Source organism: Ranitomeya variabilis, chromosome 1 (assembly GCF_051348905.1).
Source record: "Ranitomeya variabilis isolate aRanVar5 chromosome 1, aRanVar5.hap1, whole genome shotgun sequence".
NCBI classification, from domain to species: Eukaryota; Metazoa; Chordata; class Amphibia; order Anura; family Dendrobatidae; genus Ranitomeya; species Ranitomeya variabilis.
In genome coordinates, this window is record NC_135232.1 from 783,161,547 (window position 1) to 783,298,510 (window position 136,964).

Genomic DNA, 136,964 nt, shown 5'->3' on the forward strand with positions numbered 1-136,964 from the left:
ACAAAGCTTTGTTTTAGAAGTGATGTCGCCACTCCAGGATTTCAGCAATATAGCTCTCCTGGCTGAGTTAGAAAGGACTGCAGACTTGGATGCCACTCTAAGGCTGTCGTCACACTAGCAGTATTTGGTCAGTATTTTACATCAGTATTTTTAAGCCAAAACCAGGAGTGCGTGATAAATGCAGAACTGGTGCATATGTTTCTATTATACTTTTCCTTTAATTGTTCCCCTCCTGGTTTTGGCTTACAAATACTGATGTAAAATACTGACCAAATACTGCTAATGTGATGGCAGCCTAACAGATTCTGCCGAAGCATCGGCAAGGAATCCGGTGGCCTTCTGGAGAAGGGGAAGGGAATCAAGGATTACCTCCCTAGATGTACCCTGGGTAAGGTGATCTTCTAGAGAGCCGAGCCAGCAAAAAAGAGACCTAACCAAACAGGTGGACGCTATGTTTGATCTAAGGAGGTATCCCAAGATCTCCTTAGGAGATTTTCCATTTTACGGTCCATGGGGTCCCTGAGTTGGGATGAGTCCTCAAATGGGAGGGCTGTCTTTTTCGTCACACTAGACACCTGTACGTCTACCTTCGGGGTATCCCAGAGAGGTGTCTCCATCTAAAGGGAAGCATTTTTTTTAATTCAGATGGAACGCTAAGCCCTTTCTCAGGGGACTCCCATTCGTGAAGAATGAGGCTCTGTACATTTTCATGCACCGGAAACCCCTTTAGTTTTCTAGGTTTTAGGCCACCAAACATTTCGTTCTGCACTAACTGCTTCACCTCCTCTTCCTCAACACCCATTGTCCCCCTGACCATACTAATTAACTCTCATATGTCTTCAGCGGAAAAATAATATTTTTTATTATCCTCTTTGGGGGTAGAAGTGGAGCCCTCATTCTCCCACATATCCTCTGAGTCAGAAGAACGTAATTCACCGGAGTCTGAGTCAGACTCTACCGTCGATAATTTCCTCTTTTTTGGAGGAAGCGGCTGCAGTAATAGAGACTGGGAAAGGGCTGATACTGAGGACTGGACATCCTGTTTAATGAGGGATTTAATGCTTTTGAACAGAGATGGTTGTTTGGTGTGCAAAACCTCATCAGTGCAGGGTTGGCAAAGCTTCTTCTTGCATGAGGAAGGAAGCTTTGATGCACACACACCACACTTGCGGTCTTCCGTTTTTTTTAAAGTTTTGTCCTTAGGGGCAGAAGCCATGTCTCCCTAAAAAAAAGAGAGAGAAGGGGACTATGTCTATTTGCCACCTAGAAGTAAAGGGACCTACGTCCGCTACTCACGGTAGGAGGGAGGACGCTGGGCTTGGAAGATGCATAGAGGGGTCTGTCACCATCCATGGTCAGTCCATCATAGTCACACAGACAGTGGGTCTTACCTGGAGGTGAACCCTGCCAGGGTTAAATAACCAAGGTTACAGCGTCGGAATAGTGTGCTCCTCCTCTCCCAGGTCTGCAGGTGTAGGGGGGAGGGAGGAACCCTGCGGGAACGCCCCAAGTGGCAGCCGACTCTGATGAAACAGCAGCGGTGCTGGACGCGTGTGCGTTCCACAGTGGAACGCACAGGAAGTGAAACGGAAATTCGGGTACGTCACTTCCGGTGAGCACGTACTCCAAATCCGGCGCCAAGAGGGAGAGGAAGAGGGGACCCTGGCCGCACGTCACCACTCTGCTTTACCCCCGAAGGGGCGCGGGAGGAGCAGGAATAAGGTCCCAAGTCCATATTAGGATGGAGACGGGAGCAGCTCTGCAGGGAGGAGAGCATCGCACCCGACCCCAGCTGCCCGGCTAAAAGTGAGAACTGGGTGCTCCGATCGCCGGCCACGACAGCACCACAGCAGGACCTCTTGATGCCCCAGAGGGGCAGGAAAAACACTGGAGGTGGCAGGAAGGGGAGGGTATTTAACCTCTTTTGTTTCCTGTCACCCATTAGGGCGGGGAGACATCCTCCTGTACCGCTGTCATGGAAGGTGACTGGATAAAAACATGATTTTCATGCAGGATAATGCTCCATCACATGCCTCCAACTACTCCACAGCGTGGCTGGCCAGTAAAGGTCTCAAAGAAGAAAAAATAATGACATGGCCCCCTTGTTCACCTGATCTGAACCCCATAGAAAACCTGTGGTCCCTCATAAAATGTGAGATCTACAGGGAGGGAAAACAGTACACCTCTCGGAACAGTGTCTGGGAGGCTGTGGCGGCTGCTGCACGCAATGTTGTTCATAAACAGATCAAGCAACTGACAGAATCTTTGGATGGAAGGCTGTTGAGTGACATCATAAAGAAAGGTGGCTACATTGGTCACTAATTTTTGAGTTTGTTTTTTTTTGCATGTCAGAAATGTTTATTTCTAAATTTTGTGCAGTTATATTGGTTTACCTGGTGGAAATAAACAAGTGAGATGGGAATATATTTGGTTTTTATTAAGTTGCCTAATAATTCTGCATAGTAATAGTTACCTGCACAAACATATCCTAAGATAGCCAAAATATAAAAAAAAAAACACTCCAACTTCCAAAAATATTAAGCTTTGATGTTTATGAGTCTTTTGGGTTGATTGAGAACATAGTTGTTGATCAATAATAATCCTCTAAAATACAACTTGCCTAATAATTCTGCACACAGTGTATGAGGAAAAGGGGAGACACGAGAGGTGGATGGTAACCATTGCTTTCATTGTTCTTGTAGTGAAGATTCGGGTGTTCATGTAAAGCTGCATGAATCGGTTATCAGCCTAAGTATGTAACAGTACAGACACAGAGGGCTATTAAATGCATAAAGCATGTGAGAATATGATACGAGGAACCTGGTTATGGTAAAAATTTTGCATTTTGAATGGGCCACATAGGGATAGTTAGGTTAATGCATTGAGGCAGTAGGTCTGAAGAAATACATATTATACATCTCTTTACAATGCCAGCTAAAACATGCCCATTTGAAATTAGAGCTTCGCTTGCCACCACGTCATTATGTGGCTCTCACTTCACATTTTCAGAAGGCGCTGTGAAACCTGAGTTTGGGAAGGGCCCTCAGGTGGCCCTGTATCATACATTTGGGAGAACTCTGACTCCTACATTTGGGAGGTCTCTCCATCATTCCAAATTGTTAGCTAGACAGTGAAATACATATTCCCCAGCACTTTATAATGCCAGCTCAAACATGCCCATTTGAATTTTGGGCTTTGCCCGCCACCACCAACTTGTCCACCTCCATGTCCTTATGCGGCCCTCGCTTCACATTTTCAGACAGACAGCAAGTGCCGTGAAACAAGAGTTTTGTGAGCTCCACAGTTCATATTGGCCACCGGATCCCTTGGAGCCACTGTCATAGCGGGAAAAGCCGCTGTAAGGTGAATATAATACAGGAATTTGGGGAGCTCTATGATCCATGTCAGTAAATTGGATTCTACCAGACACCAAAAGCATAAGAATAAAATTCTAGATACAGTATATGAAAGTGAGGGCCTGTATTGTCGTCAGCCTGTCAGGCCTGAAACCCATGTCAGGAACATGTACAAGCCTCTTTTACTTGGAAGCAGCCTCCTCAAGGGAAAGAAACAGGAGTGCCATTGACCAGTCTGCACAATACTAAGCAGTTCTTCTGGAAACTACCCAACCAGGCAGAATGTATCTTTGGCATGGTTATGATCAACAATGGAGCAATTACAGGATATGTCCCACAGAGTGTCGAGGTCTGTGGAGTGTATTACTCAGGTGACAGGCAATGCTACAAAGCTCAGGTATAGGCCTTAGCGTGGCAATGACTATGTTCCAATATGTGAAAGGCTGTGGCCCGAATAGGTCTGTGGAGCATACTAACCCAGTCTCGTAGACCTGCTTAATATGTTCAGAAACTGGCCAATACCCCACCACCATTTTTTTTTTTACCAAAATGTAGAAATTTTAAGGGAAGCTATGGTTTATTAAAGAGAAACACATCTCACCTAGGAACCTGTAAAAGCCAGGAATGGTCTTTGGCCAGCACCGGACAATTTAAAGTGGTAACGAATATGTATGCCCTATCTAACAATTTGGGAAGAGACATACAGGTGCTTCTCACAAAATTAGAATATCATCAAAGAGTTAATTTATTTCAGTTCTTCAAACCAAAAGTGAAATTCGTATTATATAGAGTCATTACAAACAGAGTGATCTATTTCAAGTGTTTATTTCTGTTTATGTTGAGGATTATGGCTTACCGCCAATGAAGACCCAAAAATCATTACCTCAGTAAATAAGAATTAAAAACACCTGCAAAGGCTTCCTAAGCATTTAAAAAGGTTCCTTAGTCAGTCTCAGTAGGCTCCACCATCATGGGAAAGACTGCTGACTTGACAGATGCCCAGAAGGCAGTCATTGACACACTCCACAAGGAGGGTACACCACAAAAGATCATTGCTAAAGAAGTTGGCTGTTCAGAGTGCTGCATCCAAGCATATTAATGGAAAGTTGAGTGGAAGGAAAAGGTGTGGTAGAAAAAGGTGCAAAAGCAACTGGGATAACCGCAGCCTTGAAAAGATTGTTAAGGTCATTCAAAAATGTGGGGGAGATTCACAAGGAGTGGACTGCTGCTGGAGTCATTGCTTCAAAAGCCACACACACTGAGGTAGCCAAGACATGGCCTACAAGTGTCGCATCCTTGTGTCAAGCCACTCATGACAATAGACGCCAGAAACGTCTTACCTGGGCCAAGGAGAAATAGAACTAGACTGTTGCTCAGTGGTCCAAGGTGTTGTTTTCAGATGAAAGTAAATTTTTCATTTAATTTGAAAATCAAGGTCCCAGAGTCTGGAGGAAGAGTGGAGAGGCACACAATCCAAGCTGCTTGAGGTCTAGTGTGAAGTTTCCAGAATCAGTGATGGTTTGGGGAGCCATGTCATTTGTAGGTCCACTGTGTTTTATCAAGACCAAAGTCAGCGCAGCCGTCTACCAGGAAATTTTAGAGCACATTATGAAGGACAGCCATCAGAAAGATAGCATGCTGTGTTAAAGGGGTTGTCCACTACTTTGATAACCCCTTCTAAATGTTTGTCCCTGCTAAAAAAAAAAATCTATGCTCCGCTCCCATGCTGGTGCCGTTCCAGCGGTGTCAGCACTTGCAGTCCTGGGTTGTCTTGCGGTTGTTACGATACGTTAAAACCGGGCCCAGTCAGCGCTGGCAACACTATTCTTCTTAATGTTCGATTTATCCAAATGCAGGAAATCCTGGCTGCAGCTGCTCTCACTTCCTCTTCAATTCGACAGGAGGCAGGGACAGTGACACCAGTGCTGATTGAGATATGTGACCTGGCGCCCAACTACAACTAGTTAAGGTTATGCTATACTAATATTTGTGATTTTATTGTCCTCATACTAATAATGCCTCATTTTTTCAGAGTTGCCAGTATTGACTATAAAAAATGCCTCATCTACTTGGACCTTCCCTCTATTCTCTTTTTCTATGATCCCCCGTTCCTGCTCCACCATTATTTACACTATTTTGCGCAATCCAAGGATTATGACACTCCACATCCGGTATGTGGAACACAAGCATTATTTCCTGAGTAATACCAGACTCCGTTCCGGGACTGTGGAACGCGAATAACTACCACTCGCATCAATGGAACGGACACAGTCATTTCCGGTTGTGCAGCACTCAACTCATAGCTTGCCGTGAACTACACTATATAATGAGCATCTTGGGCCAAATTCACAGACGCGACTAGCAGTGGACACCGCGTAAATTACCCCAAGCACACTACTAAGCTGGGTAAATGTTAATATCATGTGGCCCTGTAGTTCATATAGTAAATACGTTTTTTTTTCCAGGTAACATTCTATCTTACACCCAACAGATTCACTGCCTTGATCCCTGGTGTTTATCTGAGCCAGAATCTCTATAATTACCGGTATGTTGATAATCCTGCTACTCTTATGGGTCACTATCACTTAGCACTATTATTCATCTTACACTTCTTCCCAACATTTTATAGGACTGTCTATTACCATACTACCTTGAGTACATACTTCTAGGTAGGTCTATTGTTTTCATTTTTATTACTATTATTCAATTTTCTTTTCCTCTTTTTATTCACTTCCTTATTGCATGTTACAATACAAGGTTTCAAGTTGTTTCTCTGCAGTTATACCTTATCTGGCCAGCTTTGCACCTATGATGCCTAGTATGCTTATCAGCACTCCAGCATCTCTTTTTTGACTCTATATATTGTTACATTATTCTGGATTATATTGTATAATTTGGATCTCATTGTATATACTTTGTTTTATTATTTTTTTCTTTAATAGTACATTGAGGAAGGTCTATTTGACCGAAACGTCTGTTTACTGTATGTACTGGACCGCATTAAACTTTTTTCACTACAAATTTGTGTGTGTGCCAAGTCTTCACATAACTACAACACGAGTGCCCAGGGGTGCGAGTGCTGACACCACGGGAAAGGCGCCAGCACGGGAGTGGAGTGTAACTTTTGTATAGGGGCCAAGCTGGTGTATAACAAGGAGTTGTCCAAGTAGTGGACAACTTCTTTAACACCATGTACTACAGATGGAGTAGACAAATAGTGGTCTGCTGGACAACAGAGAAAACATCCATTTATTCAACCACAAAATGAGGACAATGATGCTCAGCCCAAGGTAAACTCTGAAGCCCAATCATGAGGTCCTGTGTAGCCATGACATGTGGCAAACTGTAGTCAATATCATGAGATGTAGCCCAGACATGCAGCCTAACTTCAGCCTAGAGGTCCAAGGCCTAGCTTCCGAACCTGAAAAAACTTCAGCACGAAGCCCTAGGCCCAGCATTGGCATAAGGGCATCAGGCTAGTATCAGCCCTGAGGTCTAGTTCATCGAGGCCTAGTCTTTTACACAGTACACTTACCTGTGCTGCCTCCACACCATCCCGTTGCTTCACCCCTTCCTTCCTCCTAACCTTTGCCTCCAGATACCATTAGGGAGAGGTGATAATGCCAAGAGTCCACCAGAGGGAAGTCATGCCAGTCAGCTGTCTGTGACTGTTGCCGAGACAGATCTATAACCTTGAGCTTCCAAAAGATGTCAGTTGAAGTTTATGACGGTTATATCTGTCATAACACTAGATTGTGAGCCCCAATTGGGACAGTGATTATAATGTCTGTAAAACGCTGTACAATTAATGATGTTATAAAAGTTAGTAAAATAAATAAACACAGGAACTGACACTTTCTTGTGATGGATATATGTAGTACCGTGTTGGTCAAATGTTGATTACATTCGATCAATTAGGATTTCACCTTCACATCTAGGAAAAATCTTACAATATGTAGTTTGGGATAATCACATATATAGGAGGCTAAATTAGCTGCATTTAAATGGAATTTTCACTAAATAGGACGAATTTATTTTGAGAGATTATAGGTGTTATACATCAAATGGAATACATAAAAAGCGGCATTAGTCAACTAGAGCAGAGCACAAACAAGTAAAAGAAATCCCTCAAAACAGATCACGTGAACAAAAAGAATCTGATGGAGCTAGACCTGACTTGCCTAAAATGGCTTACTTCAGCCATCACAAATGCAATTATACAAAAAATAAAAATAAAATGAAAAAAAGATCTTCAACTTGAAGTATGGTGCATCCCAAAGGAATCTCTTATTTTGGTTATCCCTCTTGTTGCTGAATAAAAGGGTTAGGAATGGCCTCCATGCCATCCTGTGGGCAGATAAGAACCACAGATGTCCCTCTGCAAACCACAAGTCCAAGTTGTCGTGTGTCTTCTGTTAACTTATACTGATCATCTGGATCTGGGGAGGTAAAAAAAAAAAAAAGGTATATTAAAACCGCGTTTTCCTGACGTTTCCCTTAGCACCAACATATGATGCAACTATGTACAGGTTGTCACCATTCAAACCAGTCCTGTCTACTTATGGGCTATGATGCGTTTGGCATAAAAGTTTTTATTTATTTATATATTTTTTAAATACCACCAGTTTTGAAAGCAGTTTCTGTGACTATTGTGTCATGTGTCTGCAGCAACCAGTCAGAAGCTGCTAATCAACTGCAGATCATCAATATCCCATGACTGGGTCTCTGAGTAAATAAAAAGTAAAAGTTGCAGCCTGTTATTGGCCACTATTGGCTTTAGCAAACCTGTAAAGCCAGGTTCACACTGCGTTATTGGTGTCCGTTAGACGGACTACGTTACACCGCGGCATGAGTTGTAACGTAGTCTGTTAACGCCGCCATTAATTCCTATGACAGACGCATCGCTAGCGCACGCCCACAATGGGCATGCGCTAGCTATGAGCTGTTATTGAGTGATGCGGGCTGCAGCGTTTCCGGGTCCATCACTGCTAGCGCAGATAGAGCTAGCAGATGCTCTATCTGCGCTAGCGCGATGACAAATTGGCACTTGCATTAACAGCAGCCCGTTACCGTATGTATTGAACGGGCTGCTGTTAATACAATGTGAACCTAGCCTTACACAATGACTGATCCACAAGGAATAGTGGGGTTGACATCCCTGAAACAAGGACACTGTGGAAGACAAGTATGCACTGTCGCAGAAAATAGTTAATAAATAACATTTCCACGTGTCTACTTTACATCAGCACAATTTTCGAAACTATTTTTTTTTGTTAGGACACTATAAGGGTTAAAAGTTGACCAGAGATTTCTCATTTTCCAACAAAATTTACAAAACCATTTTTTTTAGGCACCACCTCACATTTGAAGAAAGCTTGGGGGGTCAATATAACAGAAAATACCCCATATCGACACCATTCTAAAAACTGAACCCTCAAGCTGCACAAAACCACATTCAAGAAGTTTATTAACCCTTCAGATGCTTCACGAGAATTAATGCAATGTGGAAGGAAAAAATTAACATTTCGCTTTTTTCACAAGAAATGTACTTTGGAACCAAACTAATTTTCACAAGGGTATCAGGAGAAAATGGACCATCAAATTTGTTGTGCAATATCTCCTGAGTACGCCAATATCCCATCTGTTTGGGCACATGGCAGGGCTCAGAAGGAAGAGAACACTGTTTGATGTTTTTGAACGTCAATGGCGGGTGCCATGTCGCGTTTGGAGAGCCCCTGATGTACCTAAACAGTGGAACCCCCTCCAATTCTAACTCCAACCCTAACACAGACCCAACCCCAGCATTTTATTTTATTATTTTTACCTAACTAAGGGGGTGATAAATAGGGGGCTGATATAGGGTCTATCACAGAGATCAAAATGAACCAATAGGAACAAATTTACTGATGCCAGGTGTCGGCGGCAGATCTTGGCGGGCGCACTTGCGCATATGCCCACCATTTTCTTCCCGGAAGAAGACACCAAGGGCTGGGGGACAGAGCCGGATTGACTCGGGGGACACCATTTCTCTCTCCTCTGATGTGCTACTAGATCATATTAGAGAGAGAAGTAAATAGGATATCAGAATTTTTTTTGCGGTCGCCATTATTTGGTGAATAACGCTGATCGCAACACTGGGGGGACGGTAAGAACCAACCCCGGAGATTTTCCGATGCTGGGGGAAGGGGGTGTGTGCTATAACCTTATTTCTCAGTGCCGCTAAAAAGCAGCGCTGAGGAATAAGCACCCTTAACTGCCACCCTTAAAAGACGTATCAGCGGTCATTAAGGGGTTAAAGAGGTTTTCCGACCCCAAAATCCAAATTTTTCAAGCTAATCTGTGCTGTATTGTGATATACAACACCCGTATACATTTTGCATTTTGTTTCGATCTTTCGTTCCTCCAGATTTTTACTTAATTCACTGCACACAGTTTACCTGCGGCTCTACCAAACATGACAGCTCCCTGTGCGTTGCCTAACCTCACAGCCAGAGCTGGCACCACCCGGCTTCAGTGTCCAGCACCGCACTCTGCACACTCATTGGTTGTCAGTAATCTGCCCCTGCGCTGATCATCATCACTGCAGTACTGGAAATAACAGAGGTGTCCTCATCTGGAGAAAGCAGCACAATCACTCCACACCACATGCACAGTGGTGACAGAGCTTCAACAAGACCCACATGGCATCCACAGTGGAGACAGCGCTTCACATGTCCTCACCTTTCCCAGTCACTCTCTGACTGCAGACTTGCAAATAATATGTGAATACTCACATTGCGGGCTTGTGAGCTGTGAGGATTGTCTGGTGCAAGCAGTCATGTGACCACAAGTATGTGATTCGCATACTTCCAACCACATACTGTACCCTAACTCCCTCAATACACTTGCACTGAGCAAGGCCAAGTCCATCCAGTCGACACGTGACATGTATGGAAATCACATACTGTACTTGAGGTCATGTGCCTACCGCTCCCAGTGACAAAGAATCCTCACAGAGCAGTGCGAGTGATGTGAAGAATCTCAAGTGTGCAGTCTCATATAGTGACTGCAGACTTGTAGCCTGAGGCCGGACAACCCCTTTAAATCAGGCCCTGAAGGGAGATTAAGTAGATCTTATCCAGTTGTGGACAGCTCCTTCAAACACTTGTAATTATTACAGTTTTCATCTAACTATAGCGGTAATAAGTTATTAAACAGGCACCAGCCAGAAAAGCAGTTAATTATAACATCCTGCTCAGTTAAATGTTCTTGGAAAGAAATCCTTTAACTACTCTTTTGGTATCCTGAAATATCTTCTTAATATACACTTACCTTGTAATGTCTTCACATCCTGTTCCGTCCAGATGTGTCTGGACCCCAGAATTCCAAGCGGCGGAAGTTCACCAACCGCAATATTGGGACACACAAGTGATTGCTGTCTCAATATGGAAACTGCTGGTGGTACCAGCCTCCTGTGTGGTACCACCAGCGAAACACCGCCCCAACACACATACACACTGTAAGCACCACACCAGGGCTGTGGAGTCGGTAAGCCACAGTTGCGACTCAGACTCCTGGACTTTATCAGGTTCCGACTCCGGCTCCTTCATAAATGGCCAATTCGTAACAATAAATTTACTGTTGTAAAATATTAACATCGTGCTTATTCAGTTTCTCACCATCATATAAGTAATCAGACCACTTAGAGCAAAAACTATATTTATTAGAATACAATTAGAATATAGCAAATAACTTTTATAAACTCTTGTAAGTAAATATGCAATAAACACTGTTATGGAGTTAATAAGAAATCTTTCTGAAGGATGTTATTCTGGATTATCTCAATGAGAATAACTGTTTACCTCCATATCAGCATGGGTTTATGAGAAATCGCTCCAGTCAAACCAATCTAATCAGTTTTTATGAAGAGGTAAGCTATAGGCTGGACCACGGTGAGTCATTGGACGTGGTATATCTCGATTTTTCCAAAGCGTTTGATACCGTGCCGCACAAGAGGTTGGTACACAAAATGAGAATGCTTGGTCTGGGGGAAAATGTGTGTAAATGGGTTAGTAACTGGCTTAGTGATAGAAAGCAGAGGGTGGTTATAAATGGTATAGTCTCTAACTGGGTCACTGTGACCAGTGGGGTACCGCAGGGGTCGGTATTGGGGCCTGTTCTCTTCAACATATTCATTAATGATCTGGTAGAAGGTTTACACAGTAAAATATTGATATTTGCAGATGATACAAAACTATGTAAAGCAGTTAATACAAGAGAAGATAGTATTCTGCTACAGATGGATCTGGATAAGTTGGAAACTTGGGCTGAAAGGTGGCAGATGAGGTTTAACAATGATAAATGTAAGGTTATACACATGGGAAGAAGGAATCAATATCACCATTAGGCCGGGGACACACACAACGTATAAAAAAAAATGGTCCGTTTTTCACGGACGAGAATCGCACAAATGTTTCCAAAACAGTGATCCGTGTGCAGTGCGAGGATGCGATTTCCTCGCATCAAATGATCCCTTTGACATCCGTGTGACATCCGTATGCCGACATCTAATGGATTTATGTGCTCAGAGATAGAGATATATATATATATATATATATATATATATATATATATATATATATATATATATATATATATATATATATATATATATATATATATATATATATATATACAGTGCCTACAAGTAGTATTCAACCCCCTGCAGATTTAGCAGGTTTAATAAGATGCAAATAAGTTAGAGCCTTCAAACTTCAAACAAGAGCAGGATTTATTAACAGATGCATAAATCTTACAAACCAAAAAGTTTTGTTGCTCAGTTAAATTTTTATAAATTTTAAACATAAAAGTGTGGGTCAATTATTATTCAACCCCTAGGTTTAATATTTTGTGGAATAACCTTTGTTTGCAATTACAGCTAATAATCGTCTTTTATAAGACCTGATCAGACCGGCACAGGTCTCTCGAGTTATCTTGGCCCACTCCTCCATGCAGATCTTCTCCAAGTTATCTAGGTTCTTTGGGTGTCTCATGTGGACTTTAATCTTGAGCTCCTTCCACAAGTTTTCAATTGGGTTAAGGTCAGGAGACTGACTAGGCCACTGCAACACCTTGATTTTTTGCCTCTTGAACCAGGCCTTGGTTTTCTTGGCAGTGTGCTTTGGGTCGTTGTCTTGTTGGAAGATGAAATGACGACCCATATTAAGATCCTTGATGGAGGAGCGGAGGTTCTTGGCCAAAATCTCCAGGTAGGCCGTGCTATCCATCTTCCCATGGATGCGGACCAGATGGCCAGGCCCCTTGGCTGAGAAACAGCCCCACAGCATGATGCTGCCACCACCATGCTTGACTGTAGGGATGGTATTCTTGGGGTCGTATGCAGTGCCATCCAGTCTCCAAACGTCACGTGTGTGGTTGGCACCAAAGATCTCGATCTTGGTCTCATCAGACCAGAGAACCTTGAACCAGTCAGTCTCAGAGTCCTCCAAGTGATCATGAGCAAACTGTAGACGAGCCTTGACATGACGCTTTGAAAGTAAAAGGTACCTTACGGGCTCGTCTGGAACAGAGACCATTGCGGTGGAGTACGTTACTTATGGTATTGACTGAAACCAATGTCCCCACTGCCATGAGATCTTCCCAGAGCTCCTTCCTTGTTGTCCTTGGGTTAGCCTTGACTCTTCGGACAAGCCTGGGCTCGGCACGGGAGGAAACTTTCAAAGGCTGTCCAGGCCGTGGAAGGCTAACAGTAGTTCCATAAGCCTTCCACTTCCGGATGATGCTCCCAACAGTGGAGACAGGTAGGCCCAACTCCTTGGAAAGGGTTTTGTACCCCTTGCCAGCCTTGTGACCCTCCACGATCTTGTCTCTGATGGCCTTGGAATGCTCCTTTGTCTTTCCCATGTTGACCATGTTTGAGTGCTGTTCACAAGTTTGGGGAGGGTCTTAAATAGTCAGAAAAGGCTGGAAAAAGAGATAATTAATCCAAACATGTGAAGCTCATTGTTCTTTGTGCCTGAACTACTTCTTAATACTTTAGGGGAACCAAACAGAATTCTGGTGGGTTGAGGGGTTGAATAATAAATGACCCTCTGAAAAGACTTTTCACAATTTAAAAAAAAAATAAACAAAGAAAGAACATTCTTTTTTGCTGCAGTGCATTTCACACTTCCAGGCTGATCTACAGTCCAAATGTCACAATGCCAAGTTAATTCCAAATGTGTAAACCTGCTAAATCTGCAGGGGGTTGAATACTACTTGTAGGCAATGTATATATATATATATATATATATATATATATATATATATATATATATATATATATATATAGAGAGAGAGAGAGAGAGAGAGAGAGAGAGAGAGAGAGAGAGAGAGAGAGAGAGAGAGAGAGAGAGAGAGAGAGAGAGAGAGAGAGAGAGAGAGAGAGAGAGAGAGAGATATATAGAGATTATATATATATATATATATATATATATATATATATATATATATATATCATTGAGACACATATATATATTCTGTATTTATATTTCATTCAGCGCGATATCTGTGAAAAGCCGGTAATTCAATTGCCGGCTTCTCATTTCTCCTTCACAAACCCGACAGGATATACATACAGTAAACCATCTCATATCCCCTTTTTTTTGCATATTCCACACTACTAATGTTAGTAGTGTGTATGTGCAAAATTTGGCCGCTGTAGCTGCTCAAATAAAGGGTTAAATGGCGGAAAAAATTGGCGTGGGCTCCCGCGCAATTTTCTCCGCAAGAGTAGTAAAGCCAGTGACTGAGGACAGATATTAATAGCCAGGAGAGGGTCCATGGTTATTGGCCCCCCCGTGGCTAAAAAAATCTGCCCCCAGCCACCCCAGAAAAGGCACATCTGGAAAATGCGCCTATTCTGGCACTTGGCCACTCTCTTCCCACTCCCGTGTAGTGGTGGGATATGGGGTAATGAAGGGTTAATGCCACCTTGCTATTGTAAGGTGACATTAAGCCAGATTAATAATGGAGAGGCGTCAATTATGACACCTATCCATTATTAATCCAATTGTAAGAAAGGGTTAAAAAACACTCAGACATTATTAAAAATTATTTTAATGAAATAAACACACAGGTTGTTTTAGTATTTTATTGTTCTCTCAATCCATCAGAACACCCTCGCTTGGCAAAATAATTAACCCACAAGATACATACCTTCCGATGATCTGTCACGTCCAACGAGGTAATCCATCTGAAGGGGTTAATTATTTTACAGCCATGAGCTGCGCTAAAGCACTCGCTCGTGGTTGTAATCCCCGGGTAATGAAAGGAAATCTGAGTGATCTGTACTTACACTGAGCTGCGGTGAAGCACCCTCTGGTGGATGTTCTCATGAACTGGAGCCTTGGAAAAGTTCCCACGCTCGAGTTCATATGAGTTCATCCACCAGAAGGCGCCTCACCGCAACTCAATGTGAGTACAGATCACTCAGATTTCCTTTCATTACCCGGGGATGACTCTTCTTCTATGCGGGAACGCTTTGCACGGTCCTTGATAATTCAAATATTTTTCGAAATTAAATTCTTCATCAGTTGATGAGGGTGAAGATGTGGCAGGACGACCAAATTCTTCTTGTTCCTCCTGACTGTTCTGCAACCCTTTCATCCTTACTGCTATTTCAAACAGAGCTTCTTTTCCTTTATTTAGCTGTTGATCATCTAGAAGAATCCGATGCATTGGGTCTACATAAACAGCTGTCAAAAAAATGTTATTTTGTAATAGTAGCTCCTCTCTCCGTTTGTTTCATTGATGTAGCAATGCCACTTGCAATTAACCCTCCTCTTTAGGACAGGCGAAACATCAGGTTCTTCCACTCCTTTAAGAAAATACCTGGAGTTAAGTCCTCTGCTTGTAATTTTTTAGTCACTGTAAATGGGTGCTCTAGCAATTTTTCCAGCTCAGTCACCTGATTCCACTGACTTTCATTTAGCATCAGTTGAGGGTTAGCCATGTCTACAAGAAAGGTTTTCAGTTCAACCAAGCGCTGAATCATTAAGTACTGCCCCATCGTGTGGCTTGATCATTAATTGCCCCTTTTCCAGCAGGTCTCTTCAAAATTGAGTCAACTTTAGGGGTTCTGGCAACAGCAGCCAATTTTCTCACCTTGCCAATCAGTGCAGCAGCATGTCCTTCTTGCAGACTGTGTCTTATAGCCAGCTGTAGCGTATGCACAACACAGCGCATGTGGTGAATGAAAGAACGTATTGAGACAGTTTCAACAAGATCATCTAAACTATCATGTTGCTGTTCATCTGAAGCAACTTCAGTTTGCTCCTCAGTTACAATACTGTGTTCCTCTATTTCAAACATTTCTGTGTCTGTGGACCCAGAATGTTCTTCTAGCTGCTGGTCACCATCATTACTCTCATTCATTAGCTTAATAGTACTTATCATATTTGAAGCATTGTCAGTTACGACAGAAAGAACTTGCTCTTTTTTAAGTTCATAGTCTTGCAGAACCTTTTCCACCAAGACCTGGAGAAACTCACTGGTGTGATGAGCTTTGGTGTCTTTTACTGCCAATGTCTTGGTAACTATTTCATTTTTGTCACAAACAAATCGGACATTGATGGCATCCATTTTAAGAAACAGAAAGCGTCCCTTGAGAGTTTTTTTAAGTTCTTCCTTTTGTTTAAAAGCTTCTTCGATTACTAATTTTCTAATACTCTCTCTCTCCAGAGAAACACCAAGCTTGCGGGCCATTTCCCCATTCAGACACATAAAAGCTGGTCGTGAAAATAATGAAATAGGCACACTATCCTTTACAACAAGCTCTATGATGTTTTTTAAATGTATCTACGGTCATTGTCACAGTAACTGTCACTGAAAATATCTTGCAACTGATGGCTGCAAAGTTCTCTACTCCTTTGTTTGGCTGGAAGAGCTGGGCACTGGTTCATTGGTTTGGATGCAGTCTTTCTCATCCACTGCTTTCAGTACTTCTGGATGAAAGCGCTGTAAATGTCTCTTTAGATTAGAAGCTCTGGTTGGAGCATTTTTATCTTTGCCTGAATATGCACTGATCTTGGCTTCACAGCATTTGTTTTCGTCTGGATCATTTGTCATACACTGACAGACATAATGTTTTCTATCTTGAGTGATGGTGAAATGTTCAAATACAGCCGATTTAAAGGGAACCTGTCACCCCGTTTTTTCAAGATGAGATAAAAATAGCGTTAAATAGGGGCAGAGCTGTGCTTTACATTAGTGTATTTTTTGTGCCTTTATTCCCCACCTATGCTGCCGAAATACCTTTGTAAAGTCGCCGTTTTGGGCTGTCACTCACGCTGGTCTGGTCATATGGGCGTGGTGACATCGCTGTTTCTCCCCCAGATCTTGCTCAGCTTTCCGTTGGTGGCGTAGTGGTGTGCGCATGCCCAACAGGCGAATCCACTGCGCAGCTGAAGGAAAAGAGCGCGATCTGCGCTATTCAGCGGTTTATCGGTGGGCGCGGCCATCTTCCTGAGGCCGCGCGTGCGCAGATGGTAGTGCTCGGCTTCCCGGGGCTTCAGGAAAATGGCCGCCGCGATCTCTATCTGCGCACGCGCGGCATCCCGCGGCCATTTTTCCTTCAGCTGCGCAGTGGATTCGCCTGTTGGGCATGCGGACACCACTACGCCACCAACGGAAAGCTGAGCAAGATCTGGGCGAGAAACAGCGATGTCACCACGCCCATATGACCAGACCAGCGTGAGTGACAGCCCAAAACGGCGACTTTACAAAGGTATTTCGGCAGCATAGGTGGGGAATAAAGGCACAAAAAATACACTAATGTAAAGCACAGCTATGCCCCTATTTAACGCTATTTTTATCTCATCTTGAAAAAACGGGGTGACAGGTTCCCTTTAATGTGACGCTTCTTTGACATTCTCAGGTTTTTAATTCTGCATTCACAATCCAAATGACAATTATTTTTCCTAAAAACAATTGTACAAAATTATTGCCAGGTCGTACAACTGATATAGTGGTCAGTAATACTGTTATTCCTCATGTACTCACAGTTAACTGATGCAAAGTTTGTTGAAAGGATAATACTTCTTTCTCTTCTGAGTAGCAGCTGTGAGATGCTTGGAAGACGCACACCTAGTAAACATCTAGTCTAGAGGAGGAGCTTTACTACTAAGAATTTGCAACACATTTTCACTTTCAGTTTCATACATTGTAAGTAGGGGGGTTGGGGCAGCATGAGGTTAACCAAGTATAAGATTAGATAAGGGCAGTGGAGAACAGTGACACACAAGAAGTAAGAAATGTCTCTATCTCCAGCAGAACTGCTTATCACTGTTGTTCATAGTTTGATAGAACATATATATTTGAGTAACATTCATAAAATTCATATGAAAGTTCAATTATGAAATATTAATACATTTTTTTAAAAGCTGGAGTCGGAGTCGGTACATTTCTACCGACTCCAACCAAAACTAACTCCGACTCCACAGCCCTGCACCACACACACTGTATACGCCGTACGCACCACACACACTCTATATGCCATACGCACCACACACACAATCATTCGGCTGATCCCAGCAGATGTGCGACGTGTCTACAGGCAGAGGAAGCCGGTCACATTAAAGGGGTTTTCCCACGAACGAAAGTTAATTTTAAAAATTGTCTGTGTCTGACCGTGTACAGAGCATAGCATATCTCCTGGGCAGGGGAGGAAGCAAAAGACAATACTAACATTATAGCAGGAGATCGCAGAGGATACATTTTGTCAGGTAAAATATTTCAGTGACTGTTTTTAAACAATATTTTACCTGTATATAACCAAGAATCTTCAAAAACCCTAGTCCATGCCCTCCTCATCTCCCGCCTTGACTACTGCAACCTCCTGCTCTGTGGCCTGCCCTCTAACACCTCTCCAATCTATTCTAAACTCTGCTGCCTGACTAATCCACCTGTCCCCCCGCTATTCCCCGGCCTCTCCCCTCTGTCAATCCCTTCACTGGCTCCCCATTACCCAAAGACTCCAGTTCAAAACCCTAACCATGACATACAAAGCCATCCACAACCTGTCTCCTCCATACATCTGTGACCTTGTCTCCCGGTACTTACCTGCACGCAACCTCCGATCCTCACAAGATCTCCTTCTCTACTCCCCTCTCATCTCCTCTTCCCACAATCGCATACAAGATTTCTCTCGCACATCACCCCTACTCTGGAACTCTCTACCCCAACACATCACTCTCGCCTACCATCGAAACCTTCAAAAAGAACCTGAAGACTCACCTCTTCCAATAAGCCTACAACCTGCAGTAACCACCGATCCACCAAACCTCTGCACGACCAGCTCTATCCGCACCTACTGTATCCTCACCCATCCCTTGTAGATTGTGAGCCCTCGCGGACAGGGTCCTCTCTCCTCCTGTACCAGTTGTGACCTGTATTGTTTAAGATTATTGCACTTGTTTTTACTATGTATACCCCTCCTCACATGTAAAGCGCCATGGAATAAATGGCGCTATAATAATAAATAATAATATGCCGTATGCACCACAAACACTGTATATGCCGTATGCGCCACACACACACACACACACACACACACACACACACACACACACACACACACACACACACACACACACACATACTCTATACGCAGCAAAAGATAATACTGACATTACAGCAGGGGATCACAGAGGATTAATTTTGTCAGGTAAAATATTTCACTGACTGTTATTAAACAATATTTTACCTCACAAAAGGGAGAGGGTGGATAGATGGATGAGCACATGGGAGGGAGGGGGGGGGGGAGAGATTCTCAACGCTGCAAAGCCTGCCCCATCGTGACATTACCGCCCTCCTGATGCAATAGCATCAGGCCTCCAACTGGTTATAAAAATATATGTCATCAGACTACGCTGCCCTGCTCAAAAATATTATGTCAGCGTCATAAGCCAACTGAGGACTACATTCCAAATACACATAAAAAAAACAAACAAAAAAAAAACAAAGTCACAGGCGCATTAGTTTTGCACCAATTGCGATATAGCAAATCATAATATGGCTAATGTAGATGGTCCTCACGCCCTGCATGTACTCCTGACAACATCTGGGCATGCAATTTATGAGATGGCAGATGGAGTTCTAGGGATCCTCTCCCAGACTTTATCACGGAACAAGTGAGCTCCTGGACAGTCTTTGGTGCTAATTGTAGGCTGATAAATGCACATATACATAACATCCCAGAGGTTCTCAATTAGATTCCGGTCTGGGGAACATTCCTGCACGCACTGGCCATAATAACCCCTTCAAGACAGAGCCCTACTTCGCTTTTGCGTTTCTGTTTTTCGCTTCCCTTCTTCCTAGAGCCATACATTTTTCTCCGTCAATATGGCCATGTCACGGCTTGTTTTATGCGGGACAAGTTGTACTTTTGAATGAAACCATTGGTGTGCAGTGAAATTGCAAAAAAAAAGTGCAATTCCACACCTTTTTTTGGATTTTTTTTTACCATGTTTACTAAATGCTGAAATTGACCTGCCATTATGATTCTCCACATCATTACGAGTTCCTAGACACCAAACATCTCTAGGTTCTTTTTTTTATCTAAGTGGTGAAAAAAAAAAAATCCAAAGTTTGTTAAAGGGAATTTGTCACCTACTTTTTCGTATATAAGCTGCGGCCACCACCTTTAGGGGCTTATCTACAGCATTCTGTAATACTGTAGATAAGCCACCCCGATGTAATATGAAAGATACATCCAGTGCTGTCTGGGTCCGATGGGTGTCGCAGGTCCGGCGCCTCCCATCTTCATGCGATGACATCCTCTTCCTTGGTTCCAGCGCCGGGAAAGGTCCGAGAAGCCCAGCGCCTGCGCACTGCAGTACTTTGCGCTGCCCTCAACAGGGCAGATAAAGTACGCCTGCAAAGGAAGCAAGGAAGAGGACGTCATCGCATGAAGATGGAAGGCGACGGACCCGGACCTGCGACACCCATCGGACACGGACAGAACCGGACTTCCCCCCCAGGTGAGTATAATCTAACTTGTTTTCCTTATCTTTCAGGTTACATCGGGGGCTTATCTACAGCATTTCAGAATGCTGTAGATAAGCCTCTGATGGCGGTAGCTGAAGCTTATATACGAAAAAGTACAGTTAGGTCCATATATATTTGGACAGACACAACATTTTTCTAATTTTGGTTATAGACATTACCACAATGAATTTTAAACAAAACAATTCAGATGCAGTTGAAGTTTAGACTTTCAGCTTTCATTTGAGGGTATCCACATTAAAATTGGATGAAGGTTTTAGGAGTTTCAGCTCCTTAACATGTGCCACCCTATTTTTAAAGGGACCAAAAGTAATTGGACAGATTCAATATTTTTAAATAAAATGTTCATTTCTAGTACTTGGTTGAAAACCCTTTGTTGGCAATGACTGCCTGAAGTCTTGAATTCATGGACATCACCAGACGCTATGCTTCCTCCTTTTTGATGCTCTGCTTTGGCTTTAGGTTTTGGGTCATTGTCCATCTGTAGTATGAAACGACGACCAATCAGTTTGGCTGCATTTGGCTGGATCTGAGCACACAGTATGAATTCTGAGGTATTCAGAGCCATTCGGCTGCTTCTGTCCTGTGTCACATCAATAAACACTAGTGACCCAGTGCCACTGGCAGCCATGCATGCCCAAGCCATCACACTGCCTCCGCCTTGTTTTACACATGATGTGGTATGCTTTGGATCATGAGCTGTACCACGCCTTAACCATACTTTTCTCTTTCCATCATTCTGGTAGAGGTTGATCTTGGTTTCATCTGTCCAAAGAATGTTCTTCCAGAACTGTGCTGGCTTTTTTAGATGTTTTTTTTAGCAAATTCCAGTCTAGCCTTTTTATTCTTGATGCTTATGAGTGGCATGCACCGTGCAGTGAACCCTCTGTATTTACTTTCATGCAGTCTTCTCTTTACGGTAGATTTGGATATTGATATTTGGATATTGATACGCCGACCTCCTGGAGAGTGTTGGTCACTTGGTTGGCTGTTGTGAAGGGGTTTCTCTTCACCATGGAGATTATTCTGCGATCATCCACCACTGTAGTCTTCCGTGGGCCCCCAGGTCTTTTTGCATTCATGAGTTCACCAGTGCTTGCTTTCTTTCTCAGGATGTACCAAACTGTAGATTTTGCCTCTCCTAATATTGTAGCAATTTCTCAGATGGGTTTTTTCTGTTTTCGCATCTTAGGGATGGCTTGTTTCACCTGCATGGAGAGCTCCTTTGACCACATGTTTACTTCACAGCAAAACCTTCCAAATGCAAGCACACCACCACAAATCAACTCCTGGCCTTTTATCTGCTTAATTGAGAATGACATAATGAAGGGATTGCCCACACCTGTCCATGAAATAGCCTTGGAGTCAACTGTCCAATTACTTTTGGTCCCTTTAAAAACAGGGTCGCACATGTTAAGGAGCTGAAACTCCTAAACCCTTCATCCAATTTTAATGTGGATACCCTCAAATGAAAGCTGAAAGTCTGAACTTCAACTGCATCTGAATTGTTTTGATTAAAATTCATTGTGGTAATGTCTATAACCAAAATTAGAAAAACGTTGTCTGTCCAAATATATATGGACCTAACTGTAGGTGACAGATTTCCTTAAAAAAAACCAAAAAACAAAATTTGCGTCAGACCGTAAGCGTCTCCATTTTTCGTGATCTGGGGTTAGGTGAGGGCTTATTTTTTGTGCACCGAGCTGGCATTTTTAATACCATATTGGTGTAGATACAATCTTTTCTTCGCCCGTTATTGCATTTTAATGTTATGTTGCAGCGACCAAAAAAAAAATTAGTTCTGGCACTTTGACTTTTTTTCTCGTTACGCCGTTTAGTGATCAGGTTAATCTCTTTTTTTTGATCGAGCGATTTTGAACGCGGCCGTACCACATATGTATATATTTGATTTTTTTTTTTAATGGTTTTATTTTGAATGGGGCGAAAGGTGGGTGATTTGAACTTTTATATTTTTAAAATATTTTTGAAACTTTTTTTTTTCACACTTGGCATACTTCAATAGTCTCCATGGGAGACTAGAAGCTGCCAAACCCGATCGGCTCTGCGGCATACAGGCGATGATCAGATCACCTGTATGCAGCAGAATTGCTGACTTACTATGAGCGCCGGGTGGCGCTCATACAAGCCGGCAATGACAACCATAGAGGTCTGTAGAAGACCTCTGGTTGTCATGCCAACCCATCAGTGACCCGCGATCATGTGATGGGAATGACAGGTGGGCGGATTTCTGTCCCGATTGCCAAAAGCACATGTTAAATACCGCTGTCAGAGATTGACAGCGTCATTTAACGGGTTAATAGCCGTGGGTGGATCGCGATTCCACCTACGGCTGTTTCGGGCACATGTCAGCTATTCAAAACAGCTGACATGTGTCAGGAAAGATGTGGGCTCACCGCCGAAGCCCACATTAAAGGGGGAAACACGATATGCGCATGTCGTGAAGGGGTTAAGCCAGGCATTGTCCTGACAGTGGCTGGGAGGATTTCATCCTGTCAGCAAGGAATCTCCATGTTCTGTCACATTTGTGAACTTCCTCTAATCTTTGATAAGAGGGCATCCATGACCGATTTTCCAATTCTGGTGTTCTCTGGCAATTGGCAATCAAGTTGAAGAATGAGATCATCATGGAGAGAATGGCAGATGCCAACTGAGCTGTGTGTTGCTGGGCTGTGAACAGAGAGCCCAAATTCAAAATGTTGATCCTTCATGCCACCCTCATGGAGTCGGTTTCTCACAGTTGGTCAGAAACATGCACACTAGCAGCCCATTGGAGGTTATTTTGTGACTGTTTGGATGTGCTCCTCCTGTTACTCCAGTCAAAAATGCAGGTCCTGATGCTGAGTGGACGACATTCTACAACACCATTTGTGTCTTCTCTTATAACGTGTGCACATATCTGCTCCTGGAGGAGCTAGACTCCCTGTGTAACCTGAATCGGCTGAAGGTACATCCTCATGCTTCCAGTAGTGACAGGGACCCAAGGAAAATGCAAAACTAAAAAAGAATCAGTGAGGAATGATGTGGAGAGTGGAGGGTGGGCACTAACCACGTCATCGCGCTCTCAAACCTGAATGTCACATCCAGAGGACGCGTAAGGCTACTTTCACACTAGCGTCGTACGACGCACGTCGCAATGCGACGTTCCGACGCATACTGTGCAAGCGCCGCACAACGGGGGCAGCGGATGCAGTTTTTCAATGCATCCGCTGCCCCATTGTGAGGTGCGGGCAGGCGGGGGCGGAGTTCCGGCCGCGCATGCGCGGTCGGAAAAGACGGTCACGACGCACCAAAAAACGTTACATGCAACGTTTTTTGGTGGCGACGGACCGACGCAACAGTTGCAAGACGGTTGTGACGTGTGTCAATGCGTCGCTAATGCAAGTCTATGGAGAAAAAACGCATCCTGCAAGCACTTTTGCAGGATGCGTTTTTTCTACAAAAGACGCATAGCGACGTGCAGTGCACGACGCTAGTGTGAAAGTAACCTAAGACACAGCCCGGCGGTGGAACTCAGAGAGGTGAATATCGCATGGCTCCCCCTCCCCAGTCATACACTCCCTCCTGGAGCGGTCTCTGCACTTCCCTGCTTCTCCGTTGTCCCGGGGCGGCAGCTCATTATAATGAATATGCGCTCCACACCTATGGGAGTGGAGTCGCGTGCATATTCATTACTTTAATGAGCGGTACCACGTGACTGCTGAACACAGGAAGAGCTGCCGGCGCCGAAGACCATCTGAGAAGCAGGGAAGTGCAGAGACTAGGGTGCGTATGATGTGACAGCCGCCGACTCCTGCAGCTCCCCCTCCCCCACCGACCCCCTGGGACAATCACTCGAGTGGGCTGAAAATCTCGGCTTATACTCCCGTATATACGGTGTAATATACAATGCTCAAAAAAATAAAGGGAACACAAACAACAGAATATAACTCCAAGTAAATCAAACTTCTGTGAAATCAAACTGTCCACTTAGGAAGCAACACTGTTTGACAATCAATTTCACATGCTGTTGTGCAAATGGATTAGACAACAGATGGAAATTATTGGCAATAATCAAGACACCCTGAATAAAGGAGTGGTTCTGCAGGTGGGGGACAGACCACATCTCAGTACCAATGCTTTCTGGCTGACGTTTTGGTCACTTTTGAATGTTGGTTGTGCTTTCACACTCGTGGTACCATGAGACTGACTCTACAACCCACACAAGTGGCTCAGGTAGTGCAGCTCATCCAGGATGACACATCAATGCGAGCTGTGGCAAGAAGGTTTGCTGTGTCTGTCAGCGTAGTGTCCAGAGGCTGAAGGCGCTACCAGGAGACAGGCCAGGACACCAGGAGACGTGGAGGGAGACGTGGAGGGGGCCGTAGGAGGGTAGCAACCAAGCAGCAAGACCGCTACTTCAGCCTTTGTGCAAGGAGGAACATGAGAACTGCCAGAGCCCTGAAAAAATGACCTCCAGCAGGCCACAAATGTGCATGTGTCTGCATAGATGGTTAGAAAACGACTCCATGAGGATGGTCTGAGTGCCCGACGTCCACAGATGGGGGTTGTGCTCACAGCCCAACACCGTGCAAGACGCTTGGCATTTGCCAAAGAACACTAGGGGCCCTGTGGTCTTCACAGATGAAAGCAGGTTCACACTGAGCACATGTGACAGACGTGACAGAGTCTGGAGACGCCGTGGAGAGCGATCTGCTGCCTGCAACATCCTTCAGCATGACCGGTTTGGGAGTGGGTCAGTAATGGTGTGGGGTGGCATTTCTTTGGAGGGCTGCACAGCCCTCCATGTGCTCGCCAGAGGTAGCCTGACTGCCATTAGGTACCAAGATGAGATCCTCAGACCCCTTGTGAGACCATATGCTGGAGCGGTTGGTCCCAGGTTCCTCCTAATGCAGGACAATGCCAGACCTCATGTGGCTGGAGTGTGTTAGCAGTTCCTGCAAGATGAAGGCACTGAAGCTATGGACTGGCCCGCCCGTTCCCCAGACCTGAATCCGATTGAACACATCTGGGACATCATGTCTCATACCATCCACCAACGTCACGTTGCACCACAGACTGTCCAGGAGTTGGCGGATGCTTTAGTCCAGGTCTGGGAGGAGATCCCTCAGGAGACACATGTGTGTGTGTATATATCTATATATATAATTGTCTAAGGGTCTGTCTGTCTGTCTCGGAAATCCCGCGTCTGATTGGTCGAGGCCGCCAGGCCTCGACCAATCAGCGACGGGCACAGCATGGCGACGATGTCATAAAGGTTGCCTCGACCAATCAGCGACGGGCACAGTCTGCCACCAATTCGCCTCGACCAATCAGCGACGGGAACAGTATCGACGTAGATGTCATAATGGTGTCCATGGCAACGATGATATCATAAAGGTTGCCTCGACCAATCAGCGACGGGCACAGTCTGCCGCGAATTCTGGAATCATCATTGTCCATATACTACGGGGACATGCATATTCTAGAATACCCGATGCGTTAGAATCGGGCCACAATCTAGTGTGTGTGTGTGTGTGTGTGTGTGTGTGTGTGTGTGTGTGTATGTATATATATATATATATATATATATATATATATATATATATATATATATATACACACACACACGTATATATAGATATCGCAGTGTCGTGTGGGGGTAAAAAAAAATGAACAGTCCAAATTTACCTCTCATATATTCTATGGTTCCATCCAATACAAGATTTAACAGAGGATCAAAACCTTTCAAGACTCCACTGGCTGTAAAAATAAAAATAAATATATCATTAAAGTACAAATCACAGCAGATGAATAAACTTGCATGCTGCAGCATTTCTGTTTCAAGTTGGAATCTGTGCATTGTGTACAGAGCTGAAGATATACAACTTAAACTACTACGATACATTTGAGACTTACTTTGAAAGATTAATATGAACAACCATTAAGAACGATGGTTTCACGATTATCTGTCACTGTAAAAAGGGGCTGCCGAACACCCAACGAACGAGCAAAACGCTCGTCCATCTCACATACTACAAGATATCATTCTCAATGGTGCATAATCCTGTGCAAACAGGACTCCCACTGCCGAGAACAGAGGCAGCCTACAGCCAATGCGCACTACAGATCGTTCAGTTCACATTATTTACCGTGGTTTGCCAGATAATTAAACGACCACCGGTCAATGTTTGCCAATTGGCGGTCGTTTAGTGTCGTCAGTCCATGTAAACAGACCCTTAGATACGCAGCTCCACTACAAATTAATTGAACAGAGGTTTGCATGCTCAACCTCTGCTCCATTCAGTCAGAGCTTTGCTTTGACTGGGGGGGGTTAAACGATTGAACCTGCAGCAATCAGTAAGTTATCCTCTGTCCTATGGATCGTGAACAACTTTACATCTTTGTAGAAACACGCTGGGCTCAAAAGTATCCATTTTTGGTTAAAAAATATTTGTGGAAAATTGGTTATAGCTACCCCTTGGAGAGACAGACCTTTTTCCTCCCCAACTTTAAGAGCTACAAAAATTTGGTGAAAGTCGCCATATTCTGAGAGCAGCAACTTTCTTACTGTCCAATCAACAGTCTTGTACGAATGCTTATTATAACTTTCATTGGTACTATCTTGGGGTCCATGTCTTTTCATATCCTTTAATTACATTTTTGGGGGAGGTAAAGTGGCCAAATAACAGCGATTCTGCCTTATTTTTTTCCACATTTACCATATGAGAAAGAGGTTTTAAATGTTATTACTTAAAAATGCATTTTTAGGCACATGTCATAACTACGGGTTGAGCAAATATTTCAATATTCGGTTCGGCTCACGATCGCCGAATTCACAATATTCGCCTATTTAAATCGCCGAATATAGCCAAACATACACAGCACAAAAGCTGGTGTTACCCATGCTATGAGCGTGAGAACACAAGTGTAGCGCTTCTGATGGGCAGTAAAGTTACCGCCAGCAGATCGTTACCGCCGTCAGATGTTAGCGTGACCCTGCAGAGATGGCTGTGACTAGTGATGAGCGAATATCGTCGGCTCTCTCCTTATTCTTCAAGCTATAGCGATTACAAAAGAAGCTGCAGCGATGGAGCGCTCCCGATAATCAGGTTTTCGGCGCCGCAGCTGCATATGTTGAGGCTGTGTGACAGTCACAAAACATGAATGGAGAGCTTGGTTGCACTCCTCCCATCAGGCTATGTCTGCTGTGAATAATAACAGTGATAGCAGGAGCCGCTGCTGGGAGAAGTAGTCTCTCGTCAGCCGCTGCCTGTGCTCAAAGTTTAAAAAAAAACAACAACAAAAAATTAACCTCCTGAGAGTGTATCGCTGGCTGTCATTGAGAGCAGTCACTGATGTGACTGTTCTCAAACTCATCAAGATCATCGTGGGACATTATGGATTATCTTCTCTGTGGACAGGTGATGGGTGTCGCAGGTCCGGGTCTGGCGCCGCAGGTCCGGGTCCGGCGCCTCCATCTTCTTATGATCACCACCTTCCTGTTGCTTCATCGCTCCCCGACATCGAGCTCCTGTACAGGTGTACTTATCTGCCCTGTTGAGGGCAGAGTAAAGTACTGCAGTGTGCAGGCGCTGGGCCTCTCTGACCTTTCACAGCGCCTGCGCCATGCAGTACTTTGGTCTGCCCTCAACAGGGCAAATAAGTACGCCTGCGCAGGAGAGCAAATGCCGGGGAGCCATGAAGAAACAGGAAGGCGGCATCGCAAGAAGATGGGAGGCGCCGGACCCGGACCTGCGACACCCATAGGAAAGGAACCGCACCGGACCACTCCCCCAGGTGAGTATAATAAAACTTATTTTTCTTATCTTTCAGGTCGGACCGGGGCTTATCAAACAATAATCAAAAAGCACGTTCTATTATCAAAGGCCGAGAGCATGATCCAATTTTAACTCTCCCAATAAGTCAGTACAACATATAAACAGGTGAAATACTCCAAAAAATAGCATATTATACATCAAAGACACTAAAAAGTACATAAAAAGTAGTTTTTATTAAATGATTAAACAATCAAAATCACATACAACATAATTGAAAATTCATAGTAAAAAAAGGGGGGAAAGGAGGAAACAAAACAGGTACACAGAGGGGAGGTCACAAGTCCATTGCAGCGTTCGTAAAAGTCTGAACAAAATATGGAATTGAACCTTAGGGTGCTTTCACACTGCGTTCTTTGCCACATTCAGTGGATCGTCGGGGCTTACTTTCGGACCCCCGGCAACCCAGAATTCAGGCACATGCGTTGACGGGACTATAATGGTGCCGACGGAATCTACGTGTATTTTGTCGTGCATCATTTTCGGGTGTATATACAGTACAGACCAAAAGTTTGGACACACCTTCTCATTTAAAGATTTTTCTGTATTTTCATGACTATGAAAATTGTACATTCACACTGAAGGCATCAAAACTATGAATTAACACATGTGGAATTATATACTTAACAAAAAAGTGTGAAACAACTGAAATTATGTCTTATATTCTAGGTTCTTCAAAGTAGCCACCTTTTGCTTTGATGACTGCTTTGCACACTCTTGGCATTCTCTTGATGAGCTTCAAGAGGTAGTCACCGGGAATGGTCTTCCAACAATCTTGAAGGAGTTCCCAGAAATGCTTAGCACTTGTTGGCCCTTTTGCCTTCACTCTGCGGTCCAGCTCACCCCAAACCATCTCGATTGGGTTCAGGTCTGGTGACTGTGGAGGCCAGGTCATCTGGCGTAGCACCCCATCACTCTCCTTCTTGGTCAAATAGCCCTTACACAGCTTGGAGGTGTGTTTGGGGTCATTGTCCTGTTGAAAAATAAATGATGGTCCATGTAAACGCAAACCGGATGGAATAGCATGGCGCTGCAAGATGCTGTAGTAGCCATGCTGGTTGAGTATGCCTTCAATTTTGAATAAATCCTCAACAGTGTCACCAGCAAAGCACCCCCACACCATCACACCTCCTCCATGCTTCACGGTGAGAACCAGGCATGTAGAGTCCATCCGTTCACCTTTTCTGCGTCGCACAAAGACACGGTGGTTGGAACCAAAGATCTCAAATTTGGACTCATCAGACCAAAGAACAGATTTCCACTGGTCTAATGTCCATTCCTTGTGTTCTGTAGCCCAAACAAGTCTCTACTGCTTGTTGCCTGTCCTTAGCAACGGTTTCCTAACAGCTATTTTACCATGAAGGCCTGCTGCACAAAGTCTCCTCTTAACAGTTGTTGTAGAGATGTGTCTGCTGCTAGGACTCTGTGTGGCATTGACCTGGTCTCTAATCTGAGCTGCTGTTAACCTGCGATTTCTGAGGCTGGTGACTCAGATAAACTTATCCTCAGAAGCAGAGGTGACTCTTAGTCTTCCTTTCCTGGGGTGGTCCTCATGTGAGCCAGTTTCTTTGTAGCGCTTGATGGTTTTTGCCACTGCACTTGGGGACACTTTCAAAGTTTTGCCCAATTTTTCAGACTGACTGACCTTCATTTCTTAAAGTAATGATGGCCACTCGTTTTTCTTTACTTAGAATTTCTATTATGGCAAGAAAAAAGCAGCTAACAGTCTATTCAGTAGGACTATCAGCTGTGTATCCACCAGACTTCTGCACAACACAACTGATGGTCCCAACACCATTTATAAGGCAAGAAATCCCACTTCTTAAACCTGACAGGGCACACCTGTGACGTGAAAACTATTCCTGGTGACTACCTCTTGAAGCTCATCAAGAGAATGTCAAGAGTGTGCAAAGCAGTCCTCAAAGCAAAAGGTGGCTACTTTGAAAAACCTAGAATATAAGACAATTTCAGTTATTTCACACTTTTTTGTTAAGTATATAATTCAACATGTGTTAATTCATAGTTTTGATGCCTTCAGTGTGAATGTACAATTTTCATAGTCAAGAAAATACAGAAAAATCTTTAAATGAGAAGGTGTGTCCAAACTTTTGGTCTGTACTGTATGCCTACTGAGGCGGGCACCCAGATAGTATAGACATTTTTATTGATACCAATTTGGGATAGATATAATGTTGCGATGACCTCTTATTGCATTTTTCTCAGATGCTGTAACAGTCGAAAGACAGCAATTCAGATGTTTACTTTTTTTTCTCATTACGTGGGTTCATTAATTTTTAATTTTGATAGCTTACACTTTTACGAAAGCAGCAATACCGTGTGTTTTTTTAATTCCTTTATTTTTAAATGGGTAAACGTGTGCGATTCGAACTCTTTTTCTGTATTTTTCTTAGGCGACTTGAGACTGCAATCGTCTAATTGCTTGTAAAGTACACAGCAATACCATCTTACTGCCGTGTATTATAATAATAATTAAAAAAAAATAAAAAATCACACTACCCTATAAATGCCAGTCACAGGTCACCATGGGCATGAAGGTCTTCATGAGAATCCTGGCCGACATGACAACCCGTCACAATCTGCTTACACAATTACAACTATTATCTCTGTAAATTGTATTAGTAGGTAATACCTTCTCTACCGCCCTGGAATTTCACTCGAATTGTCTTGTCGATGTACTTAGAGAGGTCAAGGATACTTTCCTTTTTCTTCTTTTCCTTATCCTTGCACACAAAACAAAAAAATGTTAGAATATCAAAAGAAACATGAAAATTCATGGACGCTGTGGTGATAAAGAGATTCAAGTTAGGTCACTGCATGAGGGTGGTTTGTAGGCAGATGCCTATCCAATTACATAATGTATATCAGCTATTAACCCTTTTCTGACATGTCATACACTGGGTGAAGTATTGAACACTTCACCAATCTTCTAAGTAAATGTGTTTCTAAAGGTGCAATTGACATTAAATTCTCACCAGATGTCAGTAACAATCCATCCATTCCACACCGACAAAGAAATCAAACAATAAACGTCCATAAATTACCGTATATACTCGAGTATAAGCCGAGATTTTCAGCCCACTTTTTTGGGCTGAAAGTGACCCCCTCGGCTTATACTCGAGTCAGTGTCGGCGGGGGAGTCGGCGGGTGAGGGGGAGCGGCGCGGTGACATACTCACCTGCTCCTGGCGCGGTCCCTGCATGTCCCATGGTCTCCGGGCAGCTCTTCCTGTGTTCAGCGGTCACGTGGTACCACTCATTAAAGTAATGAATATGCACGCATATTCATTACTTTAATGAGCGGTACGTGACCGCTGAACATAGGAAGACGCTGCCGGCTCCCGGAGACCATCAGTGAGACGCTGCCAGGGACCACGCTGGGAGCAGGTGAGTATATCGGGGGAGGTGAGCATTGCGCGATAGTCACCTTCCTCGTTCCACCTCTGTGCGCTGCTCTGTCTTCCATCCTCTGCACCGTTCAGGTCAGAGGACGCGATGACGTAGTTAGTATGCGCGCCGCCCTCTGCCTGAACAGTCAGTGCAGAGGATGGAAGACAGAGCAACAACAGCGATGGAACGAGGAAGGTGACTATCGCAAGTGCTGGGGGCCTGAGCGAAGAGAGGCGAGTATGTGATTTTTTTTTTATTTTAATCGCAGCAACAGCAAATGTGGCAAATGTGTGGAGCATCTCATGGGGCCACAATGTGTGGAGCATCTCATGGGGCCACAATGTGTGGAGCATCTCATGGGGCCACAATGTGTGGAGCATCTCATGGGGCCACAATGTGTGGAGCATCTCATGGGGCCACAATGTGTGGAGCATCTCATGGGGCCACAATGTGTGGAGCATCTCATGGGGCCACAATGTGTGGAGCATCTCATGGGGCCACAATGTGTGGAGCATCTCATGGGGCCACAATGTGTGGAGCATCTCATGGGGCCATAATGTGTGGAGCATCTCATGGGGCCATAATGTGTGGAGCATCTTATGGGGCCATCAACCGTTATGCAGCATTGTATGGGGCAAATGTTTCTATCTATCTTATGGGGCCACAATGTGTGGAGCATCTCATGGGGCCACAATGTGTGGAGCATCTCATGGGGCCACAATGTGTGGAGCATCTCATGGGGCCACAATGTGTGGAGCATCTCATGGGGCCACAATGTGTGGAGCATCTCATGGGGCCACAATGTGTGGAGCATCTCATGGGGCCATAATGTGTGGAGCATCTCATGGGGCCATAATGTGTGGAGCATCTTATGGGGCCATCAACCGTTATGCAGCATTGTATGGGGCAAATGTTTCTATCTATCTTATGGGGCCAATATTAACCTTTGTGCAGCATTATATGGGGCATATTTTAATATGGAGCATTATATGGGGCGTATTTTGTATGGAGCATCTTATGGGGCCCATCATGAACTGTATGGAGCATTATATGGGGCTCCTGATTCAATATGGATATTCAAAAACACTTAAACTACTGATGTCTCAATTAATTTTACTTTTATTGGTATCTATTTTTATTTTTGACATTTACCAGTAGCTGCTGCATTTTCCACCCTAGGCGTATACTCGAGTCAATAAGTTTTCCCAGCTTTTTGTGGCAAAATTAGGGGGGGGGGTCGGCTTATACTCGGGTCGGCTTATACTCGAGTATATACGGTAAGTTATGTATAATAATGAGAAATGACACAGGGAAAATGTAAAGGGAACCTGTCACCAGGTTTGGCCAACATAAGATATGGCCACCGTCTTTCAGGGCTTATCTTTAGCATTCTATAGTGCTGTAGATAAGCCCCCGAACCGACCTAAAAGATAAGAAAAATAAGTTTTATTATACTCACCTGCAGGGCGGTCCGGTCCGATGGGTTCGCAGGTCCGGCGCCTCCCATCTTCTTATGATTACTGCCCTCCTGCTTGCTTCATGGCTCCCTGGCATTGCACTCCTGACGCAAGCAGGAGGGTGGCGATCATAAGAAGATGGGAGGTGCCAGACCCAGACCTGCGACACCCATCGGACCAGACCGCCCTGCAGGTGAGTATAATAAAACTTATTTTTCTTCTCTTTTAGGATCGGACTGCTCCCCGGGTGACTATAATAAAACTTATTTTTCTTATCTTTAAGGTCAGATCAGGGGCTTATCTACAGCATTATAGAATGTTGCAGATAAGACCTGAAATGGAGTGGCCGTATCTTATATCGACAAAGGCTGGTGACAGGTTCCCTTTAACTCATGAAGTAAGAGGTGCAAAAAGCCATAGAAAGTCATCATGACACCATCTGAAATCTATCAGTAATTAGAAAGCAATCCTACCACTTAGTGAAAAATAATATCAGCTGATTCAACTGATGTTTGGAGGCCAAAAAGGCACTGCATATCATTCCAAAAACACCCTACCAATAATGAAGTTTGGAGGTGGGAACATCATCACGTGGCTGTTTTTAGCATACAGCTTTTGAAGGATGATTAGACAAATGTACTGAGACATTCTTAATAAAAATCTGCTGCCATCTATCAGGATGATGAAGATGAAATGAGAGTGGACATTTCAGTAAGACAAAGATCCCAAATACACAGCCAAGGAAACTCAATGGGTTTCAGAGAAAAAAATAAAGCTGCTAGAATGGCAAGGCCAGTCACCTGACCTGAATCCAATAGAAAATTTATGGATGGAACTAAAACTCAAGAGTTCATAGAAGGAGTCCCCAGAATATTCAGGATTTGAAGAGTGTTTATGTGGAAGAATGGGAAAAAAAATGACACCTGAGTAGTGATGAGCGAATATACTCGTTACTCGAGATTTCTCGAGCACGCTCGGGGGTCCTCAGTATTTTTTAGTGCTTGGAAATTTAGTTTTTATTGCTGCAGCTGAATGATTTACATCTGTTAGCCAGCATAAGTACATGTGGGGATTCCCTAGTAACCAGGCAACCCCCACATGTAAATCATTCAGCTGCGGCAAGAAAAACTAAATCTCCAAGCTATAAAAAAATACTCGGAGGACACATGCTCGAGAAATCTCGAGTAACGAGTATATTCGCTCATCACTACACCTGAGCAATGTTTCTCCAAACAGGAAAAGTCTTAAAGCTGTCATCAGCAACAAAGGGTTTTTCCCCATTTCATTTCTTATTATTACATTTTATTTATTTTATGGTCATTTACGGTTTGGATTTATTTGCCTGTGTGGATGAAATGGTTTGTTACCAAAATCTAATGTGAATTTCAAGTCAATAGCAACTTTAGAAATATATTTACTTAGAAAATTGGTGACATGTTCAATACTTCTGTCACCCGCTGTATATGGATGTCACACGTCTGACCAAATTACAATCAGCCGTGTTACACAACAGACCAAAACAAAATTTGGAAGTCTTCAATGGAAAATGGTACCATCTTGTCATATATTTAACCAAGACATGGCACAATTTGTGAATACACAACAGACACCAGCTTGTAACCTTCCACTGGCAAACAGATTTTGTGAAGGCTGAAAGTTGGCGTCTGCTGTATAACACAGCTACTCCCGACCCGACATGTGACACATGCATGTATGTCAGGAAAGGGTCAATAGTTTACATATACTATGTAATTGCGCAATATAATAATGGGTAAAATAAATAAGAGGGTTAAATTGCAGGAAACAATGTTATTGTTCTCCAACCACTGCCCAATGCCACTAGCATCAGGATTGTAGCTATTATCTGCAGAAAAGTGGTTATAAAAAGGCAGTGAGTCAAAAGAAGCCCCCACCCCCTCCCTCACAGTAAAACATGACAGGGCGCCGTTGTTAGGCTATGTGCACACATTGCGGATTTTTCTGCGCAGATTCTGCAGAATCAGCAGGTAAAATGACCTGCGTTTTATCTGCGGGTTTTCTGCGGATTTTGCCTGCGTTTTTACACCAGCAGATTCCTATAATAATTATTATTTATTTATATAGCACCATTAATTCCATGGTGCTGTACATGTGAAAAGGGGTTACATATTGGGTTATAGATATCATTTACAGTACACAAATTTATGATGACAGATTGGTACAGAGGGGAGAGGACCCTGTCATTGCGGACTTATAATGGAACAGGTGTAAAAACGCTGCGGATTCCGCACAAAGAATTGACATGCTGTTGAAAATAAGCCGCAGCGTTTCTGCGCGGAATTTTCCGCAGCATGTGCACTGGGGATTTGGTTTTCCATAGGTTTACATGGTACTGTACACCACATGGAAAACTGCTGTAGATCCGCAGGGTCAAATCCGCAACGTGTGCACATACCCTTAAAGGGAATCTGTCACCTCATTTTTCGTATATAAGCTGCGGCCACCGCCATTAGGGGCTTATCTTACAGCATTCTATAATGCTGTAGATAAGCCCCCAATGTAACCTGAAAGATAAGAAAAACAAGTTCTAATTTGCTCAACCAGGGGCGGTTCGGGTCCAACAGGCGTCACAGGTCCGGCGCCTCCCACCTTCATGCGATGACGTCCTCTTCCTTGCTTCTGTCGCGGCTCCGGCACAGGCGTACTTTGTCTGTCCTGTTGAGGGCAGATCGAAGTACTGCAGTGCGCAGGCGCCGGGAAAGGTCAGAGAGGCCCAGTACCTGCGCACTGCAGTGCTTTACTCTGCCCTCAACAAGGCAGACAAAGTACACCTGTGCCGGAGCCGCGACAGAAGCAAGGAAGAGGGCATCGTATGAAGATGGGAGGCGCCGGACCCGTGAAGCCCATCGGACCCGGACAGCAGCGGAACTGCCCCTGGGTGAGTATAATCTACCTTGTGTTTCTTATCTTACAGGTTACATCGGGGGGGGGGGGGCTTATCTACAGCATTACAGGAAGCTGTAGATAAGCCCCTGATGCCGCAGCTTATAGGAGAAAAATGAGGTGACAGATTCCCTTTAAAGGGTTATTCCAGAAAAATCAAGTTGTCCTCATGTTTTTTTTTTTATCATTTAGGCTACGTTCCCATGATAACCTTTTGGTGAGCTTTTGAACATATGTTACTTGAATTTTTTCAAAAACAAGCAGCATAAAAAAAAACCTCACCAAAAACTTATCGTGTGAACGTACCTTTAAAGGGGTTAAATGCATGCCTTAATTCAGTCCTCCAGTTTCAGCACTGGAGTGGTGCCACTAATGTAAAGTTCCTGCCCCTAGCATTATACTTACCAGACGTTATCTTCTGCTCTTCCCGGCACCGCTCTGGTCCCATTCTGCCATCTTTACACCGCAACTAGTGACTGAAGTTAGACATAACAGTCACAAGCTCTTAGTGTAGTTCTAGAAAAGCCTCCTTCTGACTTTCATAGACTTACATTGAGGTGTGACTTCCAGCACAGCCAGAAAACACTATAGACCAACCGAAGTGGCCCCGAGAACAGATGAAAATCAGTGGAGTAGGAGACCCGGGGCAGGGGACTTATACTAGTGGCACTACTCCAGTGGTAAAATAAAAAACACTGCAGTGGTGCTTTAACCTTAGTGACCACCAATAAGACATAAAACTGACATGAGATATAAGTGAATAGCATCCATTGATGGGAGAAAATGCAGCAGCTGTGCACTATAGCTGACACCCTGCTGCATCAGTGACCATCAGTATTGGAACGGAGCATGGCTGTTTAACCCTTTAGATGCTGCCAATAGTGACATCAGCATCTAGATGGTTAATAGTGTGTGGGGGCTCACTCTTTATCCCCATCGGCACGCGACATGATTGTGTGGTCCTGATGGCAAATCACGGTCAAAGATTGGCCTTAAGAGTCTGCAGCTGTAGGGGCCTGTTCAGAAACTAGCAACATTTAGGTGGCAAAAATAACATTTTTCTCCCTGGTCATATCACTTGCATTAATTCCTAAAAAGCAGATAAAGGGTTAATAAACTACCTGACAACCGTTTTGAGTATGTTGAGGGGTGTTGTTTTTAAAATGGTAGCACTTTTAGGGGTTTTCTAACAAACCTACTAATAAAATATATTTGAATATTAAAAAATGACATTAATAGAATAGTTTCCCTCAAGAGCACACCCTAAATCACTTTACCTGACTGCGGAGGTTGGTACCCCCGCTCAGCATTGTCTCAACCTAGGAAACCTTGTCTCAACCTAGGAAACCCTACAGAGACCCTATACCATAATGTCCTCCCCTACTAATAAAGGCTCCCATAGAGGAGGAAGAATTTCAATAGAAGTGAAAAGTGCTTAAAGGGAGAGTGTAGAAAAAAAACAGAGTCGGGGGGGAAATCAGAAATTCATCCAAATCCCACATTTCTACAAAATCCTCTCAAAAATTAACAAAGTGAATTAAAGATCGAGGAACCTCACATAGCTGCCATATCATCATGACCTCAACACGTCTCTCTACTACTGGCTCATCGGGAGGTACGGAACAGGAGCTTCATCATGGGCAGTGTATCAAGGTAACGGCCCAGGGAAATCAGCCACCAATGGTGTCCCCCGGGGCCATTTACCACTATTTCTTCCCTTCAACGTTTCTTAGGGAATGGTTATTTTTATCTCTTAATATTAATCAAGAGTATATTTTATGGGGGGGGGGGGGGTTATGTTGGATTTTCTAATGTATAGCTCCCCAAAGTCACTTCAAAACTGAAATGGTTCCTTTAAGAAACAAAAAAAATAATCAGTTTTGTAAATTTAGGTGTTTTTTTTTTTAAAGTGAAGTTACAGTGTTGAAACATTCCAGAGTTATTGCCACATAAAATGAAAAATAACAGATTTGAAAAAAATTGGCCTGGTCACTAAAGGGTAAATGGAGTTTTATATTTATTTTCATAACTCAATAGTGTGTGTGTTAGAATAAGAAACTTTGTAATATCTCTTATTGGAGAAATCCTCATTCATTCTCAATGTCTGGGTAACGGCAGCCTTCTTTCCCATACCAAAGATGCGAGATGACGCTTGGTGCTTATAAAGTTCTATGGAGACTAGTAACCGGTTTCAAGAAAGCTTGCAGCAGAATGGCCATATCCTCCCTCGCCCATAGAATATAAAAAGCACCAACTGTTCTCTCAGTGAGGTAACAGTCCGGCGTGCCTTACCCATGAATTGAGAATGTAGAGAACGACGCGCTGAGGAGGAGAAAGAAGCAGATATCTGTGAGAAAACATTGCAAACCTTCTCACGTTCCTGTACTATTCATTTATAAACGACAAGTTGCTCTGTAATCCTGATACACTGGTAACAGTTATCACAAAGAGCTCACAAAGGGCCCAGGCAATATGGCTGCACATGTGCCACTAATAGAGGAGCTCCTAGGACCCCATTACTCAGCCAACCTGTCAGGAACCGCACTACAGCACCTCACATGCCAGACCCCGGCGGCCGGGTAACACAAGCACTGCGCCACACTCAGGGCCACACACGACATGACAGCTATCATCACTGACAGAACAATAACAACTCAGAGCAGTCTTCCCTCAGACACTTTTCAAACCGTTTCCCACTCACCGCCATCTTTCCGCGCCTCTTTGCAGCCCGGCCCGGAAGCTTCCACTTAAACTGCTTCCTGGGGGTTACCGCATCATCATCCCAAATTCTAGTATCTCATTCCGTCCTCGTTTCTACGTCTCTAAACTAATATCTAATATAACTTAGATTTACCATTGTGTTTAAGTGTAGACTAAAGCAGGCAACATACTAACTATCCAAAACCTAACATTGAGTCAATCGACCTCCCTCATGCCCAGATTTTGGTACAGCCCGCTCACCGGCCATATCAAACAGCAGAGGTAAAACTATGACTTGGCGGCCATTTTGTCGTAGTCTTTACCTCAGGTCTTCTTGTAAATGGCTGCACAGTTATTCTGAACCCGTGGGGTGTGTGCTTCGTCAGATATCTTTCTTTTTCAGGCAGATCCCACCTTAAATAGTGCTAGAGAAAAAAAAACTGTCAGAAAAGAATGAACATATGCATCTCTATGTAAAAACGACTGTCTGTGCATAAGTTCGGTCTTTTTGAGCCTGTTTTGACTGCCTCAGGTTTTTATAGCCATGAAGTGACAAAAATAAGTGACATTCTTCAAGTCGTTTTGATTTGGAAGCTGTCACTATTTTATATATAGAATGCAGAAGAAAAAAAAATCAGCAAAGCCACTGCAAAAGACGTCCACATGGACATCAAGCGAAAACGCTGCTGGTGTTTCCTGAAGCGTCTCCTGCTTCAAAAACGATGCGGGTACGCCGGCATCTAAACGACGTCGTGTGCACATACCCCTAATGTTATGTGCACGGAATGGTCAGTGTCACCCTATGGGTAGGTTCACACGACCGGTGTCTCCACATGAGAAATACGGACCGGTTACTCTGATAAGACTCTGATCCGAGCTTGACTTGAGTGGCATCAGTATTTCTCGTATATGTGGAGAGGGGGAAAAAAAAGTTTCTCCACCTTGTACTTTATGCCAGTACGTGAAAATCCGACTGCACTCAGATATCATCCAAGTGCGGTCATATATGTGCTGGGGTGGGCCTGAGCCGTTCTCCTCCTCAGCTACATCTCGGGTATGTTCCCTATATGGGTGGTGCTACATTTACACTTTGTATATGTATATTTGTGTTAGCACTGCTGCACCTGTATGCCTCGGGAGATATTGCCATCGCACACTAATTTGGCATGTAGGGTGTTAATAACGCTGCTTGATTTGTTATATTGATGTACATGAGGAGTTGTTTCTGGTCTCTATGCGCTCCATGTTGGTTGTAGGTTGTTTTACCCACCATTGTCTGTTTTCCTTGTCATTTGTTTCATATATTAAATAAAATTTATACTTTTCTATTATATGGATTCTGTGCACCATTTTTTTAGTGTTTTTTTTTCTGCTTTTTCAGCAAGGGTGTGTTGTCCGTAATATCCAGACTAACAGGTTTCTGTTATTCGTTTTTTGATTAATTTGCTTCCATCATGTTTATATGGTTACAGTTATTTTGCCTGTTGTGTATTCCTTGCAATCAGATATCATCCAAGTGCAGTCATATATGTGCTTGTGTTGCATCGGGGGAAAAGCAAGTGCTTGATTCCTCAGGAGCTAAGAGACACATATATAATCGATGAAAGATTGATTGCTATTCTACTATGGGATTGGTTTGAGCTGAGCTGGTAATCTTAATCCCTTTGAGACTAAGGCCGCCCTCACACATGCGAGTTTTACGGACGTAAGAGCGCAGAAACTACGTGCGTAAAACTCGCATAACATACGGCACAATGCTTCTCAATGGGTCTCGTCCTATCAGCCGTATATTACGGATCCGTAATATATGGCGTTCTACGGCCGTACAAAATCGCAGCATGCTGCGTTTGTCAGCATATTGCGCAAAAAAATCACCAATGAAAGTCTATGGGGGCGAGAAAAATACGGATTCCACACGGACCAGCAGTGTGACTTGCGAGAAATACGCAGCGGTGTTAGTGAAAAGTCGGTAATTCAATTGCCGGCTTTTCATTTCTCCTGCACAAACCCGACAGGATATGAGACATGGTTTACATACAGTAAACCACCTCATATCCCCTTTTTTTTGGCATATTCCACACTACTAATGTTAGTAGTGTGTGTATGCAAAATTTGGGCGCTGTAGCTGCTAAAATAAAGGGTTAAATGGCGGAAAAAATTGGCGTGGGCTCCCGCGCAATTTTCTCCGCCAGAGTGGTGAAGCCAGTGACTGACGGCAGATATTAATAGCCTGGAGAGGGTCCATGGTTATTGCCCCCCCCCCCCCCCGTGGCTAAAAACATCTGCCCCCAGCCACCCCAGAAAAGGCACATCTGGAAGTTGCGCCTATTCTGGCACTTGGCCACTCTCTTCCCACTCCCGTGTAGCGGTGGGATATGGGGTAATGAAGGGTTAATGCCACCTTGCTATTGTAAGGTGACATTAAGCCAGATTAATAATGGAGAGGCGTCAATTATGACACCTATCCATTATTAATCCAATTGTTTGAAAGGGTTAAAAAGCACACACACACACACACACACACACACACACACACACACACACACACACACACACACACACACACACACACACACACACACACACGATTTAAAAGTATTTTAATGAAATAAACACAGCGGTTGTTTTAATATTTTATTGCTCTCTCAATCCATTTGCAGACCCTCGCTTGGCAAAACAATAAACGCACAATATACATACCTTCTGCTGACCCGTCACGTCCCACGAGGTAATCCATCTGAAGGGGTTAAAATAATTTACAAGCAGGAACCCTGCAAATGCAGCTGTGCTCGTGCTTGTAATTCCCTGGCGAATGAAGGAAATGTAGGTCATTGACCTACATTTCCTTCAGTTGCGGTGATGCGCCCCTGCTGGATGTTCTCATGAACTGCAGCCTGGGAACTTTTTCCCACGCTCCAGGTCATATGAGGACATCCATCAGGGGGCGCATCACCGCGACTGAAGGAAATGTAGGTCAATGACCTACATTTCCTTCATTCGCCGGGGAATTACAAGCACGAGCACAGCTGCATTTGCAGGGTTCCTGCTTGTAAATTATTTTAACCCCTTCAGATGGATTACCTCGTGGGACGTGACGAGTCAGCAGAAGGTATGTATATTGTGGGTTTATTGTTTTGCCAAGCGAGGGTTTCCTAATGGATTGAGAGAACAATAAATTATTACAACAACCGCTGTGTTTATTTCATTAAAATACTTTTAAATCATGTGTGTGTTTTTTAACCTTTTCAAACAATTGGATTAATAATGGATAGGTGTCATAATTGACGCCTCTCCATTATTAATCTGGCTTAATGTCACCTTACAATAGCAAGGTGGCATTAACCCTTCATTACCCCATATCCCACCGCTACAGGGAGTGGGAAGAGAGTGGCCAAGTGCCAGAATAGGCGCATCTTCCAGATGTGCCTTTTCTGGGGTGGCTGGGGGCAGATGTTTTTAGCCACGGGGGGGCCAATAACCATGGACCCTCTCCTGGCTATTAATATCTGCCCTCAGTCACTGGCTTAACCACTCTGGCGGAGAAAATTGCGCGGGAGCCCACGCCAATTTTTTCCGCCATTTAACCCTTTATTTTAGCAGCTACAGCGCCCAAATTTTGCATACACACACTACTAACATTAGTAGTGTGGAATATGCAAAAAAAATGGGGATATGAGATGGTTTACTGTATGTAAACCATGTCTCATATCCTGTCGGGTTTGGGAAGGAGAAATGAAAAGCCGGCAATTGAATTACCGGCTTTTCACAGATATCGCGCTGTAGTAAATATAAATACAGACTATATATATATATATGTTTAGTAAGTACAAAGGATGAGGGCACTCACCCGTCTTCAATAAAACCAATTCCTTTATTTATGAAAAAACATCCAGAGGGTCGTTATGGCCGGGGCCCCGGCCATAACGACCCTCTGGATGTTTTTTCATAAATAAAGGAATTGGTTTTATTGAAGACGGGTGAGTGCCCTCATCCTTTGTACTTACTAAACGTTTTTGGATTAAGAGACTGTTTTTCATGAAGGAGCACCTGAAGTCTTGAACGGCACAGCAGGATGCATGTCTGTGATCCCCATAGAGAGGTCTGAATTCGGCAGGACAGTGCCGCTTGGTTGCGTTTTTCTTTGTGTACAATATATATATATGTGTCTCAATGACATATATATATATATATATATATATATATATATATATATATACATATACTGTATATATGTTTTCCCGAGCATTTGAGCACATAAATCCATTAGATGTCGGTTTTGCAAGCCTGCGAGAAAATATCGCAGTACGGATGCCATACTGATTACAAACGGAGGATGCCATGCGCAAAATACGCTGACACACCCTGACTACGGATCACTATTTTGGGAACATTTCTCCGTATTACGGCCGTAAAATACGGACCGTATTGTCTTACGCCGAGTGTGACACCGGCCTAAGCCCTTTTTCATTTTTGCGTTTCTGTTTTTTGTTCCCCTTCTTTCCAGAGCCATCACTTTTTTATTTTTCCATCAATACGGCCATGTGAGGCCTTGTTTTTTGTGGGACAAGTTGTACTTTTGAACAACACCATTGGTTTTACCATGTCATGTACTCTAAAATGGGGAAAAAATTCCAAGTGAGGTGAAATTGCAAAATAAAGTGCGCCATTTTCCATTACCTGTAGCGTATCCATTTTTCGGGATCGGGGGTTGGGTTAGGGCTACTTTTTTTGTGCGCTGAGCTGTCGTTTTTATTGATACCATTTTGGTGCAGATACGATCTTTTGAACGCCTGTTATTGCATTGTAATGCAAAGTCGTGGCGACCAAAAAAAGTAATTCTGGCGTTTTGACTTTTTTCTCCCTACGCCGTTTAGCGATCAAGTTAATGCTTTTTTTTATTGACTGATCGGGCGATTCTGAACGCAGCAATACCAAATATATGTAGGTTTGATTTATTTTATTGTTTTATATTGAAAGGGGGGTGATTTAAAGTTTTATATATATTTTTATTTTTCTAATATTTTTAAAAACATTTATTTTTAATTTTGGCATGCTTCAATAGTCTCCATGGGAGACTAGAAGCTGCCATAACCCGATCGGCTATGCTAAATACAGTCGATTACCAGATCGCCTGTATGTAGCAGAATACTTCATTTGCTATGAGCACTGACCACCAGGAGGCGCTCGCAGCAATCCAGCAGGCAGCAGTGACAACCATAGAGGTCTCCAGGAGACCTCTGGTTCTCATGCCAACCGATCGGTGACCCGCGATCACGTGACGGGAGTCACCGATGGGCGGATTTCCGGCCCGATGGCCAGAAGCATGCATTAAATGCCGCTGTCAGCGTTTGACAGCGGCATTTAATGGGTTAATAGCTTTGGGTGGATCGCGATTCCAGCCGTGGCTGTTACGGGCACATATCAAATGTTCAAAACAGCTGACATGTGCCGGGAAAGATGTGGGCTCACCGCCGAAGCCCACATCAAAGGGAGGGAATCCAACTTGAGCATATACTCACCAGAAGGCCGACTCCACTGAAGCCAATGTCTCCTGTAAAAGAATTAATATAATAACCATATTCCTGACCTGTCCACTGAGAAGATAATAATCCAATTGTCCCTCGACGTATTTGTCTATGTTACATCTAGATGGCAGGCTGCATTGTTACATGATGCGACTATACAGCCTGCCATCCAGCAGAGACACTGAGCTGTGCGCCTCACGGTGAACTCCTTTCACCTCACTGATATCAACCGCCAATTCAACTGAATGACGTCAGCACAAGCGCTGTTATAACTTTTCAAACTGCGTTCGTGCAGACTCCGATATGTCACTGACATCTGTATATCTATTCTATGTCAATATATCCTATTCTGTCGGGTCACGCTGTGATTTTAGTGTACTTGGCTGCTGAAATGTCGGGTTTTCAAGATCAGTGTGTAAAAATCGGACGGCACACACATGGTCCGAGTGCTGTGCGTTTTTTTCTCGCACCCATTGACTTCTATTGGTGAATGAGATCCGATTTTCAAATAAAATCGAAGCATGACCGAGATCCGAGCTGGAAACGCAGATGAACACACAATGATAGAATAACATTGGTATGAATATAATCCGATTTTTAATTCTACTGTATTCATCCAATTGCATTCGTTAATGTATTCGCCAGTGGGAGCAAGCCCTGAGGCTATGTGCACACGCTGCGGATTTGGCCCTGCGGGTCCGCAGCAGTTTTCCATGAGGTGTACAGTACCATGTAAAATATGGAAAATCAAATCCACAGTGCATCTGCTGCAGAAAATACAGCGTTGTTTATTCCGCAGCATGTCAATTTTTTGTGCGGATTCCGCAGCGGTTTACACCTGCTCCATAATAGGAATCTATAGGTGAAATCCGCACAAAAACGCCGCAAATCTGCAGGTAAAACGCAGGGTGTTTTACTCCGCACAGAAATCTGCAACGTGTTCACATAGCCTAACAATCACTTTGCATCTTTTGAGAAATGTATCATATTACTTTTTTTACCCTTTATTATATTTTTTGGGAAGGTGGCAAAAGCAAACAAGCAATTCTGGCATTATAAAGGATCAAAAATATGTTTTTTTTCCTATAAGCAAGTGATATTGAAAAGGCCTGGGAGCCACTTATCCTTATACTGTGCAGAGATGCATTTACACTGCAGGATTGTCAGGAATACACCCCCATCAGGTAGGGTCACACGACCATTTTCTTTCCATCCCAGAGAATCAGTCTGTTCAGAGCGACATCGGACGTGGAGGGAACAAAATGTTTCTCCTCTCTCTCCATTTTGACAGAGCGCACTTAAATGCCATCTGAGTGCAGCCTGATTTTTTTCATGGACCCATACACTTGCATTGTAGATTTTGATCGGACACTAGGCTCATAATCGAACATGTGTCACTTGGGAAAATCAGATGTGTGCACCCCATAGAAGATGATGGGTCCGTGAAAGCCACACGTAGCACTCGGCCCATATAATTGGTTATGTGCAGGAGTCCTTACTCCTATAATTGCGCAGTGTAAACAGGCTGCCAATCACCTGGCACAAGAGCAAAATGTTCTTTTGTAGGGTGAAATGATCACTCGTCCTGTGCTGCCGAGAACAATGGCAGCCTACATGCGCCGAACTATCTATCCAGGATACCTATCAGTTTTAGATTTTGTTTTTATAGGCAGGAACAAGCAGAACCAGCCGTGCTTTCTATTCTGCGCACCCATATACGTTGTGATAACACCCTGGGTAATAATGCTTTGCGTACAAGCTGTCACTGTTCTCGGCAGCACGTTGTACAGGACATGTGCTGCCGAGGACGCTCCTACAGCTGCCCGGCCTCAGCCCTTGTGTAGCGCACGTGACGTCACAGCTCCGGGAGGCTCCTCCCCCTCTCTGCTTTACTGAGGGAGATGTGTCGCTGTTGTGACTCGGAGAGGGCGGGCTTACACGGCATTCGCCCACTGCGCATGTGCACAGCATGGCGCTGAGTACCAGCTGACTGGCTGTGTTCTTGGTTCGGTGTATGTCCTCCCAGGTCGGGGACTCGGGCAGCAGCGAGACATGAAGACCCCCATTTTCCTCCTGTCGTGGGCAGCCATAGTCACCCAGGTGAGAGCCGCTGGTCTTTGTCTTCTCCCTTGTGCAGATGCTGGCACTTGTCATCATGTAGTGGCAGACTCCATGCCATCCTATTACTCATCATGTTCTGTGCCAGTGCCATGCAGTCACACTGCAGACTGGTGACTTCGGAGGATGCAATGATGCATACTATGTACTCTATGCCAATGCAGAAAGGCCAGTAAGTGCGATAGTTGGCACCCCCGAGGCAAAGTCTACACATCTCCTTGTTCAAATGCCACTGTGCCATGTATTACACATCTCCATCCTCCGGATATGCATCCCCCCATGACATAGCCCACCAGATTTTCACCTGGACTGATCCAGCTTCTAGAACATCACTATCAGTTTTGAAAATCCATAGTTGGCACTTAAGTCAGCAATAAATTTAATTAAATATTTGCTTTTGATACGCATTTGAAAATCAAAATTTAGAGTGCGGCTGTTTTCTTAAAATTTATGATTTAATTGGATCTACTCCAAGTTCGGTCTGCACCTGGTGTCTTTTTTCAGTGTGCACGCCATTGCTCTAAACACTGACTGATTCACACATCTGTAAGGCCGGCGTCACACTAGCGAGTTTTACGGACGTATGAGAGGCGCAGAAAATACGCATTGCATACGGTACAATGATTCTCTATGCCCCAGCTCCTATCTGCTGTATTTTACGGTCTTGTACGGCCGTAGAAAATCGCAGCATGCTGCGTTTGTCAGCTTATTGCGCAAAAAATCCGCCAATGAAAGTCTATGGGGGCGTGAAAATTATGGATTACACACGGACCATGCGTGTGACTTGCGAGAAATACGCACCGGTGTTCTCTAGAAAAGCCGGCAATTCAGTGCGGTGTACAGTAAAAATGACACTGACAGGTTAGAATAGAAATATATATATATATATATATATATATATATATCTATATATATATATATATATATATATATATATATATTCAGTGAGACACATATACATATTTGTATTTCATACAGCGCTAGATAGCAGAAAAGCCGGTAATTCAATTGCCGGCTTTTGCTATCTCCTTCCCAAACCCGACAGGATATGAGACATGGTTACATACAGTAAACCATTTCATATCCCTTAATTTTTTACATATTCCTCATTAGTAATGTTCCAAGTGTCTGTGTGCAAAATATTGGGGCTCTAGCTGTTAAAATAAAGGGTTAAATCACGGAAAAAATTGGCGTGGGCTCCCGCACAATTTTCTCCGCCAGAGTGGGAAAGCCAGTGACTGAGGGCAGATATTATTAGCCAGGAGAGGGTCCATGGATATTGCCCCCCCCCCCCCCGGCTACAAACATCTGCCTCCAGCCACCCCAGAAAAGGCACATCTGGAAAATGCGCCTATTCTGGCACTTAGCCTCTGGCCGGCGTCACATTAGGCGTAAGACAATACGGTCCGTTTTTTACTGCCGTAATGTGCAGAAAAGTCCCCAAAATAGTGGTCCGTATGTCATCCGTAGGCAGGGTGTGTCAGCAGATTTTGCGCATGGCATCCTCCGTATGTAATCCGTATGGCATCCGTACTGCGATATTTTCTCGCTGGCTTGCAAAACCGACATCTAATGGATTTATGTGCTCAAATGTTCGTTAAAAAATTTCTTCAGTGTGTATATATATATATATATATATATATATATATATATATATATATATATATATATATATATATATATATATATATATATATATATATATATATATATATATATATATATATATATATATATACATATATATATATATATATATATACATACATATATATATATATATATATATATATATATATATATATATATATATATATCATTGAGACACATATATATATATTCTGTATTTATATTTAATTCAGCGCGATATATGTGAAAAGCCGGTAATTCAATTGCCGGCTTTTCATTTCTCCTTCCCAAACCCAACAGGATATGAGACATGGTTTACATACAGTAAACCATCTCATATCCCCCTTTTTTTTGCATATTCCACACTACTAATGTTAGTAGTGTGTATGTGCAAAACTTGGGTGCTGTAGCTGCTAAAATAAAGGGTTAAATGGCGGAAAAAATTGGCGTGGGCTCCCGCACGATTTTCTCCGCCAGAGTGGTAAAGCCAGTGACTGAGGGCAGATATTAATAGCCTAGAGAGGGTCCATGATTATTGGCCCCCCCTGGCTACAAACATCTGCCCCCAGCCACCCCAGAAAAGGCACATCTGGAAGATGCGCCTATTCTGGCACTTGGCCACTCTCTTCTCACTCCCGTGTAGCGGTGGGATATGGGGTAATGAAGGGTTAATGTCACCTTGCTATTGTAAGGTGACATTAAGCCAGATTAATAATGGAGTCTAGTCTAGCGGTGGACACCGCGTCGGTCACACCATCCCTGCACGGGCTTTGCCTAGTCAGCAGTTTACAGACCAATACTCTGCATCTTCATGGAAACTATCAATCATTTGCCTATACGGGCACATTTTTTCTCCTAACCTCTGCATAGCACGTAACTGAGGAAGGTCCAGTTTGAGACCGAAACGTTTTGTTGTTGCTGATAATAAAATAAATCTCCAGATAAGAAAGTTGAGTGCCAGGTTTATTTACATATGGTTATGGTGTTGGAACCTACCTGAGCACCACTAATACTAAGACAGTGCACGAGTTTATCTATCTAAGCGACCAAGGATCAGGCCCCTGCTGGGAGATCGTTGGTCATAGGGAATGATCAGGAACTTTATTTTGTCGCTGATCACCCGCTGTCATCGCTGGATCGGCATGTGTGACGCCGATCCAGCGATGTGTTCACTTGTAACCAGGGTAAATATCGGGTTACTAAGCGCAGGGCCGCGCTTAGTAACCCGATATTTACCCTGGTTACCATTGTAAAAGTTTAAAAAAAAAAAAAAAACAGTACATACTCACATTCCGAGGTCTGTCACGTCCCCCGCCGTCAGCTTCCCTGCACTGACTGTCAGCGCCGGCCGTAAAGCAGAGCACAGTGGTGACGTCACTGTGCTCTACTTTACGGCCGGCGCTGACACAGTCAGTGCGGCAAGCTGACGGCAGGGGACGTGACAGACATCGGAATGTGAGTATAGTAGTGTTTTGTTTTTTAAACTTTTACAATGGTAACCAGGGTAAATATCGGGTTACTAAGCGCGGCTCTGCACTTAGTAACCCGATGTTTACCCTGGTTACCCGGGGACTTTGGCATCGTTGAAGATAGTTTCAACGATGCCGAAGTCGTTCCCCTGATTGTTGGTCCCTGGAGAGAGCTGTCTGTGTGACAGCTCCCCAGCGACCACACAACGGCTTACCAGCGATCACAGCCAGGTCGTATCGCTGGTCATGATCGTTGGAAAGTCGTTTAGTGTAACGGTACCTTAAGGGCTCTTTCACATGTCTGTGTCTCCGGTACGTATTGTGACAGTTTTCACACGCACAATAGACACTTACACACGTACACCCATTCAAGTGAATGAGTCTGTGCACGTCAGTGTGTTTCCACGGACCGTGTATCCGTGGGCAAGACACGCCGACATGTCTGTTTTTTTCCATCAGCATGTGCCACAAAACGTCCCACACACGTGCACGCAAATGTCACACATTAATGTCATCTGTGTGACGCGTACGGGCGCCAGAGAAGAAGCGGTACAGTAAGCACTGTTCCCCAGCGCTGGGTGCTGAAATCAGCTCTCATTATTCTCCCCTGCTCTGCCGGCAATCAGCGGGAGCAGAGGAGAATGATTATGGTAGTTATATTCAAGTGAGAACAATGACAGCAGGCGATGGCTGATGGGATTACCATTCCTATCAGCCTACACCTGCTGCCGCTAATAACAGTGACAGCAGGAGAGGCTGATGGGAGAATTCCTCACCTGCCGCCTGCGCTATAAATATATATAAAAAAAACTGTCGGTTCCCCTGTATTTTCTATAACCAGACAGGCAAAATTCAGAGCTGGAAACTGCAACCCTCAGCCGTCAGCTTCAGTAAGGCTAGTTATCAAGAATATAGGTTTTCCCACGCTGTTTTTTAAATTATTTAAATAAATAAAAAAAAGTTGTGGGGTATCTCACATTTTTGACAACCACCCTTGCTAAAACTGACAGCTGGGGGCTGGTATTCTCAGGCTGGTAAGGGGCCATGGATATATACCCCCCAACCTAAAAATAGCAGCCCAGAAAAGGTGCATCTCTTTGCCCGGCTCCTCCCACTTGTCCTGTGGCGGTGGCAAATGGAGTTCATATTTGTGGGGTTGATGGCACCTTTGTATTGTCAGGTGACATCAAGCCCACAGCTTAGTAATAGAGAGGCGTCTATAAGACACGGTGACCTTAGCACCATGGGGAAAAGTCAGTGATGATGTCACCGCAGTTCAAGCTCAGTAAGTTCACTGCAGATCACTGTGAGAATTTCTCACTGTAGCACTTCTTCCCTGGCACCTGTCTGTGTGGTACTGATGCGGCACACAGTTGCCACACGTATGCCGCAAGTATTACACACACGGACACTGTCCCCTCCGGTACCGTTTTTTTTCCGGAAAAACCAGAAGCAGCGATTTGTGTCTGTGTGTGTGTAATACTTGTGGCACATGTGTGGCAGCCATATGCTGTATCAATACCACACGTGCCGGCGCCTGAGAAGCAGCGGTACAGTTAGCGCTTTTCCCTCGCGCCGGGGGCTGAAGACAGCTCTCATCATTCTCCCCTGGTCATGCAGCGATAAGCGCAAGCAGGGGAGAATGTTGAGCATTATATTCAACTGATAAGTGAGAGCAGGCGGCGGCTGATGGGACTAATACTCACATCAGTCTACACCTGCTGCCGCTAATAGCAGTGAGAGCAGGTGGCGGCTGATGGGAGTATTCATCAGCTGCCACCTGCGCTATAAATGATTAAATTAAAAAAACGGCTTGGGTTCCCCTGTATTTTTGGTAACCAGCCAGGCAATACTAACAACTGAGGGCTGCAACCCTCAGCTGTCAGCGTTGGCAAGGCTGGTTATCAAGAATGGAGGTGTTACCACGTTGTTTTTTTAAATTATTTAAATAAATAATTTTAAAAAACGTGGGGTCCTCCCCATTTTTTTTGACAACCAGCTTTGCTAAAGCAGACTGCTGGGGACTCGTATTCTCAGGCTGGTAATAGGCCATGGATACTGCCCCCAGCCAAAAAATAGCATCTATCAGCCGTCCAGAAAAGGCACTTTCTATTAGATGCTCCAATACTGGTGCTTTGCCAGCTCTTCCACTTGCCCTGTAGCTGTGGCGAGTGGGGTTCATATTTGTGGGGTTCGTCACCTTTGTATTGTCTGGTGACATCAAGCCCATAGGATAGTAATGGAGAGGCGTCTATAAGGGCATGTTTCAATCCGCAACATCCAGATGTTACAGCATAGTGGAGGGGATTTTTTGAAATCCCATCTCCACTATGCGTACAAAGATGCAGGTGGCAAACCTGCGTATACGCACATGCGGCGCATTTTTATAGACCGCAGCGTGTCTATTTATCTTGCGGAGACACACAGTCTCCGCAAGATAAATAGCACCTTTCTATGCATAGGATGTGGCGATTCTGCATGTGTTTAATGAACACATGCGGAATCACCGCGTGTACAAAAGCTGGCAGCGCTTTGGACGGGGCGGGTGTCTGCCATTCCGGACCATAGCCTTAGACGCCTGTACATTACACTTTTCCATTTTTATTTTAAAATAAGAAACACAGTTTAAGCCACCTAGTACCCATTCCATTGAAGCCGCCGTCTCCTGTAATAAAACAAAAAGAATAAAACAACAATATCCCTCACCTGTCTGGCGTTCTGTTCTACGCCGTAATCCATGTTTGACAAGATAGAGGATTTTGTGGATATAGTCGACGCTGCCGATAATGATATAAAGTCAAGGTGTTCAAATAGACAAAAACTGGTTTAATTCAGCACGTTTCAAGATTCAAATGACCTCTTCCTCAGGACATAAACACAAGTTATGTCTTGAGGAAGAGATCATTTGAACCTTGAAACGCATTGAATGAAACCACTTTTTGTCTACTTGAACACCTTGACTTTATATCATTATCGGTAGCGTGGACTATATCCACAAAATCCTCTATCTTGTCATATCTGATACGTTCTCTTGCGGACCCGTGGATCTGCTGCAGCTGGAATCCTCATTGAGATCTATATGCCTTACCAATAGATCTATCAGGTTAGTGCAATTTGAATTGAATTAAATTTGTGTCCATCGGATAAGACCCTATGTCACGATAATATAATACCACCATGGTCTGAGGGATTTTTTCAGAAGGTACCATGGTTCCCGAAACACTGCCTATGAAGCTTTTGTTCTCTGTCTTGGCCTGCAGGCAACTCCCTCCCCCCCCCCCCCCCCCAAATACAGCAGTAACTTGAAACTCCAGTGTGGGACTCTGTCTCCCCCCCTCCCTTTCGAATGCAGGAGTGTGTAGAAATCCTTTGTCTGAAAGCCATGTGCTCTCATGCTCATGTACAACCTTAATAGTAAGGTATAACTTGACCCCAATTAGTGACAGAGATATGGAAGTTATATATTTGGTATGTGCATTGGCCACGCCATCCCACAGTGCGTTTTCTAGGCGCTGCGCCTAGCGGATACAGAGAAACGGATTGCTGCTTAACGGGTTAATAACCACATCGTGTTTGGGCTCAAATTAACGCCTAGCTCATGCCCGGAAGAAGGGTAGTTCCGTAATCGCTATACGAGGTTGGAGATATGAATATTCCATAACACTGAGTCCCTCTGAGAAAGTAGGAGTGCATTCCATAGCTCCGACCACTCTGATGTCACGAACAAGGGGTATAAGACCCTGAGAGCTCAGTTTTCATTAGCCTTTGACCAGCAAGCTAGCTGAGAGACACTCTGTAATTCATCTTGATGTATCGCCCCTCCCCTGAGCCACATGGTCTGCCAGGAGCTGAAATGATATAAGGAACTGTAAGTCTTTTTTTCTTCTGTTAATCCCTTTTTATTTGTAATTGTCTGTACATGCGATATTTGTCTTCTTGTATAATACCTTTTTGTACTTCTGTAAACACTGCCTACCTTTTTGGGAGTAAAATATATAAAATTACTAGCTTGTCTCTCCTTGCTCTATAACGAACTGTCACGTCCTCTGAAGTGAATTACGCTACTAATTTAGGTTGGCTCTGGATCCGTTACTACGTAGGAAATCGGAGCTGGTGGCAGTGGATTTGTTCACGGGGTATCCTCCCCGTGAACCGTACACGATCTTGCACTGATCTCTCCTACAGTTTCATCCTGTAATCCATGTTTGGGGATGAACAGTTTTCAACCTGGACAGTGCCAAGATGTGACCGTCCAAGCTGACAATCGCTGAGGAATGAGGAGACTTTTCACATAGTTTTTTTTTTTTTTTCTCTTCTTCAAATGCCCATACTTTTCATGGGTCTTTGAACATTCAAAATTACAGGGAAATTTTAAATGATTTACAAACAATGGTTAGGCTAGGTTCACATTGCTGCTTAACGGGCTGCTGTTAACGCAAGTGCCGATATGTCGTCGCGCTAGCGCAGATAGAGCTAGCAGATACTCTATCTGTGCTAGCAGTGATGGACCTGGAAATGCTGCAGCCCACGTCCCAGGGTCCGTCACTGAATGACGGCACATCGCTAGTGCACGCCCATTGTGGGCGTGCCCTAGAGATGCGTCCAACATTGGACTAAATGGCGGCGTTAACGGACTACGTTACACCGCGTTATGCCGCGGTGTAACGTAGTCCATCTAACGGGCGCCAAAAACGTAATGTGAACCTGAACCTGGCCTTAGTATTTCTCTTTTCGGTCAGTGGCTCTTTTTTTTACTGTTATATGTTGTTTCTGTTTTGTTTTTTTTTGGCGTTTTTCAAATAGACTTTTTTTGTGGAACATGAAAAACACATTTAAAAATGTAACATTTTAAGGCCGGCGTCACACTCGGCGTAAGACAATACAGTCCGTATTTTACGGCCGTAATACGGCCGAAATACGGTGAAATGTTCCCAAAATAGTGATCCGTAGTCAGGGTGTGTCAGCGTATTTTGCGCATGGCATCCTCCGTATGTAATCCGTATGGCATCCGTACTGCGAGATTTTCGCGCAGGCTTGCAAAACCGACATCTAATGGATTTATGTGCTCAAATGTTCGGGAAAACATATATATATATATATGTCATTGAGACACATATATATATATTCTGTATTTAGATTTCATTCAGCGCGATATGTGTTAAAAGCCGGTAATTCAATTGCCGGCTTCTCATTTCTCCTGCACAAACCCGACAGGATATGAGACATGGTTTACATACAGTAAACCATCTCATATCCCCATTTTTTTTGCATATTCCACACTACTAATGTTAGTAGTGTGTATGTGCAAAATTTCAGCGCTATAGCTGCTGAAATAAAGGGTTAAATGGCGGAAAAAATTGGCGTGGGCTCCCGCGCAATTTTCTCCGCCAGAATGGTAAAGCCAGTGACTGAGGGCAGATATTAATAGCCAGGAGAGGGTCCTTGGTTATTGGCCCCCCCGTGGCTAAAAACATCTGCCCCCAGCCACCCCAGAAAAGGCACATCTGGAAGATGCGCCTATTCTGGCACTTGGCCACTCTCTTCCCACTCCCTGTAGCGGTGGGATATGGGGTAATGAAGGGTTAATGCCACCTTGCTATTGGAAGGTGACATTAAGCCAGATTAATAAAGGAGAGGCGTCAATTATGACACCTATCCATTATTAATCCAATTGTAGGAAAGGGTTAAAAAACACACACACACATGATTTAAAAGTATTTTAATGAAAAAAACACAGCGGTTGTTGTAATAATTTATTGTACTCTCAGTCCATCAGGAACACCCTCGCTTGGAAAAATAATAAACGCACAAGATACATACCTTCTGCTGTCAGATCAGGTCCCACGAAGTAATCCATCTGAAGGGGTTAACTAATATTACAGGCAGAGCTGCGATAAACCGCTCGCTCGTACCTGTAATCCCCGGGTGCTGAAAGGAAAGCAGTGATCTATACTTACATTCAGTTGCGGTGATGCGCCCCTGCTGGATGTTCTCATGAACTGCAGCCTGGGAACTTTTTCCCACGCTACAGGTCATATGAGGACATCCACCAGGGGGCGCATCACCGCGACTGAAGGTAACTATAGGTCATTGACCTACATTTCCTTCAGTCGCGGTGATGCGCCCCCTGGTGGATGTCCTCATATGACCTGTAGCGTGGGAAAAAGTTCCCAGGCTGCAGTTCATGAGAACATCCAGCAGGGGCGCATCACCGCAACTGAATGTAAGTACAGATCACTGCTTTCCTTTCAGCACCCGGGGATTACAGGCAGAGCGAGTGGATTATCGCAGCTCTGCCTGTAATATTAGTTAACCCCTTCAGATGGATTACTTCGTGGGACCTGATCTGACAGCAGAAGGTATGTATCTTGTGCGTTTATTATTTTTCCAAGCGAGGGTGTTCCTGATGGACTGAGAGTACAATAAATTATTACAACAACCGCTGTGTTTTTTTCATTAAAATACTTTTAAATCATGTGTGTGTGTGTTTTTTAACCCTTTCCTACAATTGGATTAATAATGGATAGGTGTCATAATTGACGCCTCTCCATTATTAATCTGGCTTAATGTCACCTTCCAATAGCAAGGTGGCATTAACCCTTCATTACCCCATATCCCACCGCTACAGGGAGTGGGAAGAGAGTGGCCAAGTGCCAGAATTGGCGCATCTTCCAGATGTGCCTTTTCTGGGGTGGCTGGGGGCAGATGTTTTTAGCCACGGGGGGGGGCAATAACCATGGTCCCTCTCCTGGCTATTAATATCTGCCCTCAGTCACTGGCTTTACCATTCTGGCGGAGAAAATTGCGCGGGAGCCCACGCCAATTTTTTCCGCCATTTAACCCTTTATTTCAGCAGCTACAGCGCTGAAATTTTGCACATACACACTACTAACATTAGTAATGTGGAATATGCAAAAAAAATGGGGATATGAGATGGTTTACTGTATGTAAACCATGTCTCATATCCTGTCGGGTTTGTGCAGGAGAAATTAAAAGCCGGCAATTGAATTACCGACTTTTCACTAACACCGCTGCGTATTTCTCGCAAGTCACACTGCTGGTCAGTGTGGAATCCGTATTTTTCACGCCCCCATAGACTTTCATTGGCGATTTTTTTGCGCAGTACGCTGACAAACGCAGCATGCTGCGATTTTGTACGGCCGTAGAAAGCCGTATAATACTGAACCGTAATATACGGCTAATAGGAGCAGCCCCATTGAGAATAATTGTGCCGTATGTTATGCGAGTTTTACGGACGTAGTTTCTGCGCTCTTACGTCCGTAAAACTCGCCAGTGTGACGCCGGCCTAAGAAGAGCCATAATAGAAACACACCTCATTCTGTCTAACTTTCTCCTGACATCAGCACAGACTGCGTTCCTGCAAATGGATGTACTTGTGTATCCAGGTGATTTTGCTGGTATTTCATGAGTCAGGGTATGTGCACATGTCAGGATTTTTCATCAGGTTTTGTAGCCAAAACCAGGAGTGGAACAATTAGAGGAAAAGTATAACAGAAACATATGCACCACTTCTCTGCATGTATCACCCACTCCTGGTTTTGGCTACAAAACCTGATGAAAAATCCTGACAAAATCCTGACGTGTGCACATACCCTTATTGTTTTTGTATCTCAGAGTTACAGCGTCATTTTTGTGGAAAAAAAAACACATTTTCTTAACCTATTAGAAAATTTCAGAAATCACTTGTGGGTTCAAAATGCTCACTAGACCCCCAAATTCCTTGAAGGGTGCAGTTACCAAAATGGGGTCACTTGTGGGTGTTTCTCCTTTTCTTGGCACCTCAGGGGCTCTGCAAATACAACATGACATTTCCAATACGTTCCAGCAAAAATAGAGCTCCAAACATCAAATAGTCCTCCTTCCCATCCAAGCCGTCATATAGGCCCATACAATAGTTTCTGTAAACATGAGGGGGAAGGAGGGTATTGGCGTATTTGGAGAAAACAAGTAACACAATCTATTGTGCAATTTCTTTTGTTACCCATGTGAAAATGAGAAATTTGGGACTAAAGCAATATTTTTTTAGGACTTTTTTTTAATCTTTTTTTTGCTGTTTTGGTACCTTGAGGGTCCTGAGAATGTGACATCATTTCACAATCTATTCCAGACAAATTTGTGCTCCAAAAATCAGTTTACACAATTTTATGCCCAAACAATAGTTTCCGGCCGCATGTGGGGTATCGGTGTACTCAAGAGAAATTGCACAACAACTTGAAAGGTCCATTTTCTCCTTTTACACTTGTGAAACTGAAATATTTGGGGCTAAAGCAACATTAGTGTAAGAACAAAATGTAGTTTTAATTTTTTTTATTAATTCCAAAGTTAGCATTAATTCTATTAAATTATATGAGGGTTAACACATTTCCTTAATGCAGTTTTGAATACTTTGAGGGGTGCAGATTTTAAAGTGGAGTCTTATTTGCAAGTTTTCTGACATATCGGCTGCTCAAAGTTACTCCAAAAGTGGAATGGTCTCTAAATTGCTTCTAGACTTTAAGGGCCTAATTCATCAAGACCAGCGATTTTTCTCACCAGCCTTGATAAGGGGGTGTGTAAGACTTAGATACTCCTGATTCATAAATCTGGATCATCTGTTGAATAGGCCACTCCAGAAATCTTACTCCAGTCATAAACTGGAATAAGATTTGTGGCACAGGGAACACCACTCCCCATGAATTAGGCAAGCTGTGCACAGTGTCACACTACAGATTCATCAATTTTGGCATAGCTGAGAGAAACTGGCATGAAAACTGAGTTGCGCCAAAATTGTGACTTTTCAAATCTTTTACATAACATTTTTGGCGTAAAAGCTGTGATGAATCATGCCCTATATCCTTCTAATATTCTAGCAGAAAAAAATGTATTGAAAATGATGGTTGTGTAGACATGTAAAAGTTACTTATTAACTATTTTATGGGGTATGACCCTCTGTTTCAAGGCCATAGGAATTCAAAGTTTGAGAATTGCACATTTATTTTACATTTTTGTGAAAAAGGCAAATAATATCAACCTAAATTAAGTACTACCATAAAGTACAATGTGTCATGAAAAACTAATTCTCAGAATTACCGGGATATGTTGAAGCGTTCCCGGGGCTATTACCACATAAAGGGACAATGATCAGATTTGAAAAATGTTACCTGGTCAGGAAGGTGAAAAATTGCTTTTGCGTAATGGGGTGGAAATGTCCAATGGGTTGTCTGCTTAAGGGTATGTTTCCACGGTAAGGAAACGCTGCTTGTTTGACGCTGCGCAGAGCTGCAGCGTCAAACAAGCAGCGTCCAGATGTTCCAGCATAGTGGAGGGGATTTGATGAAATCCCGTCTCCACTATGCGTGGAAACCCGCACGCGTCTTCCCTGCGACTCCGGACATGCTGCGCGTCTTTTCAGATCGCAGCATGTCCGTACACCTTGCGGGGACGCAGCGTCCCCGCAAGGCATATCACAGGGCCCTATGGGAGAGCGCGATCATCCCGGATGTGAAGAGTTAACACATCCGGCATGATCGCGTCCCATTAAGGGGGCGGGGCTTAGCGCCGAGAGGCTTCGCCGCTGCGGCGATACCGCCGCCCATCCGTAACGTGGAGACATACCCTTAGGGTAATTTCACATTAGGCGTTTTTTTCAGCATCTTTTTTTCTACAGGAAGACCTGATCTCTTAACAGGAAAGAAGCATGTTTTTGTTTGGTTTTTTTGTGTTTTTTTTCATGCTAGATTTGTCTCTTATGCATGCTGATAAAGTTTAGTGTTGGAAAAAAAAGTCCTATTCTATAGAATCAGGTTTGGCACAAAAACATATTTATTTCTGTGGGTGAAAACCACTGAAAGGAGTGACATGCTCCATTGTGCAAAAAACGCTGCAAAGCACAAAATCCCGATGACAATAAAACCAATGTGTGTGCATGAGATTTCTGAAATCGCATAGACTTTGCTCGTACTGCTCGTACTGTAAAACGCAGCTGAAAATTTGCACAAGAAAGCATGAAACAAAGCTGCAAAAATGCCTAGTATAAACTTAGCCTTATGATAGCTGAAATATGACTTAAGAAAAATGTTTTTATATTTTTCTTCAATCCTCAGGATAGAGCAGGGAGTGAGGGGTAGATGCATGCAGAACCTTATCTGTGTAAATGGTACATGGTGTTGCTATTGTACCAATATAATAGAGCTGATAGTAAAACCCGTCCTCTGCTGACCCTGTCTAGACAGCAACGCTGACAAGCGAGCCGCAGGAAACAGAATGCATCAGCATATTGTGCGGGCCCTAGGGTTCATTATAGAAACTGGAATTTTTTACAATATTTTTATAGTTTATATTGAAAATCTGTCTGAAATGTTACTGTTTGTATCATGTTTTTCCTTAGATTTAGCATTTGTACTTTTTGTCACAGTGTAAATAATGTAACCACGTTCCTCAGAGCTTGTCCTCCTTTCTTTTTTCTTTAGGTACTTTCTGAATATGGGATGGTTCATGTTACATCAGATAAAAGTGGCGGCAGTGCCAAAGATTACTGTATTCTTTTCAACTCGGAATGGGCCCACCTGCCTCATGACCTCACCAAAGCTGTAAGTGAATTTTCCCTCCTCGCACAGTTTAGCATTGAGATTTACTTCTAAAAAAATACGCAGACCCATTAATTGTTGTATGAAGAGCAATAATACTCAAAGTATGTATTTTCATGACACATGAGGCTTCACTGCAAAGTGTTACATTTAGAACTTTAAAGGGAACCTGTCAATCCTTAATTTTTTTTTTGCTGCCGTGTGTCTAGCTGCTGTGTGTCTGGCTTCTCTCCTCCTCTTAATCTTGGTGTGGCTCTGAGTTCAGCTGCTGATATGGATATCCAGAGTTTAGCCTCCAGTGTAGATCATCTTGCTGCAAGGGTACAAAGTATTCAGGATTTTGTTGTGCACAGTCCTATGTCAGAGCCTAGAATACCTATTCCGGAGTTGTTTTCTGGAGATAGATCTAGGTTCCTGAATTTTAAGAACAATTGCAAATTGTTTCTTTCTTTGAAACCTCGTTCCTCTGGTGATTCCGTTCAGCAAGTTAAGATTATTATTTCTCTCTTGCGCGGCGACCCTCAAGATTGGGCCTTCACATTGGCGCCAGGGGATCCTGCATTGCTCAGTGTGGATGCATTTTTTCTGGCTCTTGGATTGCTCTATGAGGAACCTAATCTTGAGAACCAGGCTGAAAAAGCGTTGTTGGCCCTCTCTCAGGGGCAAGATGATGCAGAGGTGTACTGCCCGAAATTTCGGAAATGGTCGGTGCTTACTCAATGGAATGAGTGTGCCCTGGCTGCAAATTTCAGAAAAGGTCTTTCTGAAGCCATTAAGAATGTCATGGTGGGGTTCCCTACGCCTGCAGGTCTGAATGAGTCCATGACTCTGGCCATTCAGATTGATCGGCGTTTGCGGGAGCGCAAACCTGCGCACCATTTGGCGGTGTCTTCTGAACAGACACCTGAGTCTATGCAATGTGATAGAATTCTGACCAGAAGTGAACGGCAAAATTATAGACGGCAAAATGGGTTGTGCTTTTACTGTGGTGACTCAGCTCATGTTATCTCAGCATGCTCTAAGCGCACAAAAAAGATTGATAAATCTGTCACCATCGGTACTTTACAGCCTAAGTTTATTTTGTCTGTTACCCTGATTTGTTCCCTGTCATCTTACCCGGTTATGGCTTTTGTGGATTCAGGTGCTGCCCTGAGTCTGATGGATTTGTCATTTGCCAGGCGCTGTGGTTTTGTTTTGGAGCCTTTAAAATTCCCTATTCCACTAAGGGGAATTGATGCTACACCATTGGCTACGAATAAACCTCAGTACTGGACACAAGTGACCATGTGCATGACTCCTGTTCATCAGGAGGTGATTCGCTTTCTTGTATTGCATAATTTGCATGATGTTGTCGTGTTGGGCCTGCCATGGTTGCAGACTCATAATCCAGTCCTGGATTGGAAAGCAATGTCTGTGTCAAGTTGGGGTTGTCAGGGAATTCATGGCGACGCTCCTGTGGTGTCAATTGCTTCATCCACTCCTTCTGAGGTCCCTGCGTTTTTGTCGGATTACCAGGATGTATTTGATGAGCCCAAACTCAGTTCTCTACCTCCTCATAGGGATTGTGATTGTGCTATAAATTTGATTCCTGGTAGTAAGTTTCCTAAGGGACGACTTTTCAATTTGTCAGTGCCGGAGCATGCTGCTATGCGGAGTTATATAAAGGAGTCTTTGGAGAAAAGACTTATTCGCCCCTCCTCCTCCCCTCTTGGTGCGGAGTTCTTTTTTGTGGCTAAGAAGGATGGTTCCCTGAGACCTTGTATTGATTATCGCCTTCTAAACAAAATCACGGTCAAATTTCAGTATCCTTTGCCATTGTTATCTGATCTGTTTGCTCGCATTAGGGGGTCTAGTTGGTTCACCAAGATAGATCTTCGTGGTGCGTATAACCTTGTGCGTATTAAGCAGGGTGATGAATGGAAAACTGCATTTAATACGCCCGAAGGCCATTTTGAGTACTTGGTGATGCCTTTTGGACTTTCTAACGCTCCTTCTGTCTTTCAGTCCTTTATGCACGACATCTTCCGCGAATATCTGGATAAATTTATGATTGTGTATCTGGATGATATTCTGTTTTTTTCGGATGATTGGGAGTCCCATGTTAAGCAGGTCAGGATGGTGTTTCAGGTCCTGCGTGCCAATGCTTTATTTGTGAAGGGCTCAAAGTGTCTGTTTGGAGTCCAGAAGGTTTCTTTTTTGGGTTTCATTTTTTCTCCTTCTGCTATTGAGATGGACCCAGTCAAGGTTCAGGCTATTCATGACTGGACTCAGCCTACATCTGTTAAGAGTCTTCAGAAGTTCTTGGGTTTTGCTAATTTTTACCGTCGCTTCATCGCTAATTTTTCTGGTGTTGTTAAGCCATTGACGGATTTGACCAAGAAGGGTTCTGATGTTACTAATTGGTCTCCTGCGGCTGTGGAGGCCTTTCGGGAGCTGAAGCGCCGGTTTTCTTCGGCTCCGGTCTTATGTCAGCCAGATGTCTCCCTTCCTTTCCAGGTCGAGGTTGATGCTTCTGAGATTTTTTTTATTGACCGCACAGTTCCCTTCCTATTTTCTGCTATCTTGTATTAGTGGGCCTCATTTGCTAAATCTAATTTCATCTCTGTGTTTGTGCTTTCCCCTTAACTCACCGTTAATATTTGTGGGGGGCTATTCTATATCTTTGGGGTCATTCCACTGAGGCAAGAGAGGACTTTCTTTCCCTCCAGGAATAGTCAGTTTCTCAGGCCGTGAAGAGACGTCTAGGATTTCAGGTAACGTTCCACGGCTACTTATAGTTGTTTGCGGATAGGATCAGGTTGCGGTCAATCTAGTTACCACCTCCCCAGAGCTAGTCGTCTGTTCAGTTACTTAGCTAGTCCTACCTGCGATCCTTGCCACTAGGATCATAACAGCTCACCCTCTCAGCCTAGATTCCAATAAACATAATATAGCAAGATCGCCCATTTTGTGTCTCCCCCAGACACCACCATATCCAGGAAAGAGGCAGACACCATTGGGGTCAATACATTACATTTGGCTTGAACCGCATCGGCGTGGCTGTGGCTGCATTGTAAATTATTGGAAAAACCTGCTGTTCGATAAATCAAATTCTTGCCTTAGTATCTCAAATGTTTTAAAATACTACTCGCTTTATAACTGGGTTATTGTGCAGATATCCTTTCGATCCCAAAAATCAAACTCTGTTAATATATCAAGTTCTAAGTAGTTTGTGTTTTTCCAAATCAAAGAATAAAAATTTAGTGACACCTATTATTTTAAGTAGATCTTTGACTTTTTTCCAAATTCTTACCATACCAAGCATCGTCAAAGGAGTTGGTGTTCGTGCTGTCAAAAATCTCCCAGAGTCCAACATTTTAGCTCCCAGCATGTAGCTCCCATCTCAACATGGTCATTGAGGAGGTAGGTGCTACATTTTCCCCGTTCCAGCCTCTCAGGTGTTGTAATTGTGAAGAAATATGGTATAGAAAGGGATCTGGTATTGCTAAACCACCATTAGTTTTAGACTTATTCAAAGTTTGTAACTTATCCCTGTGAATCCCCTTCTTCCATATCAAGTAACTGGACTGTGGCATTATACAGAATATAGAGGGCTTTTGGCATAAGAACCATTTTAATTAGGTTGGCTCTCCCTGTTAGACAACGGGAGATTACACCACCCATTAGTTTTTTGTTGGAATCTGTGTATCATTGGTAACATACCGTATTTTGCAGACTATAAGATGCACCAGATTATAAGACGCACCCCAAATTTTAAGGAGAAAAATGGGAAAGAAAACTTTTTTTTAATAAAATGGTGGTGGTGCTTATAATCCATGATTATTGCTTACTGGGGATGGTGGCTGTGGTGAAGCGGGGTCCCAGGGTCGCCACTGGAGGAGGCAAAAGTGGAGTGTTGCTGCAGGCCGCATGCTGGGATGAAGGGGTGTTTGGATGTGCAGTGCGCCGAGCCGCTGCGGGTGTTCTGGGCTTTCACAGGATGTCGGCAGAGCCCCCGCAGTTACATGGTTTCCTATGCGGTGGACTGGACTCCGGGAAAATGGCTGCCAGCCGGGCACGGCGCATGCGCAGATGGAGATCTTGGCACCAACATCCCAGGAGATGAGAACCGCATCCATCAGAAATGTATGGCATATCACATGGATATCTCTTGAATGTCTATGATGGAAATACCATTTTATAACTTGCCTATTAGTGTTACTGGGGACAATAATGCTAGGGTTTAAGGATAGGGAACACGAGCAAACTGAAAGTATGATATAATGATTCAAGTTTTCCCAGTGACACATGCAAATCATTAAATCATTAGATGTTGACATGAGAATAAAGGGCAGAAATTTGTATTGGTCCAAATTTTTACCCTCTTAATATATTGCAGTCATTATATAGAACTGTGCATTTACAATTGCTTATTTTGCCCTTCTACCCAGGTAATTCTTCTATTTTCCATTAGGTCTATGATATAACGTGTATTTGTCATCTGTCTTTTAGGCCTTGCTCCATCTTCAGGATCAGACCACATCTGTGCTTTGCTCTCCAACCGATGTTCCAGATGGTGGATTCAGTAACAGTATCCCCATGGTAATGAGAGGAAATTGTACTTTCTATGAAAAGGTGCGACTCGCACAGATCAATGGTGCTCGTGGATTGCTGATCGTCAGTCGGGAGAGGCTGGTAGGTGGACATGTGGATATATATATGTATATATATGTGTGTATATAATATGGTGCACAGTTTCACTTGTACAAACTTTGTGGGATTGTTTTCTTATTCCTCATTGTGTATTTGTGTGTGGATATATATTAATAGATAAAGAAAATATATACTTTATTTTTGTGTATTGCAGGACGCTCCTTACTATAAGACGCTCCCTAAATGTTGGGGTGGGAAATAGGAGAATATATTTTTTTTAAATAAAATGGTGGTGCATCTTATCTTTTTTTAATGGTCGCTTACCTGGGGGGTGGCGGCGGTGGTGCTTGTTAACAGGAGTTACGGTCGCTACTTCAGGAGGCTGGCGGCGGCAGGAGTGGGGCGATGCTGCGGTGCCTGGACTTTCATTAGATGTTGGCGCATGTGCAGATTGAGATCTTGGGAAACAAGCAGCTGTCAGGTTCCCTTTAACAAGTTTTTGAAGGATGTTGTAAGGAGGCTTTTAAACATGTGTTGCTTTATGCTTCATTCTTTTGCAGGTAGAGAAATACGTATTTAGGCAATTGTATCTGCCATTCAGTATTATTCATACTGATGGTTTGTAATATACTCACTGTCAACATTCTGCACTGTTACCTAGATACCAAACATCAGTGTGTGACCAACCTCATTCCTGATTCTGAAGGTGTTGATCACACCCCGACTAGCGTTTTCTTGACTGGAGTCTGGGTGTAACGTCAGAACTGACGTTACCCCCAGACTGGAGGCACTTCTCACTCCACTCTGCTTCTGCTGCGCTAGTACTGGAAGGCACTTCTCACTCCACTCATATTGTACTGCACTAGTACTGGAAGGCACTTCTCACTCCACTCCGCTTCTACTGCGCTAGTACAGGAAAGCACTTCTCACTCCACTCCGCTTCTACTGCGCTACTACTGGAAGGCACTTCTCACTCCACTCCGCTTCTACTGCGCTAGTACTGGAAGGCACTTCTCACTCCACTCCGCTTCTCCTGCGCTAGTACAGGCAGGCACTTCTCACTCCACTCCGCTTCTACTGCGCTAGTACTGAAAGGCACTTCTCACTTCATTCTGCTTTTACTGCGCTAGTACAGGAAGGCACTTCTCACTCCACTCCGCTTCTACTGCGCTAGTACAGGAAGGCACTTCTCACTCCACTCCGCTTCTACTGCGCTAGTACAGGCAGGCACTTCTCACTCCACTCCGCTTCTACTGCGCTAGTACTGGAAGGCACTTCTCACTCCACTCCGCTTCTACTGCACTAGTACAGGAAGGCACTTCTCACTCCACTCCGCTTCTACTGCGCTAGTACAGGAAGGCACTTCTCACTCCACTTCTACTGCGCTAGTACAGGAAGGCACTTCTCATTCCACTCCGCTTCTACTGCGCTAGTACAGGAAGGCACTTCTCACTCCACTCCGCTTCTACTGCGCCAGTACTGGAAGGCACTTCTCACTCCACTCCGCTTCTCCTGCGCTAGTACAGGCAGGCACTTCTCACTCCACTCCGCTTCTACTGCGCTAGTACTGAAAGGCACTTCTCACTCCACTCCGCTTCTACTGCGCTAGTACAGGAAGGCACTTCTCACTCCACTCCGCTTCTACTGCGCTAGTACAGGAAGGCACTTCTCACTCCACTCCGCTTCTACTGCGCTAGTACAGGCAGGCACTTCTCACTCCACTCCGCTTCTACTGCGCTAGTACTGGAAGGCACTTCTCACTCCATTCCGCTTCTACTGCACTAGTACAGGAAGGCACTTCTCACTCCACTCCGCTTCTACTGCGCTAGTGCAGGAAGGCACTTCTCACTCCACTTCTACTGCGCTAGTACAGGAAGGCACTTCTCACTCCACTTCTACTGCGCTAGTACAGGAAGGCACTTCTCATTCCACTCCGCTTCTACTGCGCTAGTACAGGAAGGCACTTCTCACTCCACTCCGCTTCTACTGCGCTAGTACAGGAAGGCACTTCTCACTCCACTCCGCTTCTACTGCGCTAGTACAGGAAGGCACTTCTCACTCCACTTCTACTGCGCTAGTACAGGAAGGCACTTCTCATTCCACTCCGCTTCTACTGCGCTAGTACTGGAAGGCACTTCTCACTCCACTCCGCTTCTACTGCGCTAGTACAGGAAGGCACTTCTCACTCCACTCCGCTTCTACTGCGCTAGTACTGGAAGGCACTTCTCACTCCATTCTGCTTCTTCTGCGCTAGTACTAGAAGCGATTCCAGCACCTGCGCTCCTTCTGCTGTTGCACCGAGTAAGTGACTGTGAGGAAGTTCTGTGCTAAAGAATTCAGGCAGGTCTGTGAATGCTGATTGGTCTGAGCTGTCCAATTAGCTGTAAGAAAGCGGGACATTTCCTCCAAGGGGTTGTCTCAGTGCTGGCATCCTCTTCATAGGAACCAGCTCTGCAGAAATGCTTTGAATCCCTCTCCCTGACTTTTTCAGCACTGTGTGACATAGTAAAGGTGGAGATTCAAATTTTATCGCAGTGCTGGCTGCTAAATGGCTCTCCGTACTATTTCACCCTCCACTAGCTGGGGAATTCTGGTCTAGCCCACAGGGATTTCTGATCACAAGCTGAACAATTAGTTCATCTGGGTACTTTCCCTTCTGAGGCCCAGGAAAGGGTTTTTACCTTCTTGCCTCCATTCACCGTTTTAAAAAGAGATTAAAATACCATCTTTCTATCATTTTTTGACTCTTCTCATTTTAATTTTACACATATATACAAATACGCTTCATTTTTTCAGGGGGATGGGGTTGTAAGCACATTCGCACCTCTCCTCCTTTTTTTTTTTTTTTTCACATTTTTTTTTTTCCCTTTTTTTTTTTAATGTTTTCTTTTCTTGTTCCTGAACTTTAAGGCTATGTGCACATGTTGCGGATTTTGCTGCGGATCTGCAGCTGCAGTTCTGTTGCGGAAACGCTGCGGGTTACATTCTGCAGCATGTCAATTCTTCGTGCGGATTCCGCAGCGGTTTACACCTGCTCCATAATAGGAATCCGCAGGTGTAAAACCGCAGGTGTAAAACCGCAGGTGGAATCCGCACAAAATCTGCATAAAATCCGCGGTAAATCTGCAGGTAAAACGCAGTGCCTTTTACCTGTGGATTTCTCAAATCCCCTGCGGAAAAATCCGCAGAGCTAAGAAATACATGGGCACATAACCCTAATTGTAATTGTAGTGGCTATGGATGAATTGCCCACACCTCATGTGGGAGTTTTGATCAGCACATAATTTTGAATAACACCCTGTTGCTCTGTTCTTGTTCCCTAGTTATTTTCATGTTTAAAAAATGGTATAAATGAAAACGCCAAATCATCCTACAAAAATACGCCCTAATATTACTCTTTTGGCAAAAAAACAAGGTACAGCTCTCAGAATATGGCGATGCAAAAACAAATTATTTTTTGTAAAATATTAATATTTTTAGTGTTTAAAAGTAGCAAAGCATAAAATAAACAGTGAAAAATGTTCACCATAATGGCAGCAAAAAAAATCTTCAACTCGTCCTGCAAAAAATAAGCCCTCACACAGCTCTGTTCGCAAAAAAATTAAAACGTTACAGCTCCCAGAATATGGCACAAAAAATGTTTTTTTAAATAAAAAAGCATTTTTAATGTGTGATAGTAAAACATAAAAAAAGCTATAAATCTGGTATTGTTATTGCACCGACCCGAAGAATAAAGCAGTGTTATCACTTATACCGCATGAAAAGCGGCATAAAAATAAAACTATTCTTGTACTGCTGTTTATTTACTTTGCCTCCCAAAAATCGGAATAAGGGTCAGTTCACATTTAGCCTATGTTCTTCACAGAGCGCTTATGTCAGGTGTTCAGTGTAAATCACAAAAACCGTGATTCATACAAAACCCCTGATGCAGCCACTGGTCATCGTAGGTATATATTAGTGAAGATCTCAGAATGTATGGGCTCCTCATGGTACAAATTATTGAAGACATCAGAATGTATGAATGTAAAAGCTTAGGCACCACTGGTCAAAATTACTGTTATTGTGAACAGTTGAAGATGAAATGATCACTAAAAGGGCTAAAGTTAAAGATGACACATTTCCTTTGTATATATATTTTTATGTTTTAAAAAGTACCAAAAAGAAAAAGGGCCAATGCAAAATTTTGATCACCCTGCATGGTTAGTACCTAGTAACACTCCCTTTTGAAAGCATCACAGCTTTTACACGCTTTTTGTAGCCAGCCAAGAGTCTTTCAAAGCCTGTTTGAGGGATTTTCATCCATTCTTCCTTGGAAAATCCTTCCAGTTCTGTGAGATTCCTGGGTCGTCTTCATTGCACTGCTATTTTGAGGTCTAGCCACAGATTTTCAGTGATGATCAGATCAGTTTGTGCCTTTTGAGGTAGTCTATTGTAGATTTTGACTTGTGTTTAGGATCATTATCCGTTTGTAGAAGCCATCCTCTTTTTCAACTTCAGCTTTTTTACAGATGTGGTGTTATGTTTTCATAAAGAATGTTAAAATTTAATTGAATCCTTTCTTCCCTCTTCCAATGACATGTTTCCCGTGCCATTGGCTGCAACACAACCCTAAATCATTATTGATCTACCCACATGCTTAATGGTTAGAGAAATGTTCTTTTTTCCTTCTGAAATTCTGTGCCCTTTCTTACCCCAAACATATACCTTTAATCATTTGCAGCCAAAGAGTTATATTCTAACCTCATCAGTCCACAGGACTTGTTTCCAAAATGCATCAGGCTTGTTTAGATGTTCTTTTGCATACTTCTGACTCTGAATTTTATGTTGTGGACTCAGGAGAGGTTTTCTTTTGATGACCCTTCCAAGAAGTCCATATTTGTGCAGCTTTCTCTGAACAGTAGAACAATGTACCACCACTCCAGAGTCTGCAAAATCTTTCTGAAGGTCTTTTGCAGTTAAGCGCTGGTTCTGATTTGGCTCTCTAGCAATCCTACGAGCAGCTCTTGCTGAAATTTTGCTTGGCCTTCCAGATCTTATTTTGACCTCCACTATTAACTGCCATTCTTTAATTGCATTTCAAACTGAGGAAAAAGCATCTTGAAAATGCTTTGCTATCTTCTTGTTTACTTCTCCTGCTTTGTGGGCCTCCACCATTCCCATTTTCAGGCTTCTAGGCTTCTTAGAAGAACCCATGGCTGCTGTGTTTTGGCACAAGGTTAGAGGAGGATGGGTTTTTATAAAACTGGGAAATTTGCAACACCCGGCCTTTCCTGACAAACTCTTAAAAGCCTACCGTATATACTCGAGTATAAGCCGACCCGAGTATAAGCTGACCCCCCTAATTTTGCCACAAAAAACTGGGAAAACTTATTGACTCGAGTATAAGCCTAGGGGGGGAAAATGCAGCAGCTACCGGTAAATGTCAAAAGTAATAATAGATACCAATAAAAGTAAAAATAATTGAGACATCAGTAGGTTAAGTGTCTTTGAATATCCATATTGAATCAGGAGCCCCATATAATGCTCCATACTGTTCATTATGGCCCCATAAGATGTTCCATATTAAAATATGCCCCATATAATCCTGCATAAAGGGTAATAAAGGCCCCATAAGATGCTCCAGACACATTTGCCCAATATAATGCTGCACAAATGCTGATTATGGCCCCATAAGATGCTCTATAAAGATATTTGCCCCTTATAGTGCTGCACAAACGTTATGGCCCTATAAGATGCTCCATACAGACACTTGCCCCATATGCCGTAGTGCCCTACAAACTTTATTTATGGCCCCATACAGACACTTGCCCCATATAGTGCTGCACAAACGTTATGGCCCCATATAGTGCTGCAGAAACGTTATGGCCCCATATAGTGCTGCAGAAACGTTATGGCCCCATATAGTGCTGCAGAAACGTTATGGCCCCATATAGTGCTGCAGAAACGTTATGGCCCCATATAGTGCTGCAGGAATGTTATGGCCCCATATAGTGCTGCAGGAATGTTATGGCCCCCATATAGTGCCGCAGGAATGTTATGGCCCCCATATAGTGCCGCAGGAATGTTATGGCCCCATATAGTGCTGCAGGAATGTTATGGCCCCCATATAGTGCTGCAGAAACGTTATGGCCCCATATAGTGCTTCAGGAATGTTATGGCCCCATATAGTGCTGCAGGAATGTTATGGCCCCCATATAGTGCTGCAGAAACGTTATGGCCCCATATAGTGCTGCACAAACGTTATGGCCCCATATAGTGCTGCAGAAACATTATGGCCCCATATAGTGCTGCAGGAATGTTATGGCCCCATATAGTGCTGCAGGAACGTTATGGCCCCATAGATGCTCCATACAGACACTTGCCCCATTTGCTGCGATAAAAAAAAAAAAAATCACATACTCACCTCTCCGTCGCTCAGGCCCCCGCACTTTCAATAGTCACCTCTCCTCGTTCCGGCGCCGATCTGTCTCCAGCACTGACGTTCAGCAGAGGGCGCGCACTGACCACGTCACCGCGCCCTCTGTCCTCAGCGTCACTGCTGGAGACAGATTGGCGCCCGGAACGAGGAGAGGTGACTATCGCGCAGCGCAGCGCTCCCCTCCCCGTATACTCACCTGGTCCTGCCGCTGTGTAGATCCCGCTTCCCCGACGCCGCAGCGCTTCATCCTGTACTCAGCGGTCACATGGTACCGCTGATTACAGTAATGACTATGCGGCTCCACCCCTATGGGAGGTGGAGCCGAATATTCATTTACTGTAATGAGCGGGACCATGTGACCGCTGAGTACAGGAAGAAGCTGAAGCTGCTGCTGCCGGCGCCGGGGAAGACAGGGACCTGCAGGGAACGCGCCTGGACTACGTGAGTATTTTTAGACAGCCCCCGCTCCCCCTCCCCTGCCGACCCCCGGGTATGACTCGAGTATAAGCCGAGAGGGGCAATTTCAGCCCAAAAAAGTGGGCTGAAAATCTCGGCTTATACTCGAGTATATACGGTAATTAAGGTCTGAAACCTTGGTCAAAGTTATCTGAGCACACAAATCTCCAAGGGTGTCCAAACTTTTGCATCAGCCCATTTTTGTTTCTGTAATTTTTAAAATGTAAGCAACGACAGCTAGGGTTTTGTGATGACCCCTGTTGCTGCCATTACGATTCTCCTATGAAAGCCAGCCTGTGGCTATGTATAGCACAAGCGATCGGATGATCAGTTTGAGGTTCCCTAAGGGGACTAACAAGTACAGTAAACGGTGAAGGTGTTGAAGGTGTGGTTTAGGTTAAGAAAATAAATTGGCATCAATGCAGAAATATTGATCAGTTAATGGACACAGAATGGTCAGATTTTGGCAAGATAAAAGTTTTGTCGCCCACAGAAACTAATGTGATATTCTAACAAATAACGAACTTAAAATACAAATATATGTTGCATAACATTGGTGAATGAAGTTGTGGTGCTATTTAATATTTTGTGTGACTTCCATGAGCTTGGAGGACTGCATCCATGTGGTTCAACAATGATTCATACAATTTATTAATGAAGTCATCAGGAATAGCAAAGAATGCAGTCTTACATGCCTCCCAGAGTTCATCTAGATTCTTTGGTTTTGCCTTCCAAGCTTCCTCTTTCATGCTTCCCCAAACATGCTAAATGATGTTCATGTCTGGTGACTGGGCTGGCCAGTCCTTGAGCACCTTGATCTTTTTTGCCTAGAGGAACTTTGTAGTAGAGATGGTTGTAGGAGATTGAGCACCATCCTGCTGTAGAATTTGACCCCTTTTATGATTTGGAATATAAGAGGTAGCTAATACTTCTTGATATTTTGGGCTATTGATATTGCCTTCCACCTTGCAAATGTTTTGCCCACCCCCATACTGAATGTAACCCCAGACCATGATCTTTCCACCACCAAAGTTAACTGTTTTCTGGGTGTATTTTGGATCCATATGGGCTCCAGTAGGCCTGCTGCAGTATTTGCGGTGGCTGTGGTGTAATTCTACTGAAGATTCATCAGAGAAATCCACCTTTTGCCACTTTTCCAGCGTCCATAGGTTAGGCAGGCTGTGGGACTTTTGCAAATGCCACACGTTTTTTTCTTTGCCTTTTTTGTTTAGTGCTGGCTGCTGGGCACTGGTTCGACCATGGAGGCCATTTTGAGACAGAATCCTACAAATTGATCTAGTTGACACAGGGACTTGAGGTGACAGGCCTGTTGGAGCCCTGCTACAGTGGAAGAGGGGTTTGCTTTGGATTTTCTAACCAACAAACGTTCCTCCCGAGCAGTTGTCTTGCGGGGTCTTCCGGTCCTGGGCTTGTCAAATCGCCAAACTCTTCAAATCTTTTTTTTTTAAATTCTTTGTACTTGATGCTGAGACACATTAAAGGTGCCAGCCACCTCTGCTGTGGATCTGGTCTTCAGCCTCTTGATAATCCAGGCTTTGGTTGCAGGGTGTATTTTTGGCATTTTGTCAGAGCTCAAGTTGCATTTCAAGTGAAGGTCTGAGGTGCTGAGTTTCTTTTTATACACACACACACACACACACACACACACACACACACACACACACACACACACACACACACACACACACACACATTAACCAATCATTTACTGAGCACAGGTGAGGATGTAAACTAGGATTGGGTGCATTATATGACCAGGTGACAACTTTTGTCTTGCCAAAATCTGACCATTCTGTGTCCATTAACTGATCAATATTTCTGCATTGATGCCAATTTATTTTCTTAACCTAAACCACATTTCGGAGGGTTTCAGCTTTCAAAAGAATAATTTTTATAACCAATGGATGAATTTAATGTCAGGTTATAAGCTTTTATTTACATAATATGGATAAGCGACATAACTTCTGTCAGGGAGTGTACATGTAGTTAGTTGCTATCTAGACTCCATCTCTTTCAGTTCTCTTCAACTGAGAGAAGCCAGGTGAGACTTGTTGGCAAATTGCGTACATGTGGTCACATGACTACCAACCTGAGCGTATCGCACTCTGTTATGGATTGGGCAGTCTGCAATCACTTTTTTGAGACCGGACAACTCCTTTAAATATAATATGGAATCAAGTTGATAGCAATAATGCATTGATATCTCAGGAGGCTGTAGGCCCAAAAGCCTAAATAAAGTCAATATGTTCCCTCACGTAATCTTCGATCCTCCAAGATTTCTCACAAATATCCCCATCCTCTGGAATTTCACGCCTCAACACGTTTGATTATCCTCCACCCTCGGATCCTTCAGACGGAACCTGAAGACCCATCTCTTCAGGAAAGCCTACAGCCTGCAATAACCATTCTGCCGCCTCACCACCACCCGAGCTGACGCTCCCTCGACCTTCTGTCTCTTCCCATTATCCCGTAGAATGTAAGTCCGCAAGGACAGGGTCCTCTCCCCTCTACCAGTTTGTCATTGTAAATTTGTTTACTGTAAACTATATCTATAACTTTGTATGTAACCTCTTCTCATGTACAGCACTGTGGAATTAATGGTGCTATATAAATTAATTATAATAAGAATAAATGACCTTTTTGCTGATGGAAGGTCATTTCTAACGTAAAGAATAGTAATACTAGGGTAAATGAGACTTAAAAGTGGAAAAAAGTTTTTGCCAAAATTGTAAATCTTACATATCATATTGTAATAATTTTAGGTCCCTCCCGGAGGTAACCGTAGCCAGTACGAGGAGATTGACATTCCTGTGGCTCTTCTTAGCTACACAGATATGCTAGATATCAGTAAGGTAAGAAATAATGCAGGTTTACTTAAACCACTGTCTGTATCAATAATTAGAAATGCCTGAATGGTAAAAATTGTTTCAAATTAAAGGGGTTTTAAAATGTTTGAGCTTTTAGTGTTCTAAAATTCTGAAATAACAAAAGGAGTCATGCTCCTTATTAGTTACCCCCATCATGCTTCCTGATCGCCGGTCAGCGCTGTTGTCAATCTGAGCTTTTAGAGGGTTGTGACGGTTGAATAATACCGTACTATTACTACGCATTTATGCAGGCTCAGGAGCTGAACTTATGGTGGTCCATGAACATGACTTGCTCGCTGCAATGCACTATTATAGCATAGGGCGGGCAGGGGAGTAATATATATGCTACAAATGTTGTTTTTAACATTAAATTGATTAAATATATAAAATACAACTCTTTCTTTAAATGTCTCAATGTTGTGAATGTAAATTGTTAACTTTTCTTTTTTTTTTTTTTCAGACATTTAGGCAGTCTGTAAAAGTGGCGATGTACTCACCAAATGAACCTGTTGTGGACTACAACATGGTCATCATTTTTATAATGGCTGTAGGAACAGTCGCAACTGGTGGCTACTGGGCTGGAAGCAGAGATGTTAAGAAGTGAGTAAATCTGCTTCGGTATGGTTGTAGTAAAAAATCATTACCACTTTAAGTGTAAGGGCTCATACCCATCACCGTGAAAGAATAACGGTCCGACATTGGTCTCGAAAAGTGGGACAAGTGTCATGCAATTTTCTTGCGAGTACAATCTGATTTTTAGCACCAAGCATCCGAATAACATCCGATTTACATGCGAATGCTATTTGATTGCAATGAGATGTTTAACATGAGCTTTTACATAGCGTAATTCTGTCATTTACACGTAGTTTTCAAAGGAAATATTCTTCTCTCTGTATATAGGTAGATAGATGCATATAAATATGTGATTGAGATATATGCCTGTTTAGCTTTCTGTACATGTATTTTATTTATAAATTATTTTTTGAAAAAAAAAATGGCATGGGGGTCCCCTGAAATTTTATTAACCAGCAATTGGAAAGTCGGCAGCTGGGGGCAGATGTTTATATCTTGGAAAGGGAGTAATACCCATGGAGCTTCCCATTCTCTTAATATCAGCTCACAGCTGTATACTCAGCCTTTACTGGTTATTAGTGATGAGCGAGTGTACTCGTTGCTCGGGTTTTCCCGAGCACGCTCGGGTGGTCTCCGAGTATTTATGACTGCTCGGAGATTTAGTTTTTCTTGCCACAGCTGGATGATTTGCAGCTACTAGACAGCTTGATTACATGTGGGGATTCCCTAGCAACCAGGCAACCCCCACATGTACTCAAGCTGGCTAGTAGCTGTAAATCATCCAGCTGCGGCAAGGAAAACTAAATCTCCGAGCAGTCATAAATACTCAGAGACCACCTGAGCGTGCTTGGGAAAACCCGAGCAACGAGTATATTCGCTCCTCACTACTGGTTATTAAAATGTGGGACCCCCCAAAAAAAATTGCGCAGGGTCCCTCTATAATTAATAACCAGCAAAGGCTAGGCAAACAGCTGCGGGCTGATATTAATAGACTAATAATTGATAGTGGCCTTGTCCCAGACGAAAAACATCAGTTCTCAGCCGCCTCATAAATCTGGCACTTAGTCTTGCTCTTCCCATTTGCCCTGGTGCGGTTGCAAGTCGGGTGATAGCATTGGGGTTGATGTCACCTTTATATTGTCAGGAGACATCCCATAGGTTAGTAATTGAGAGGCATCTATAAGATGCCCCCATTACTAACCCCATAGTCAAATTATGAAAAAATAACACCCAGAGTTAAGTCCTTTATTTGAACAAATGACAGACTTCTTTATTGAATCCAAATTAACCAAAAACAGTTATACTTGCCTTACGCCCAATCCACTTAAGTCAATGTCTCCTGTAAAAGAATTAAAATATTAAACAACCATATTCCTCACCTGTCTGATGAGAAGATAATAATCCAATTATCCCACAACGCGTCTACCTCTGCTACATCTAGATGGCAGACTGCATTGTTGCATGACGTGACTGTACAGCCTTCCATTCAGCAAAGACACTGAGCTGTGCGTGCTTGCTCAGAGCCTCGCTGTGACTTGCTAAAGTTGAGCGGAGTTCATATCCAATGAACGCCTTTCACCTCATCGACGTCACAGTGAGCGTGAGAAAGTTCTCACGCTTGCTGTGCCGTCAGCAAGGACATTGAAGTTTGGAGCCAATGAACTCAGTTCAACTTGATGATGTCAGCGCGAGCACCGAACTCCGATGTCCTTTCTGACAGCGGTGCAAGCGTGAGAACTTTTAACCTTTTAACCAGCTAAATGCTGCAATCAATATCGATTGCAGCATTTAGAAGGCAGTCAGAGGGAAGGAGCTCCCTTTGCCCTCTGATCCGTGCACCTGCGACATCATTGCATGGGCCCAACTGTTCCCATGGTGACCTGTGGTGGTCTTGACAACTGGGTCACCAGAGCTAGCAAGTTTGTTACACCATGCTCTGAGCGTGATGTATCAAGCTTGTATGCCAGTGCAGCACTGACCGGTAAAAAAGCATAGCAATTCTCATGCATTGCAATGCTTTATAAGTGATCAAAGTGAAAAAAAATTGTAAAAATATATATTTTTTTAAATATATTGTACCCATAAATAAATATTTTAATGAAAAAAAAACAACTAACCATTCGGTATTGTTATCTGGAACAACCCAACCTATAAAACTGTCCCATTAGTTAACCCCTTTAGTGAACACTGTAGAAAAGAAAAATAGAAAAAATGAGGCAAAAAAATGATGCTTTATCATCATACAACCGAATAAAAAGTGTAATAACGCAATCAAAATGACAATTGTAAATAAAAATGGTACCTCTGAAAACGTTATCTTGTCCCACAAAAAACAAGCTACCATACAGCTCTATCAGCGGAACATAAAAAAGCTATAGCTCTCAGAATAATGCGATACACAAATTTTTTTCTGTAAAATAGTTTTTATTGCGTAAAAGCACCAAAGGCTTAAAAGAAACTATAGAAATGTGGTATTGCTGTAATCATACTGACCCGGAACAGCAAATAACTGATACTGAACAGCAAACAAAACAAAGCAAAAAACAATTCCTGAATTGCTGGTTTTTGTTCATTCTGCCTCCCAAAACTCTGCTGCCTCATTATAGTGAATGGATCACTCGGGTTTAATCTGAATCACATAACTCAAAGATTTAGATGGAAACCCTTAGGTAAGTGCTCAGTATAGAGCGCAGGATAAATGTGATACAAAGTATTATGTAAAATGTTCCCAATAAAAGCTTCAACTCAATCCACAAAAGAAAGAGAGTCCCCACTCAGGTCCGTCATCTGTTAACGGAAGTATAGGAGGCTTCCATGTTACTGGTTGGACACAGGCTCTAGAAAAGTGAAATAGCTCCTCGCTCCCCTCAAAAGAAATACAGTAAATTCTACTCTCTCAAAAAAAATAAATCTGGGGCTAAAACAAAATTGTGGTGGTTAAAATGTAATTATTTTCAGTTCACTGCCCAATGGTATAATATTCCGTGGCACACCTTATCTCCTGTTACCCTTGTGAAAATAAAAAAAAAATTGTCGCTAAAAGAACGTTTTTATGGGAATTTTAAATTTTTTTAAAAATTTTCATGGCTCAACATTATAGTTTTATTACGAAAAATGATTCCAGCAAATTTTGCATTCAAAAGGTCAAATGGTGCTTCTTCCCTCCCGAGCCCTGCTATGCGCCCAAACAGTAATTTTGCCTCACATATGTAGCATCTGCGTGCTCAGGAGAAATTTACACAACAAATGTTGTTGTCCATTTTCTCCTGTTACCCTTGTGAAAATAGAACAATTTGGGTTTAAAGTAAAAGTTTTGTTAAAAAAAAAAAATAATTTTTTACTTCCAAGATGCTTCAGTTCCTCATATAGTGACATTTGTTAATGGGCATTACCATGGATACTTATCTGGAACCTGTCACCAGTTTTTTCCAATATAACCTACAGCCACCACCTTTCAGCCACATGTGACAGCATTCTATAATGTTGCACATATGACTCCAATTCGCCCTGTAAGGCAAAAAAAGACCCTTTATTATATTCTCCTACGTGGCAGTCTGGTCCTATTGGCGTCTCTGGTCTTGGTCTGGTGTCGCCTCTGTTCTTGAAATGCTGTCCTCCTTCTGGACTTCATGAATATGACTGCTACATCATCCACAAATTGTTCCCCTTTGCACTTCTGCACAGGCTCACTTCTCTCTGCCAACACCAGTGAATTTTTACAGTCTGAATGGAGGCCTGGAAGGTAGCGTATGGCTTTCCAGAATAAAAGGAACAGGATTAATACACTTTATGTTTAATCCAAAGGGAGGCAGTGTTTATGAAAGATATACAAAAGATTTTATAAAGGGGACAAAACAATACAAGCATATACAGTTACTGAAAATAAAGGTGTTAAAAGAACTTACTAGGCCACTCCAGAAGTGAGTCAACTTAGCCAAAGGAGTGCTTGGGGAGACAATCAGCAAACGGAATTCATACATGATGTGTAGCACTCTACAGGAACCAAGACTATAATTTGCCTTGATCTTTTGCGCACTTGAGTTACACCGTCAACCCCCTCCTTCCCCCCCCCCCCCATGATGACCTCACATGGGACGGGTTGTGAGGTGTCCTCAGCCCTTCAGGATTTTATGGAAATTCCAACTTATGCAATAACTCCTCTCCTGATGATTTCAGAAGTTCGGCATTTCACACCTTATTTTTTATTGGGATTTTACTGTTACACAGACACCAAACATGACATGGCTGCTGTCAGTCAGTTGCCCATTATCGATTTGTGGCCTGTAGGCAGGGGTTACAGTTATTAGAAATATGCATCTTCCTCCCTAGTTTTCCCTGGAGCTGAAAATGTATGTCTCATCAACATCGGATTGATTCAAGCTTTGTGTAACATCGAGTCTAGGCTAGCTATTGTAAATATAAACCCTGCAGGAAACAACTGCATTGCTTGAATTCAAAATGCATTTTCTAGGGACAAAGGCCCTTCCATTGTGCTATTTATGTGTAAACACAGGTACCCTATTGTTGTCCAACTCTTTGAAAAGAGTTCTCCTGTCTATTCTAAATCTCAATTACCTGTCCAAACTATAACTCTTCTCTACACACCAAAAGACATCCTCATGGTTTTTGTCCTAAAAGGAGCTCTTTCTTGTTAATTAAGCTGGTTTACTATTAGGCCACATCCAATCTCATACTTGTATTAGTCTGCTGTCTAAGTCAAGGAGACTGTCACCTCTTATTTCCTTACTGGATGTCTGTATGTTAAGAAAAAGAGGGGGAGGTGACCTCAGAGATTGTTAACATTTTCTATGACATGCAGCTTTATAGAATGTAGTCACTTGGGGCTGAAAGATTGTAGGTTATATCAGAAAAAATGGTGACAGGTTTACTTTAAGGTGCTGCAATGCCACGCACATGAGGTAAGTGAATCAAAAGAACTATACTACATTTCTAATTGGAGGTATTTGCTAATATTATTATTACACCTACTACATATTGGGATAGGAATACCGCTTTTAAATGCTATATATGTCCTGAAGGCTGTCCACTGAAAGCAACATTTATCTATTGGCTTAGCCGCTTTGTAAATCTAAGCAGATCTTCTATCTTGAAAACTTTGCTGATGACATTCTTTTAGGAGACACACACTTTCTCATTGTCTTATCTATATATCAAGACATGTATGCTCCATGAGCTGTAATGAATGGGAGTTAGTTGACTGAGAAATGTGATGGATTACATTCTTCAGAAAGTGATTGTGTTAACCCCCCAACACGCACACTAGAGTCCGTAGAATAACACAGAAGATACATGCAGGTTTTTATGTGTGTTTAAATTACTATCCTGCCTTAGCTAGGCCTCCAGTTATACAATAAAGCTGTTAATAAATCTCCCTGCTGACTTTGTTCCAGTCTACACAGTAAAGTTGACTTGTGGGCTGCAGAAAACAGAAAGCATTACCCATGTTTTCGACCGATGGCCAGTGTAGTAACTGGATTTATATTTTCTATATCTATAGTCATGTAAACAGTAAAAAGAGTAAAACATTGGTATTCATTAAACCTGATTAAAATTGTATTAAAGTAATTATCATATGCAGATAAGTAGAAGATATTGGGTGTTTCACTGTCAATTCTTCAGATTCTGGATAGACTTGGGGTTCAAACTTAAAGGGGTTATCAACCCCGGAGCATACTTCAGAAAGCAGTGCAGCTTGACAAATACTAATTGTGTGTAATATAAACACTGTTAGGATTTGACTCTACTATCCGGATTAAGCAGTCCTCACAAGTATGTGATTTACATACACGCAGTAACGTGCCACGTTTTTCATATTTGTGGTTACGTGATGATCACTCGAATCGGCTAGCTGAACTGAATCAGAACTGTGTTCAATACACGCTGATAGTATTCGGCAACTATCACTGCCTGCGACCAGTTTGCCTGGAGTGGAAAGCCCCTTTAACTTATCATTATTGTGATCGGTCTGGACACTAATCTCAGTCAGTTAATGATCCTATTCCCCAAACTGCCCCACTTCTTCGTTTGTAGTTAGTGATTCTCATCCATTTGGATAATCCACAACAATATGCAATGCATGTGAATGGGGTTTCCAAAATCCTACTGACATGCAGTTGAGAATCTGTGCAGAATTTGGGGTATGCTGCAGATTTTTAGATCTGCATCATTTGGATTTTCACCATTTGTGATAGTGTTGTTACGCTGTGACTGTCCTGGTGTGACACGACCTGGCGGGTCGGTCACAAAACGGCGAAACACACAAGGGTACACCGGGGACACTTTAACAACGGTGGGCCCTGTCGGTAGGGAACGGGGAATGGACACCTCCTGCGCTCACCTGAGGCTGTGCCCTGATCTTGCTACCGTCCCTATACGGGTTCTTTCAACCCATCGCCAACCAGGATACCTTGTCCCTCACTTGCCCTGCTCTAATCCCTATGTAGGGAACTGGCAGGTGAGAGCACTGGTCCCACCGCTGCACTAATACAACACCGGAAAAATTACACAACAAAGGGACAAAGAAACAATAACAGCACCCTTAGCTTTCTCTGCTGCAATGCACCCCACAGCAGAGTAAGGCACCTGGAATGAGTATTCAGCTGTAGAACCACAGCACTCAGCAAGCTCCTGTTCCAGCAAGGTTGGTATCCAAAGGACCTGTGTAACCAACAGTCAGCTGATGCACCAGGTGACCTTTTAAAGGAAGGTTGGAGTGGTCACCACCCACATCAGCAGAACAAGCAGCAATGCAATTACACCAGCGGCCACCGGGGGAAAAACTGCATTAACCCCCGATGACCTGAAAGGAAAAAAAGGTTTTAATCTGAGGGAAACCAAATCTGCCACAGATCCAAACATGGATCGTGACAAGTGTGAAATTGAGACAAAATCTTCTTGTAATAGATTAAAAGTATTTTATGATATTTCTGCAATCTCTTCAGTAAGCACTGCAGCAGTTATAAAAACGATAGCTGGCACATTCTGGTGTATTGTCTTTGGCAGCACATGAATAATTCTGAATGGAGCAGATGTGACTTAGTAATTTTAAGGTTTCTGTGACTTTCAGTGGATGGTACTGTACATATTGAATATTTGCTCTCCACTCCATATTAGTCAGAAAACTATTGAAATGAGCTGGGGTTTAAAGCGTACACATCATTATACATTTTTATTCCATCAATAATTCACGATGAATATAAAAAAATATCACACTGTCAGATAAATCTGCTTCTTTCTCCTCCAGGACTCCTCATTTATTCTCAGAAATCTCAATTCCCAGGTAAAATCTGTATTTGGTGAAGACTGATATTTGCATTACTGTGACAGTAGATGGCCATTGTTTCTGATAAGATTATTAGAATATATAATCTTATCAGTAGCAACTGCCATCTCCTGTATCAGTAATATAAAAATGTATCAGGAGAATGTGCAGAATATTGTCTGTGTCCCTCAAGTTCCTCCCTCTTCTATAAAATGTTAAAAGCACCAACTATCATCTGTCTCAGTAATGGGAAAATGTGTATTCACTTAATACAGACTTTACTTGTGAATTAAGAATAAATGCTCAGTCTTGGAGGCGAAAGAAGCCGATTTCTCTAATAAAATACAGTCATGGCCAAAAGTGTTGGCACCCTTGAAATTGTTTCAGATAATGAAGTATTTCTCCAAGAAAACTATTGCAATTACTCATGTTTTGTTATGCACATGGACATAATTTCACATTAAAAAAACAAAACAAAAATGGTCCGGTCAAAAATGTTGGCACCTTTCCAAAATTATGGGTGAACAGTTTTGTTCCAAGCATGTGATTATCGTTCAAACTCACCTGTGGCAAGTAACAGGTGTGAGCAATCTGGAAATCACACTTGAAACGAGATAGAAAGGGGAGAAGACTCAATCTTTGCGTTGTGTGTCTGTGTGTGCTGCACTAAGCATGGAGACTGGAAAGAGGAGAAGAAAACTGTTAGGACTCTTTCACATGTCCTGATATTTCCGGTACCAGAAAAAACAGCACCGGAGATATGTGTACATGTGTGTAATACTTGTGGCATACGTGTGGCAACTGTGTGCTGCATCAGTACCACATGTATTGGCGTCTGGGAAGCAGTGGTACTGTTCGCACTGTTCCCCGGCGCCGGGTTCTGAAGACTGTTCTCATCATTCTCCCCTGCTCGCTCTGCGATCAGCGCGAGCAGGGGAGAATGTCGAGCATTGTATTCAACTGATAACAGCATGAGACGACGGCGGCTGATGGGAGTATTCATCAGCCGACGCCTGCGCTCTAAATAAATAATTAAAAAAAAAAAAAACCAGCAGGGATTCCCTTGTATTTTTGATAACCAGCTAGACAAAACTGTTAGCATTAGCAAGGCTGGTTATCAAGAATAGATGGTCCCCCACATTTTTGTCAACCAGGGCAAATGGGAAGAGTCGGGCAAAGTGCCAGAATTGTCACATCTAACAGATGTTCCTTTTCCGGTCATCTGCGGGCTGCTATTTTTAGTCTGGGGGGCCAATATCAGTGGCCTCTTACCTGCCTGAGAATACTAGCCCCCAGCTCTCTGCTTTAGCAAAGCTGGTTGTCAAAAATGGGGGGGGGTCCCCACTCTGTTTTTTTTATTATTTATTTAAGTTTAAAAAAAAAATGCAAGGGGACCCCTCTGTTGATAACTAGACTTGTAACGCTGACAGCTGACAGTTTTGTCTGGCTGGTTATCAAAAATATAAGGTAACCCACACCATGTTTTTAACCCCTTAATCCCATATAACGTACTATCCCGCCAAGGTGACCTGGGACTTAATTCCCAGGGACTGGATAGTACGTCATAGCGATCGGCCGCGCTCACTGGGGGAGCGCGGCCAATCGCGGCCGGGTGTCAGCTGACATCCGGCACTATGTGCCAGGAGCGGTCGCGGACCGCCCCCGGCACATTAACCCCCGGCACACTGCGATCAAACATGATCGCAGCGTTCTGGGGGCATAGGGAAGCATCCCCTCCCTGAGACCCTCGGTACAAGGCGACGTGCTCACCTTGTACCGAGCGTCTCCTCCCTGCAGGCCCCAGATCCAAAATGGCCTCGGGGCTGCATCCGGGTCCTGCAGGGAGGTGGCTTACCAAGCACCTGCTCGGAGCAGGCGCTGGTAAGCCTGCAGCCCTGCATGTCAGATCGCTGATCTGATACAGTGCTGTGCAAAGTGTCAGATCAGCAATCTGACCTTATAACATGATGCCTCCCCCTGGGGCAATGTTATAAAGTAAAAAATATATATATTTAGATGTGTAAAAAAAAAAAAAAAAAAAAATTCCTAAATAAAGAAAAAAAAGTATTGTTCCCATAAATACATTTCTTTATCTAAATAAAAAAATAAAAGTACACATATTTAGTATCGCCGCGTCCGTAACGTTCCTACCTATAAAACTGTCCCACTAGTTAACCCCTTCAGTGAACACCATAAAAAAAAAAGAGGCAAAAAACAACGCTTTATTATCATACCGCCGAACAAAAAGTGGAATAGCACGCGATCAAAAAGACAGATATAAATAACCATGGTACTGCTGAAAACTTCATCATGTCCCTCAAAAAACGAGCTGCCATACAGCGTCATCAGTGAAAAAATAAAAAGTTATAGTCCTCAGAATAAAGCAATGAAAAAATAATTATTTTTTCTATAAAATAGTTTTTATCGTATAAAAGCGCCAAAACATTAAAAAATGATATAAATGAGGTATCGCTGTAATCGTACTGACCCGAAGAATAAAACTGCTTTATCCATTTTACCAAACACGAAACGGTATAACACACCCCCCCCCCCCCAAAAAAAAAAAAAAAAAAAAGAAAGAAATTCATGAATAGCTGTTTTTGGGTCATACTACCTCACAAAAATCGGAATAAAAAATGATCAAAAAATGTCACGTGCCTGAAAATGTTCCAATAAAAACGTCAACTCGTCCCGCAAAAAACAAGACCTCACATGACTCTGTGGACCAAAATATGGAAAAATTATAGCTCTCAAAATGTGGTAAAGCAAAAAAATATTTTTTGCAATAAAAAGCGTCTTTTAGTGTGTGACGGCTGCCAATCATAAAAATCCGCTAAATAACCCGCTATAAAAGTAAATCAAACCCCCCTTCATCACCCCCTTAGTTAGGGAAAAATAAAAAAAATTAAAAAATGTATTTATTTCCATTTTCCCATTAGGGCTAGGGTTAGGGTTGGGGCTAGGGTTAGGGTTTGGATTACATTTACGGTTGGGATTAGGGTTAGGGGTGTGTCAGGGTTAGGGGTGTGGTTAGGGTTATGGTTGGGATTAGGGTTAGGGGTGTGTTTGGGTTAGGATTTCAGTTAGAATTGGGGGTTTCCACTGTTTAGGCACATCAGGGGCTCTCGAAACGAGACATGGAGTCCGATCTCAATTCCAGCCAATTCTGCGTTGAAAAAGTAAAACCGTGCTCCTTCCCTTCCGAGCTCTCCCGTGCACCCAAACAGGGGTTTACCCCAACATATGGGGTATCGGCGTACTCAGGACACATTGGACAACAACTTTTGGGGTTCAATTTCTCTTGTTACCCTTGGAAAAATAAAAATTTGGGAGGCTAAAAAAACATTTTTGTAGGAAAAAAATGATTTTTTATTTTCACGGCTCTGCGTTATAAACTGTAGTGAAATACTTGGGGGTTCAAAGTTCCCACAACACATCTAGATAAGTTCCTTGGGGGATCTAGGTTCCAATATGGGGTCACTTGTGGGGGGTTTCTACTGTTTAGGTACATCAGGGGCTCTGCAAATGCAACGTGACGCCTGCAGACCAATCCATCTAAGTCTGCATTCCAAATGACGCTCCTTCCCTTCCGAGCTCTGCCATGCGCCCAAACGGTGGATTCCCCCCCAACATATGGGGTATCAGCGTATCCGCGTACTCAGGACAAATTGGACAACATCTTTTGGGGACCAATTTCTCCTGTTACCCTTGGGAAAATACAAAACTGAGTGTTAAAGATAATTTTTGTGGAAAACAAATGATTTTTTATTTTCCCGGCTCTGCGTTATTAACTGTAGTGAAACACTTGGGGGTTCAAAGTTCTTACAACACTTCTAGATAAGTTCCTAGGGGGGTCTAGTTTCCAATATGGGGTGACTTGTGGGGGATTTTTACTGTTTAGGTACATTAGGGGCTCTGCAAACGTAATGTGACGCCTGCAGACCATTTCATCTAAGTCTGCATTCCAAATGGCACTGCTTCCCTTCCGAGCTCTGCCATGCGCCCAAACGGTGGTTACCCCCCACATATGGGGTATCAGCGTACTCAGGACAAATTGTACAACAACTTTTGTGGTACATTTTCTCCTGCTACCCTTGGTAAAATAAAGCAAATTGGAGCTGAAGTAAATTTTTTGTGAAAAAAAAATTAAATGTTCATTTTTTTTTTTAAACATTCCAAAAATTCCTTTGAAGCACAAGAAGGGTTAATAAACTTCTTGAATGTGGTTTTGAGCACCTTGAGGGGTGCAGTTTTTAGAATGCTGTCACACTTGGTTATTTTCTATCATGTAGACCCCTCAAAATGACTTCAAATGTGATGTGGTCCCTAAAAAAAAAAATGGTGTTGTAAAAATGAGAAATTGCTGGTCAACTTTTAACCCTTATATCTCCCTAACAAAAAAAAAAATGTTGTTTCCAAAACTGTGCTGATGTAAAGTAGACATGTGAGAAATGTTACTTATTAAGTATTTTGTGTGACACATCTCTGTGATTTTAAGGGCATAAAAATTCAAAGTTGGAAAATTGCGAAATTTTCAAAATTTTTGCCAAATTTCCATTTTTTTCACAAATAAACGCAGGTAATATCAAATAAATTTTACCACTGTCATGAAGTACGATATGTCTCGAGAAAACAGTGTCAGAATCACCGGGATCTGTTGAAGTGTTCCAGAGTTATAGCCTCATAAAGGGACAGTGGTCAGAATTGTAAAAATTGACCCGGTCATTAACGTGCAAACCACCTTCGGGGCTTAAGGGGTTGCATTTTATTTATAGTGCAGGCAGTGGCTTAACCCAATAACGACCACCGATACGCCTTTTAACGGCGGCAGTTAAGGGTACTTAAACCACAGCGCCGTTAATTAACGGTGCTGTGGAAAAAGTGAATAGCGCCCCCCAGAGTCGGATTTTCTCTGGGGTCTCGGTTGCCGGGGGTAGCTGAGACCCCAGGGAACATGATCCGGGGGGTTTATAACCGACCCCCGAGTTGCAGTCGCCGGTAATTAACCGTTTACCGGCGGTCGCAACAAATAAAAAATGCGATTTGCCATTTAATTTCTCTGTCCTCCGATGTGATCGCACATCGGAGGACAGAGAAATGGGGTCCCCGATAGCCCCCCGATACTTACCTATCTCCCCCGGTGCTCCTCGTGGCTCCCGATGGGCGCCACCATCTTTTTCCGGGAAAAAATGGCGGGCGCATGCGCAGTGCGCCCGGCACCCGGAAGATCTTTGGGGTCTCGGCTGCCGGGGGTAGCTGAGACCCCAAAGAACATGATCGGGGTCGGTTTTTACAATCATGCGATCGTAATTAACTGTTTACCGGTGACCGCAAAAAAAAAAAAAAGCGATGTCATTCTCTGTCCTCTGATGTGATCGCACATCAGAGGACAGAGAAATAGGGGGATTCGGGGACCCTGTTATACTTACCGGTGTCCCTGGGTCCTCCTGTGTCCTCTCCAGGCCGCCGGCTTCTTGCTCCGGTAAGAAAATGGGGGGCGCATGCGCAGTGCGGCCGGCAGAGGACGATTCTTGCTCTTCTTTTATTTTGGTCACTGTGAGATCCTATCACAGTGATCAAAATAAAAAAAATAGTAAATAACCGCCCCCCCCCCCCCCTTTGTCACCCCCTTAGTAAGGAAAAAATAATAAAATAAAAAAAATGTATGTATATCTATTTTCCAATTAGGGGTAGGGGTAGGGTTAGGGGTAGGGTTAGGATATGTGCACACATAGAATGGTTCTCTGCGGATTTTTCTGCAGCGGATTTGATAAATCTGCAGGGCCAAAACGCTGCGTTTTTCCTGCGGCTTTATCGCGGATGTACCGCGTTTTTTGTGCGGATTCCCCTGCGGTTTTACACCTGCGGTTTTCTATTATGGAGCAGGTGTAAAACCGCTTCGGAATCCGCAGAAAGAATTGACATGATGCGGAATGTAAACCGCTGTGTTTCCGCGTGTTTTTTTCCGCAGCATGGGCACAACGTTTTAGGTTTCCCATAGGTTTACATTGTACTGTAAACTCATGGGAAACTGCTGCGGACCCGCAGCTGCGGAAACGCTGCGGATCCGCAGCAAAATCCACAGCAAAATCCACAGCGTGTGCACATAGCCTTAGGGTTAGGGCTAGGGTTAGGGTTGGGGCTAAAGTTAGGGTTAGGGCTAGGGTTGGGGCTAAAGTTAGGGTTAGAGTTGGGATTAGGGTTGGCATTAGGGTTACATTTGGGATTAGGGTTAGGTTTGGGATTAGGGTTAAGGTTGGGATTAGGGTTAGGGGTGTATTGGGATTAGGGTTAGGTTTTGAGGTTAGGGTTGAGATTAGGATTAGGGGTGTGTTGGGTTTAGGGTTTTGATTAGGGTTATGGTTAGTTTTAAGGGTGTTTTGGGGGTTAGGGTTGTGATTAGGATTATGGATCGGGTTGGGATTAGGGTTAGGGGTGTGTTGGGGTTAGGGTTGGAGTTAGAATTGGGGGGTTTCCACTGTTTAGGTACATCAGGGGGTCTCTAAACGCCACAACCAATTTTGCGCTCAAAAAGTCAAATGGTGCTCCCTCCCTTCTGAGCCCTGCCGTGTGACCAAACAGTGGTTTACCCCCACATGTGGGGCATCAGCGTACTCGGGATAAATTGGACAACAACTTTGGGGTCCAATTTCTCCTGTTACCCTTGTGAAAGTAAAAATTTGGGGGTGAAAAGATCATTTTTGTGGAAAAAATATTTTATTTTCATGGCTCTACATTATAAACTTCTGTGAAGCACTTGGGGGTTCATAGTGCTCACCACACATCTAGATAAGCTCTTTGGGGCTCTAGTTTTCAAAATGGGGTCACTTGTGGGGGTTTCTACTGTTTAGGAACATCAGGAGATCTGCAAATGCAACATGACGCCCGCAGACCATCCCATCAAAGTCTGCATTCCAAGCAGCGCTCCTTCCCTTCCGAGCCGTGATGGGTGCCCAAACACTGCCCCCCCCCCCACACATATGGGGTATCGGCGTACTCAGGACAAACTGGTCAACAGATTTTGGGGTCCAATGTCTCCTGTTACCCTTGAGAAAATAAAAAATTGCAGGCTAAAAAATCTTTTTTTGAGGTAAAAAAAAGGATTTTGTATTTTCACGGCTCTACGTTATAAATTTCTGTGAAGCACTTGGGGGTTTAAAGTGCTCACCACACATCTAGATAAGTTCCTTAAGGGGTCTAGTTTCGAAAATGGTGTCACTTGTGGGGGGTTTCTACTGTTTAGGCACATCAGGGGCTCTCCAAACGCGACATGGTGTCCGATCTCAATTCCAGCCAATTCTACATTGAAAAAGTAAAACGGCACTCCTTCTTTTCCAAGCTCTGCAGTGCGCCCAAACAGTGGTTTACCCCCACATATGGGGTATCGACATACTCAGGAGAAATTGCACAACAACTTTTGTGGTCTAATTTCTCCTGTTACCCTTGTGAAAATAAGAATTTGTGGGCGAAAAAAATCATTTTTGTGTAAACAAATGCGATTTTTTTATTTTCACGGCTCTACTTTATAAACTTCTGTGAAGCACTTGGGGGCTCAAAGTGCTCACCACACATCTAGTTAAGTTCCTTAAGGGGTCTAGTTTCCAAAATGGTGTCACTTGTGGAGCGTTTCCACTGTTTAGGCACATCAGGGGCTCTCTAAACATGACTTGGCATCTGATCTCAATTCCAGCCAATTCTGCATTGAAAAAGTCAAACGGCACTCCTTCTCTTCCAAGCTCTGCGGTGCGCCCAAACAGTGGTTTTTTTTCTTTTTTTTCCTTCCACATTGTTTCAGTTCCTGTGAAGCACATAGAGGGTTAATAAACTTCTTGAATGTGGTTTTGAGCACCTTGAGGGGTGCAGTTTTTAGAATGGTGTCACACTTGGGTATTTTCTATCATATAGACCCCTCAAAATGACTTCAAATGTGATGTGGTCCCTAAAAAAAAAAAAAATTGTTGTTGTAAAAATGAGAAATTGCTGGTCAAATTTTAACCCTTATAACTCCCTAACAAAAAAAAATGTTGGTTCCAAAATTGTGCTGATGTAAAGTAGACATGTGGGAAATGTTACTAAGTATTTTGTGTGACATATCTCTGTGATTTAAGGGCATGAAAATGCAAAGTTGGAAAATTGCAAAATTTTCAAAATTTTCGCCAAATTTCATTTTTTTTTCACAAATAAACACAAGTATTGTAAAGGAAATTTTACCACTATCATGAAGTACAATATGTCATGAGAAAACAGTGTCAGAATCATCAGGATCCATTGAAGCGTTCCAGAGTTATAACCTCATAAAGGGACTGTGGTCAGAATTGTAAAAATTGGCCCGGTCATTAACATGCTAACCACCCTTGGGGGTTAAGGGGTTAAAAACTTGCATGGCCATATTTATGGTTTGGAGGTTGTTCTTACTGACTTTTGGCTGGCACTTAAAGTTTTGAACATGCATAATGAATCTAAATCAAACATTTAAAGGAGTTGATTGGTCTTAAGCTACAAGTCTGCAGGCACTCTGCGTGACTGCAGAATTGTGAATTCTCACAAGTTTGTAATTTGCATACATGAGGTCATGTGCCGACTAGATGTCGCAGCCTCAATCAATGCAAGTGTATTGAGCAAGGCCGGATACAGTCTAGTCGGAAAGTGGCTGAAAGTATGCAAATTGCAAACCTGTGGGCATATGACCACCCATTCCCAGCACTGGAGAATTCTCACTGCGTACAGCGTGTGATGTGAGGATTCACAAGTCTACAGTGACGTGGAGTTACTACAAATTTGTGGCTTAAAACCGGATAATTACATTGCTGTAGTTCAATCTACTTGTCTGATGCCAATTAAACATTGCGGTGCCTTTTTCAGGAGCTATATGAAACACAAGAGGGATGATGGAGCAGATAAGAAACACGATGATGAAACGGTGGATGTCACTCCCATAATGATCTGTGTGTTTGTCGTTATGTGCTGCTCTATGTTGGTCCTTCTGTTTAACTTCTACGACCGTTTAGGTAAGGAAATGGTATCCACGGACACACACAACTCCTTGACTGTGTTTTTGAACCGGTTAGTAATAGAGCCAATTTTGGCCTAAATGACTGAGCCCCATTTTTCAACTTTGAAGTGTCACTTTATTAGGTAATAATTCTGTAATGCTTCTACATAGTGATACTTTGTTACTGGTATAGTTAGGTTGATATGTTGGGTGTATTTTTTTTATGAATAATGTAATGGAAGCTTAGAATAAGTAATGGAAACTTAGAATTTAAAGTTTGAAAACTGCCAATTTTTCAATTACCTTAGCACCTTCCTGACACTGAGCATAGGGGTGCATACAATGACTGGTTCCTTTCTTGAATCAAACTCAGGATCTGCCTTTGTTCATCTCCGAAAGTTGCGTTTACATTGAGTAGCCTGAGGGAGCGCCCCGTTCCACATGCCCATCGGTTCCCCACCATATATTCTTGTGGTGCCTATTGGTTGCCATGGCCTGTGCTTGCCATTAAGGTGCTTTTATAAAGACTAGCCCGTGGCTGTTGCTTAAGAGACTGTGAGTTTAACTATATACTGCAATGCCGTAGTATTGTAGTGCATAGCATAAGTGATCAGGCGATCACAGGTTCAAGTTCCCCAAGAGGACTACAGATTAAGTTAAAAAAAAAAAAAAATTGAGGCGGAGGAAAAAACAAAAGTGAAAAAAAAAAAAAACGGAAAAGGCAGAACACACAAACTAGTTAATAAACAACATTTACTACATATGCTTTCTTTATACCAGCATAATTTGTTAAGTCTTATTATTTTATTTGTATGTTAAAAAAAATTAATTTTGCTTCTAAATTTCGACCCTAAGAACTATAGGCAGAAAACAGAAGGACATTGAACACTTTTTTGCAAAGTTAGTGTGTGTGTGTGTAGATGCAAATTGCCTCTTCTGAGAAAAAGAGGACTTAAACTCTATAGCGCCACCTGTTGGAAGTAGCAATCCTACATGTCACAATCAACCCTTTAACGAGTCTTGCAATATGACTTAGGATAAAAGCCAAATCAGTATCTCAATTTTGCAGACACTGTGTTTCGGGCTGTTGTCCCTTGTCAGTGAGAAGCACTATATAGACATATACAGGTCCTTCTCAAAAAATTAGCATATAGTGTTAAATTTCATTATTTACCATAATGTAATGATTACAATTAAACTTTCATATATTATAGATTCATTATCCACCAACTGAAATTTGTCAGGTCTTTTATTGTTTTAATACTGATGATTTTGGCCTACAACTCCTGATAACCCAAAAAACCTGTCTCAATAAATTAGCATATCAAGAAAAGGTTCTCTAAACGACCTATTACCCTAATCTTCTGAATCAACTAATTAACTCTAAACACATGCAAAAGATACCTGAGGCTTTTAAAAACTCCCTGCCTGGTTCATTACTCAAAACCCCCATCATGGGTAAGACTAGTGACCTGACAGATGTCAAGAAGGCCATCATTGACACCCTCAAGCAAGAGGGTAAGACCCAGAAAGAAATTTCTCAACAAATAGGCTGTTCCCAGAGTGCTGTATCAAGGCACCTCAATGGTAAGTCTGTTGGAAGGAAACAATGTGGCAGAAAACGCTGTACAACGAGAAGAGGTGACCGGACCCTGAGGAAGATTGTGGAGAAGGACCGATTCCAGACCTTGGGGAACCTGAGGAAGCAGTGGACTGAGTCTGGTGTGGAAACATCCAGAGCCACCGTGCACAGGCGTGTGCAGGAAATGGGCTACAGGTGCCGCATTCCCCAGGTAAAGCCACTTTTGAACCATAAACAGCGGCAGAAGCACCTGACCTGGGCTACAGAGAAGCAGCACTGGACTGTTGCTAAGTGGTCCCAAGTACTTTTTTCTGATGAAAGCAAATTTTGCATGTCATTCGGAAATCAAGGTGCCAGAGTCTGGAGGAAGACTGGGGAGAAGGAAATGCCAAAATGCCTGAAGTCCAGTGTCAAGTACCCACAGTCAGTGATGGTGTGGGGTGCCATGTCAGCTGCTGGTGTTGGGCCACTGTGTTTCATCAAGGGCAGGGTCAATGCAGCTAGCTATCAGGAGATTTTGGAGCACTTCATGCTTCCATCGGCTGAAATGCTTTATGGAGATGAAGATTTCATTTTTCAGCACGACCTGGCACCTGCTCACAGTGCCAAAACCACTGGTAAATGGTTTACTGACCATGGTATTACTGTGCTCAATTGGCCTGCCAACTCTCCTGACCTGAACCCCATAGAGAATCTGTGGGATATTGTGAAGAGAAAGTTGAGAGACGCAAGACCCAACACTCTGGATGAGCTTAAGGCCGCTATTGAAGCATCCTGGGCCTCCATAACATCTCAGCAGTGTCACAGGCTGATTGCCTCCATGCCACGCCGCATTGAAGCAGTCATTTCTGCCAAAGGATTCCCGACCAAGTATTGAGTGCATAACTGAACATTATTATTTGATGGTTTTTTTGTTTGTTATTAAAAAACACTTTTATTTGATTGGCCGGGTGAAATATGCTAATTTATTGAGACAGGTTTTTTGGGTTTTCAGGAGTTGTATGCCAAAATCATCAGTATTAAAACAATAAAAGACCTGACAAATTTCAGTTGGTGGATAATGAATCTATAATATATGAAAGTTTAATTGTAATCATTACATTATGGTAAATAATGAAATTTAACACTATATGCTAATTTTTTGAGAAGGACCTGTATATATATATATATATATATAGCGGTATATATATATTCTATATATCTATATCCATGGTTAGTAGAAAGAAAGATGTGGCACTCACCCAGTAGTGTTGCAAATTGTCTTTTCAGAGAGGAAGAGGACTAGAATGCTAGTGCCACCTATTCGAAGTAGCAATCCTAACAGTAAATGTCAACCCTTTAACGAGCCTTGTCACATGACTTAGGATAAAAGCCAAACCAGAATCTCAATTTGCAGACACTGTGTTTCGGGGTTCTGCCCCTCGTCAGTGCAAAGTGGAGATCTGGTTTGGCTGATTGAGAAGTATAATTTCTCCTTACGGATAGTGACATGTTAAGCATGCCGAGGTGAGGAGACTTAAAGCCGCAATGCTCAATCAGCCAAACCAGATCTCCACTTTGCACTGACGAGGGGCAGTACCCCGAAACAGTGTCTGCAAATTGAGATTCTGGTTTGGCTTTTATCCTAAGTCATGTGACAAGGCTCGTTAAAGGGTCGACATTGACTGTTAGGATTGCTACTTCCAATAGGTGGCACTAGAGTTCTAGTCCTCTTCCTCTCTGAAGAGACAATTTGCATATTTCCCAGAGGAGCATTGCGGATTTAAGTCTCCTCATTTCGACATGCTTAACATGTCACTCTCTGCAAGGAGAAACGATACTTCTTGGAACCCAGTAGTCTTGTAATCAAAGTCCTTTATTTTACCATCTGTGGGTTGAGGACATTAACCAGAGGCGGCAGGTGGAGGCGAAGGTGAGGGGGGGGGGTGGAGAATGGCCATTTCGTGCCGACTGTGCTTTAACGACCAACCAACATTCAAGAGTGACCAAAACATCAGCCAGAAAGCATTGGTACTGGGATGTGGTCTGTGGTCCCCACCTGCAGAACCGCTCCCTTATTGAGAGTGTCTTGATAATTGCCAATCATTTCCATCTGTTGTCTATTCCATTTGCACAACAGCATGTGAAATTGATTGTCAAACAGTGTTGCTTCCTAAGGCCTCTTTCACACTTCAGTCTTTTTGTTTCCGTCACAATCCGTCGTTTTGTGAAAAAAAAAAAAAAAAATGGATCCAGCAAATGTTGGAGCTAGATCCGTTTTTTTCTCATAGACTTGTATTAGCGACGGATTGTGATGGATGGCCTTCCGTTTCATCCATCGTATGACGGATCCATCATAAATTCTGTGTCCGTTGGGCGGAGGCAACGCACATAGAAACTTTTTTTGTGTACGTCGGAAAATCGCGCAGTGACGGATCCTGCGCTGTCCGTTGTAGGCTATAATGGAAGCCTATGGACGCAGGATCCGTCACTGTGTGTCAAAAGACAGAAACCAGCGACGGAGTCCGTTTTTTGAAACTGAGCATGCCTGGCAGAATTTCTGATAGAGCTCTCTCTCTCTGCTCTCTGCTCTCTCTCTCTCTGCTCTCTCTCTCTCGATCAGCACAGGAGCCATTTTTTCAACACTTTGAAGGATTGTGACTGATTAGAAAAAACAGAACTGTCAAAGAGGCCCAAGTGGACAGTTTGATTTACTTGAAGTTATATTCTGTTGTTTAAGTGTTCCCTTTATTTTTTTGAGCAGTGTATATATAATATATATTTTATAGTTGCATTTGAGGTAAAAAAAAAAAGAACGGTGTTTGTAATTTCTATTGTGTCGTTTTCTTCTACACACAGTTTATATAATCATCGGAATATTCTGCTTGGCTGCATCAATAGGGCTATACAGCTGCCTTTCCCCATTTGTTCGCATAATTCCATACGGGAAGTGCAGGTGAGCACACAAATACAAATTCTTTCTAGTTCTACATAAGTCCCATAAAGAGAGGATTAGGTTTGCTCCTAAAACAACATAAAATCCAAACAAATATTAATTATTTTATCTCTAATTGTCCTTCTTATGTTTCATTCCTCTTCTTAGGGTGCCAGAAAATAATCTACCCTACTTCCATAATCGCCCGCCTATTTGGAAACTTCTGCTAGCAAGCTTCTGTATTGCTGTCAGTGTGATATGGGGAGTCTACAGGAATGAAGACCAGTAAGTAGTTCTGATCACACAGAAGGCAAAATATAGAAAACCACCATGATGCACTTTTTAGTACACTGTTATATATCTTTCAGATGGGCCTGGATACTTCAAGATATTCTTGGAATAGCTTTTTGTCTTTACATGTTAAAGGCAATTCGCCTGCCGACATTTAAGGTGGGTATCGGGATAAAATTTGAAAGTTAACTTTGCACAAGGCAGCAGTGTAATAATTGTGAATGTCATTACAAAAGATGCATCGATCATGATGATTTTTGATGGAAGCAACAGTCTGTTGAGATCAATGATAAACACTGCCTTTGCCTGATGGCTAGATAGGTGCCGGGCTCAGATAGCCGTGAACCTGAAAATTGTTAGCATATGCTTGTGTTGAACCGGGGAAAAAGCAAGTGCTTGATTCCTCAGGAGCTGAGAGACACATACGGTATGTAATCAATGAAAGATTACTACTCTAGTTTTATTGGATTGGTTTGAGCTGATATGGTAAACTTAAAGTCTCTTTCTATGCCGCTTTCCTCATAACCAGTAATGTGAGAGTTAGATGGGCTGACTATGCAGGTCCTGCACCTGTAATCAATCTTTCTTATGTGAGAAACCCTTCTAATCTTCTTTTGTTCTCTTACCTGCTCCTCTCTGTTGTATATTGATCTGGGCAAGCTTAGCTTGTGTATATTATTGGTTACTTTTAATAGTCAGTACTTATCTGCACATTATTTTAACAAATACAAAGCAGCCCAGTGGCGTATCCAGGGGGGGCAGCCGGGGCATGTGCCCCGGGCGCAGCCGACAGGGGGGCGCCAGCGGGCCGCCTGATGATGCGGCGGTCCAAGGAGGGGGTTGGCAGGGCCAGGAAGCGGGGGCTGTCTAATTATACTCACCTACTCCTGGCGCGGTCCCTGCAGGTCCCTGGCTCCCCGGCGCCCCGGCTTCTTCCTGTACTGAGCAGTCACATGGTACCGCTCATTACAGTAATGAATATGCTGTTTCACCTCCCATAGGGGTGGAGCCGCATATTCATTACTGTAATGAGCGGTAACGGTGACCGCTCAGTACAGGAAGAAGCAGCGCTGGGGAAGCAGGGACTGCACCGCGCCAGGAGCAGGTGAGTATAACGGGGAAGGGAGCGCTGTGCTGCGCAATATTCACCTGCTCCTCGTTCCAGTCGCCGGTCCGTCTTCTGCAGTGACGCTGAGGTCAGAGGGCGCGATGACGTAGTTAGTGCGCGCCCTCTGCCTAAACGTCAGTGCAGAGGAGGCGGGAGATGGCGCGGTGTTGTGAAATTGGATTTTGGGCTCCCCCGGTGGCCACTGGTGGAATTGAACTGGTGTGCATCATCCTCTCTGTTCACCTGTTTCCATCAGGATGTGGGAGTCGCTATTTAGCCTTGCTCCTCTGTCACTTCCATGCCGGTCAACATTGTAATCAGAAGCCTTTCTGTGCATGTTCCTGCTGCTAGACAACTCCCAGCTAAGTTGGACTTTAGTCCTTGTTTGTTTTGCATTTTGTTCCAGTTCACAGCTGTAGTTTCGTTTCTGTGTCTGGAAAGCTCTTGTGATCTGAAATTGCCACTCTGATGTTATGAGTTAATACTAGAGTCTTAAAGTAATTTCAGGATGGTGTTTTGATAGGGTTTTCAGCTGACCATGAAAGTGCCCTTTTTGTCTTCCTGCTATCTAGTAAGCGGACCTCAATTTTGCTAAACCTATTTTCATACTACGTTTGTCATTTCATCTAAAATCACCGCCAATATTTGTGGGGGCCTCTGTCTGCCTTTCGGGGAAATTTCTCTAGAGGTGAGCCAGGACTATATTTTCCTCTGCCAGGATTAGTTAGTCCTCCGGCCGGCGCTGGGCGTCTAGGGATAAAACGCAGGCTACGCTACCCGGCTACTGTTAGTTGTGCGGCAGGTTTAGTTCATGGTCAGTTTAGTTTCCATCCTTCCAAGAGCTAGTTCTTATGTTTGCTGGGCTATGTTCTCTTGCCATTGAGAACCATAACAGTTTGACCGGCCTAAAAGGGTTAAATTAATTGACAGAGAAAGGAGAGAAGTCTGCTGAAGATTTTTTTTTTTTTTTTTTTTTTTTTTTCCTTCAGTTCTGAGTGTGCTTGTAATTGAATCTCTTGCAAGTCTGCCTATATTGCAGCCTTTCTCTCTCTCTCTCCTTCTAATCCTGGAATGGCTCTGTGTTCACCTGTTTAAAATGGATATTCAGAGTTTAGCTGCAGGTTTGAATAATCTCACCACGAAAGTTCAAAATTTACAAGATTTTGTTGTTCATGTTCCTATATCTGAACCTAGAATTCCTTTGCCTGAATTTTTCTCGGGGAATAGATCTTGCTTTCAAAATTTCAAAAATAATTGCAAGTTGTTTTTGTCCCTGAAATCTCGCTCTGCTGGAGATCCTGCTCAGCAGGTCAGGATTGTGATTTCCTTGCTCCGGGGCGACCCTCAGGATTGGGCTTTTGCATTGGCTCCAGGGGATCCTGCGTTGCTCAATGTGGATGCGTTTTTTCTGGCCTTGGGGTTGCTTTATGAGGAACCTCAGTTAGAACTTCAGGCGGAAAAGGCCTTGATGTCCCTATCTCAGGGGCAAGACGAAGCTGAAATATACTGCCAGAAATTCCGTAAATGGGCTGTGCTTACTCAGTGGAATGAGTGCGCCCTGGCGGCGAATTTCAGAGAGGGTCTCTCTGATGCCATTAAGGATGTTATGGTGGGGTTCCCTGTGCCTGCGGGTCTGAATGAGTCCATGACAATGGCTATCCAGATCGATAGGCATCTGCGGGAGCGCAAACCTGTGCACCATTTGGCGGTGTCTACTGAGAAGACGCCAGAGAATATGCAATGTGATAGAATTCTGTCCAGAAGTGAACGGCAGAATTTTAGACGAAAAAATGGGTTGTGCTTCTATTGCGGTGATTCAACTCATGTTATATCAGCATGCTCTAAGCGTACTAAGAAGCTTGATAAGTCTGTTTCAATTGGCACTTTACAGTCTAAGTTTATTCTATCTGTGACCCTGATTTGTTCTTTATCATCTATTACCGCGGATGCCTATGTCGACTCTGGCGCCGCTTTGAGTCTTATGGATTGGTCCTTTGCCAAACGCTGTGGGTATGATTTGGAGCCTCTTGAAACTCCTATACCCCTGAAGGGGATTGACTCCACCCCATTGGCTAGCAATAAACCACAATACTGGACACAAGTAACTATGCGGATTAATCCGGATCACCAGGAGATTATTCGCTTTCTTGTGCTGTATAACCTACATGATGTGTTGGTGCTTGGATTGCCATGGCTGCAATCTCATAACCCAGTCGTTGACTGGAAAGCTATGTCTGTGTTAAGCTGGGGATGTAAGGGGACGCATGGGGACGTACCTGTGGTTTCCATTTCATCATCTATTCCCTCTGAGATTCCTGAATTCTTGACTGAATATCGTGACGTTTTTGAAGAACCTAAGCTTGGTTCATTACCTCCGCACCGGGAGTGCGATTGTGCCATAGATTTGATTCCGGGTAGTAAATACCCTAAGGGTCGTTTATTTAATCTGTCTGTGCCTGAACATGCTGCTATGCGAGAATATATAAAGGAGTCCTTGGAAAAGGGACATATTCGTCCTTCGTCATCTCCCTTAGGAGCCGGTTTTTTCTTTGTGGCTAAGAAAGATGGCTCTTTAAGGCCGTGCATTGATTATCGGCTTTTGAATAAAATCACGGTTAAATATCAATATCCGTTGCCACTGCTGACTGATTTGTTTGCTCGCATAAAGGGGGCCAAGTGGTTCTCTAAGATAGATCTCCGTGGGGCGTATAATTTGGTGCGAATTAAGCAGGGGGATGAGTGGAAAACCGCATTTAATACGCCCGAGGGCCACTTTGAGTATTTGGTGATGCCTTTTGGTCTTTCAAATGCCCCTTCAGTCTTTCAGTCCTTTATGCATGACATTTTCCGTGATTATTTGGATAAATTTATGATTGTGTATCTGGATGATATTTTGATTTTTTCGGATGACTGGGACTCTCATGTCCAGCAGGTCAGGAGGGTTTTTCAGGTTTTGCGGTCTAATTCCTTGTGTGTGAAGGGTTCTAAGTGCGTTTTTGGGGTTCAAAAGATTTCCTTTTTGGGATATATTTTTTCCCCCTCTTCCATCGAGATGGATCCTGTCAAGGTTCAGGCTATTTGTGATTGGACGCAACCCTCTTCTCTTAAGAGTCTTCAGAAATTTTTGGGCTTTGCTAACTTTTATCGTCGATTTATTGCTGGTTTTTCTGATGTTGTTAAACCATTGACTGATTTGACTAAGAAGGGTGCTGATGTTGCTGATTGGTCCCCTGCTGCTGTGGAGGCCTTTCGGGAGCTTAAGCGCCGCTTTTCTTCCGCCCCTGTGTTGCGTCAGCCTGATGTTGCTCTTCCTTTTCAGGTTGAGGTCGACGCTTCTGAAATCGGAGCTGGGGCGGTTTTGTCGCAGAGAAGTTCCGATTGCTCCGTGATGAGACCTTGTGCTTTTTTCTCGCGTAAATTTTCGCCCGCCGAGCGGAATTATGATGTTGGGAATCGGGAGCTTTTGGCCATGAAGTGGGCTTTTGAGGAGTGGCGTCATTGGCTTGAGGGGGCTAGACATCAGGTGGTGGTATTGACTGACCACAAAAATCTAATTTATCTTGAGTCCGCCAGACACCTGAATCCTAGACAGGCGCGCTGGTCGTTGTTTTTCTCTCGGTTTAATTTTGTGGTCTCATATCTACCAGGTTCTAAGAATGTTAAGGCGGATGCCCTTTCTAGGAGTTTTGAGCCTGACTCCCCTGGTAATTCTGAACCTACAGGTATCCTTAAGGATGGAGTGATATTGTCTGCCGTTTCTCCAGACCTGCGGCGGGCCTTGCAGGAGTTTCAGGCGGATAGACCTGATCGTTGCCCACCTGGTAGACTGTTTGTTCCTGATGATTGGACCAGTAAAGTCATTTCTGAGGTTCATTCTTCTGCGTTGGCAGGTCATCCTGGAATCTTTGGTACCAGGGATTTGGTGGCAAGGTCCTTCTGGTGGCCTTCCCTGTCTCGAGATGTGCGAGGCTTCGTGCAGTCTTGTGACGTTTGTGCTCGGGCCAAGCCTTGTTGTTCTCGGGCTAGTGGATTGTTGTTGCCCTTGCCTATCCCGAAGAGGCCCTGGACGCACATCTCGATGGATTTTATTTCGGATCTTCCTGTTTCTCAGAAGATGTCTGTCATCTGGGTGGTGTGTGATCGTTTCTCTAAGATGGTCCATTTGGTTCCCCTGCCTAAGTTGCCTTCTTCTTCCGAGTTGGTTCCTCTGTTTTTTCAAAATGTGGTCCGTTTGCATGGTATTCCGGAGAATATCGTTTCTGACAGAGGTACCCAATTCGTGTCTAGATTTTGGCGAGCATTCTGTGCTAGGATGGGCATAGATTTGTCTTTCTCGTCTGCTTTCCATCCTCAGACTAATGGCCAGACCGAGCGGACGAATCAGACCTTGGAGACATATTTGAGGTGTTTTGTGTCTGCAGATCAGGATGATTGGGTTGCTTTTTTGCCTTTAGCGGAGTTTGCCCTCAATAATCGGGCCAGCTCTGCCACCTTGGTGTCTCCCTTTTTCTGTAATTCGGGGTTTCATCCTCGATTTTCTTCTGGTCAGGTGGAATCTTCGGATTGTCCTGGAGTGGATGCTGTGGTGGAGAGGTTGCATCAGATTTGGGGGCAGGTGGTGGACAATTTGAAGTTGTCCCAGGAGAAGACTCAGCTTTTTGCCAACCGCCGGCGTCGGGTTGGTCCTCGGCTTTGTGTTGGGGACTTGGTGTGGTTGTCTTCTCGTTTTGTCCCTATGAGGGTTTCTTCTCCCAAGTTTAAGCCTCGGTTCATCGGCCCGTACAAGATATTGGAGATTCTTAACCCTGTGTCCTTCCGTTTGGACCTCCCTGCATCTTTTTCTATTCATAATGTTTTTCATCGGTCATTATTGCGCAGGTATGAGGTACCGGTTGTGCCTTCCGTTGAGCCTCCTGCTCCGGTGTTGGTTGAGGGCGAGTTGGAGTACGTTGTGGAAAAAATCTTGGACTCCCGTGTTTCCAGATGGAAACTCCAGTATCTGGTCAAATGGAAGGGATACGGTCAGGAGGATAATTCTTGGGTGACTGCCTCTGATGTTCATGCCTCCGATTTGGTCCGTGCCTTTCATAGGGCTCATCCTGATCGCCCTGGTGGTTCTGGTGAGGGTTCGGTGCCCCCTCCTTGAGGGGGGGGTACTGTTGTGAAATTGGATTTTGGGCTCCCCCGGTGGCCACTGGTGGAATTGAACTGGTGTGCATCATCCTCTCTGTTCACCTGTTTCCATCAGGATGTGGGAGTCGCTATTTAGCCTTGCTCCTCTGTCACTTCCATGCCGGTCAACATTGTAATCAGAAGCCTTTCTGTGCATGTTCCTGCTGCTAGACAACTCCCAGCTAAGTTGGACTTTAGTCCTTGTTTGTTTTGCATTTTGTTCCAGTTCACAGCTGTAGTTTCGTTTCTGTGTCTGGAAAGCTCTTGTGATCTGAAATTGCCACTCTGATGTTATGAGTTAATACTAGAGTCTTAAAGTAATTTCAGGATGGTGTTTTGATAGGGTTTTCAGCTGACCATGAAAGTGCCCTTTCTGTCTTCCTGCTATCTAGTAAGCGGACCTCAATTTTGCTAAACCTATTTTCATACTACGTTTGTCATTTCATCTAAAATCACCGCCAATATTTGTGGGGGCCTCTGTCTGCCTTTCGGGGAAATTTCTCTAGAGGTGAGCCAGGACTATATTTTCCTCTGCCAGGATTAGTTAGTCCTCCGGCCGGCGCTGGGCGTCTAGGGATAAAACGCAGGCTACGCTACCCGGCTACTGTTAGTTGTGCGGCAGGTTTAGTTCATGGTCAGTTTAGTTTCCATCCTTCCAAGAGCTAGTTCTTATGTTTGCTGGGCTATGTTCTCTTGCCATTGAGAACCATAACAGCGCGGCGGCTGGAACGAAGTCAGGTGAATATTGAAAGTGCCGGGGGCCTGAGCGACGAGAGGTGAGTATGTGATATATATATATTTTTTTTTATCACAGTAACAGCAAATGGGGCAAATATCTGTACATTGAGCGAAGGACCTTCGATGACGTCGCGTGACCGTGACGTCATCAAAGGTCCTTCACTCACTGCATCCTTAGTAACGGAGGCCGCCGCTTGCACCGCTGAGAGCCGGGGGCCATAGGAGGGTAAGTATATCCCATATTTTTTATTTTTATTCTTTTTTTTTTACATGAATATGGATCCCAGGGCCTGAAGGAGAGTTTCTTCTCCTCCAGATCCTGGGAACCATACAGGACTCCTCCATGCACACGCCGTACCCGGCGTATAAGACGACCCCCGACTTTTGAGATGATTTTCAGGGGTTAAAAAGTCATCTTATACGCCGGAAAATACAGTATATATCTTGGTACCGTGATAGCCAGTGGATAGAAAAATATGTAGAAAATATGTAGGACTCTCAATATTATATAGAGTCATTACAAACAGAGTGATCTATTTCAAGTGTTTATTTCTGTTAATGTTGATGATTATGGCTTACAGCCAATGAAAACCCAAAAGTCATTATCTCAACAAATTAAAATACTTTATAACCAGGGCCGTATTTGCCACCAGGCACTTGAGGGCACGTGCTTAGGGCGGGAGGATGCGGGGGGGCGGCGCCTGAGCAAGGTTTTTGTTTTTTTTTAATAATAGTGCAAGGTAGCGCCCACCCAAACCCACCCGCCCTCCCTATCTCCCTCTTCCCCTCCCTCCCTCCCTCTTCCCCTCCCTCCCTCCCTCTTCCCCTCCCTCCCTCCCTCTTCCCCTCCCTCCCTCCCTCTTCCCCTCCCTCCCTCCCTCCCTCCCTCCCTCCCTCTTCCCCTCCCTCTTTTGGCTGCTGCGGTGCTATCGGATCCTGCGCTGCGCTATCACGTATACTGCAGTGGAGGGAGCTGGAAGAGTCACACTGCAGGCCCTCCCCCTCCTCGCTGTGGCGCCAAGTTCAGTTCCTGCCTGAGCAGCTGCGGGGGAGGATGGTGTGAGGATTGTTGTGTCCAGGTGAGTTGTGCGGTGCTTGGTGTGTAACTGCTAGTCCCAGCATGTCCGACAGCTTCAGCGCTAGCAGGAGAGGCTGGCCCGCTCAGCTACACACTACACAAGATTATGCTGACAGGGGCCCTGTCCTCACCTGTTAGGCTACGTTCACATTAGCGTTGTGCGACGCAGCGTCGGGCGCCGCTGCGGCGACGCATGCGTCATGCGCCCCTATATTTAACATGGGGGCGCATGGACATGCGTTGTACTTGCGTTTTGTGACGCATGCGTCACTGCGGCGCACGCGTCAGGGCGCAGAGGACGCAGCAAGTTGCATTTTTTGTGCGTCCAAAATCAAGCAAAAAAAGGACGCATGATTCACAAAACAATGCGTTTTGCATGCGTTGTGCGTTGCGTCGCCGATGCAACACACAACAACGCAAATGTGAACGTAGCCTTAGTGTTGATGCTGCGGTCTGTGGGGAGGGAAGAAGCATCACAGGGAGCCTCACGCTGTGATTCCCTCTGCTGCTGCCTGTGCCCTGCTGCTGACATGAGGCTATGAACAGAGGGGGGAGGTGCTGAGAGGAACATCACTGAAGCAGGACATTAACCATGTCCTGATCACTATTAGGGGCCGCCCTGCCCCATGTACACCTTCCAGCAAGGCTTGTTTTTATTATTCTGGAGCTGCTGTAGAACCATAAATTCCAGCATTCCCAGTGTTTGTGTAAGGGGGACTTGTACCTTCACGCCCTGACTTTTATTCTGTAGCTGCAGGATAACTACAGGTTTAGGTTACATGTCCTGTCATTCTAATTATGGAGATGTAGGACTGCAAATCCCAGCATGCCCTGTGGTTGATACTGAAGGGACTGCAAAACCCAGCATGCCCTGTGGTTGATACTGTAGGGACTGCAAATCCCAGCATGCCCTCTGGTTGATACTGTTGGGACTGCAAAGCCCAGCATGCCCTGTGGTTGCTACTGTAGGGACTGCAAATCCCAGCATGCCCTGTGGTTGATACTGTAGGGACTGCAAATCCCAGCATGCCCTGTGGTTGATTCACTAGGGACAGGTAGTGATGGCTACTTGCCAACATGTGTGGCACTTGCGTTGAGACAAAAAAACACTGCTAGCAGTGTTTTTTTTCCGTTGCTGCAAGTGCCGCACATGTCCGCAAGTCCCATAGGGAATGAATGAGGCCGTGTGATTTTACTGTACAGCGGACATGATTTGCCAGCTTTTCAAAGGACGCCGGTGCATAAAAATCGGACAGCACTCGCATGGTGCGAGTGCTGTAGGATTTTTTTCTTTGCACCCATTGACTTGCATTGGCAAGTCTCGGCTGATATACGAGTGAAATCACTCGCACTGATAATACGGCCGAGAAAAAAAACGATGATGGGAGCTGCCCCATAGATTAATACTGGTCCGAGTGTGATGCGATTTTTTTTTTTTTCTCACATAGCACTCGCCCGTATTCCTCGCTAGTGTAACTCCAGCCTTACTCATACTCGCCAATGGGGGAGGCAGCACTAAAAGTGCCTAGGGCAGCAGAAACTCTAAATACGGCCCTGTTTATAACACCAGCTTGAAAAATGATTTTAAAATATGAACTGTTGGCCTACTAAAATGTATGTTCAGTAAATGCACTCAATACTTAGTCGGGGCTCCTTTTGCATTAATTACTGCATTAATGCAGTATGGCATGGAGGCGATCAGCCTGTGGCACTGCTGAGGTGTTATGGAAGCCCAGGTTGCTTTGATTTGGGGGGGAAATGGGGGTGAGTCTTATAATGCTGATATACCTTACCGATACCGTTGCTGCAGGCTGGGATGAAAGGGTGTCCGGCGGTGCTGCGAAGGTGTCTTCGGTGCTGCGGGGGGCTCTGCCGTCATTTTGTGAAGGGCCAAAGCCCCCGCAGTTCCATGGTTTTCTGTGCTGTGGACTCCGGGTAAATGGCCACCGGGGCTGCGGCGAAAGCGCAGAGTGAGATCTCAGTTTCTGGCCTTTGACAAAATGTCAGCAGAGCCCCCTGCAGCACCGGAGACACCTGGATACCCCCGCAGCACCAGACACCCGCAGTGGCGCGCCCACATCGGAACACCCCTTCATCCCAGCCTGCAGCCTCACCTCACTCCTGCCTCCTCCAGCAGCGACCTTGGGACGCCGTTTTACCGCAGCCACCACCCCCGGTAAGCAATAAGATACATGGAAAATAACAAGCACCACCATTTTATTTAAAGAAAAAAAAAATCCTATTTTTATCCTCAAAATTTGGGGTGCGTCTTATAATCCGAAAAATACAGATATAATATATACATGAGCCTGTCTAAAGTCATTTTCATTGGTCCTTAAGTTGAATTTATTACATTTTCCCTTTTCTTTCAGAGCTGCACTTTGCTCTTGCTTGTTCTCTTTGTATATGACGTCTTTTTTGTGTTCATCACGCCATTTTTTACTAAGGTAAGTTATGACTTGCACTGAAGTATTACAGATAGACTCCTAGTAAGAAAATCTGCTTGTTCAGTGTTTTGAAACCGTTTTTCTATCTGCAGAGTGGCGAGAGTATCATGGTTGAAGTTGCTGCAGGTCCATCAGATTCATATACTCAGGAAAAGGTAAAGTGTAATTTTGATTCTTACCGTTTCTGAGTGCTGAGAAATATGCGCCGTCATATTGGAGTGGCTCCTGCAAACACCTCCACTCCATCCATTGTATATAGAACTGAAAATAGTGTACAGTGCTCAGTTTTTTTTTAAGTCAGCCCCATAGAACAGTAAGGGATAAGTAATGCCTTGAAATGTTAGGTATACTCAATTAAGGCAAAGTTCTGTTTTTCATGCAAAATCGTTCGAGTGATTTTACTATTAAGACTCGATGGTAAAAGTTTAGAAGACTATGGATCATAGAAAATGTGCAGCCCAAATCTTCTATGTAACAAAGTATATGATTAGTTGCTTTTTCATTTGACATTTTCTCTTTTTTTATACCAGCTTCCAATGGTTCTGAAAGTGCCAAGATTAAATTCTTCACCATTGGCTCTCTGTGACCGGCCATTCTCTCTTCTAGGTTTCGGAGACATATTAGTGCCAGGTATTGAGAATTGGTTAATGCATTTATGCAATTCTGTGCCTCACATTCTGTTTAACCCTTTTGTGCCAGAGCCTGACTTCCCCTTTGTTACCAGGACAATTTTTTCAATTCTGACCAATGTCACCTTGAGGTCATAACTCTGTGAGGCTTCAACGGATCCCACCGATTCTGAGGTTATTTTTGGTGACATATTGTATTTCATTACATTAGTAAAATTAGTTCAACATAACGTGCGTGTATTTCTGAAAATATCAGAAAATTTCTCAATTTTCAAACTTTTATTTTTTATGCCCTTAAACCAGAGTTATATTATGCCAAATAGTTAATAATAATAATAATCTTTATTTTTATACAGCGCTAACCTATTCCGCAGCACTTTACAGTTTGCACACTTTATCATCGCTGTCCCAATGGGGCTCACAATCTAAATTCCCTATCAGTATGTCTTTGGAATGTGGGAGCAAACCGGAGTACCCGGAGGAAACCCAAGCAAACACGGGGAGAACATACAAACTCCTTGCAGATGTTGTCCTTGGTGGGGTTTGAACCCAAGATTCCAGCGCTCCAAGGCTGCAGTGCTAACCACTGAGCCACCGTGCTGCCCCCATAAATAACATTTCCTACATGTCTACTTTATATCAGCACAATTTTTTAAACCTTTTTTTTTTCTTTTTACAAAGTTAAAAGGGTTAAAAGTTGACCAGCAATTTCTCATTTTTCCATAAAATTAATAAAACTTTATGGGCCACATCACATTTGAAGTGACTTTGAGAGGCCTATATGACACAAAATACTCAAAAGTGACACCATTCTAAAAACTGCTCCCCTCGAGGTGCCCAAAACCAGATTCAAGAAGTTTATTAACCCTTCACAGGCGTAGGCGGCGGGCGCAGGGCTCAGACGGGAAGGAGCACCATTTGACGTTAGGAATACAAAATTGGCTGAAATTGAGATCGGACGCCATGTCGCAATTGGAGAGCCCCTGATGTGCCAAAACAGTGGAGACCCCCACAAATGACCACATTTTGGAAACTAGACCCCTCATGGAATTTATCTAGATGTGTGGTGAGCACTTTGAACCCTCAGTGGCTTCACAAAATTTTGTAATGTTGAGCCGTAAAAATAAAAGATCAAATTTTTCCCACAAAAATGTTGTTTTAGCCCCAATTTGTTTATTTTCACAAGGGTAACGGGAAAAATTGCACAACAAATTTTGGCATCCATTTTCTTTTGAGTATGCCACTATCCCATATTGGTTGGAAAACGACTGCTTGGGCGCACCGCAAGTTCTTGGCCCCAAAGTCTTGGATAACCCCTTTAAGTGCAATTGTGTTTGCCTAAAAACAAGAATTTTTATCTATAATATATTCTTTTTCTTCATACAGGTCTGCTAGTGGCTTATTGTCATAGATTTGACATTCTGATTCAGTCTTCGAGGATCTATTTTTTGGCTTGCACTATTGGTATGTATTGCTTAAGATAGTGCTGCGTTTATCAGGAGCTTTCTTTAAGTGTTCTCATGAGTCTCCTCTAGGTGGTAAAAAAAATCTAAAAAAATGAACTGGGATGTAAGTTGGTGTGCATGCAGCATGCAAGTGCATGTTCTCTAGCCACTAAACAGACAAAACTCCAAATTATGTTAACTAAGCGCCCTAGATTATTTTCATGCACTATAGCTGTTTTCTCGGATAAGGTCTTAGCATGTTTCTATCTTGGGTCTCCTCTAGGTGGTAGTAAAGTATTATCAGAATTTTGTGCCTCTTTATGGTCTTATTTTTTTTTTTACTGTTCTGGGAAATGGAATTTTAGGTTGCACCTATTACGGAATGTGCAAGTCATCTCTTTTAGATGACGGCGCACCCACCAAGTTTGCCACAGGAAAACGTTGCTAGTTTTTTCCCTGAAGAGTTTTTTCGTCTTTTCGGATGTTTTTAGTAATAGCCATCATTATTTTATTTTTTGCTTGTCTATATCAATTAGTGAGTGACTTCCAAGCGGAAACAGTAGGTTAAATGACGCATGGCAAGTCGTTTTTACACTGCAGTGCATATGTTCGATTTTTTTTTTTTTTTAACGTTTATCGAATGCTTTTTTGGCTGGGTTATGGAGCATATCTTCCTGGAAAAGACATCATGCACACATACCCTTACATTCTTTCTGCTGCCTAATGAAAGTCTGCTTAAAGGGAGTCTGTCACCCCAAAATCGTATATGAGCTGCGGCCACCGGCATCAGGGGCTTATCTACAGCATTCTGTAATGCTGTAGATAAGCCCCCGATGTATCCTGAAAGATGAGAAAAATAGGTTATATTATACTCACCCAGGGGCGGTCCCGGTGCGGTCCGGTCCGATGGGAATCGCGGTCCGGGTCCAGCACCTCCCATCTTCATACGATGACGTCCTCTTCTTGTCTTCTGGCTCCGGCGCAGGCGTACTTTGTCCGTCCTGTTGAGGGCAGAGCAAAGTACTGCAGTGCGCAGGCGCCGGGCCTCTCTGATCTTTCCTGGCACCTGCGCACTGCAGTACTTTGCTCTGCCCTCAACAGGGCAGAGAATTACGCCTGCGCCGGAGCCGCGGCGTGAAGACAAGAAGAGGACGTCATCGTATGAAGATGGGAGGCGCGGGACCAGACCGCGACGCCCATCAGACCCGGACCGCAGCGGGACCACCCCTGGGCGACTATAATATAACCTTTATTTCTCATCTTTCATGTTACATCGGGGGCTTATCTAAGCATTACAGAATGCTGTAGATAAGCCCCTGATGCCGGTGGCCGCAGCTCATATACGATTTTGGGGGTGACAGACTCCCTTTAAGGACATTGAATGGTTGGTTATAAGGGAAATCCAGATAAAATATTATATTGGTCATGCTTAGTTCCTTTAGTTCTTTATTATTTTTTTTATATTACTTTCATATATAGCACCATTAATTCCACAGCGCTTCCCTATCAGTATGTCTTTGGAATGTGGGAGGAAAGCGGAGAACCCAGCGGAAACCCAAGCAAACACGGGGATATATAAACTCCTTGCAGATGTTTCCTTGGTGGGATTTGAACCCCGGACCACAGCGGTGCAAGGAACATTAAAATGGCAGTTCAATTTTTTTTCACATAGTGTGTAGATTTTTACCAGTGCTGGTACTGTAATACACAGTGAGACATATGTTACATCAGCCCCTTGTGGAGGCATCCTTTGAGTTATGTCCCTAGGGGTTTATTTCCAGTGGTGTACTCCATAGAACTAACAGGTATGTTCTCCATAACAATGATGCCATCAGTTTCAGTACAGTGAATGTATATAGTAGTAGCTACAAATATTACCCTCCCTCTGTGATCACTAATACATTTGTTAGCTGCTAGCAATGAAGGTGTGAGAAAATGTATATAATTTTTTCACGATTGTTTTTTCTCATGTTTAATTTAAATTAAGATAGTCTTTGTCTTTTTACTTCACAGCCTATGGGATAGGTCTCCTGGTGACCTTTGTGGCACTAGCTCTTATGCAAAGAGGACAACCGGCTCTCCTCTACCTGGTCCCCTGTACCCTCCTCACAAGTCTGGCTGTGGCCCTTTGGCGAAAGGAGCTTCCTTTGTTCTGGACCGGCAGCGGCTTTGTGGTGAATACCAGTTTGATATGACTATCTGATTAAGGATGTAAAACATTAGTGTTCCTTCAAATCAAAGTTGAGTAACACATTTGAATTTACAAAATGGGACAATATAACATTCCCCTGTATTACATGTCTATTTTTATTAAATGTGATGTGATGTGATGCTTGTTTTATTTGACAGTGGTTTGATTCTCTGATATGTTGAATCCAAGTTCCCTGACAGAATTGTATGTGCACAGGATTAGCAGGAATCTATGATATATATGTAATATAATATACAGTCTGTATTTAGTGTCCAAACAAATAGGAAGTCATATTGGATTGCTCTGAGACCTCAACAACTTGAAGGGGTTGTCCGGCCTTGGACTACAAGTCTGCAATCATTCTATGTGACTGCAGATATGTGAATCCTCACATTGCGCTCACTGCACACTGTGAGGATTCTCCGTGTCAGCACCAGGAGCAGGCGTTCATGTGGTCACAAGTAAGCGATTCTTCCGGTCACATTCTAACTAGATGTGTCCAGCCTCGTTCAATACACTTGCATTGATTGAGGCCACGCACGTCTAGTTAGCATGTGATCACTTCTATGCAAATCCATACTTGTCACGTACCTGGCATTGGCACTGAAGAATCCTCACAGTGCACAGTGAGAGGATTCACAATTTTGCAGTCACATAAAGAGACTTGTAGTCTTAGGCCTCTTTCACACTTCAGTTGTTTGGCGTCAGTCTAAAACCGCCAGTTTCCTCAAATAACGGATCCGTCATTTTTTTTTGGCGGATCCGTTATTTTCCCATAGACTTGCATTGGCGACGGATTGTGACGGATGGTCGTCCGTTCCATCCGTCATGCGACGGATCCGTCAAAATTTGGCAGACGTTGTCTAGACATAGACGGACATTGAAACGTTTTTTGTCAACGCCGAAATGACGGTTCGCGGCGGATCCATCGCGTCCGTCATTCCATAGAATGGCCGCCTATGGGCGACGGATCCGTCGCGACCGTCATTTCGGCGGATCCGTCGCCCCAATCCGCTTTTTCAATTGCGCATGCTCCAAAAAGTAGATACTTTTCCCAGACAACCCCCAAGTAACGGATCCGTCAAAAAAACGGATCCGTTGGAACCGTTTTCTCAACAATTGTGACGGATCCGTCGATCCGTCACTATGTCGGAAGTGACTGACGCCAAACAACTGAAGTGTGAAAGAAGCCTAAGGCTGAATAACCCATTTAAAGAGGACCTGTCACCGGGAAAAAAGTGACTATGTTTTGCTATTATTTTCTTGTGACGCTCCCCTGATAATTCCTTTTTTAAAAACATTTTTTAATCAACTATACAGTGTTGGGCCTCTTTATTCACTACTGATTTTTATGGTCTTCACCGAGGTGGTGTGGCTCACAGGGGTATAATGCAAAGCAGCCTGGAGACACAACCCAAGAGAATCCTGTGAGCCACGACCCCTTGTAAAGACCATGAAAATTAGCACTGAATAAAAAGGAGCCGTATGAATTTTGAAAAAATAAATGTAATACTTAGGAGCAGCAAGAATAAAATAAAAGCTAAAGCTTTCAGCTTTTGACTTGGTGACGTGTCCTTTTTAAAGTTCTCTATTTAGAAGACGCATTTCTCTAAAGCTGGCTATCATAACTTTAACCATTGCTTGCAAATTGTGAATTATAACAATTCAGGCAATACCCCTATATAAGGTTGTGAACCCACATTTTTATGAAATAATTACACCTTTAAAACGAAGTGCAGTAAATTCAGATTATTGGCAAGTAACAAGATAATTTATCATTATGATCACCTGTGAATAGTCATATTGGCTATTAGATTTACTCAAAAACCTATTACTATAAAGCCTGACACTAAAGGGAATGAATATTTGCTACTCTCCATGCCCATGGGAGTGGAGAGAAGTGAATATTCATTCCCTTAAGTAGTGGGTACATGTGATCGCCCGGCAGCTGCAGGAAGCCGGCGGCTGTGACTACTGTGCCCGTGATTAAAGAGAAATGAATATTCACTGCTCTCCACGCCCATGGGAGTGGAGAGAAGTGAATATTCGTTTCTCTTTATCATGTGGCACAGGTGTTAGCTGCAGCAGCCGGCTCCTGTGACCCGCTGCTGCCACTCCACCTTCATCTTATGGGACCCTCACGCGGGTATAAGCTGAGTGGGGCTTTTTCAGCATAAAAAATGTGCTGAAAAACTATACTCGAGAATATACGGTATTTAATACACTGCCATTTTACAAGTTTTCCCACCTACAAAGAATGGAGAGGTATTAATTTTTATCGTAGGTACACTTCAACTGTGAGAGAATCTAACAATAAAAAACAGAATATCACGTTGTATGATTTTTAAATAATTAAATTGCATTTTATTGCATGAAACAAATATTTGATCACCTACAAACCAGCAATAATTCTAACAGACCCATTTAGTTTGTCACAGTCAATCACTCTCCAACCTCTCCACCATGGCCAAGACTAAACACTGTCTAAGGACATCAGGGACAAAATTGTAGATCTGCACAAGGCTGTGATGTGCTACAGGACAAGAGGCAATAGACCAAAAATTTCCCCAGAACATATGAAGGGAAAAAGAGGCATAGGCTATAAATTTAAAAACCAATTTTAATGAACATAATTAAAAAATACAAAATATGTAGAAAAAAGCAGGGTAAAGTTCATTAAAATGGCTGGGAACAATAACCACACCAGAAAATACAAAAATAAACAATTTGCTACAAGAGCAAGCCAATACTAGAAGAGGTATATAACATACAATCAAATGGACAGGAACCAATAGTTCCTATAGTACCAAGTGTAATTAGCCTCAGTAGTAACCCATGACTTGCCCAATCTAAAGTGCTCTAATGCTACATCTGATAGATTTCTCTATATACTACAATGCAGTGTGTAAGCATGTTTCGTTTCGGACAAATAACTGTCCTGGTGGGAGATGTTCCACAGCGACCCCGACAGCGCCGTTTCGCCTGACTGGCTTCCTCAGATAGGGGGCATGTGCCAGTCAGGCGAAACGGCGCTGTCGGGGTCGCTGTGGAACATCTCCCACCAGGACAGTTATTTGTAAGTTCATTATTGTTTGTCTACAATGGCGTGCCATATGCTTACACACTGCATTGTAGTATATAGAGAAATCTATCAGATGTAGCATTAGAGCACTTTAGATTGGGCAAGTCATGGGTTACTACTGAGGCTAATTACACTTGGTACTATAGGAACTATTGGTTCCTGTCCATTTGATTGTATGTTATATACCTCTTCTAGTATTGGCTTGCTCTTGTAGCAAATTGTTTATTTTTGTATTTTCTGGTGTGGTTATTGTTCCCAGCCATTTTAATGAACTTTACCCTGCTTTTTTCTACATATTTTGTATTTTTTAATTATGTTCATTAAAATTGGTTTTTAAATTTATAGCCTATGCCTCTTTTTCCCTTCATATGTTCTGGGGAAATTTTTGGTCTTATGTCATGATTTTGAGGTGTGCTGGATACCTTTGTGGGACTCTTGATAAAATTACAGGACAAGAGGCAAGCAGCTTGGTGAGAATGCAACAACTGTTTCAGTGTTTTCAGTCCGTTTCAGTGACTATCTGGATGATCCTGAGGACAAATTGGAGAAGGTCAGATGAGAAAAAAACAGAACTTTTTGTTATGAATTTCAATCGCTGTGTTTGGAGCAAGGAGGATGAGTGCAACCCCAAGAACACCATCCCAACTATGAAACGTGGGGGAAACATCATACTTTGGGGGTGCTTTTGTGTTATGGGAATGTTTAACTGTGACATTCTTAGTTTGGGGCCTCACACTGTCCCTGTAGCTGAGTGTAGAGAGGTCCGAGTCTCCGACCTCACTATGTTCTTGTTAATCCCTGGTCTGTTCCCTCCCCACCCCATGGAGCCTGGGACAGAAATGTAATGTGATCAAGACACAAAAGGCAAAACAGGGATAACAGAAACCCTCTATCATACAAAAGCAGAAACCAGCAATAGGGAGAAGAATAGGGACATGGAGGAATAAACTGAAAGGGAACAGGGACCAGGAGATAAACACACATGTCCTACAGAACACCTCCACAACAACTTCTCTGCAAACACTTAGCTTAAGTACACAGCACAGGAAAGGAATCTCCAATAGCAACAACGAATTCCTTAGAGCAAGGAAGCAGAATTTTCATTGGCAAGAGAGAGCGGGTCAGGTTTTATAGGAAGAGTTAAAGAAATGAGCTGCATGTTTCTGACCATTATAGAAAGGGTCATTCACCTCTTCAGCACCAAAGGAAACCAAAACACACAGGCTAAATGGAAGATCTGCGATTCACAATTATGCAGTGATCTTCTATTCCCAGATCTCCCAGGTTAGTTTGACACACTTGTGACTCGAGACAGGACGAGTGCACTGTATTGAAGGGTGGATTAATGGGGTCATGTATCCTGAGATTTTTGCCAACAACCTCCTTCCCTCAGTAAGAGTATTGAAGATGGGTCATGGCTGGGCCTTCCAGCATGACAATGACCCAAAACGCACAGCCAGGGCAACTAAGGACTGGCTCCGTAAGGCTAGGTTCACATTGCGTTTGGGCAATCCGTTTAACAGATCCGTTACTTAGCGGCATTAACGCTATGTAACGGATCTGTTAATGTGCCCATAGACTTCCATTATCGTAACGCATCCTAACGCATGTCAAAATCGGCATGCGTTAGCAATGATGCTTTACTTTGTGACGCACCCTCGAGCGCAGTCTACCGTGTTTTTGGGTACGTTAGATCTAACTCACAGCGAATGGACCTCTATTGCTAACACATGCCAACGCAATGGTACCATGCGTTAGCATGATTGTAGTAAGAGATTTTGTGCATCAGTGTAAGTGCCATCTATTTAACGGATCCGTTAAATGGATGGCACTAATGCTATGTGAACCTAGCCTAAGAAGCATTTCAAAGTACTGGAGTGGCCTAGGCAGTCTCCAGACCTGAACCCAACAGAAAATCTTTGGAGGGTGCTGTAACTCAATGTTGTCCAGCGACAGTCCCAAAACCTGAAAGATCTGGAGAATATCTGGATGAAGGAGTGGGCCAAAATCCCTGCTGCAGTGTGTGCAATCTTGGTCAAGAACTGCAGGAAATGTCTGACCTAAAAAACATACAATGTGATTTTCTGGATTTTTTTTTTTTAAGATTGTCTCTTACAGTTGAAGTGTACCTACAATAAAATTTACAGACCTCTCCATTCTTTGTAGGTGGGAAAACTTGCGTAATCGACCGTGTATCAAATACTTATTTTCTTCACTATAGCTCCTATTTCTGCTCAATGACTTCTGAACAGATCACAGAGAATGCCTAGAAAACCCTTCCGTAGAAGTCAGAATCTGCCTCTAGCTGCCTGTGGGTCCTGTGGCTGCTGTAAAGCATCACTAACTGCTGTCAATAGCAGCACAGGCAAGGTGGCTAATCCCATAAACTTGATAAAAATAGGATAAAATTGTGCATAAATTTCACTAGCTGGATTCATTTATTAAAAAAATATTACAGGTCATTCTTTACTTTTAAAACAAAGTGGTACAATTATCTGGAAGTAGAATCCTCCAGCAATGCTTTGTAATTGGCAGGGGAAGCTGTGATGTGCTTCTGTATGAAAATGCCATCCAATCTGCAGACACCTTGGTATAGAGCAGGGGAGCTGAGCAGATTGATATATAGTTTTCTGAGAAAGCATACAGTATAACCTGTGTATTAATCATTTAATTATCTGCGCTTTCTGAGATTTTAGGTTCAGTGGGTGGTCAACATCAGTGACTGACAACATTATTTGTATAAATGTGCATACACAGAGAGCTGTCATTCATTGATAGGACTGCCCACTGGACCTCTGCTCTTTCTGTAATTTTCAGCCCTGTGGGTGGTCCTATCAGTGACTGACAGCATTATTTGTATAACTGTGCAAACAGACACAGCTGTCAGTCACTGATGGCACCGCCCACCTGACCGAAAACCCAAAAAAGAGCAGAGGTTTACATGATTAATAAACAGGTTACACTGAATCTTTTCTCACATGATTATCAATCTACTCCGCTCCTCATGCTCTATATTATGGTGTCTGCATACTGGACTACATTTTTTAAGAGTGACAGGTTCTCTCTCTGTATTTTTCTCTCTGTCTCTTTGTCTGTCTCAAATTCAAATCAAATCAAATTGGATTTATTGGCAGAACTAAGTACATGTTAGCATTGCCAAAGCAAGTGGTAAAATAATGGAGGAGATAGGGACACATCCAGGGTGGGGTATAGAGGTCCATAACATATCAGGCTCCTCTTAGTCAGTGGCAGGCACTGACATATTGCGCTGCTATGGCCTCTGCACTTTCCTCTTCACCCAGTAGTAAGGCAGTTTCTCTCCCTCCTCCATGGAGATGAAGTTTGGACAGGAGATCATACAGTCTCCTGAAGTGAGTGTCCCTCTCTGTGGAGTATTTGGGGCACCTTAGCAAGAAATGGACCTCATCCTCCACGGCCTGCTGAGGCACTGTTGGTAGAGTCTGCTCTCTCCAGGCTTGTAGTTCGGTCGGTGCCACCCAGATTCCATGAGTAGGCTGTGGGCACTCAGTCTGTACCGGCTCAGGATCTGTTTCTCTTTGGAGTTTGCTAGTTTCTCTAAGTATGCAGCCAGTTTGTATTCTCTCTGTAGGTTCTGGTATATTGTCAGTTTCTGGGATTTGTTCATGTGTTTCCTCCAGGCGCTGAGATATTCCTCTTTGCCTTTGTGTACCATCTTCCAGATTTCGCCTTTTGTCAGGCAATGCAGGTTGGTGGCTTGGTCAGGCTGGTTTTGGGTAATTTGTGTTAGGGGGATTTGTTCTTCTGGGGCTTCCTGTTGTAGCAAGGCTTTGTGATGATAGAAGATGGGGCTACTACTTTGTAGATGAACCTTGAATGATCACACCTTCTTCTGGATAGCAAGGTGTAGTGGGAATCTGCCCAGCTCGGTAGGCACTGTTTGATGTGATCCGATGGATTTGGAGGAGGTGTTTGCAGAATTCTCGGTGGAATATTTCTGTTGGCCCAGCGTCTCACTTTGACAAGTTTGGGTTTGAGACTGGACCCCAGACTTTGCTGCCGTTCAAAAGGATTGGGGCAATGATGGTATCAAAGACTTTTAGCCACGTGGTTACAGGTGCCCTGAGATGGTGCAGATGTCTGCTGATGGCATAGAAGATTTTGCACGCCTTGTCTTTCAGCAACTCTATGGCTTGCTTAAATCTCCATGATTGGCTGAGTTCCATACCCAGGTAGATGTACTTGTTGGTTTCTGTAAGTGGACAGTTGTCTATTATGAAGGGGGGATGGCCAGCTGGTTTATGCTTTTTTTTCTGGAACACCATGATATTAGTTTTCTTCTGTTTGATTGGCAGTGCCCATGTAGTGCTGAAGATCTCTAGGATTTTCAGATTATCTTAGAGGCCTTTCTCAGTTGGTGATAAAAGCACAAGGTCATCACCAAACAGCAGAAATTTCACCTCTGTGTCATGGAGTGTAGGTCCTGGTGCTGAGGAGGACTCCAGAGCCACCGCCAGCTCGTTGATGTAGCCCCGTGTCACTTCTCGACTTTGTTGGAAATAGGCTGTCGTCCTTCCCTTTACCTTCACACTTCAGCTGTTCTCAGTGTAGGAGCTTCGGATGACCTCATATGTTATGCCTCCTATTCTGCTCCCCAGCAGTTTTGAGAATAGGTCTGGGTGCCACACTGAGTCGAAGGCCTTCTTGAAGTCCACAAAGCAGGCATAGATCCTCCCATGCTTTTGTATTGTGGACATGGATCTTGATGTGGTTGTGCAATGTGTAGATGTGGTCCTTGGTGCGGTGGTTTGGTATGAAGCTTGCTTGACTTTTGTAGAGGACGTGTTGGGTGAGGAACATGAGAATTCTTTTGTTCAGGATGCAGTTGAAATGTTTCCCCAGGTTGCTGCTGACACATAACCCCCGGTAGTTTGCTGCGCCGTTCTTATCCCTGTTTTTATGTACGAGTCCTTGGTTCCAGTTTTTGGGGAAGTAGCAAGCCTGCAGTACTATTTTGAATAGTTTTGCTATCACAGCCTGGATGTCTGGTGGGCTGTATTTTAGCATTTCGGAGATGATCCCATCTGGGCCGCTGGCTTTTTTACCTTTATGACACACTGTTATTTCTGGCTATGTACTTGATGTGTCCAGAGGGTTTTGGAAGTCTTTGAATTGTCCCTCCATATCCTTCAGTTTGTTGACAAGCTCTTTTTGTGCCAGGTTCAGGTCTTCACTTGAGATTGTTTTGAATGGTCCTTGAAGTACTGGAATCAGATGTTACTGCTCTGGATGTGGAGATTGTTGCTTTCGCAGTTGGATCCTAATTCTATAGTTCCCAAATGCTGTTTTCTTCAAGGGCATCTTTGAGTTGAAGGAGTCTCTCACACTCACTCTCTCTCTCTCTCTCTCTCTCTCTCTCTCTCTCTCTCTCTCTCTCTCTCTCTCTCTCTCTCTCTTTGTGTCTCTCTCTCTTTCTCTGTATCTCTGTCTGGGTCTCTGTCTCTCTCTGTATCTCTGTCATCATTTGTAACTTTTCTTTATAGAGAGATAGAAGTTTAATTACACATGATTAGTACATTCCGCTAAATCTGAAACAAAACTGTTGAATTTTTTGTATTTCAGCTTAAAATGTACTGTACATTTATTTCTGGAAATAGAAATAAGTGCACCTAGATAATAAACTCAATTAAATTTACTAAAATCTAGGTGACATTACAGAAAAAATTAGTAAAAATAAGAATTATCCTGAAATCCTGCGCACAAAATACTAAAATATACTAATCAATGTCCCATCAGAGATTGTGCAAATCAATGGCATGAGCACTTATACCTTTCATCCTTTCTCAGCAGAAAGATCTACCAAACCCTAACCCCATTCTTGCTCCCACTGGGTCAGAAGCCTGTTTGAGTCAGCACACTGATCATGAAGAGCCCGTCACAAACCAAGACAAGGACCCTGCGCAAGAGCCACAACAAGACGATGCCACCGGAGCCCCTGTGGATGAACAGCTGTGTCTGGCTAAAGACAGGACTGTGGTAAAGACAGAAGAAGACAAACTAAATTCTGGATCTGAAACGGCAGCAAACCATCTGACTACAGACGTAGACAGTACCATGTTAGATAACTCCACAAAAGCTGTAAATCAAAATGTCCAATGATTCAGAGTAAAGGCCACGGCTCCAAACACTTACACAGGCAGGCCAACTTCCAAACCAGGTCATACCTGGAAACTTTCAGCTAAACAATGAAACCTGCAAAGAATGTAACAAATCTATGTTCTCATGTTCACTTAATTTGGGAAGGTGTTATATTTCCACAACTCTGCTTAAGATAATATCAATTTTTGGATATCATTATCCAATATATAATTTTAGGCATGTAGGCCACTTCTACAGCATAATAGCAAGTAGAGTGCAGTATAATAATTTAATGTCATTTTTTTAATCATTAGCATTATGCTTAATTACGGATAAAGGTTGTTTTGTTTTTTTTTAATTCTAAAGAATAAATGTGGAGTGGAAAAACCCCATACATATAATAATGGAGGATTGTAATTTTGCGATGATGGTAAAATAATAATAGGAATTGAATATCTGAATGTGACATAATGAAAGCACTCGGTATCCTTGACATTGATGTGTTTTGTAAATGCTTGCTCAAAAAGAAATCACCCTGGCGTACAGCCTGTTTGTCCAGCTACCTCCACAAAGTTCATCATGGTGCCAGCATCAGCCAAACAGAGTGACTGACCAGGCAACAAGATTATGGGAAGTGAACTTTGTCATAACTGCACGGCTCTTAAGTATCTTTCTGTATTGCAGGATATACACTGCAAATGAAATACCAGAGATGTTTCCTCCTTTATAAGAACATAGTTACTTATCATATTTAGAAAACTTGTTTTTTTTTTTGTTTTTTTTAAGAAAAAAAATTGCATTTACAAAAAAAAAAAAAATATTCATGATATAGGTGTGTGTGTATGTATGTTCATGCACACTGCATATGATGTAACTTTTTCATTTATTGGAATTGTATTTAATTCACTAGGTTGTTCACAGCTACTTTAGTTGTGCAGGAGATTGTAAATAAAGACTTTTTTTTTCTTTTGTACTATAATGTGGCTTTTTCTTATTTCAACAAGTATTATTTGGCCTTGTTTCGTGAACAGTGGGGTAGGATGTGCCAAATTCATTAACCCCTTTCTGACATCAGACTTAATAAGCCGTCCATGTGACCTGGGTCTGTCTGACCAGAGACAGATTATTACGTCCACGCGATCACCTGCGCACACGGGTGGTGGGTGTGTGGCCAATCACCGTGGGGTGTCACCTGATTCTGACAGCTGACACCCGGTGCTAAGTGCCAGGAGCAGTAACACACCGCTCCCAGCACTTTATCCTCGAACGAGATCGCAGCATTCCAGGAGCCGGCAGAGGACTGAGCAGAGGCAGAGCCCCTCAACCTTTGGATCGGAGACCCTGCAGCATGAACGGGGTCATGATCGTTGCCATGGTGACCCGATGCCGTCATGACGACATTCGGGTCACCATAGCTAGGAAACGCTTATCATGCGCAGTGCATGACCAGTAAGTTTCTCTCAGTGCAGAGCTGACAGTTTCTACAGCATGGGGATGCTGCTGCATCTCCATGCTGTATAAGCAATCAGCCTACAAAAAATGATTGTCTCATAGTGGGACTAAGTAAAAAAGTTAAAAAGTATAAATATTTTTTTTTTTAAACAACTGTAAAAATATTTTAAAAAATCAAAATGAATAATAAAAATCATAGGATATTGTATCTATAAATAAATATAAAAAATATATATAAACAACGAAACTACACATATTTGGCATTGCCGCTTTTGCAACGACCCGACCTATAAAACTGTATCACTAGTTAACCCCGTTAGTGAACACCGTAATAAAAGCCCCCCTACAAAAAAAAAAAAAAGTCTGAATTGCTGTTTTTTGTTCATTCTGCCTCCAAAAGAAGCGATCAAAAAATGTAATTTTACCCAAAAATGGTACCAATAAAAATGTCAACTCGTCCCGCAAAAACAATCTCTCACATGACTCTGTGGACCAAAATATGGAACAATTATAGCTCTCAAAATATGGTGAAGCAAAAACAATTTTTTGCAATAAAAAGCATCTTTTAGTGTGTGACAGCTGCCAAACATAAAAACCCGCTATAAATCTGGTATCGCTGTAATCACACCGACCCGAAGAATAAAGTCACCTAATCATTCATACTGCATGAGGAACTGCATAAAAAATAAATAAAACCAATTTTTCACATGCTGTTGATTTTTTCATTCTGCCTCTTAACCCCTTCATGACCTTGGGATTTTCCGTTTTTCTATGTTCGTTTTCCGCTCCCCTCCTTCCCAGAGCCATAACTTTTTTTATTTTTCCGTCAATATGGCCATGTGAGGGCTTATTTTTTGCGGGACCAGTTGTACTTTTGAACGACATCATTGGTTTTACCATGTGGTATAATAAAAAATGGGGAAAAAATTCCAAGTGCGGTGAAATTGCAAAAAAAAGTGCAATCCCATGCGTGTTTTTTGTTTAGCTTTTTTGCTAGGTTCACTAAATGCTAAAACTGACCTGCCATTATGATTCTCCAGGTCATTACGAGTTCATAGACACCAAACATGTCAGGGATGACGATGCGAGCATTTCAGGTCGCGTGGCCGGAAGGTGGTAGTTAAATGCCGCTGTCAGAGTTTGACAGCGGCATTTAACTAGTTAATAGTGGCGGGTGGATCGCAATTCCACTCGCCGCTATTGCGTGCACATGTCAGCTGTACAAAACAGCTGACATGCCGTGGCTTTGATGTGGGCTCAGCGCCGGAGCCCACATCAAAGCAGTGGATCTGACCTCGGACGTACTATCCCGTCCGAGGTCAGAAAGGGGTTAAAGATCGCAGTAAGTCTCGGCACACATTTATCCTGCGCTAAGCACTTGCATCGTGGTTTCCGTGTAAATCTCTGAAATACATCATTCTGACAGAACCTCTGGCAGAAGATTCCCTATAATGAGGCAGATGGAGGCACTTTGGATGCCGTCTGACCTGTGATCTGACGGTGTTCATTTTTTAGGATTGCATAAAAGTGCGATCGGCCACAGTTTTGTACACTTATGAAAAAAAGGACAACACTGAACAGAGGCAAGACAGAGTTCAGAGTAACTCTGCTGCCTCATTATAGTGAATGGATCCCTCGGGGGTTTCATCTGAATCACGTGACTCGTCGGACATCCGTTCGGCGGACATTAGCTGCTCACAAATCGACCCTTACAAAATCCAGCTGCTGCAGCATCTCAATGAGGATGACCCAGATCGGCGCGTTGAATTTGCAGAATGGGCAAAACTAAAATTGGAACAGGACCCTCAGTTTACACAGAACATTTACTGTATATGGATACACCTAAATAACATGGGAATGGTGACAGTTTTCTTGCGTACGGTGTCTTGCATTGAAATCTGCTGCAATGACCCGGGTACTGCATTCGCATAAACTTTTTGAATGTGGTTTTGAGCACTTCGAGGGGTGCAGTTTTTGCAGAATGGTGTAACTTTTTGGTATTTTCTGTCATATAGGCCCCTCAAAGTCCCTTCATATGTGATGTGGTCTCTAAAAAAAAAATGGTTTTGTTATTTTTGGTCAGCTTTTAACCCTTACAACTTCTTAACAAAAACCTTTTTTTTTTCAAACATTGTGCTGATGTAAAGTAGACATGTGGGAAATGTTATTTAACTATTTTGTGTGACATAACTCTTTGATTTAAGGGCATGAGAACTCAAAGTTTGTAAATTGCAAAATTTGCTAAATTTCCATTTTTTTTCACAAATAAACACAAGTCATATCGAATAAATTTCACCACTACCATGAAGTACAATATGTCACGAAAAAACATAATCAGAACCACCGGGATCCGTTGAAGCGTTCCAGAGTTATAACCACATAAAGTTACAATGGTCATTGTAAAAATTGGCTTTGTCATTAAGGTCAAAATTGGCTCGGTCACTAAGGAGTTAACTCATTTTTATTTTATTTCTCTTCGCTTTCAAATATGTTTATTCTCTTATGAGTTATTACCTCATGAAGTGACACTGGACAGAATTGTAAATATTGGCCTGGCCATTAACATGCAAACCACCTTGGGGTGTAATAAATTTTTTTTTACAAATATCAACATTCATATTTTTTCATATGAACAGCAAACTTAAAAAAAAAATACTTGCATCAAGAAACAGATAAAACTGAAATGCTGGAAAAATATAACTCAAACATCACAAATTCTGATATGCAGGTGTTGATCTTTGCTGAGAGGTAGGAATGTTTCCTGCCATAGATGTTGGTGGTGGCTAATATGGATGGGACATGCGTTGGTGAGAGCTGTTGGCGGGCTGTTTTGGGTGGACTCCATATGATCACCATCTTCTGGCAGGCAAAGACTTTCTGTCAGACCGATGCCAGCTTTCAAGGCAGTCAAAAACCTTGTGAGGATTGTTGGGTCCGGTACATGCATCCAACACAATGTGAATGGCGTTCCTGGCACGCAGCCACACAAACCTGTCAATGTCACACAGATAATATGCAAGGTTATGCTCAAAAGCCTCCTCCCTATCATCATTCAACGTGTGCAATAGATAATCTAAACATCACTATCTACCTCACGCCTGGTGGTGATGATGGGGAGTTCCCTCCTACATCGAACTTGTCATTAAATGGGTACGCTTCAGGGGAATTGTTAAGTGGAAGGGCAGAGCTGCTGCTTCGGCCTCCCTCCACTTCCTCAGTAGCTTGAGCTGGTGCTGTTGGGGCTGAATTTGATGATTGGCCAAGTGCTGGTCCAACATGCACTGCAACTGGATCTAACCAAGCATCTGACTCAGAGGCCGTCTCTCTGTCACGTAAGTTGGATTCAGTTCTGTAAGTGAAAAAATAATATAATGTTGGTTGATATTATGCAAGTTAACAAGTTTAGAATCTTGGAGAATGATCAAGCAAGTCAGAACTTTCAGACGTAGGTCCATAATGGGGACCAGGAAATTTAGGCGGTCCTTATAGATATAGGGTCGTTTCTTGGTGGCCGCAGACCTGCTTCTGGCACGCTGTTGGCACTCACGCTATATGTATCCCGACAGCTGTGTTAGTGTAGGGTGATATAATTGACTGTTAAAAATATATAAAAAAATCAAGAAATAAAAACCATAGCCCACATTTTAAAAATGACTATTCTGTATGTTTCCAACATTTACCAGTGTTGGCCATGATCTTGTCATTCTAAATTACAGTTGACAAAATGAATAAACATGGTCATGGCAAATATAATACTGAAGATCACAGGAAGCCACCAAAAATTTGGCTACCGGCTTACGTACAAAATACATCAGGCAACAGTTGTACATGTGTGGTAAATGAAATATTAATGATGAAGTGCTAACATCCCTGTATACATTTACTTTGCAGAAATTTTAAACGTCATAGATGCCGTTTGATTTTATTGATTTATGGGATACCTACTCATTATTATTTGCTCCTCTTGAGAGATGGCCTCAGAGGTCGGAGCCGTCGGATACATTTGATGGTAGATGTAGGTCTAGGATGCATCTCGACGGCTACAGTCCAAGTAGCTTGGTTCACATTTGTCCCACAGTTTTGGTGGCTCCTGGACCAGGACGATAAGCATCTCAACATTGATGTGTAGTGGCATAGTCCTGATCTCCATGGAGGTGTGTTTGAGGTTTTCTATAGGTTGCTTGGATGTTATGACTTTACAACTTCCTGCAATGTGCTGATGTAATTTCCTGCCCCACTGAAGAAATTAGCAGAAAATCGCATGACATTTGGCTTGTACGTGTGCCGTCCAATTTAAATATCGCATCCATTGACTTGCATTGGCAATTGCGATCCGATTATTGCATCCACTCACAGAATGCTGCGATTAGTGATGAGCGAGTGTGCTCGTTACTCGAAATTTCCGAGCATGCTCCGGTGATCTCCGAGTATTTTGGGCGTGTTCGTACATAACGTTTGTGTCGCCGCAGCTGCATGATTTGCAGCTGTTAGACAACCTGAACACATGCAGGGATTGCCTGTTTGTTCGGGAATTCCCAGATGTATTCAGGCTGTCCAGCAGCCGCAAATCATGCAGCTGCAGGGACCGCAACATAATCTACGAGCATGCCCAAGATACTCGGAGATCACCCGAGCATGCTCGCTCATCACTAGCTGTGATTTTTTTTTCTCAGTCCTATCTGAGCTGAGAAAAAATTGCAGATAAGTACTGAATCATAGCATAACATTGGTCCGAATCAAAGCCGATTTATTCGCTCGTGTGAGCGTGCCCTAAGTGACACATTGCTGTAATCAGGCTCTCAGCCACTGCATCGTGATGCTGTCAGGTTACATAGGGAAGACCTGTTGACAGATCCCCTTTAAGGCTACGTTCACATTTGCGTTGTGCGCCGCAGCGTCGGCGACGCAACGCACAACGCAAATGTGAACGCATGCACAACGCAGCGTTTTGTGACGCATGCGTCCTTTTTTTGCTTGATTTTGGACGCACAAAAAATGCAACTTGCTGCGTCCTGTGCGCCCTGACGCGTGCGCCGCAGCGACGCATGCGTCACAAAACGCAAATGCAACACATGTCCATGCGCCCCCATGTTAAATATAGGGGTGCATGACGCATGCGGCGACGCAGCGGCGACGCAGCGGCGCCCGACGCTGCGTTGCACAACGCTAATGTGAACGTAGCCTAAGAAGTGTGCACCTCTTAAACAATTTGGTGCATCTTTCAGCTGCAGCGGACCACTGCAAGAAATATACTCTAGTAAGGCACTATCATACATTTTTGTTGTAATTTATGCCACTTTTTGGTGTAAACTATGAGGAATTGGTCAGTTAAGTATATTCCTGCCACCTAAACTCTGCCCATTTATTATGAAGGTGGCAGAGCAGGACAAGACTGGTGTAAAAGCTCAAAATTAAAAAAAAAAAAAAAAAAATTCTAACATATCAAGCAGTTTTACGAAAGCAGGTTATTCCATTTTTCCTCCTCTAAGCTTTCTACTTTTTCAGTATTTTTGAAGCCTTTACTTCCATGCCCAAAAACCTGAATATATTGATTGTTGCTGCTTTTTTTATGAGAACAGAGGCAAGTTTTACTCACTTATATAGCGCCATTAATTCCACAGCGCTTTACATAGTTATATGAAAAAGTTTGGGCACCCCTATTAATCTTAAGCTTAATGTTTTATATATAAAACATATATATATATATATATGTTTTATGTATATTTCAGTTTCATATATCTAATAACTCTTGGACACAGTAATGTTTCTGCCTTGAAATGAGGTTTATTGTACTAACAGAAAATGTGCAATCTGCATTCAAACAAAATTTGACAGGTGCATAAGTATGGGCACCCTTATCATTTTCTTGTTTTAAATACTCCTACCTACTTTTTACTGACTTACTAAAGCACTTTTTTTGGTTTTGTAACCTCATTGAGCTTTGAACTTCATAGCCAGGTGTATGCAATCATGAGAAAAGCTACTTAAAGTGGCCACTTGCAAGTTGTTCTCCTGTTTGAATCTCCTCTGAAGAGTGGCATCATGGGCTCCTCAAAACAACTGTCAAATGATCTGAAAACAAAGATTATTCAACATAGTTGTTCAGGGGAAGGATACAAAAAGCTGTCTAAGAGATTTAACCTGTCAATTTTCACTGTGAGGAACATAGTAAGGAAATGGAAGAACACAGGTACAGTTCTTGTTAAGGCCAGAAGTGGCAGGCCAAGAAAAACATCAGAAAGGCAGAGAAGAAGAATGGTGAGATCAGTCAAGGACAATCCTCAGACCACCTCCAGAGAGCTGCAGCATCAACTTGCTGCAGATGGTGTCACTGTGCATCGGTCAACTATACAACGCACTTTGCACAAGGAGAAGCTGTATGGTAGAGTGATGCGAAAGAAACCGTTTCTGCAAGCACGCCACAAAACAGAGTCGGCTGAGGTATGCAAAAGCACATTTGGAGAAGCCAATTTCTTTTTGGAAGAAGGTCCTGTGGACTGATGAAACCAATATGGAGTTGTTTGGTCATACAAAAAGGCGTTATGCATGGTGGCAAAAAAACACAGCATTCCAAGAAAAACACTTGCTACCCACAGTAAAATTTGGTGGAGGTTCCATCATGCTTTGGGGCTGTGTGGCCAATGCCGGCACCGGGAATCTTGTCAAAGTTGAGGGACGCATGGATTCCTCTCAGTATCAGCAGATTCTTGACAATAATGTTCATAAATCAGTGACAAAGTTTAAGTTACGCAGGGGATGGATCTTTCAGCAAGACAATGATCCAAAACACCGCTCCAAATCTACTCAGGCATTCATGCAGATGAACAATTACACTGTTCTGGAATGGCCATCCCAGTCCCCAGACCTAAATATCATTGAACATCAGTGGGATCATTTGAAGAGGGCTGTCCATGCTCGGCGACCATCAAACTTAACTGAACTGGAATTGTTTTGTAAAGAGAAATGGTCAAAAATACCTTCATCCAGGATCCAGGAACTCATTAAAAGCTACAGGAAGCGACTAGAGGCTGCTATTTTTGCAAAAGGAGGATCTACTAAATATTAATGTCACTTTTCTGGTGAGGTGCCCATACTTATGCACCTGTCAAATTTTGTTTGAAGGCAGATTGCATATTTTCTGTTAGTACAATAAACCTCATTTCAAGGCAGAAACATTACTGTGTCCAACAGTTGTTAGATATATGAAAGTGAAATAGCTGTTGCAAAAAAAACAATTTTTATAAAACATTAAGCTTAAGATTAATAGGGGTGCCCAAACTTTTTCATATAACTGTACATTATTGGCACTGTCCCCATTGGGGCTCACAATTTAGATTCCCTATCAGTATGTCTTTGTAGTGTGGAAGGAAACGGAGAACCTGGAGGAACCCCAAACACTGGGAGAACATAAACTCCTTGCAGGTGTGTGGTGGGATTTGAACCCAGAACTAGAGATGAGCAAATTTGATCAGGTCAGGGCTTATTCGGCAAGCGTGCTTACCGAATAAGCTGCAGAGGGAACCCGGATACCTGGAGCGTGCCGACTGATCAGCTGTCCGGCGCCGCAGCTGCATGTGTCGTGGCTGTGTGACAGTCACCACACATGCATGGAGAGGCTGTTTGTTGGGCTCTCCACGCATGTGTCATCACTGTCACACAGCCACGACACATGTAGCTGCGGCGCTGGACAGCTGATCAGCCGGCGCGCTCCAGGCATCCCGGTTCCCCCTACAGCTTATTTGGTAAGTGCTATAGCTTTCTGAATAAGTAGGAACCCAATCAAATTCACTCATCTCCACCCAGGACCCCAGCGCTGCAAGGCAGCAGTGCTAACCACTGAGCCACCGTGCTGCCCACTGTAGGGTACTGCCAGTATTTAAAGGGAACCTGTCACCCCCCTCAGGCGTTTGCAACTAAAAGAGCCACCTTGTGCACTACAAATGCTGCATTCTGACAAGGTGGCTCTTTTAGTTATGATGCCTGCACACGCTGAAATAAATGTTTATAAAATGTGCCCCCTCATACCCTGAAACCGTCCCCGGGGGCGGGACTTTCCTTCCTAATCAGACGCAGCACAGTCGTCACTCCGGGCCTGTGCACGCCGGGCGCCGCCTCCTCTTGCTTCATTATCATCCCCGGCGCCTGTGCATGAAGCTTTTTTTTCGGGCATGCGCAGTTGCGCTGCCCTTCGTACTTACAGCGCAGGCGCAGGGAACGATAATGCAGCAAGAGGAGCCGGCGCGCACAGGCCCAGAGTGACGGCTGTGCTGCGTCTGATTAGGAAGGAAAGACCCGCCCCGGGACGATTTCACGGTATGAGGGGGCACATTTTGTAAACGTTTATTCCATCGTGTGCAGGCATCATAGCTAAGGCTACTTTCACACTTCCGTCGGTACGGGCCCGTCGCAAACCGTCGGCCCGACGTACCGACGGACGTTGTGCTAAATTTAGCACAACGTGGGCAGCGGATGCAGTTTTACAACACATCCGCTGCCCATTGTGATGAGCGGGGAGGAGGGGGCGGAGTTTCGGCCGCGCATGCACGGTCGAAAATGGCGGCCACGTCGCACAAAAAAGCTTACATTGAATGTTTTTTTGTGCGTCGCGTCCGCCAAAACACGATGGATCCGTTGCACGACGGATGCGACGTGTGCCCATCCGTCGCGATCCGTCGCTAATACAAGTCTATGGGCAAAAACCCCTTCCTGCAAGCACATTTGCAGGATCCGTTTTTTGCCCATAACGACAGATTGCGACGGAGGAAAAAAGACGGAAGTGTGAAAGCAGCCTAAAAGAGCCACCTTGTCAGAATGCAGCATTTGTGCTGCACAAGGTGGCTCTTTTAGTTACAAATGCCTGAGGGGGGTGACAGGTTCCCTTTAATGGGAAATATAGCATTCCCCTGGAAACTGACTTTCACTTAGTTATTGTATTTTCAGCAGCAGTGTGTGATGAAGGGGTAGTGGACAAAATAATATAAAAAATGCAATTAAAACAACCATTTTAGTTTAGAATCTAAACACACATGGAGGCTCTTTTAGGCATTTTCGAGTTTGAAACACTTCTATCCAGACTTCATACAAAAAGATTTTCCAAACTGACCTTTAAAATAATCTGAATCCAGCTAGTTTATTTTAGCTTCAGTTTGAGCTCAGATATTTGGAAAATCCTCCGTGTCCCAGTGGGATACAGTGGAATTAAAGGCCTAGGAAAAACAAAAATGGCCATAGACAAATGTGTTTAAACTGTTGCCAAGGAAATTGAAAGGTTGGCTTTCCCTTTCAGGCAAATTCTGGAACTTGTTGATCTGGTTTTTTGAACGGTGTAGTAAAGCCTAGAACCCATTTATAAGATACTATCAGTGTAAATGATCCTAAATAAAGAGATTGGCAGTGCTGTGCTCATGTGAGTCCTGTTCCAGACAGAGCTTTTTCCCTGTGTTTCATACCCTCTGTTTCAAATACAGTTTGTCCTACTAGTCAAATTGTTGCCTGGGCACAAAAACGACCTACGGTAATCACTCACAAGTACTGTAGTAAATAGGTGATGGTTTATACCGTTATAATTTTTTCTGCGTAAAAAACCTGAATTAATCCTAAGAATGGATCCTTAAAATGAATATAACCTTACCAACTGGGTGTATAATTTAAGCTTCCTAATCTAGAATTCCCTGGGAAAGCTTTCCATAAGATTTTGGAGGGAAACTGGAAACTTTTTTCCAATTTAGAAGAAAAAGCATTTGTTACCCCAGGCACTGATGTTGGTGTCTCACAATCAATGGGGTTTGGCTCCAGACAATAACAATCAGTGAGTTCTGAAGCTCAAGAAACTAAGCTCGCTTAATAGCTGTAGTGCTGACGATGTGACATCCACGTTGGAGACCGTAACAAATATTGGGAGCAGTGGTGGAGACTCTGCTTGGAAGAAGGATTTTCTGAAATTAGAGAACCCCTTTAAGATTACCCTTCACTGGAAATTGGAAGCTTAGCCTAAACCCTAAATACATGCTCATATTATGATATTATTTCAACAAATTTTACAATAGGCAATATGCATCCTGGGGAAAATGTTTTTGTCCAAAAACTAACAACCTTCAAGGGGTAACTGGACTGCAGGGCGGTACGCTCCACTATGCCGGGCATGGTCGGAACCTCTGGGTCCCTGTTACATGGTCAGTAGTGGCCATGCAGATGACACAACAGTCCCAAAATGACAGACAGAGAACCGGGTGCATAAGGCCCCTTTCACACATCAGTTTTTGCCATCAGTCGCAATCCGTCGAATTTGGAAAAAAACGGATCCAGCGACTGATGCCGCCAGATCCGTTTTTTTCTCATAGACTTGTATTAGCGACGGATGGCCTCACGTTTCATCTGTCATTCGCCAGATCCATCGAAAATTGTTTGTCCGGCGGCCGGAGACAACAGACAAAGTAACGTTTTTTGTGTACATCGAAAAAACGGACAGCGACGGATCTGTCGCCGTCCGTCATTTGCTAGGATGAAAGCCTTTGGCGCCGAATCCATCAAATGACGGAATCCGGCGACCGATTCCGGTTTTTTTAACAGAGCATGCTCCGATCCATTTAGCCAGTCCTCTAGTTAGATCCGTCCAAAAAACGGATCCGTCGCATCAGTTTTTCACAATCATTCATCAATCCGTCGAGCCAACGGATTGTGACTGATGGCAAAAAATTGATGTGTAAAAGGGGCCTAAGAGAAGCGCATGACAGCAAGTCCCTACAGTGGCCTAAGGTTACGCTACATGTTGTGAAATTTATGCACGACGTGGGCAGTGGATGCAGTTTTTCAACGCATCCGCTGCCCATTCTTAAGTCCGGGGAGGAGGAGGCGGAGTTTCGGCCGTGCATGCGCGGAAGAAAATGGTGGACGCGACGGACAAAAAAGTTGCGATCCGTCGCTAATACAAGTCTATGGGCAAAAAACGCATCCTGCGGGCACATTTGCAGGATCCGTTTTTTGCCCAAAACGACGGATTGCGACCAATTCAAAAAAACGCAAGTGTGAAGTAGCCTAAGGCTAAGTTCATACTTGCATGTGGCTGGTCTGCGTTTGGCTGCATAGTTCCTTCCTTAAGCTCCACCTATGCTCCGCCTAGTTCCGCATGCTTCCTGAGTAGTCCTGCATACCTATCTTTAATATTTGGTATGCAGGTACATGCGTTGTGTGCGGATGCGGCGTTTTGACGTGCCTGGCGACCGCGCGGGAACGCAACTTTTTGCGCTCCCGTGCAGTCGGGGGGCACGTCAAAATGCCGCATCCGCATACAACGCATGTCTCTGCGTACCCAATGTTGAAGATAGGTACGCAAGACGAAGCATAACGCGTGCGGAAGTAGGCGGAGCTTAAGGGAGGAACTACGCAGCCATACACAGACCAGCCGACACGCAAGTGTGAACCCAGCCTTAGTCTGGTGTCCAGTACTGAATGCTGTGGAAAATACCTTCCACCCTTCTAGGATTGCAATCCCTGGACGGCCTCCATGTCCCAGCCTCACTAACCTCCATTAACATGTGAGTCGCGTTAGCAGACGATTTCCCCACTGTTCCTATGAGTATCTACTCCTGGACGAATGTTCTTCTTGCATTCTGGGCACGCTTGCAATGGCAGTAGACCTGTGTGCACAGGAGAATCAGGGCATCACTCCACCCCAGTAGTAGATGTCTTGTGGGTTCCTTCACACTTTCTTCTAGCTGCTTCATAATGGCCTGGTGGAACAAGGTGGGGGATAAAATCCCTCACATGCTTTCTAGTGACTGAGTGGCTCACCGAACTTCCATACTTCGACTCGAACTCCGACTGGACTCCTGCTCCTACTAGAATTTTACATGCTATATCTCTTGTGGAAAAAAATTCCACCCACCAAGCTATCCTCCTAGCAATGTGCCTTGGTGAGGAGACTTAAAGGGAATCTGTCACCCCCTGGGACTTAACCTATTAATATGGGCATACATATAATTGAATGTTAAAACTAGTCCTACCTGTATTCCTCATAGCTGCGATCTTGTTGACAAATGTCCTCTTAATCTTTTATGATAATTAGCTTTTCCAGGCTGTGGGGCATGCAGTGCCTGGAAGAAAACTCAGTCTCCAGAGTTAATTTGTGTACCATCCCCCATCCATCAGCATCAGAGTAATAACAATTCTGTCACCTGTAAACCCATAGTAATAGCTTAAAAGCATTCCATGGGGTGACAGATTCCCTTTAACCATTTCCTTTACAAACAGTGTAATAGACAATTATATAACGTATTTTTCGGACTATAAGATGCACCGGACCATAAAATGCACCTAGGTTTTAGAGGAGGAAATTAGAAAATTAAAAATGTAAGCAAAAAATGTGATCAATTCTGTATTAATATTCCCTATCCTGGTATATATATCTCCTCAATCCAGGTATACATGGTCACTCATCCCAATCCTGGTATGCATGACCTCATCATCCCCATCCTGGTCTGCATGGCTCCTCATCCCTATCCTGGTATACATGGTCACCTCATCTCTACCCTGGTATGCATGGCTCCTCTTCTCTTTCCTGGTATGCATGACCCCCTCATCCCCATCCTGGTATGCATGACCCCCTCATCCCCATCCTGGTATGCATGACTCTTCATCCCTATCCTGGTATACATGGCCTCCTCATTTCTATCCTGGTATGCATGGCCCTGTAACGACCATTATGTCGGTCGCTGCTCGAGAACAGAATACGGCGCTGCTATGAATGACTCAGAGCACAATATGATATTAAACCAACTTTTCTTTATAACTTATGCAAAAAATGACAGAATTTTCTCTCCCAACACAATATGGGCCACAACTCACAGAATACAAGTTATACAGCCTGAGAGACCCCAAGTGCCAGCTTCACAGACAGGAATCCGACTACCCCACAACTATACCACTCCCTCCCTTAACTGTAATGGGCCTACACGGGGTTATACTGTGCCTGTGACACGTGGTCCTCTCAGGAATACAATCTTACACCTGCCTCCCGCCTAATTTACAATAAATCACGGGTACCTGGATTTTCCCAACATATATATATATCTAATATATAATTGCCTAGAATACTACTTCCTGCAATTTGTGCCAACTTCCGTGGCTTTGTCCGGAGCTAATGTCCGGAGATAATGTCCGGAGCTAATGTCCGGAGCTAATGTCCGGAGATAATGTCCGGAGCTAATGTCCGGAGCTAATGTCCGGAGATAAGTGACGTCACCAGTGTCCTACATCCAGGCAGAGCACAGGGGCCCCAGGCAGCATATGGGGCCCCAGGCAGAGCACAGTGGCCCCAGGCAGAGCACAGGGGCCCCAGGCAGCATTTGGGGCCCCAGGCAGAGCACAGTGGTCCCAGGCAGAGCACAGGGGCCCCAGGCAGCCTATGGGGCCCCAGGCAGAGCACAGTGGCCCCAGGCAGAGCACAGGAGCCCCAGGCAGAGCACAGTGGCCCCAGGCAGAGCACAGGGGCCCCAGGCAGCATATGGGGCCCCAGGCAGAGCACAGTGGCCCCAGGCAGAGCACAGGGGCCCCAGGCAGAGCACAGGGGCCCCAGGCAGCATATGGGGCCCCAAGCAGAGCACAGTGGCCCCAGGCAGAGCACAGGGGCCCCAGGCAGAGCACAGGGGCCCCAGGCAGCATATGGGGCCCCAAGCAGAGCACAGTGGCCCCAGGCAGAGCACAGTGGCCCCAGGCAGAGCACAGGGGCCCCAGGCAGCATATGGGGCCCCAGGCAGAGCACAGTGGCCCCAGGCAGAGCACAGGGGCCCCAGGCAGAACATGGGGCCCCAGGCAGAGCACAGGGGCCCCAGGCAGAGCACAGGGGCCCCAGGCAGCATATGGGGCCCCAGGCAGAGCACAGGGGCCCCAGGCAGCATATGGGGCCCCAGGCAGAGCACAGGGGCCCCAGGCAGCATATGGGGCCCCAGGCAGAGCACAGTGGGCCCAGGCAGAGCACAGGGGCCCCAGGCAGAACATGGGGCCCCAGGCAGAGCACAGGGGCCCCAGGCAGAGCACAGGGGCCCCAGGCAGCATATGGGGCCCCAGGCAGAGCACAGGGGCCCCAGGCAGCATATGGGGCCCCAGGCAGAGCACAGTGGCCCCAGGCAGCATATGGGGCCCCAGGCAGAGCACAGTGGCCCCAGGCAGAGCACAGGGGCCCCAGGCAGCATATGGGGCCCCAGGCAGAGCACAGTGGTCCCAGGCAGAGCACAGGGGCCCCAGGCAGCTTATGGGGCCCCAGGCAGAGCACAGTGGCCCCAGGCAGAACATGGGGCCCCAGGCAGAGCACAGTGGCCCCAGGCAAAGCACAGGGGCCCCAGGCAGAACATGGGGCCCCAGGCAGAGCACAGGGGCCCCAGGCAGAGCACAGGGGCCCCAGGCAGCATATGGGGCCCCAGGCAGAGCACAGGGGCCCCAGGCAGCATATGGGGCCCCAGGCAGAGCACAGTGGCCCCAGGCAGAGCACAGGGGCCCCAGGCAGCATATGGGGCCCCAGGCAGAGCACAGTGGTCCCAGGCAGAGCACAGGGGCCCCAGGCAGCCTATGGGGCCCCAGGCAGAGCACAGTGGCCCCAGGCAGAACATGGGGCCCCAGGCAGAGCACAGGGGCCCCAGGAAGCATATGGGGCCCCAGGCAGAGCACAGTGGTCCCGGGTAGAGCACAGGGGCCCCAGGCAGCCTATGGGGCCCCAGGCAGAGCACAAGGGCCCCAGACAGCATATGGGGCCCCAGGCAGAGCACAGGGGCCCCAGGCAGCATATGGGGCCCCAGGCAGAGCACAGTGGCCCCAGGCAGAACATGGGGCCCCAGGCAGAGCACAGGGGCCCCAGGCAGCATATGGGGCCCCAGGCAGAGCACAGGGGCCCCAGGCAGCATATGGGGCCCCAGGCAGAGCACAGCGATATTTTGGACCACTGTGCGGTGTTTCAGACCCCCTGTGTGATGTCTGGGGCCCTGTTCTTAAGTATATTAAAGATTAAAGTAACGTATATTAAAGTATATTATAGATCAAATTTGACACGTTTATGAGCACCATTGAGTGATATACTCAAGAATGACATAATTTTTCAACATTTTATGGTTTCAAACTGTAAACACTCAGAGTTTTTTTTACTTCAACCAGAAAACCTTAACGGTTCATAAAAAACTTGACTGTTCAGGATATGATAAAAGTCATAGTATTCTGAATCTTTAACTTATAAAGATACCTTTACATGGGGTGATTATTGGTTCCAGAGAGGCTTTCGGCCGATAATCGTACACATGGCTGGTGACAGGACAATACAATATAAACGTTCAAAGGTAAACACTGATAACATTAAAATCTAATATATAATTGCCTAGAATACTACTTCCGGCAATTTGTGCCAACTTCCGTGGCTTTGTCCGGAGATAATGTCCGGAGATAAGTG

General features: G+C 43.8%; 2 protein-coding genes across 5 annotated transcripts; one reads left to right on the forward strand and one right to left on the reverse strand.

Annotated features, from left to right (window-relative positions):
- Positions 1–7,366: 7,366 nt before the first annotated feature.
- LSM7 (LSM7 homolog, U6 small nuclear RNA and mRNA degradation associated) lies at positions 7,367–38,845 on the reverse strand. The gene is made up of 4 exons (XM_077272637.1): positions 38,722–38,845; positions 30,885–30,975; positions 26,088–26,159; positions 7,367–7,795 (listed from the first exon to the last, which is right to left on the reverse strand). Exons 1-4 carry the CDS (start codon positions 38,725–38,727, stop codon positions 7,653–7,655), a joined length of 312 nt encoding a protein of 103 aa, XP_077128752.1. The 5' UTR covers positions 38,728–38,845; the 3' UTR covers positions 7,367–7,652.
- A 7,321-nt stretch (positions 38,846–46,166) lies between these two features.
- Positions 46,167–120,860, forward strand: SPPL2B (signal peptide peptidase like 2B). Of its 4 annotated transcripts, none has more exons than XM_077272678.1 (15): positions 46,167–46,345; positions 59,931–60,050; positions 64,539–64,721; positions 74,337–74,426; positions 74,902–75,041; positions 91,159–91,304; positions 95,709–95,805; positions 95,953–96,069; positions 96,153–96,234; positions 106,544–106,618; positions 106,711–106,773; positions 107,149–107,248; positions 108,634–108,711; positions 110,706–110,932; positions 119,792–120,860. In XM_077272678.1, exons 1-14 carry the CDS (start codon positions 46,298–46,300, stop codon positions 110,885–110,887), a joined length of 1,521 nt encoding a protein of 506 aa, XP_077128793.1. In that variant the 5' UTR covers positions 46,167–46,297; the 3' UTR covers positions 110,888–110,932; positions 119,792–120,860. The 4 variants fall into 4 exon arrangements, with proteins under 4 accessions (XP_077128793.1, XP_077128803.1, XP_077128775.1 ...); XM_077272688.1 differs by having other exon boundaries at positions 119,795–120,860; XM_077272660.1 differs by having other exon boundaries at positions 110,706–110,866.
- The last annotated feature ends 16,104 nt before the right edge of the window (positions 120,861–136,964 follow it).

What these genes read in the sequence shown, in the direction of transcription:
- SPPL2B (XM_077272660.1), top strand. Translation starts at nt 46,298, where the DNA reads ATGAAGACCCCCATTTTCCTCCTGTCGTGGGCAGCCATAGTCACCCAG. An exon ending in GGGCAGCCATAGTCACCCAG is followed by an intron (nt 46,346 to 59,930) that starts GTGAGAGCCGCT and finishes TTTTTTCTTTAG; the next exon opens with GTACTTTCTGAATATGGGAT. An exon ending in TCGTCAGTCGGGAGAGGCTG is followed by an intron (nt 64,722 to 74,336) that starts GTAGGTGGACAT and finishes TAATAATTTTAG; the next exon opens with GTCCCTCCCGGAGGTAACCG.
- LSM7 (XM_077272637.1), bottom strand. An exon ending in ATTCCAGGGCGGTAGAGAAG is followed by an intron (nt 26,160 to 30,884) that starts GTATTACCTACT and finishes TTATTTTTACAG; the next exon opens with CCAGTGGAGTCTTGAAAGGT. An exon ending in AACCATAGAATATATGAGAG is followed by an intron (nt 7,796 to 26,087) that starts GTAAATTTGGAC and finishes TTACCTCCCCAG; the next exon opens with ATCCAGATGATCAGTATAAG.